Source organism: Malus sylvestris, chromosome 12, assembly GCF_916048215.2.
Source record: "Malus sylvestris chromosome 12, drMalSylv7.2, whole genome shotgun sequence".
In the NCBI taxonomy this organism is placed as follows: Eukaryota; Viridiplantae; Streptophyta; class Magnoliopsida; order Rosales; family Rosaceae; genus Malus; species Malus sylvestris.
The window spans coordinates 372425-511842 of NC_062271.1; the positions used below are offsets into that span (position 1 = coordinate 372425).

Below are 139418 nucleotides of genomic sequence, written 5' to 3' on the forward strand. Positions count from 1 at the left end.
TACTTGATATGAAATCATGTCTGCGACAACCATAGTGAAAGTATTAATAATTTGTTGCAGACACCAAATTTCTTGGATGCTAAACCCTTTCTATGGAAAGTAGAAGTATTAATAATTTGTTTGGCATATTAGAAAGAATTTTTTTTTTTTTTTTTTTTTTGCATTACAATTTGTTGCCGTACTAGTTTGTCCTCCCATATTAAGCAAGCATTAGTTACCATGCTATCACTGACCTTTCATGAATAAGTTGATAGTCCATGAAAATTGAGGGGCCTTTGTTTTACTAGGAAGATTATACAAAAAAGATCAAATAAGATGCACATATAGGAGATGCCATAGTATTGTAAAAAAGCTCCAGTTGGAAATTTGAAACTCAACGAAAAATCAAATAAGATGCAGTGAAGCAATTGATATAAAAATTCAGAGAGAAATTTCAAAAAGCTCAATCACTAGCTAAAAGCTTAAAAGGAGACAAAGGGCTAAAAGCTCTGTTTCAAGGAGCTCAAGGTGGGAGGGGAGACAAAGGACCTAAAAGATTTTTTATTTCGAGTTTCTTTGAATACACAACCTTTGAAGCATCTTCTTTTGCTCAAGAAAATCTATTATTCCTACATGCAAATAAAATCACGGGTACATGACTATCAAGAAAACAAGAAATTGAAAAGTGTTAGGTACATGGAAAATTCATAAACAAGTAGAAATTTCACCAAATTTTTTAATTTTAGATTGTATTTTCTAAATGGGTGTAAAGATAAATTTACATTTTTAATTGGGTTTAGGAGGGTAATTTAGGTAATAATTTTGGGTTTAAAGAGATATTAATTCTATAATTAAAAATAATAAGGGATTAAAGAGTAAGTTGGGTGTAGAACAAGGTTACATGGGTTCAAATAAAATTTTCCTTATCTATAGGAATTGGATAAGTGTCGGTACATATGTATAGGTACATACGTGCACATAGGTACATAATTATCGGTTTGGAAGTGCTGGTACATACGTACACATATAGGTACGAAAGTATTGATACGTTAGCATCGGTACAGAAGTGTCGGTGCATACGTACATACAGGTACAAAAGTATTGATACATTAACATCAAAATAAAAAATCGGTAGATTCAATGTATAAGAAGGTAAAAATAAATCAACACTAGAAAAAAATGGTAAAAATTAATCATGCACTATTAGATGTATAAGAAGAAGAAATATTGGATGTGGACGGTAGCCCTAGCCCTCTCTTCTTACATGGTTGAAGATAATTTTTTGGGTTGGACAAAAAGTTTAATTTTTAAGTAGAATCATTTTTTGGGTTGGACAAAAAGTTTAATTTTTAAGTAGAATCATTTATGTTAGCAATGAAATGAAAAGTTATAAATAAATTAAATATGAGACATTATAATTCACTCAAGGATAATATAGGAAGAATGAAATTACATAAAAGGAATTACGTTTGGCATTAAATATAAGGCAAAATCGGATAAATGATCTCTGTGGTCATAAGGTATTCGGAAGATAGCCCCTGTGCTAAAAAAAACTCGGATTTAAACCCATATGGTGTACTCCGTTAGCAAATTTAATCTAAAAGTGATTTTTTCCGTTATCTATATGTTAAAAGTGATTTTTTAGGCGCTCTCTCTCCTAAAAAAAGTAAGGAGAGAGAAATGAACAGACTCAGAGATGGATATGGGCATGAGCTCAACCCTATCTCTCTCCCTTGTTCTTTTTGTGTAATGACCAAAGTCTCTTCTTCTCCGAAGAAGATGGCTCTGCAAGAAGAACCCTAAGAGCTCCAAAACCCTCCAATGGCGTTCGATCCTTTATTATTATGCGAAGAAGGATTTGAGGAATATTTGGGAGACAATGGTAGTGAGGAGGAGAGTGAGAACTGTGATGGGTTTTCAAAAAAGCAGTCATCTTTCCCTTTGATTTTCCTAGAAAGTGATATGTTCTGGGAAAATGATGAACTTTCCTCTCTAATCTCCAAAGAGGAACAAACCCATGTGCATTTCAGTGGAGAAATCTCAGATAGGTCTTTGATGGCAGCTTGGAAGGAGGTGGTTAAGTAGATTCTAAGTGTAAAGGCACACTATGGCTTCTCCTCTTTGACAACCATTTTGGTTGTGAACTACTTTGATAGGTTCCTTGCTAGCCGGCCATTTCAAAGAGGCAAGCCGTGGATGAGTCAGCTCGCCGCCGTCGCCTGCGTCTCGTTGGCCGCCAAAGTGGAGGAGACCCATATGCCTCTTCTCTTAGATTTGCAAGTACGTGTAAATTTCCATTTGTAATTTGAGTGTTTGTGAAATTGTTGGACTGATGTGTTTATTGGATTTCTCGTGATTGTGATTAGGTGGAGGAAACAAAGTGTGTTTTCGGAATGGAGCTTTTGGTGCTATCGACTCTGGGGTGGCGGATGAATTCAATGACCCCAAATTCATACTTTGATAATGGAAAAAAAAAACTTTTGGACTAAATTTGCTAACTGAGTACATCACAGGGGTTTAAATCCGAGTTTTTTTAGCACATTGGCTATTTTTCGAATACTTTATGACCACATGGATCATTTATCCGATTTGACCTAAATATAATGCTAACTTGGACATAAGTCAAAGGACTATAATTAGTTTTTTTTTTTTTAATCTTGGTTAAGGTTTTAGTCTAAAGATAATCTTTTTCAAGGATTAATATCTAGGTTTATATGTATCATATTGCCATGCCAATCCCCTCATATCATTCGACAACTATTCTAAAAATTCCCGCCTAGCGCCACCTAGGCCCTAAACGGTTGGCCACTGCTCCAATTAATGCCTAGGCGTTTGAAAATTAAGAAATGACGCATAGGCCTACTGAGACGCCCTTCTAGCCAACCCAAACCCGCATAGACACATGCCTAGGTTGCGACTCACTTAAACAAAAAATAAATAACTTTCATTTTGCATTTTATTTTTTCAATAAATTGTAAGAGACTTGTAGAATACTTAAAGGAACACACATTATATACTTGTTTCCTATGTTTTCATTATGTTCCAATAACTCATAATTTATATGTCATTCCATTTTGTAGTTTATGATGAAATCATATATATTTTAAATATAAACAAACACTTATTTACACGAAATATAACAGATTTAATTAAATCCGCCTAATCCGCCTAGGCGCCTGCTTAGACCCGCCTAGACGCTAGGTCCCAACCCACCGCCCAACTAGTACTTAGCGTCTTTTAAAACCTTAATCGTACCCCACAAACCAATTTCGCTTGCTTTATAAAAGGCCATCTTCACCACACCCTTTGGTTTGTGGCAAATACACAGATATATATCCAGGAGAGAAGAAAAGAAAAAGAAAAGAGAGATTAGGTTTTGATTCTTGAAGACAGAAAAATCTATATATATCTATACACACACAGAGATGATGTACCATCATCAGCTGCAGCACCACCACCAAAACGAACACCAACACCAACACCAGCACCAGCACCAAGGAAAGAACATCATCCACTCTTCTGCTTCTTCAAGTAGAATATCGATGCCTAACATCCCTTCTGAAAGGCATTTGTTTCTACAGCAAGGTGACCAAAATAACCCTGCAGGAGATTCAGGCCTTGTCCTCTCAACCGATGCCAAACCTCGACTCAAATGGACCCTCGATCTCCATGAGCGATTTATCGAAGCAGTTAACCAGCTTGGAGGAGCAGACAGTGAGTACTACGCTATAACTATATATATAACTCTCCCTAAATATTATATTATCTAATACTACATATATAACTCTCCCTAGCTAGCTCCCAGCTGAGAGAGCTGAGCTGATCATTAAATTAATTCGAATTAATTAATTAATGTTATGATGATTTCCCCATGTTATGCAGAGGCTACTCCGAAAACAGTTATGAAACTTATGGGGATTCCAGGGCTTACATTATACCACTTAAAGAGTCATCTTCAGGTACTGTACTCGAATGTTTTTCTAACACCATTAAGTTTAATTGATTTCAAAATCCCCATTTAGTTCTAATCAATTAGAATGCAATTTAAGTGGCCATTTTAAAAATAAAAATGTAACAATCAAGTATTAGTTTCATTTTCTTCATCTCCAAGCAACAAAGTGAAACGAATTTTAATCCAGCCATTATAATTGAAATCAATTTTAAGCCAGTCATTTTTTGGTTTATGTCAAACAGAAGTACAGGCTTAGCAAGAATCTGCATGGAGGACATGTTACTAGTGGCCCCACCAAAATTGGTAAGCAGAGACGACTAATCATTTGTTCAATTCCTCCTCTTAAGATATATGTATATACTTTGACTGGTTTACACTTAATTTACAGCCAATTTTATTTGATACTTTTAATAATTTGGACAATGATATTGTATAGGTACAGGTACAGTTCCAGTTTCAGAGGCAGGAGAAAGATTAATATCCGAAGCAAATGGAAGTCAGATGAGCACTATGAGCATTGGCATTGCACCCCAATCAAACAAGTAAGCTAGCTAGCTGCTACTCATTTCCTCACTTGATCATCTGTTAATTTTTCATTTATTTATCATCTTATAGATTACCTTAATATATGTATGAGATTTAGGCTCACAATGACAATTCTTAATTAATTCCAGAGGCTTACATTTAAATGAAACACTAGAGATGCAAATTGAAGTCCAGAGAAGGCTACATGAGCAACTTGAGGTGAGGGCGTGCGCTTGGTATCACTCAGTCGAGCAAAAGCACTTTCCCATTATAACAGCATTCTGACAATTTGTCCCGATCGAAAACCATGCAGGTTCAGCGGCACTTGCAACTTCGTATAGAGGCTCAAGGAAAATACCTACAGTCTGTGCTGGAGAAAGCCCAGGAGACACTAGGAAGACAAAACTTAGGTACAGTGGGACTTGAAGCTGCCAAAGTTCAACTCTCTGAGCTGGTGTCCAAAGTATCCTTGAACTCTGCTTTCACAGAGCTCAAAGAACTACAGGGATTGTGCCCTCAGAAAACGCAAACAAACCAGCAGCCCACCGATTGCTCAATCGACAGTTGCCTAACTTCCTGCGAAGGATTGAGAAGGGACCAGGACCAGATACACAGCAGTGGAATGCCTCTAAGACCTAATTACAGTGGCAGGGCAGCAGCACTCTTGGAACATAAAGAGGCTGCACAAGATCAGCCGCCAATGCTCCAAAACACCCAACTTAATTTGTGTGATGATCTGAAAGAGAACATGTTTCTTTCCTCCATAAGTAAGGATGCAGAAAAAAGAATGTTCCCTGCCGCAACAAGGTCTAGTGACTTATCCATGAGCATTGGACTACAAGGAGAAAACTGGAATATCGATAGCAAAGGAAGAGACACAGATGGAAGCTTTCTAGGCCGTACGAACAGCAGGGCTGATTCAGCTAAAGTCGAGGGTGCGAAAGTTTCTCAAGGATATAGATCAGTGCCTTACTTTGCAGCAAAACTAGACCTAAATGCTCATGATGATAATGATACTTCTTCAAGTTGCAGACAGTTTGACTTGAATGGCTTCAGCTGGAGCTAAGTAGGCTTACATTGGGTGAATCAAAGGGATAAAAACACAGCAATTTTCAGCTTCATACCAAAGGATAGACAGAGCATGATAGCATGCTGCGAACAATTTTTTAGATCGAGCTGAAAGGAATAAGTTGCAGGACAAAGATATTCACCTATTAATTTAGATCAATTACATAACAAATAGCTCGGGCAAGCAGGATGTAACATCTTTATATATATGATTGAGAGTTCCAGGACTAGAAAGCAGAATATGTCTTCGATCTCACGTTGGTTCAGTAAGCTCTTATATATGTTCATCCACCCACTCTCCCTGCAGGCTGCAGCATCAAGATGCATCGCCAATACAAATTTGAACTTATTAAAACATACATTCTGCATCAACAGATTCAACACATAACTAGTAAATAATCAAATTCACTGTTTAACATAGATAATTGAAATTGACCAAATTAAGCTAGCTAGGACTATATATAAATACACACACACGCAACATGATATATACTTGTTATCACTTACTTGCAAACTACTGTTATCTTTAGAACTAGCTAGGGTTTAAGTTTTAATTTGTTGTTTATATTGACTGATTAGTGATCAATTGGTGTTCAATTCACTACTTTGGGCTCAAATTAACGTTAGGATTCAACTGAGAACCATACTACATCTCTCGATAGGAGACCAATTTTGTTGTTTCCGTTCTTCCAAAAGGCCGGTAATGAAAACGCAGTTGGATGGTACACAAGTACAAGACTCCATACGAATATCAATCATATACTACACACAGTACAATACTGCATACGAATATCAAGCATATGCCACATACATCAGTAAACAAAAGCAACAAATTATTCAGAGTGCACATCGTTCGAGCCGGGGGGGCAGGGTGGGGATATTCCTATTCCTATTCCTATTCCAATTCAAATTGCTTGCTAATTAGGATAGAGCAAAGTAAGCACTAATAATGTTTTATGCTACTAGTTATGATTATTAATAGACAAAAGTGACGGAAAAAGACCAACACTATATTTGGATGATGGAAATAAACTTGGAATTTTGGTAAAAGTCTGAATTTATAAATTAACATGCACCAATTCCCTTATTTGGATTCATAAACAGAGAAATTTAGAATTTCCACATGGAAAAAAAACTTGGAATTTGGGACCTCCAATTTCCAAGTTCAAATTCCATGTAAATAGGTGTCATTTCCCAATTTTTATGATTTAGAGTTTAAAAATAACAAATTCAGTATTCAATTCCATTATTCTTTTAGATTAACCAAACAAGAAAATTTACAAATTCTTGAAAATAAAATCTTGTCATTTCAATTTCCGTCATTTTAAAATTCCTTAATAATCTTAAATTTCTTCATCCCAACATAGTGTAAATGTAACGCATGGCAAAGTTTGAGAAGATCAAATTCAAGGATCAAAATTAGCAAGATATTCGGTATTTTTTTTTTAATGTTTTTTGGATTGGTTTGGATTGGATTGGGCCTCTGATCGCATTGGTCTTTTAACATTCTTCATTTGGACCTTTTTCTCCCATTTTATTTTGGAAGAACATTAATTTAATTCTTTGTTTAGAAATTAGAACGCATCTGAAGTATCGTGAGAAGGACGCCACTACCAAACAACCTGCCGTTGAAAATTGAAAGCAGACCGGCTGTCTCCGTCTCCGAACAACCCCCACTTGCTCAATCCTCTCAAAATCTGAAACAAGCGAACAAGAAGAAGAAGAAGAAGTTTTTGTTTCTGTTTGTGGTGAAACGTAAACGACAACTGATTTGATTTTCAATTTTGGAAGATCGGTCTCTCTGTTTGTGTTTTTGTTTGTGGTGTCGGTGGAGATGGAGGTGCCGAGCTCATGGGACGCTCTTCGCAAACAGGTACTCCTTTTTCCTCTTCTGCGATGATCAATAATTTCTGTATGATTTCTTCCTTCTCAATTCTCGACTTTCAACTTTCTCGGGTAGCCGACGATTTCCTGATTTCTGTTTTGTTTGCCTTAGATATTAGATATTTCGATTACAGCTTTGAATTCTGCAACTAGACTCGTGCTTATTGCTTTGGTCTTTTCTTTTTGTTCGAGTTGTCGGTAGGTTGTCTTGTATGAGATCAGCTTGTGTTTTTTCCTTGTAACCTTTATCGTCACTACTGGATTTGTTTGTGATTGGTGAGTTAAATTGATAAATTTCCTTTGTTCTAGCAACAAATTGTTATGTTTTAGCTTCGATCGGAACTGTAATTGCTAGGTGGAGAAATCTGATTGAAGAAAAGAATATGTAAAGTTACAAGACTTGTAATTGAGTGATGCTCAATTGCCTGCGGCAAATAGTTCAATTTGGTTAAAAGAAATCCTTTTAGAAATTTCAAATACCTTAGCAAGGCCTACAATCAAAATTTAACTTCAACTAGCAATTTTGAATAAGGCCCCATTGTTGTATGGGACTCAAAGTTCCTATAGCATTCCTCTTCTGCCACCTGTGTCATTACTTCAATCAGAACAACGATTAGAACTGTGCCGTAATAGATGACCCTCTTCTTGACACTTTCTCTCTGCATACAAGTATTCAAAATAATGATATTCCTCTATGGACATCATATGAGAACATCATCTTCAAAGCATAGCCCCAAAATGAAGAGCTACTTTAGTACGGGCCTTTGAATTCCAAACAGACCTAGGAAGCCAACATGAAATCACTACTATGATTTCACCACCACCTCAATTTTCAATCTTGCACACTTTAACAAAAATAGTAGATCATTGAATGTGAGCATCATACTGGTGAGTAATGATGTAATCCTCAGCTAAAGAATATTAAATATGTGCAATTTGAAAAAGTCCCAGGATATGAAAAAACAACAAAGTTGAACTGTGGTAACTAAATCTATTCATCCAGGGATTGCTTATTAATTATTATTAAGCTTGTCTCTTCTAACTTCTAAGTCACGATACTATATTCAAAAATGCTAAGGACTTTGTGAGAAAATTTCAAGATTCAGTTTGTGCAGCTCTTCTTTTCCTATATGCTTCTTGAACTTCTGAATTTGACTCCCTTATTGTGTTGTGAGGTTGAACATTTTGCTATCAGAAAGATACTAGTATTAGGTGAAGCATGAATTTTCACTTGGCTTTCTGATTCCCAGTGTCACTTTTTGAGCATGAATTCTGAAAATTTGGTTTAAGCTACTGGTTTTCTGAATCTTTTAAGCGAAGGTACTTCAGCAAGACATATAGTTTGTTTACATATCATATAATATAATCACATTGGCTTAATCTAAATGAGAATATTAATTTCTGCTTGTCCGTAAAGTGCATGATCATGGATGTGCAATGCTAATTGTTTTCATTTGTTTCCTCTTACATGCAGTTCCCTTGATACTAAATCTGGATAGCTGGGAATTTTGCTTTCTTAAAATGATAATTTTAATCTATTGTAATTTCAGGCAAGGAAACTTGAAGCTCAGTTGGATGAGCAGATGAATTCTTATCGTAAGTTTGTGTCTGCAAAGGGTTCTACAAAAGTTGGTACTGCCGAGAATGATCTTGAATCTGGGATAGATCGACTATTAAAGCAACTCCAACAAGTAAATTCACAAATGCAAGCATGGGTATCATCAGGAGGATCAGAAATGGTTTCTCATACCTTGACTAGACATCAAGAAATTTTCCAAGATATCACTCAGGTATTCTGGCAATCTGGCCTCTTAAATATGCTAAGGGGAACATGGGATGACAGTTTTTATTTCTTTGACCCATATATAGTTAAGGTGTCTTGAATCTGCTTTGGGTTGCTCCATAGTTCAACTGGCATGGATGACGTGTGTTCTATGAGCTCTGATGCCATCTTATAATTCTCTCGAAGGGAAGACCCCTATGTTTTTAAGATGGAATTTGTATTACAGATCATTATCCAATTCCTTGTTTTTCATTTTTCGTTACTGTTCCAAATTCTCTCTGAAGTTGAAATCGAGAGTTTGAACAGTCAAAATATGGATGAACATGCTCTACTTTAAGTTACAGGTATATTGTTACTATTCCTTTTTTCAGTAAGATGCCTTCAGATTTCGCCTCATGCTATATTCTGGTGAAGAGACTAAAATCTTCAATTCTGTTGAAATTTTTGTACTTTCTTTGAATCATTTCTGCAGTCTTTGCTATAAAACATATAATTCCTAAGATTAAACCCAGCAGATTTCAACTTTTTGTTAGACATGATTGAAGTGCAGGAGTTCTATCGTCTCCGAAACAGTCTTAGAGCTAAGCAAGAGCATGCTTCACTCCTTGAGGATTTTAGGGAGTTTGATCGAACAAGAGTAGACTTGGAAGATGGTGTTGGCTCTGCGGAAAACGCCCTCCTGAAAGAGCATGTTGCTGTTAGCCGAAGTACAGGACAGGTACGCAAATTAAAGTGATACATTTTTTTGTGCATAGAGATTGTGTTGGGTGATGATGTGTTTTATTAGGACCCAGTCCTCTCCTACATGGCATCTTTTGAGTAAAACCGAATTAATGATTATTTTAGTAAAGAATTAAAGATATATATCATATGGCCTTGACGGAAGGGAAATGGAAACTACCTGCAGCTTTTTTTTGCCTTTATGGTTAGGAAGTAAAACAGAATTTTATTGTACAGGGTAGAACGTCTCTTAGCTGATGATGGTTTAGAGTCCTTGGCCAGGCATTTTGATTTGTTTACATCCCTTTTCTGAGTGTGGCAAATGGAAGAATACAAATTGTGATTTATATTGAATAATATATTCTGTTTCTGCAGGTGGATACTGTGATCTCTCAAGCTCAAGCAACCCTTGGTGCACTTGTCATTCAACGCTCCACTTTTGGTGGTATTAATTCAAAGCTCAGCAATATTGGCAGCCGCCTTCCAACGGTATAAAACTAGTAATTGTGGTCCTTGATGTTTTAGTTATTTCTTTGGCGTTTTGGTGTTACATAGGTCCCTCTTGAATGGAATTGACTGTTTCTCTTTTGTTCTATGAATAAGAGTTAATGCATGCAATAGGTTAATTGCAGAAAAGTATATCACCAGTACAAAGTTCACTGAATTTTTTATGCCAAAACTAGAATGAGTTCTAATATTGCAGTCGTATTGCGTCGTGTAGACTAAGAAAGTAACCGGTCCGAAATTCTACTGTAAAAAAGATGACTTATATGAAGGGCAATGCAAGAGTGAATAAAAGAAACTAAGGATTTTAATCCGTCGAAATGTGTAAATCGGTCATCTTATTATGTCTGTACTCTGTAGTTCCCTTGATTGACATTCAAAGATTTGATGGTGCAGGTAAATCAAATGCTTTCTGCTATAAAGCGTAAAAAGTCTATGGATACCATCATTCTTTCTCTCGTTGCATCTGTATGCACATTTCTCATATTTATCTACTGGTTGTCAAAGTGAGAATCTATGAGGATCAGGCATTTGTGTGGGGAGTACCATCTGTAAGTGAGAAAGAGAAACAGATGCCATTTTTTCTTTAATTTTTCTCGAACGAACCTGTATTACTGCAAGTGATTTGTTTCATAGGAGTACAAAATACAATGGATGCAGGCATTCCAAGCTATTTCATGTTCTTTCATTGAGCTTGAGTGTCAATTTTAATTTCAAATTTTCAGCAGGGTTACAGCACGCCACCAGCGTAATGATGTAAGTGATTTTGATGTATTAATACATGGTTTGTTTGTTTAATGCATAACCGATCAAAAGAGATGGAAACAACATACTTGTCTCAACTTCTCTTAAATATGTTTTTCTTCACTTTACTAAGACATTTCACGATTAATGATGACCACCAAAAGACTAGAAGTGAATTACAGGCACGGGAAGTTTGATACCATTGTTCGTAATATGTTCTTTTGTTCACAAATCACGTATCTATGTCGATTATCTGTTTTCTTTTTCTCCACATGACACTCCCCTCTTTGGGTGCTGCAACCATGGCAGCGACCGCACCCCCCCCCCCCCCCCCCGGGGCATCTCTAGTTAAGGTCACACAATCACTTTTGACATAAATGAATTAAGTGAAATTTCGGAAGCGTAGAATGCTATGACGAAGCCATCGGCTGGTCTCCTTCTATAAAAATAAAAATAAAAAAACTAAAAAAAAGTAAAATTTTGGTCTTAGAAATATTTTGTAGATTTTGTTTCCAAGTTATAGAGAGAACTCCCCCAATCATGCCACATTTTATTTCCGCCTTGTGTTTATCTTGTTTGTTGGCTCCAAACTAAGAACGGCACCATCATCAGTGGGAGTCTGGGAGTGACGACTGAGTGAAAAATTAGGTCCATAATTAACAAAGCCAAGACAATCAATCTACATGCTGTAATTCCTGAATTAAGCACACCAATGATAGATGGAATATATTAGTGCCTCATCAGTTCAGTTGTTGCAATATTTGGACTAATATTAGACATAAATTTTTTTTTTTTTAAAAACACGTGTCTGGATACAAATTTGAATCATTCATGTACAATTGTGAATCAATAAAGAACCTCCAGGCTCCAATATGCTTTTACTGAAATTATCACATCAAACAGCAACTTCATTCTACACTCCTGCTTGTATACCAAAACCCGGGGCTGGCTGAATTCTGGGAACAATGGCACCGCTTGCGTGGTACTCTGCACTCCGTTTTAAGAAACACACGCCGTATGTGTGGCCTAAAGCTGAGTTAACCAACTTTACCTTCACATGACCTGGTTTTGTTGGTTGTGGCCGCGCTAGAAAGGGATGAGACAAGAGCTCTTCAGCAGTTAATCGTTTCCCAGGTTTCGTGGCCAGGCAACTCTTGAGGAAATCCATGGCCATAAATGAGATTCCAGCCGGAATTTTGGAAGTACGCAGATGATCCAACATCTTCGCGTCGTAGGAATCGACAAGATCATCAAAACCTGGCTTCAATTCCCAGGGCGACTTGCCCGCTAGCATCTCAAACACTATACAACCAAGAGACCATATATCAGAGGACTGATCTTGCTTCTCATCTTTAAAAGCTTCTGGGGATAGATACCAAGGAGTGCCTCTCCATCCACTGAATTTCTCCTTTCTTTTCTTTGCCAATCCAAAATCTGCAATCTTGGCTACAAAACCAGAACTAGAACAAGTTGCAGCAACAGGCACAAGCAAGATGTTCTCGGGCTTTAGATCGCAGTGAACATATCCACATTTGTGAACATGTTTAACCCCTTCAAGAATCGACCTTGCATACCTTTTAACCTCAGCTTCAGGCAATCCATGACCATTGGATCGTTGGATGAGACCATCAAGGGTTCCTCCTGCAGCAAATTCTAGCAACAAGTTGTAGACCTTGTGACCCTTGTCGGTTGTTGTGGTCTCCTCGCCAAAGCGCTCAATAATGAAAGGGCAGCCCTTAATCTCAAAGAGAACCGCAGCCTCGTGCTGAATGGACTCCGAGGCGGAGAGCTCTGCGGATTTCACGGCCATAACTGCAGGCAAATTACCAGTTAACAGACCCCTTGTTCGTTTATTTGGAGTAGCAAGAAAAACAGAAGCAAAGCTACCTTGTCCAATCAACGCTCCTCTCAACCAGCGCTCTCCGTGATTCCACATGCTCTGACTCTGACTTTCTCCTTGTATTTCTTCTTCGGCCTTTCTTTTCGTCATTCCAACTGTCTAACCAGTTGCTTGCTTTATTCACAAGATAATAAGCTAGTAATTAATATATTCTAAAGAAATTAGCGTCTGGAATTTGCCAAATAGGAAGCCCTAATTAACAATCATAGTCCTACTAGGAATTGGATATTTCAAATTACCACAGCAGAATTCTGAATCAAATAGGAAAAATCAAACCAAACCCTAAAACGGAAAGAAACCCTAAATATTTCATAAAGAAAATTCAAACGTATCTGAGTCGACCGTTGCGGAGGACTCCTATTTCTCTGCACGGAGGGCAGCAACAGTGGAAGCGAGAACCGGCGGCCGGAACTGAAGACGACGTCGTCGCTTTGGAGGAGAGGGAATCCACCAAGTGGAAGAACGGAATAGCAGAGACTAGAGAATTGATGTTGATTGTTGAGGAAGGAAGAAGAAAGAGAACAGCAATGTGGGGGGAAACACAAATGCGATTTGGTGGAGTAAAGCTCACGCAAAGCTCTATGTATATTCCCAAAAACGAATGGGAAGCGAACCAAAGCAAATGGCCGATAAATACATTTGCTGCAGGTACGAAGCAAAAAATTATTCGACCAAAAAACAGAAAATTAAGACTTGTATTTTTCATCAATAAGAAATAAATACGTTAATGAATACTTAATAATTTAATTATTAAGAAATACATCATTGTTGTGGTCTATTTTTATCTAACAAAATAGAGAGAGCCGGCGGTAGTGGGAGAGAGAAGAGAGATATGTGTTTGTAGAATTGTAAGGGAATGTGTATGTTTTGTTATCCCTCCTACATTGTGCTCCTACATTGTGCCTTTATTTATAGTAGTAAAGGGAGAGAAGATATTCCTTCTCTTCCAAGTAATACAAGTTGTAATAGGAAAGGATAACTAGAATCAAATCTAATCTAGGATTTACACAATCATACTTATTCTAGGAATGTTTACAACACTCCCCCTTGAGTGTGCAAATACTTAAGGTAGATTTAGCATTATGCAGAAGTTGAGGAAGTCGACTCGTTGGCACTGATTCCAAGGAACAACGCTTATTCTCAATAAGGTAGGAACTTGCATAAGTAGTAAGTCTCACTAAAAAAAACCCTAAGGCTATGGCAAAAACCCAAGTAGGGACAAAATCCATAGTCTAAGGAAAAATGCGTGAGAAATGCAAAGTCAAAAGAAACGTCTACAGGACGTCATCAAGGATATGACCAGCCCAAGGTGGGTGCCTCGTTAAAACATAGTTAGGTAGCAAAAACCTAGTGGGAAAAATGCTCCTAATCGTAGGGAAAAAGAGTACATTAAGATCAAGCAAGTATCCAGAAGATACTCCCCCTGAGTTTGACATAATTCCAAAGAGAAATAACAAAGTTACAACTCAGAAAGTTTACGCATACCAATTCTATGAACAAGCTTCTGAAACGTCGCCTTCGGTAGTGATTTGGTGAAGAGGTCGGCCAGATTGTCTTGTGATCGGATTTGCGTGACTTCAATCTTCTGATGCTCTTGTTGTTGATGTGTAAAGAAGAACTTCGGCGCAATATGCTTTGTGTTGTCTCCTTTGATGTAACCCTTCTTGAGCTGTTCGATGCAAGCTGCGTTGTCTTAAAAAATCGTCATCGGGGCATTAACGGCGGGATGAAGATCACAGGAGCTTCGAATATGGCCCATTACTACTCTCAACCAAAAGCATTCCCGAGTTGCTTCATGTAAGGTGAGAATTTCAGCATGGTTAGACGAAGTGGCAACTAAGGTCTGTTTAGTTGACCTCCAAGATATTGCGGTGCCTCCAACGGTAAAGACATAACCCGTTTGAGAACGCGTCTTGTGCGGATCAGATAAGTATCCAGCGTCGGCATAACCAACAAGGCGAGAATCAACCCGATGAGCATAGGGTGCGGCATCACTCGAGGATTCGTAGGGATAGAATAAGCCTAAATCCGTAGTACCCTTAAGGTAACGGAAAATGTCTTTCACGCCAGTCCAATGTCTGCGTGTTGGTGCATTGCTGTATCTTGCCAAAAGATTAACAGCGAAGGAGATGTCGGGTCTAGTGCATTGAGCTAAGTACAATAAAGCGCCTATCGCACTTAGATAAGGAACTTCAGGCTCCAAAATCTCTTCATCATCCTCCTTCGGACGGAAGGGATCTTGTTTTGCATCTAGCGTACGAACGACCATAGGAGTACTCGAAGACTTCGCTTTATCCTCATTAAAACGGCGCAACACCTTCTGGGTGTAGTTCGATTGATGTACTAAGATTCCATCCGAACAATGCTCTATCTCGAGACCGAGACAGTATCGAGTATTTCCTAGATCTTTCATCTCAAATTCCGACTTGAGGTGCGAAGCAGTTCTCGCGAGCTCTTTAGGAGTTCCGATGAGATTCATGTCATCAACATATACTGCAACAATCGCAAATCCGGAATGTGACTTCTTAATGAACACACAAGGGCATAGTTCGTTGTTCACATATCCCTGACTAGTCAAATACTCACTCAGACAGTTATACCACATTCTTCCAGATTGTTTCAAACCGTATAGTGAACGCCTCAGCCGAATTGAGAGCGTGTTCCGGGGTTTGGAAATATTTGAACCAGTCAATGTAAGTCCTTCAGGAACTTTCATATAAATTTTCGCATCAAGATCCCCATAGAGATACGCGGTTACTACGTCCATCAGCTGCATATCCAGTTTTTCGGAAATTACCAAACTGATAAGGTATCGAAAAGTAATCACATCCATAACGGGTGAGTAAGTTTCGTCATAGTCAATCCCAGGGCGTTGTGAGAAACCTTGTGCTACAAGATGAGCTTTGTAACGCACAATTTCGTTCTTCTCATTACGTTTCTAAACGAAAACCCACTTGTAGCCAATGGGCTTCACATGTGGAGGAGTAGGAACTACAGATCCAAACACCTTACATTTCGCAAGTGAATCAAGTTCGACTTGGATTGCTTGTTTCCAGTTTGACCAATCAGCTCTACGTCGACATTCATCAACGGAACGCGGTTCAATGTCATCGCTCAACATGATCTCAGTAGCTACTGCAAATGCTAATGCATCGTCGACAATCATCTCATTTCTACGCCACACATCATCTAAGCTAGCATAATAAACCGAAATCTCACGATTCTCGGGAGGAGGATTCGTCTTTTCAAGGACGCTTCCATAATCTAGAATTTTCTCATGAGTTGGGTAAAATGAGTAAGCGATAGTCGGATTCACGGTAGGCTCTTCAGGACCTTGTGCCGTGGTTTTCCTCTTCCGGGGGTGTGAATCCTTTGAACCAAGGGGTCTGCCACGCTTTTGTGTAGGGGTAGATGATTGGCTAGCCGCTAATGTACGTGGATCACCAGAATTGGCGTCCCGGGCTTCCAGGAGGGTAGTTCGTCGTACATTTGGTACATCTATCTTTGCAGGCGTATTCGCAGCTGGAATATGTGATCTTGTCACGCGCGCTAGATCGGTGAAAGCATCTGGCATGCTCTGAGCTATGACCTGGAGATCTAATATGCGTTGCACTTCAGCTTCAGACTGAGCGGTGCGGGGATCTAAATGAGACAAAGTGGGAGTCATCCACGATAATTCACGTCGTTCATTCGGAACGTTGACGTTCTTATCTCCCCCTAACAGCGGGAAGACTGTCTCATAGAAGTGACAATCCGCGAAACGAGCGGTAAACAGATCGCCTGTCAAAGGTTCTAAGTAACGAATAATTGAAGGAGAATCATATCCGACATAGATTCCCATCCTTCGCTGAGGCCCCATTTTTGTACGTAAGGGCGGCGAAATCGGCACATAGACTGCACAACCAAAAATGCGCAGATGCGATATGTCGGGTTCGCATCCAGTGACCAACTAAAGGGCACTAAATGGTTGTGTCGCAACAGGCCTCAGGCGGACCAACTTTGCTGCGTGCAATATTGCATGGCCTTAAGCAGCGATCGGGAGCTTGGTACGTATGACCAATGATCGAGCAATCATTTGTAAACGCTTAATGAAAACCTCTGCCAGGCCGTTCTGGGTGTGAACATGGGGTATAAGATATTCAACTTCAACCCCAACCGACATGCAATAGTCATCAAAAGTTTTAGATGTGAATTCTCCAGCATTATCCAATCGAATAGATTTGATCGGATAATCAGGATGGTGAGCCCTGAGCTTGATAACCTGAGCCAACAGTTTGGAGAATGCAGCGTTCCTTGTGGACAACAAGCACACGTGTGACCAACGTGTAGAAGCGTCAACCAAAACCATAAAATATCTAAATGGTCCGCATGGAGGTTGAATCGGTCCACAAATGTCCCCCTGAATCCGTTGTAGAAAAATGGGAGGATTCGAACGAATCTTGTCATAAGAAGGCTTAGTAATAAGTTTTTCCATAGAACATGTTTGACATGCGATTTCATGGATCGAACCTAAGCTTCGGGTTAGTGGATGCTCGTGTGAAGTTTTGAGGATACGGCGCATCACTATTCGTCCAGGATGTCCCAAACGATCATGCCAAAGTGTAATTTCGTGCGCGGTCCCTGTGGTAGGGCCGGCCACATAGTGGCATTCGATGGGGCGTATGGTCGTAGTATACAGACCACTCGGGTTACGCTCCATCTTCTCTAGAATACGCTTCTGGCCATATTCGTAGGAAGTTACGCACAGAAATTCAATTCCGTTTTCTACGTGGGTTTCAGCGTGGTAATTGTTATCTCTAATGTCCTTGAAACTTAGTAACATTCTTCCGGAACGTGGAGAATAGAGTGCCTCAGCAATGGTCAAGATTGTACCATTGGACAACATTATACGTGTCTTACCGTATCCTTCTATCAGGTTGGATGGGCCTAAGAGGGTTGTCAGAGGTGCATTCTTAGGTACGAAGTTAGCGAAATAGATGCGTTCACGCAAAATAGTATGCGTGGTTGCACTATCTGCCAGACAACTAACTTTCCCACTAGTCATACCTAGAATGAAAAATTAATTTGAATTGGTCACATGCATAAAAGTTTATAAAAACAAGTATCAATTCAAAATAATTTCATTTATTCAAGGATTAAAACTGAATATCCAAAATAAATCGCCAATTAATAATCCAAAACATGAAGGAAAATTGTTCAAAATCAACCAAAAAAACAAGGTGGGGTGCGGCCATTATGTGGAATTCGGCCCCAATTGTCTTATTTCAACTAAAAAAAAGTCTATGTCTAAGATTCTAATCTTCCATAGGAGTGGTATCCTCCTGAAAGTCAGAAACCTCCATCTTTGTAGTCTCCGGTTCGTCTACTTGCATGAAGTTTGATTCAAACTTCTTACGACGAGAATGATATTCATCTACAACCTTCTTGGGAGCACGGAAAATACGGGACCAATGGTCCTTTGAACCACAACGATAGCACATATCATCATTCATTGTGGCAAGTGCTTTGCCCTTATTCTTGAAGTTCGGGGCCTTAGGAGCGAGGTTTGGGCGCTTCTGGGCTTTGTTTCCTCCCTTGGATGAGCCTTGACTCTGTTGACCTTGGTGGGATGGCTTCTGGCCGCCCTTACCACGCCTCTTTTGGCGTTTTGGGTGCTGATTAGTGCTATATTGTGCTTCAGGCACAGTAGTAGCCCCAGTAGGTCGAGCTTGATGATTCTTCATCAACAGCTGGTTTTGCTTTTCAGCAAGAAGTAAAACAGAGATCAAATCCGAGAACTTAGTGAACTTCTGAGCTCTATATTGTTGTTGTAGGACAATATTAAAAGCAGAGAAGGTCGAGTAGGTCTTCTCCAGGAGATCCTCTTCAGTCAAAGTTTCATTGCAAAACTTGAGAAGTGATCGGATTTGACAAACTTCAGAATTATATTCATTCACAGACTTAAAGTCTTGGAAGCGCAAGTGCTGCCAGTTGTGTCTTGCTTCAGGCAAGAATATGTCATTTTGGTGATCGAAACGATCAGCCAAAACGACCCATAATGCACGTGGATCCTCCTCAGCAAGGTACTCAGTTTGCAGAGCGTCATGAATATGTCTTCGAATGAAGATCATAACAGTGGCTTTTTCAGCTTCGCCAACAAGTTCAGTTGTTGCTTCTTCAATAGCAGGACGCAAGTTCTTGGCAGTGAGGTGGAGCTTCACATCTTGAACCCACTTGAGGTAGTTCATTCCAGAGACCTCCAAAGCGGTGAAGTCAAGTTTGTTCAAATTCGACATGTTCCTATCACAAATAGATGGACAAGATATGGTTAATGTAATGGAGAAAAATCAATCCATTCACATAGAAGTAGAACATACAGGTTCTAATAGACATGTATTGGTTTAATTTTGCATGAAAAACTTCAGGTTTTCATGGGTGATATGTTTAAGAGAAAACTTCAGGTTTTCAAACAAGGCATGTTTATAAGAAACTTCGGGTTTCAAAGTAATTATGAACTTCAGGTTCATATATTCCTGCAGGCAAACACAAATATATATGCAAACAAATATGCAACAAATATATGCAAAAATATTGTATAATGATAATTGAATTAATTTATTTGGTCTTCGGGGCCAAATTAAAGTGTGGGTGAAAATATAAAAACCCATATTATTTAAAAATATTAAATAATAAAATCTCGGGGCCTAAAAATATAGGCAAAGGCCACAGGTGGCACATGGAGCTCATGGGGAGACATGGGCAAGGGGAATGGGCTGTTGTGTGCAGCCCCAAATTTTTTTTTTTTTTCTCACGGGTCGTTTCAGGCGAGCCAAAATTTTTTATTTTTTTTTTCTTTTCCCGCACGGGCTGGGCCATGACATCTTAGAGCAGCAGCAAGCCCAAAGGGCACTGATGCAGGCCGAGGGACAGGAGCCCACTAGGGCTCGGGTTTTTGGGATCAAACACCCCAGCGAGTGCTGGGTGTGTGTCGCCGGAGAAGAACACCAGACCTGGCGCTTCTGGCATCGATCAGGGTGTTGTTTAAGACTCGATTTGAGTCATGGTGACCATGGGGGTGAACGGAGATTTGAAAAAATCTCGATATTCATTGTAAAACCCTAGAAATTCGATTGTAATTTCAAAAAAAATCGAATTTTCAGACAAAAATTCGTCGGGGACGATTGCAGGTCGTCAGGGGTAACTGGGCATGATTGCAGGCCATGTTGGTTGACGATTTCATGGGTGGCGACGCCTTCTGGGCGTCGGGTCTGGGTGTTGGGCCTGGAGCCGTGGCTCCAGGATTGGTTCTCGGCTCGGGAAAGCATGGGGGATGAGTTGGGCCATCGCAGGCTGCGGGCCTGGTGGCTTGTGGCTTGCATGGTGCAAGTGCACGGGTTCGAACAGAACCCTAATTCCCCAATCGCAAATTTTTTTTTTATTTTTAATTCAATTATATTATATGCATGTATAATTCTAATGAATCACATATTTACGTTGATGCATATGCAAATAATAGTTTCAATGCATGTACATATGTAAGATTCAATTCATGGCAAATATCAAATTCACATAATTGTAGCAATTTTGGTTATGAAGCATACACAATTTATGTAGAATCTAAAATACGTTAAACGTAAAGTTGGGTCATGCATCATGGTGAATGTTCATGCTATCAGGGCTTGCAAAATATCGAGTTAAAAGCCGTTGTTTGGAAAGAACCTGATTGTGTGATGATATAGATGAACTGGTTTGATGCAGAAAAAATCTCCAATGTCAGATTCCTAAGCGCAGCAGTAGGAGTGTGCTGATAACGTGTTGTGGTCTATTTTTATCTAACAAAATAGAGAGGGCCGGCGGTAGTGGGAGAGAGAAGAGAGATGTGTGTTTGTAGAATTGTAGGGGAATGTGTGTGTTTTGTTATCCCTCCTACATTGTGCCTTTATTTATAGTAGTAAAGGGAGAGAAGATATTCCTTCTCCTCCAAGTAATACAAGTTGTAATAGGAAAGGATAACTAGAATCAAATCTAATCTAGGATTTACACAATCATACTTATTCTAGGAATGTTTACAACAATCATTTAGTTTACAAAGTTGATTTAAAATTTTGATCTCCTTTCATTATCCTCGCACTAAATAATACTAAAACACATATTTCACTATAATATAATACTTTTGAATCCAAGTATCAATTCATCAATTTCCTCACGATCATGAATGTTTTTTAGTGTTTGAATATTGGTTAATTGTTTTTAGTGTTCATTAATGATTTTCAATTTGTCCGGTGTTTTAATATCATAAACCTTTTTATGGATAAGAATTACGTTGGTATATTGCTCGATCTGCAATTCGAGACAATATTTGTCTTAGTCGGACCAGACTGATGAACGGTCCAGTATAGCACTCACATGCCTCCTTTTAATTGCATTGGGCCTTGGGCTCCTTGTTCTTCTTTGGGCTTTGACCTTTCTTGAGCTTATTGAGGATTTTTTTCAGGCCTAAACTATCTTGAGGGTCAAAATAGACCCTAAGTTAACAAGGGTAAAGAGCCAATATCATATCAACTGTTATGATGCGGTGTTGATTGAATCTGGCAAGAACAACAATTGAGATTACTACTCGAGAGTAATGCATGCAATCATGTAAGATTTTTAAGCAATCATTTTCGGACCAAAAATTTATTTTCAAGTTTTGATTGATTGCTTTCCTTCTTGTCTTGCGGGCAAGATAGATTGTGAAGAAAAGAAAAGGAAAACAATCTTCACTCTAGGCCCTGATAATGAGATATTTTTATTTATAATAAGGCCCATAACCATACCAAAAAGGAATATCGTTTATCCTAAATATTGTGATTCTTCACCCAGATAATACCAAAAAGGAAAATTTCAATCCAACTTTTGTTCTGTCAAGTGTCAACACACACGCCACACACCACACACCACACACCATACGCCTTTATCATTTTCTTTTGACTGGAATTGCGAGAGAAGCAGAAAAGTCGCAACACTTATTATCGTGTCGACTTGAGATAGAAATTTCACAAGCTACTAAATCATGTTTTTATTTCAATCCTCTCTCAAGTTGTCCATGAAAATTAAGAAAGTAAAAAGTGTGCAATCATTAAATGGCAAAAAAGTGCTCCATAATTGTTTTAATATAGAGTATTCTTAGTATTTCTCGTGAATGAGTTTTATAAGTACGAAATATTATCTTAATATTGAAACATGTTATGTTACATTGTTATCTTTTACAATGTTGTGTTCAAGGTCGTGAAGACAAATTTTTAAAATGGAACCTCAAAAATTATCTTACTGGATTGTGATGTTTATTTTTTATATACTGGCCCAAATTGAAATTGAAGTTTTCTTAACGTTTGCTAAAAATTATGTTATAGAGTTATTCTATGAACATTTTACTGTGACCATAGAAAAATAAAAGCAAACAGTAGTTTCTATCAGGGTTTATCCCAATCTCAAAAAGATTGGATGGCATCTTATTATCGCAAATGACCGACCAAGACCATGTAAAGTTAAAATGGCCAATTACTTCCTTCAACTTCACGTTCACATTTTTAAATGACGGTACTGGTTAACGTTGGGACTTACCCTTTGAATTAGCAGCTTAGCCAAGAGTCGTGATCTTGAGAAGTTTTTAGTGTAGCAGAACTTCAATACAGTAAATATCATAATACAATTAATTATTTTTAAAAAAAAATTTAAACTAATTTTATTATTACACGTAATTTACCTAACTATGTTTCCGTGCCTCTGTGAGCATAACAGAAAATTGGTAGTGGTAGTGCGAAACAACGTGGATGTCGGCCGGAGTCAAAATAAGTGGACCACGTCATCACTGACCTGTAACTTAACTTTTAGATTTCACGAAATTTAATTTGTATGACATAAAAAAATGAAATTTAAATTTAATTGACGTTTTTTTCCCTTTGTATTTTGTTTATCTTAATTGATAATAGTATTTACCTATACATTTTGTGTGTATAAACCTATTTTTTTAGAAAATGAGAAGAAGAGAGGGAGAGAGAGAGAACGTGGGCGAGTGAGAGGGTTTTGTTTTTGTTTTTTAAATATTGGAGGTATTTTTAACATCATTTGTAGGTGATGCTTCAATAAAAAACAGTAAAATTTGAATCTGTGAAATTACATTATTGTCAATCATTTTTTTTGTGACGGAATATTAAGTTATCTTTTCACTCTCTTCTAGTTGACAAAGAGGATTTTATTATTTAGTAGAGATCAGTTGTCATTTTACTTCCGACCTTTTTTTTTTCTTTTTTTAGAAGATTAGGATATTTTATCTTGATAAGGAACATTACAAATACATAAATATTATTAAGAAACTCAATCTCAAAAAGATTCTATAGCAAACTAGACCAAAAACATTACAGTAAAGAGTCATTAATCGCAAAATAATAAATAGCGCAGGTCCGGGCTTATCGAGAACAAAAAAAAAAGGTGATTAAAGAAAAAGGGATAACTTGTTCGGATTCTGACAGGAGTTTGAAAGTTGCAATTCCTGGAATCGAAAAGCCAACAAAAGAAAGAGAAGAAGACAAGAGCTTATTGTTCTGAATTCTGATACATCAAAGGGTCGCTTTGCTAATGAGAAACGAAAGAAGAAAGAAAGAAACTCAACCCAAGAGACGGACACGTTGCAACTCACTATTATTAAAGAAACTCAACCCAAGAGACGGACACGTTGCAACGCACTATTATTTCCTTCCAAATCTCTTCAGGACTTTATTGACTTTTTTTAAGATATTGATTACTAGTAATAATTTATTCTCGTGCTCTGAAAGTCTGGGGAGGAGTTTGTAGGGGAGGTTTTCACTTTTCACAAATCAAAATCAATTTCTAGCCGTTCGAATTGCGAATTTGAAATTGAGAAGTGTGACAGAGGCTGACTGACACACTCTCCCGGGGCTCATAACCAGAAATTGGGTTTTTGTCCTTGTCGTTTCATCATGCATTGATTGCGATACAAGGCCGGCCCAGGCCCAGTGTAAGCAGGGCAATCGTCCGTGGCCCATAAATATTGGGGGCACCAAAATTATTAGGGTGATATATTTATATATATTTTCATAAGAGTATAAATTTATAAAACTTGGTTCAATGACATAGAAATTTAAGTAGAAGAGGTGGTTTGGTCATTTGAAAATAATGAGTGGTCTTGAGTTCAAAACACCACATGTGCTTATTTACTTTCTAATTTTTACAAATTTGTTTTCATAAGAGTATAAATTTATAAAATTTGGTTAAAGGATCAAGAAGTTTAATTAGAAGCAATGGTTTTTGTTGTTTAAAATTAACAAGAGGTCCTAAGTTTGAAACGCTATGTGCATGTTTATTTTTTTCAATTTTTACAAATTTTTGTTTCGTTGTTAATTTATTTTTTGTTTGGTTGTTAATTTATTTTTAGTTACTAGCTAATAGCTATGTGGGTTGTTATTTTTAAATATTCGTTTCAATTCAAGTCTAATCTTCAACAATGAGTAATACGTAGACCAAATTTTTAGCGCAAATTTGTAAATTATATGACGTGTTATCAAAATATTTAATTTAATGCCCATGCATTACTAATACATATCAATTAAAGACTCGAAAACATCATTATTTTTTTAGTTCCATATTGACAAGGTTAGTAAATAAGGAAAAACACATCATGATTTATACAAAAACACTTTCAAAGTTCAAATGGAAAACAAAATTCATCATCTATCTACTTATAAGCCCAGAGTTGTTTGGTTTTCTTCTCTTAATACAAAATAAATTAGTCTTTTTGTGTTTCTAAATTATTGAGTTTGAAGTGCTTTTCTAAGTATAATTTTATCAATGTCTTACGTGTCAAAATAAATAATTTTCTTATATGAAGTTAGGGTACTTTTTTTGGCGTCGTCCCGGCCTCAAAAATCTCTGGACCGGCCCTGTTGCTATACATAATACATCAGCTGCATAGGGGGAGAGAGAAGAGAGAGAATATAACGTCGGCCTCTAAAAGTGAGGTTGGTCGACTAGGCAGACAAGCCAAAGCCAGAGTAGGTGGTGGTGGCTGGTGGGTGTTATCTGGATTGGCAGTCACTTTACTGAAACGTGTGGAGTGGTGACTTACCTTTATATACCCTCCCTCCCTCCCTCCTCACTAATTTTATTATTGTTATTATTATTCTCAATTCCTATTCCTCTTCAGCTTTCCTTTGTTTTATTCCTTGCTAATATTTGTATTTGATCGGATTGGATTACCCCTCTTTCTCCACTATCCCCATCTCATTTTCGTGGGAAAAATAAAAGCACTGGAATATCGCTGATTCTCCGACCCACCTGCAACTCTGTCCCTCTTTTTGCTCTTCAGTTAGCATAAAGGAAACTCATTTTTTCCCTCTTAATCTTTCTTCTCTTATTTATCTTCCTATTTACACTATAAAGCCTTTTGCTTTTGTTCCCCTCCCTCCTCCCCGCCTTTTCCCGGCAAAAGAAACATGGAAAGGATGATGTGGGTTTTGGTTGGGGTGGCTGTGTTGTGTGTTTACGGCGGTGGTGGTGGTGTGGAAGGTCTTGGTGTGAATTGGGGAACGATGGCAACCCACGAGTTGCCGCCGGATACGGTGATTCAGATTCTAAAGGACAATGGGATTCCGAAGGTGAAGCTTTTTGATGCAGACGAGTCGACCATGAGTGCCTTAACTGGCAGTGGTCTTGAGGTCATGGTTGCTATTCCTAATGATCAGCTTGCTGTCATGACCAGCTACAAACGTGCCAAAGAATGGGTCCGCCGCAACGTCACTCGCTACAATTTCAACGGAGGAGTCAACATCAAGTATGACTTCAATTTGCTTTCGATCCTTTTGTAGTCCTGATTGATTTCATTGCTCTTGCTATCAAATTTGCTTTTGTGACCAACACTTACATGATACGACTGTCCTACTCTGTTTTTAGATATATTATTTTCACAGCACACGAAAAGAAAATAATTTGCATCTAAAGTTTGTCACTTGTATGCACTTAGAAATACTTTGGAATTGCTTGTTGGTTGACTTGAAATTTCTGAATAGGATTTGTTCATGGGCCCTTTTGAATTGATGATTCCACAATTTATGTTCGTCGAATGTGTTTTGATTTTCTTCTTATAAGTTTCTATGGAAATCCTATCCTATCCGATATCCGGTTAGTTTAGTTGATTCATCTTTCTGTTTCGGTCCAGTTTGTAGCTTTTCTTTTTTCTTGTCTGCTGTTATCTTTGAATGATGGGTGAAATTTGTTAGACATGTATCCCTTCTTGGAGGCAAGTTGACCGGAACTACTAAAACAGCACAATAACTTAGCGGTAACTTTTTGCAAGGATCTAAGAAGTTAAACAAGGAAATTGTTGTTTTAAGTTTTCTCTTCTTTTCTGCATTACTATGTCATTGGAGTGAGGAATTATCATACGGATGTGCTGTATCAATGTCCTTACTACTGTGTGACCGGGCTTCATTTCAAGGTTGCGGCTTTGTTGAAAACAAAGTCCTGCTGCAAGCTCTTCTGTTATCTTATTGTTTTTGTTATGTTTTCACAGATATGTAGCAGTTGGGAATGAGCCTTTCCTCTCATCGTACAATGGTTCATTCCTGAATGTTACGTTCCCAGCACTTCAGAACATTCAAAATGCCCTTAATGAAGCCGGAGTTGGAGATTCGGTAAAGGCTACTGTGCCCTTAAATGCTGATGTCTACGACTCACCAGTAGACAACCCTGTGCCATCTGCAGGAAGGTTCCGGACTGATATTCTTCAACTGATGACCGAGATTGTCCAGTTCCTAGACAAAAATAAGGCGCCTTTCACCATAAACATCTACCCTTTCCTGAGTTTATATGGCAATGACGGCTTCCCATTCAACTATGCCTTCTTTGATGGGGATACCACTCCCATTGTTGACACAGGCACTGGGATTCAGTACACCAATGTTTTCGATGCTAATTTTGATACCTTGGTCTCTTCCTTGAAAGCAGTGGGATTTGGGAATATGCCCATTGTGGTTGGGGAGGTGGGATGGCCGACAGACGGGGACAAGAATGCCAATGTAGGGAATGCTTTTAGATTTTATAACGGGCTTCTAACAAGACTTGGAACCAACAAAGGCACCCCACTGCGAACTGGATACATTGAAGTTTACTTGTTTGGACTTATTGATGAGGATGCAAAGAGCATTGCTCCCGGAAGTTTTGAGCGTCATTGGGGAATTTTCAGTTACGATGGACAGCCCAAGTTCCCGGTCGATCTTTCTGGTCAGGGTCAAAACAAGTTACTAGTGCCTGCAAAGAATGTGCTGTATCTTTCGAAAAAATGGTGCATGTTTAACCCGAACGCCAAAGATGTGAGCAATCTGGCAGATAAAATAAATTATGCTTGCACCTATGCGGATTGCACGGCATTGGAATATGGTTCTTCTTGCAACAATTTGGATGCGAACGGGAATGCGTCGTATGCGTTTAATATGTACTACCAGGTTCAGGATCAGGATGATCAGTCGTGTAGCTTCCAAGGTTTGGCTACGTTGACGACACAAAACATCTCACAAGGGAATTGCAATTTCATAATTCAGATGGCAACAACTTCATCTGCATTTTCTCTAAGACCCTCTGCCGCCGCCGCCTCACTGGTAACCTTGCTGGTTTTGTTACTGTCCGCTTTGCTGTTGCTATAGGATTTTGTAGATAGCTCGGATGTACTACTTTGTTTTTCTTTTGGCTTGGTGCATTCTTATGTGGCCTAGTGGGATTATTTTAGTTTACAGATCAATTTAATAAAATTGATATCTTAAAAGCTTCAAATTCTGCCTTGTACTTCCAGACCCATAATAATGCATATGTTATTGGATTTTCTGTTATCTTCCTTCCTTTATTTCCACAAATACTCTTGTTTAGGCCCTTTTAGGCGAGATATCCGATAACATGAACCAACAAAACAAATACAAAGTTAAGCAACCAGCACCACCGTCCATAGCCGTTGCAATTTCGTCATTCACAACCATGGATTTCATGGATTTTGGGAGCAATTCAAGAGAAAAGGATTGAGATGTTGGCTGCTATAAATCTAATTTACATTATTGGGTGTGTAATTATCAAGAAGTAAAGTGGGCAATTTTTTACGCATTCAGTTTTGCCAATGTGCCTCTTAATTTTATGATCACTTTCAACTTGTGTCCTAAATTAATTTGTTGACCATTTTGGTACATGAACCATGCAAATTGTGTTAGATACATCAAATTTAAAAGTCTCACACTACATATTGGTGTTGGATTTTATTTTATGGCTAACATTGGTACGAAAAAGGTTAATTTCATATGTGTCTAATGACACACCCCGATCCAGAGAATCAAGGCGTGCTGGCCGTCACGTGGGCGTGACGTAGCCAAAAGTGCGACACGGAAGCAAGATATAACAGAAATATGAAGGAATTTAAACCAATCACTAGCAGTAACAACCTACTAGTATAAAAGGATGAGTTATAAGGTAAAACACACGGATTCAGAGTGTAGGTATAAGTGCAGTCAAGTAGGACTATAATTAAAAGTACAACACCCGCAGGTGAGTCCTACATGCAGAACGTCTGTCAGAATGCCGAAAAAGACCTCGTGAGCCACCAACAGCTAACTAGAACCTGGAGGGACGCAAAACAAAGGTACTTGGGTCAGTAAAACCAAAGATTTTCCAAAACATTTCATTTAAAACATTTCTAACCCCTCACCGTAAAACCTGTATACTTTCCTAGAAAAATAGTATATAAACATATATATACATATATCAACAGAACTCAGCTCACCATCTATCAACATAACATCTCAGAAAGAATATGCCATGCCATGCCAAAATATAATATGAATGCATCAATATAAATCAGGTGAAATAATAAATCAACCGGAGACCCTGCAGTGGTCCTGTACGGCTGATTCTATACTCAATATCCCATCAAGCCGGAGTCACCAACTGTGACCTGTACGGCATTGCACTGCACATAAGTCAGAACTACCTATAGTAGTCTGTACGACTAAGATGGTGAAATAATACGCTCTAGTGCTTCTCTCATCAATCATCTGTGCACATAATCTAAGGTCACCCACCAGTCGAAACCCCTCTAATGGTCTGTACGACTGGCATGTCGGAACCACCTCTAGTGGTCTGTACGACATCCACCTACTTGGATCCAAGGCGAGCGTGCGGTGTGGTGAATAATATAAGCACTAACACTAGAGGTGCATGTTATGAGCTCTCAACATAATTCACATAAAATAAATCGTATAAATAATGTAAAAACTCACATGTGCGTCAACATCGTCAATTCACATATATATGCATCAATTATCTATTCAAATATCTCATCGATTGCATGCATGGCATTTTAAAACATATTTTCATATAAATGCATTTTCTGGGAAAAACAGTAGTATATAGGTAATACGAAAACAAAACTGCCCACTCACTAATAAGTCGATGGGTCGTAACCCCCGTGACGTCCCTGGATGCGCTCGTCCTCGGGATAGGTGTCACCTATAAGCGAAACAACTATAAAAACGTTAATTTAAACACATAACCAACAATTCGAAATAACTTCTCATACGATGCTCAATTTGGGTATATGAATATACCACATTGAACTACTCGACGTCACGGACGTCGAGGAATTTTTAGAAAATTTTTTAGGCTTGCCAGGGGCCCCCACGCGCCGTGGGTGGCACGGGCCTACGCGCCCCCATGCGCATCATCTTCCTCAGCCAGTCGCCAGACTGGTTTTTCCGGTGGCCGGATTCCGGTGAATTTTGTAATTGCTTGTTCTCCTTCGTTTCTCAACCGTTTTCTTCGAATTTTATATCAAAATGAAGCCCTAAACATGTAGTTTCATGCTATACTACTTTAAGGCTCTAAAAACAACTAAATCTCACCGGGAAAATCCAAGAAAAACCGGCCAAACTCGAACCTAGTGATCCCGACGTCCAAAACCTTCAAACGAAGCACTCCGAGCTTCCTTGAGACCTCACTAAGCTCACTATAAGCTTAGAATTCCCTGAAATGCAACATTTCACGTGTGCATGAACAATGCACATTTTCGGGGTTAGGGTTTCACGACGATTCCGAGGGTTTCACTTCCTAAAATTAGTACCAATCAACTCAGAACATCACAAAGATGAAGAATCTTACCTTGTTTGCTTCGATCCACGGAGTTTTGGAGGGTTTTGGTGATGTCTGTACACTTATGGGTGAGAGAGAGTGAGAGAATCGTGAGGGAAGAGAGAGAGAGTGATACGGGGAAGAGGGAGAGAGCAGGGAGTGTAGGTGGTCCAACACTAAATCCTCACCATCCATTTAATCCCTAACCACACAATATTTTACAAACCAATAATTTTAATCCAAAACTTATATAAAGTTAATCCAAATAACGTCACACACACATACCTTAATACCCGTTAAGGGTAAATCCGTCATTTCACGTCCCCAAATATAAAATCCCGGGACGGGCTGTGACATCTAACACTTGACATTGTTATATAAAAAATTAGATGAAATTCGTACAAATTTAACAAGAAAAATAAATTTGGTTAATTAAAATAGTTCCAAGTCCCAAATCTTTCAAAATTTTTGAAATTCACCAATCCAAACTTTTTTGGTCGGTTTATTTTGATTTTTAAAAACCAAATCGACCATATATTTTTCAGTTATTAATTTTATTTATTTAACACATGTCAACATATTTTAGGTTATTTGGTGATTATTATACACATATTTTTTAGTTGTAGTTACCATTAACAATTATGATATTTGTTTGTACATTTTGCCTAGATTGTAACTAATAAGTCGCTTACCAACATGAAATTTTATTTAATTGAAACTTTTAAAAATTTGTTAAATAAAAACTTTTGAAAGTTTGGACGCTTTTATTGATGTTGGAATAGACATAAATTGACCAAACCAAACTATAATTTTAAGGGAGTTTTAACGAAAAGCTCACGGTACTGTTTACTTTAACGAAAAATCACATTTTTACACTAAAAAGTCAAATATGGTACTATTCACTTTACCTTTTATTTTGTCCTTATCATTAAAACTCAAAGTTTTCAAACCCTTTTCATTAGTTTTCTTTAATTTTAATCATGTTATTGCTAAAACCAAATCAAACTGAACTATTAAATTATAATTGGTTTGATTATGAGCTCGTTTGGATATGCTTTTAAAATGACTGAAAACGCTTTTGATGAATTTTTTTTTTGGAAAAAATCCTTAGTAAAAATGCTAATAAATCCTAGAAAAACATTTAAAGTGCTTCATGAAAGAAGCATATAACTGATACTTCTTGTAAAAAGCACTTAAAGTATTTTTGGAACCCAAGAACATTTTCTCAAAACGCTTTAAAGATTCACCAATGGAATTGGGGTGAAAATTGAAACCATACAATATTAGAACATAAAGTTTAGAGGGCAAATTAGAAGATTCGCCAATGGAATTGGGGTGAAAATTGAAATGTGAAAAAATGGTATCTCACTCCATTGCTCACTTCCTGCTTTTTGGTCCCAAAGAAAAGAACTTCCTCTCAGCTCACCTCAATCACTCCACCACCACCTGCGTCGCGTACGGCCACCGTACCTCCTCAACTGACCCCACAAGACACCCTGATGGTGAAGAGTCTTGGTCCCAGTCCAAATACCAGAGTTTCAATGTTGTTTACTTACTGTGCTGCTTGAGTTTTCTCAATCTTGTTCGTCTTCCCTGATCATTTTACTGCCGCTTCCACGATGGCGAAGAAGTATGTGACAACAGAGAATGCGCCCCTCTCTCAGTTCGGTGTACTGGTAGCGCAATTGGAGTCCATAGTCGCCTCAGCATCCCATAAGCCTCCGGAGCCACTTCTATGCTTTGATCTCCTCTCCGATCTCATCTCCGCCATTAACGAAGAGCCCAAGGTCCCTCTCACTCCATTCTCTTTCCACTTTTACTCATTTTTTAGTACATTCTATTCTGCACCCCAATTACGATTTGATTTGGTATATATGTAGAGCTTCCTTCGGAATTAGACTTGATATTTTCCTTCCTTGTTTGCCCATAGTGTTCGTCGCAGGAATCTCCTGGCGGACGAGCACACAGCTCCCCTGGGAGAATGGCGTCGGTTGAGGGTATCTGTCGTACTTCTGCTTTCTTCTCGGGCTCGCTCGGGCAAGCCTTTGTCGGGCAGATCTTGGTCGGGCAAGACACACTTCGGGCAAGGCTCGTCGGGCAGTTCTGAAAGAGAAGGACAGAGTTAATTTGAAAGGGTGCCTTTGTGGGGCCTTAGGTGTAGGCCTTAAGTCTCACAATCAAGATTAACTTTGTCGTGCTCAGGCGTGCCACTGCCATCTTCAGTATGGCAGATGTTGAATGGGTGTTAAGCTTTGATTGAATATGTATACGCCCGAGAAACCAAGTTAGATATAACAGGTGCCTTTGTGGGGCCTTAGGTATAGGCCTTGAGGCTTCCTGTCAAACTAAACCAGCGCTTGGATGTATCATATTTGGTCTTTTATGGTTGCCAGAGTTTTATCACTATTATACCTTTGATTATCTGAATCCAAGAGGTAGGACGAACCCAAATGAGTGCCTTTGTAGGGCCTTAGGTATAGGCCTTGAGGCTTCCCATCAGAGTTAATCCTTATACTCGGACCAACTAGACCGCAACATGAAATGAAGCTAAATAGATGCCTTCGTGGGGCCTTAGGTGTAGGCCTTGAGGCTTTCTATCAGAATTCACTCCATGCTTAAGCATTTTCTACGAATCAAGATATAATAGCAACAAAACGGAGAAATAGATTGATTACTTGCGCCCCAAGTAACTTCGGACTTCTCGCTTATCAATGATTGTCGTGGATGGGTTGAGTCCACATAGAGTTCTTTTTTATGCCTTGAGGCCAAGGACTTTTAAACTGATCTTTAAATTACATGCCCGCCGGGCTTAAGACTTAGATCTGATTTGAACTCTGACGCGATTCAGATCGGATTCAAGTGCTGAAGACTCATTTTCATTATGACTTTGCTAGAAATAACTTGTATATAACTGGGAATATATAACATGTTATTGTGCTTTTAAAAGAAAGAAAAGACAAAGACAGAGCAAAGATAGTCGGGTAAGTTTGAACCTTATCGGCCAAGGCTGAACTTCTTACAAAATCTATCTTTGTGGCTCTGTCAGAGGTCTGAAAGCTTTTAGAGGGGTTGACGGGGGAGAAGAGGATACAAAATGAATCGATACCACCATGAACAAGGTAGCAGAGCTATTACAGGGGTTTGGGAAGGTTTATCCCGAATGGGATGAAGGCTTGTGCTGACTACAGCTTCGTTGAAGGCAAATCTGGCTTGAGCAGAGTTTTGGCTTTGGTTTGTTTGTTTGAGTGTGTTTAATTCTGTCTTCTCTTCCTCCTTTTATAGACGACTTCAGCTTGGGTTCCTGTAGCAATAGCGGTGCCCGAATGCGGTTTGGTGATGACTCACTAGCTTTTTTACATGAATGCCACCAATAAAGTACTTTATTGGGCTGTGTAGTGACTGAATAGCCTACCCCCTGTGGTCTTTGAGCAGGTAAGCAGGTGGCCTTTGTAACTTGTGCCCAGCCGAAAGCCTCTTTCCTGCCTCCTAAGTTTTCCTCTGGGCCTTGGGTTTGGGCCGACTTTCTCTCTGGCCCAAAGTTCAGATTTTATCCCAAACAGTGCCCCCTTCAATTGATGTTAAGGTTGGGATCCCAGGCGCCAATATTAATTGAAAGAGACCCCTGTTTTAAACCCTTAGAACTCTTAGAACCCTTGTGAGTGAACTTCTCCGTTCTCTGTGTTTCGTAAAAAGAAAACCTTCTCTGATACAACAAAACTTCCCCAATTCTTCCATCATTTCTTTCTCGTTGTCCGACGAGGTTGCATCTTTACCGTTCTCCTTGTTTTTCTTCCCCACGGCCTTCATTAAATGGCCTCAGGATCCGGCCAAACCCTACCATCCTACGAGTCTGGTGAAGGAATTGCCACTCTACGCCGTCTGCTCAACGGGCTGCATCGTCCGCGAGCAGGTCTGCATTCTGAACTCTTCTTTGAGATGCATGGGGTTCAATCTTTGGGTCCTGCCTGGATTTCTCGGGTTCCCTCAGTAGTAGAAAGTAATATGCCTAGGGGAAACTGGTTTACCCCAAATCCTTATTTGGCTGACTCGGGCATTTCTTCTTCTAAGTGGTCTTTTCATCGTCGAGGCTTTCCCTTGGTGAATGATCTTGCCTGGGCCCAGTGGATTGACGAATTGGAACCTTCCTTCAAGCAGAAATGGATGAGTAACGGCATCTACGAACTGATTATGCTTTCGAAGATTTCAATTACCCCTAAGCCCGAATTGCTTGCTTCTGCCCTCCTCTTTTGGAATACGGGCACAAACACCTTCGATTTCCGTATGGGTCCCATGTCTCCCACCATTCTTGATATGGCCCAAGTCTTCGGGTTGAGGCCATCGGGCAGGGTGATAGATGTTACTCAAGATTGGATTCCATCCTCTACCACCGGGGGCTCAAGTTCTTCCACCTACTTCCTTCCTCTCAGCTATAACTCAGTTACTTTCAAAAGTTATGGGACCTCCTTTAAAGGATTCATCCCTTTTGTCAAGAAGAACTTCGGGGCAGGCTCTCCTCAAGCCGACAAAGATCAAGAGCATATGTACTTTCTTCTTTACTGGCTTAACAAGCACGTCTTCCCCAACAAATCCAAGGGGGTACGGGTAGAATGGATCCCCTTGGTAGAGGTTCTTCACAATTTTGATGACGTTGCCACAGGTCCATTCCTTCTCTCCCATTTCTATCACCTTCTTTTTGACATGACCCGGGATGAGCCCTTTGAGACCAATTTGAACGGCCCTATCTGGATGATACAGATTTGGCTACAATGGTATTTTCCAGAATTTCGGGCTATCAATCTAGAGTTTCCAGAGGGTGTGGCTCCTGCCCGAATCCTGGCTGAAGCTCCTCCTGTAGATCATTCCACCTTTGCATGCTTCTACTTTTTCCGAGTCTGCAGGACTCGGTCAGACTTGGAATGGGGTGCATCGGTCTTGAGGAGATATCCTTGGTTTTCTGACCAAGCCTTCCAAGATGCCCCTGGTGAGGATGCTGCTCCCTTCTGCAGGGAAAAGTTTATCAGCTGTATTCAGCCAAGAGACTTGGCCTGGGGGGTCCGGGGAAATCGGTATGATCGAGGCTTGGAGGTGTATCATCCTAACTTCTGCAGCAGGCAGTTAGGATTTAGGCAATCCATACCTGTCCCATTCTTCGACTCCATCCATTGTGGCACTTCATTTCGGTTACAGACTCCTTCTGAAGCAATATTTCGAGCTGCCCGCCGTAGTTTGGACGTGATGAGCCAAGCAGCCCGACATTCCGTTGTTCTTAATTTCGAATGTACCTCGCTGTTTTCCTCTTGGTGGGAGGAAAGGTGGACTAGAAAATACGGAGGAGATTTGAAAGTGAACCACGATCGTATTTTCAGCCAGCTTTCTCTTAAATCATATCCTAGCTCGAGCGAGCTTGCAAATTGGAAAGATATGATCCAAGAGAAAAACCGATTACTCCTAATAGGTGACTTTCTTCCCATCCGATTTTGCTTTCCTTGTTGTTTACTTTCCTCACTCTTACCTGTTTCTGCAACTTCAGTTGATACTGAATCCGAAGCCATCGAATCAGAGAATGATTCTGCTGATGCCGCAGTTCTTCATGGTGCTGCAGCAGAAGCTGAAAGGCGGGAAGCCGGGGAAGGGACAGATGTCTCAGAATCTCTTGGGGATTCAGGAGCCGAAGAAACAATTAAAGAAATAGCCAAAGATACGACCAAAGCATCTAAACGAAAGAGGGTGGCCATAACTAAAACCACAATCTCTGATCCGGCACTTCCTTCAGCAACCACACGACCAATTCTTACCCGAAAGAGTAAGCGGGCAAGAGTCACCATGCCTCCTAAACCAGCAGCCCCATCTGCTCCTGTTTCTGAAGCGGGTAAAGAGACAGAACAATCTTCCAGTGAGTCTCTCCTCTTCTGGATCAAATGGCTACCTTTCTCCCTTATCTGATTATTCCTTTATCACTCAACAGGACCTCAAGCTTCTAAAAGGTCAACCCTTGCTTCTAAGAAGGAATCACGAAGGGCTGCTACGCTTAAAGAGGTATGACTTCTATCTTTATACTTTCTTATTTTCAAACCTTTCTGAATTTTGAATAATTTGGCTTAGGCTACAAGGAAAGAAAGTCTTTCTCCGCAACCTGCCCTAGATGCAACCCCTTCTTCTCAATTTGATCCTTCCACAGGAATCATGTTGCATTTTGTGGATGAGGATGATACTTTGGTGAGTTACTCTTTCTTTTCATTTCAACTTTGCACATTGCTACCCAAGTAACTCCTATCCATGTTCTTTGCAGCCATCTTCGGGATATGAACCCCTTTCCCCGTCAGTGGCCTTGGATAAAGAACCCATAGTTCCTGAGATCCCTGTAGCTTTAGACACAACTATTTCGCAAGCGCTTACTCGCCAGACGGTCGATGAACCTCCTTCTTCTCCTCAAGATCAACCTCAGGTGCTGGAATATTTTCTTCTTGTTTCTTCCTCTGGTGACCTTTTGCTGATCATCACTACTTTCTTTGGATACAACCAGGATGTAGGCACAGGTTCAGGCACAACTTTCCCATCTGTCGCTAGTGGTGAAAAATCTTCACCTCGACAAGGAGTTAGAGCATTCTCTGGTGAAACCCCGGGGTTAAGTCAGGTAACTTTCTTCTCTCCAAAGCCTCTTTTGTTTTGACTTGTGTATAGTTCATCTTGTCCTGATCCTGAAGTTTTGTAGCGAGCTTCCCCAAAAGAAACTTCCCCTCCTCCAATGGCCCGTAACCCAAGGTGCTTTCAACCTCCTTCTTCCTCTGGAGATGTTGACACCTCCCTGTCTAGAGATGAACCGATTGAACAAACAGAAATTGCCCCTTCCATAGGCATTATCTCACCAGAAGAAACTGTTATGCCGGACCCTTCTCCTTCCTCCTTTGATCCTGCCAAGTTGCCCAAACTCTTCGAAGCACTCGGGCGACTTGAGACGCGGTTGAAGTCTTCAAAGCAGGCTTCAACAAAATCTATGTCTTCGGAGCAGCAACAAATCTTTCAAACATGGGCAAAGAAAGAATTCACTGCATCATTTAGCCTCAAGGCTCTCTGTGACCTCGAGAGAGTCATTACTGAGTTCTTTAAAAACGATCGCTTATCCAAGCCTCAGTATGATTCTTTCCTTTCTTTCTTTGAAAACTTGAGGGCCCTCAGGGAGCAACATCAGAGAGCAGACCGGCTGGCTAACCGGGCAAAATGCTTCATAGAGAGAGAATCGAGCTCCTCTACCCAAGTTAGTCGGCTGATGGAAGAGAGTATGCAGACCAAAGAACGGATTGAAGTTGTTTCTTCTGAAATTCAGAAGTTGGAGAGACAACTGATGATCCTTAAGGCGGAGCAAACAACTCTTCTGGATAACCTTGAGCAACAGATCGAAGGGGTGGAAAAAGCGACTTCAGAGTTAGAGCAAACCAAGTCTGAACTTGTAAACAGCCATACTGTCTTGGCTGAACCAAATAGGATTTTTACCATCATGCGAACATACCATTCTAGAATAATCACCTTATGTGAAGATGTAAAGTTTTTGGAATAGAATTACTATGTAATCTCTTTTTGTTTTAGAATGGATATGTAACATTCCTCCTGTTCTGCTCCATTTGGATAGGCCTCAGGCAACTCTATGCCCCCTTGCCTACCTGCTTTTCTCCTCCATCTTTATTGTTGGCAATCTTAGCCCCTGCCCCCGGGTCCTTTCAATGGCATTTTACTCTGTTGATAACCCCGACTCCTTGAAAACGAGGTCGATCATGCTAATAGGAGCTTCGGGGAAAGGGTTAGTATCCACCATCATACTAGCCTGAGGTGAATCGAGTAGTAACTTCCCCTTCACTATAAGATCCTGTACCCAGTCCCTAAACTGGACACAATTGACTATAGAGTGGTTGAAGGTATAATGCAACTTACAATACTTCTTCCCCCTGAGTTCCTCGGGCTTGGGCATCTTTTTGGTGCTGTCGGGCAAAATGACTCTTGCCCGCACAAGTTCTTCATAGATTTTTGGCGCCTTGGTTAGATCGAAAGAATAACTTTGATACTTTGGGGGTTTCATGGGTACGAACCCACCATCATTCATCACGATCTTCTGGTCCTTGACTGGTTGGACTAACCCTTTGATCGTCAATGGCTTGAAGGGTGTGGTCATCTCAGCGGCACACACATCTATACTCTTCTCCTCCTGATCATCTTTGCATTCGGGTCCGGCTTCCCCTACCTCTACATGGTGAATAGTAGCTTTATTTTTGTAGAACGGAGGAGTTTTGGAAGTATGTTTTACCTGCTGTTCCTCCTGTAACAGCCTCTCATACTTAGTAGCAGCAATCACCAACTCTTGTAGCTCATTAAACTGTGCATCATAGAACCTTTTTCTCAAAGGTAATTTTAAAGCCCTTTGAGCAATGGATATGAGCTGTGCCTGGTTGACAGGGAACTGACATCTCATCCTTGTCCTCCTGAACCTCATCATAAAATCTTCGGTGGACTCATGATCATATTGTTTCACTTCTACCAGATCATTAATAGTGAGCTTTGGCTCTATCCTGTAGAACTGTTCATGAAAAGCCATCTCCATTTGCCCCCAGTTAGCAATGGAATTGGGGGGTAATAGAGAATACCATTGAGATGCCAATCCTGCTAGTGAATTTCCAAACAACCTCAATTTGTAGTTTGGATTGTCCTCATACGCCACACAGTGATTAGAAAATTTGAAAATATGATCTCTGGAGGACACACTGCTATCTTCCCCTGTGAAAGTCGGGAATGCGGGCATCTTGAAATTAAGAGGGAATGGATTTAACTCATCGATATATTCAGGATATGGCTTCTAGTAGGTAACCCTGAATACTGGACGAACTCGAGGCTGGGCGTTTTGAATCACCGTTCTTCTTAACTCAGCCAATTCTTCTCTTAGTTGCTGAGTAGCTAAATTATCATTCTGGCCATGGATAGCTGACTCAATCTTCGGACTCCGGTCATTGCCCGCGTTTGCTTCCCTCCTGGTTTCAGATTTTCTCCAGTTAGATCCTCCACCTTTGTTGACCATCGGGGGTGGCCTATAAGGTAGAGGTTTATCTGACGTAGTAGTGGTTGTTTCTTTCCCGCTAGTTTCTCCAGCCGTGGCTGGCAGTCCAAACTTCATTCTTTCTTGTTCGCTCTGCCTCCTATTATTAAATGATAATAATGGGAAGCTGGGAAACTCCTTTTCTGAAGCTGACTCCATCACTGCTTGACTTCCTTCAGGTATCACCTTCTTCTTTCCCCTATCCTTTTCTTCTTCTAGTAGTGGAAACAAAGGAATGATTGGCTCACTTCTTATAACAACTGGACTCATTCCACTTCCTTGAGCACCCTTTGGAGTAGAGAACTCCAAGTCCAGCCTCCTTTGTAGATTTCCTGTAAGCATGCAGAGTCTGCTTACTTCTCCCTTAGTCTCCAAGGAAATTCTTTCCATGCTTTTCAACACTTGGATCATTGTAGCTTGCAGTTCTTCATTAATCCCTTTCCCCTGTGATTTCTCAGATGCAGTCGAACTACCTGAGACCACCTGTCCGGATGGGGATAAAGGATTTTCTGATTGTTCTGTCATCTGGAAAAGATCCTTCTTGGCTTCTTTTTTGGCAAGTTTATAGCTTCTCTTTTTGGACATGTAAGATCTTAGAAGTGTAGCTGTTTCTTATCCCACCGGGCGTGCCAAAACTATGTTCGTCGCAGGAATCTCCTGGCGGACGAGCACACAGCTCCCCTGGGAGAATGGCGTCGGTTGAGGGTATCTGTCGTACTTCTGCTTTCTTCTCGGGCTCGCTCGGGCAAGCCTTTGTCGGGCAGATCTTGGTCGGGCAAGACACACTTCGGGCAAGGCTCGTCGGGCAGTTCTGAAAGAGAAGGACAAAGTTAATTTGAAAGGGTGCCTTTGTGGGGCCTTAGGTGTAGGCCTTAAGGCTCACAATCAAGATTAACTTTGTCGTGCTCAGGCGTGCCACTGCCATCTTCAGTATGGCAGATGTTGAATGGGTGTTAAGCTTTGATTGAATATGTATACGCCCGAGAAACCAAGTTAGATATAACAGGTGCCTTTGTGGGGCCTTAGGTATAGGCCTTGAGGCTTCCTGTCAAACTAAACCAGCGCTTGGATGTATCATATTTGGTCTTTTATGGTTGCCAGAGTTTTATCACTATTATACCTTTGATTATCTGAATCCAAGAGGTAGGACGAACCCAAATGAGTGCCTTTGTAGGGCCTTAGGTATAGGCCTTGAGGCTTCCCATCAGAGTTAATCCTTATACTCGGACCAACTAGACCGCAACATGAAATGAAGCTAAATAGATGCCTTCGTGGGGCCTTAGGTGTAGGCCTTGAGGCTTTCTATCAGAATTCACTCCATGCTTAAGCCTTTTCTACGAATCAAGATATAATAGCAACAAAACGGAGAAATAGATTGATTACTTGCGCCCCAAGTAACTTCGGACTTCTCGCTTATCAAGGATTGTCGTGGATGGGTTGAGTCCACATAGAGTTCTTTTTTATGCCTTGAGGCCAAGGACTTTTAAACTGATCTTTAAATTACATGCCCGCCGGGCTTAAGACTTAGATCTGATTTGAACTCTGACGCGATTCAGATCGGATTCAAGTGCTGAAGACTCATTTTCATTATGACTTTGCTAGAAATAACTTGTATATAATTGGGAATATATAACATGTTATTGTGCTTTTAAAAGAAAGAAAAGACAAAGACAGAGCAAAGATAGTCGGGTAAGTTTGAACCTTATCGGCCAAGGCTGAACTTCTTACAAAATCTATCTTTGTGGCTCTGTCAGAGGTCTGAAAGCTTTTAGAGGGGTTGACGGGGGAGAAGAGGATACAAAATGAATCGATACCACCATGAACAAGGTAGCAGAGCTATTACAGGGGTTTGGGAAGGTTTATCCCGAATGGGATGAAGGCTTGTGCTGACTACAGCTTCGTTGAAGGCAAATCTGGCTTGAGCAGAGTTTTGGCTTTTGTTTGTTTGTTTGAGTGTGTTTAATTCTGTCTTCTCTTCCTCCTTTTATAGACGACTTCAGCTTGGGTTCCTGTAGCAATAGCGGTGCCCGAATGCGGTTTGTTGATGACTCACTAGCTTTTTTACATGAATGCCACCAATAAAGTACTTTATTGGGCTGTGTAGTGACTGAATAGCCTACCCCCTGTGGTCTTTGAGCAGGTAAGCAGGTGGCCTTTGTAACTTGTGCCCAGCCGAAAGCCTCTTTCCTGCCTCCTAAGTTTTCCTCTGGGCCTTGGGTTTGGGCCGACTTTCTCTCTGGCCCAAAGTTCAGATTTTATCCCAAACACATAGTACTGGCGACTGATGAGTCCGCATCTTAATTAGATTGTTTAGATCCTGAATTCTTGTAAATAGTTCAAATTGTAGTGGCTGAGTTATACATATCAGCACTTGGATTGATTAGATCCTTAGTGCATTATAGTATTTGTAATGAGTAATGGATAAATTTCTGTACGTGTAAACTGTTAACGGTCGGCGTGGAAATGATGACTTGCAGGAATCCATTTTGTTGTGGCAAAGGAGATGCGAGGACGCATTATATTCCTTGCTTATTCTTGGTGCTCGGCGACCTGTCCGCCATCTGGCTTCAGTTGCTATGGCGAGGGTTATATCTAAGGGAGATGGCATTTCTATATATTCTAGAGCGAGCAGTCTCCAAGGCTTTCTCTCTGATGGGAGGAGGAGTGAACCGCAAAAACTTGCTGGTTAGTCGAAATGACCGGCAGTTTCCACTTTTATGTGTATTTTGTGTAAACTGGTAATGTACCTCTTTGGTACGTAGGTTATCTGGTCTAACTCATAACCCGCTTCTATTTGTTTATATTTATGGTTTAACTCAGGCATTTTCCTGATTTAGTGCACTTAACGTTTTCCTTTTTCTGTTTTGTGTGTGTTTTGTTTTAACATTAATAATTATCATTTTGAAAACTATGATGTAGGTGCTGCACAATGCTTAGGAGAATTATATAGACATTTTGGGAGGCGAATCACATCGGGTTTACTTGAAACGACTATCATTGCCATGAAACTTTTCAAGTTTAATGAGGTAGTTTCATTGTATCTGCAATTTTGCTCTAATATTTTTAGCTTTTTTCCTTGTATTCTGTAAACTTTCATTATGAAAGAAGTGGAAAGGATGAAGTGTCTTTGTCATTTTCTGCACCAACAGAACAATGCTGCTTTCGGGAACTCTATGTTCACACTATCATTTTTTCTGCTTCAACTAGTATATAGGACCCTATGGTCATTCCAAAATAGTTGGAAGTACTGGTCAAGACTCAAAATACTTTGAATAAGTATTCTCCCCCAAGTATCTCGTAGGCTTACGATATGATTGAATATTGAATATACCTTATGTTTTCTTTTTGGGTTCTTGTTTTTTCTTGTTTGTTGCGCCTCTAAGTTGAACTGCATGTAACTCAGGAATTTGTGAGACAAGAAGCTTTATATATGCTTCAAAATGCTTTGGAAGGCTCTGGTGGAAATGCAACGGCTTCAGCATATACAGAGGCATTTCGTCTCATCATGCGGTTTGCTGTTGGTGATAAATCATTTCTTGTTAGAATTGCTGCTGCCAGATGTCTGAAGGCATTTGCCATTATCGGAGGACCGGGTCTAGGGGTGGGAGAACTAGACAGTTCAGCTTCTTACTGTGTCAAGGTAGATGCTTTTCATTGCCAAGTTTTCCTTGTTGGTCTTGTACTTCTGAGTGTTTCAAATTTCAGTCTTAAAGATGCCAATGTTATAGTTCTTTGCTTACCCATTTGGCCGGTATAGTAGGCCCTTGAAGATCCTGTTTCATCTGTCCGTGATGCATTTGCTGAAGCATTGGGTTCGTTGCTTGCTCTTGGAATGAATCCTCATGCACTGGTTTGCATATGTTTCTGTGATATTTTTCCTTATCTCTTTGAAGTTTCATCTACCTAGGTCAACAATCTAACCGTGATGTGTTATATTGCTCCTAGGTTCAACCAAGGGGGAAAGGACCTTTTCCTCCAAGAAAGAAACTGGAAGGTGGTTTGCATAGGCATTTAGCTTTGCCTTTCACAAAAGGTATTTTTGTAGATTTCCTGCCAGTGTGGGTGCCCACTGCCCCTACATTAAGACTTTTCCTGCTACTGAACTTGAAAGATGTTCATAATTCATGGGATTAGTGAAACTACAATTTTTCCAATGTGTAGTTGGAGCTCGGTCAAAGGACGTGCGAGTTGGCATAACCTTGTCTTGGGTATTCTTTTTACAGGTAGATGCTGATATTGACTTCCTCTCCTTTTTCTTTCCCCTCTCCTTTTGTTGTTCTGGTGAATCTTGAGTTGAATTCCATGGAACAAACCATCTTGAATGAGGATAATTTATTTGACAAGAAGGTGTTATAATTTAACAATATTTCTGCTGTTATCTTGGTTTCACTGCATTTAACGTCTGTTTTGTCTGGTGTTCCCCCCCTAAACCAGTCTGCCCTCTGACAGCCCTAGGTTGGAGTGGAGTATGCAGTTATTGTACATTTTGCCTGGGTAGTAGTGCGTGCTTATCTATTATTGGATTGTATATTGCAGGCTATTCGTCTAAAATACATGCATCCAGATAGTGAGCTACAAAACTATGCAATTCAGGTTATGGAAATGCTTTGTTCCGATAATTCTGTTGATGCCTATGCACTGGTATTCTTCTACAAATTCATGGCCTTCCAACTCTTTAACATTATGTAGATTCTCTTTTAAGCTGTCTTTGTAAAAAAAATGATAAAATTGTTTCTCAAAAAAAAAAAAAAAAAAACCAAAAACCAAAGCTTAGAGGCTACATTCTTTGCATGAGTTCAATAACTTCAATTACAGGCTGCTTTATGCCGCCAGCATGAACAATGTGATATATTTTCTTTAGCATTTTTGAGAAATAATTACCAGTGCATGTCTAGATGTTCTGGAACTTGAAGGATGAAAGTATACTCAGGTTCCAAGGCTGTGATACTATTGTTTCTCTTTAGCTGCTGAATAAGGATAGAGGTCGCACTTGGTGCGATGGCAAGTGCCTTCGCTCATGAGCGGTAGGTCTCGGGTTCGAGACTTGGGAGCAGCCTCTCCATAAATGGGGGTAAGGCTAGCCGACATTCACCTCTCCCAGACCCTGCGTAAAGCGGGAGCCTTGTGCACTGGGTACGACCTTTTTAGCTGCTGAATAAGGATGAACTTATCAGTATATGAAGCATTACAAGTTTGATGCATCATGCATTGAAAAATAAGACAGTTACTCCGTTATGTACATGACCAAGCTTGTTATTACCTAAATCTGATGGATCCATAATATGAGTTACTGTAACAACTTCATTGATTGCTAATGTTGTCATGAATCTTCTTATTCTCTAATTTAAAGAACTGACCATTATCCCTCATTTGCTTTACTCAAGGCTTGTGTTCTTTATATCCTTCGTGTTGGTGTTACTGATCAAATGACAGAGCCTACGCAAAGGAGTTTTTTGGGTTTTCTTGGGAATCAGGTTATCTAAAATTATTTCCATTTTTGTTGTCATGGAAGTTTTCCTTCAATTAAATCATCTGATGGCTGCCCGTTGTTCTATGCTATCTGTTGGTAATTGAATGTTTTTATGAAACTTGCAGCTTATGTCTCTAGATGCCAGTCCTTCCATGAAAATTGCTGCCCTACGTACTGCATCATATACCCTGAAAACGCTGGGAGAGGTAAGTGTCTCTTCAATGATATATATAATCAATGATGACTTTTAATTTTTGTGTGGTCATACCGTTATTAACATATTGATCATCTGAGGAATTATTCCATTAAAATATTAATGTGGTATGCTCACATTATCAGTTATATCTTGAACATTTTTCTTGCTGGTTAACATCATAGAATGGAAGAACACCATAATGTTAGTTGTTTCTCTTGTAGTTAACTAGGTACGTTGTGCTTGCTCCATCTATTTGCAGGTTCCTGTTGAATTCAAGGAAGTTCTTGACAACACTGTTGTTGCAGCAGTATCTCATTCTTCACAACTTGTAAGCTCATGATTTCTTTCTTACTTGAAGTCAAATGTCTTTGGTAGATTAAAAATTATTATGCTCCTTTCATTTCTCTTAGTTGAATTTTGATTGATAATCTTTTGTCAGGTTCGAATTGAGGCTGCTTTGACATTACGTGCACTGGCTGAAGTTGATCCCACCTGTGTTGGTGGGTTAATTTCTTATGGAGTGACCATGCTGAATGCTTTGAGAGAAAATTTGGCATTTGAGAAGGTGCGATGTGATGTTGACTGTTATGCCTTCTCGACTTCATTTTATTGATTTCTGGTCAATTTATTTGTCTTATGATAATATATGTAGCTTATGCATTCATTTGCAAGTTTTGAAAGCTTTTGTTGGTGGTAGTAGTAGCTGTTGTTGCTTGTTTGTTCTTTTACCGGCATGCCTATGTCAGTCATAGTGCCTTATCAAACTGTTCCTGTTTATCTTGATGGTAATTGCCCGGATTTTCTCGCTTTCTGTTTTCTGCTTTCCGGTAGTGGCTTCATATTCTAGCTGCTATATGTTCTTTTTGCCTATGCCACAGTTTCTCATGCTGTCATCAAGTGCAATTGGCTTTATTGGCATTGTCCAATGGCGATGGGCTAATAGAGTCCAGAATTGCAGGTAGCCAGAAACTGATACCAGCAAATATTTAGGAAATAGAGCCAGCAAGGAAAAGGAAGAGGCAACTATGGTCTCAAATCCTCAATTATTTGGAAGTGCCGATCGTATTGCTTAATTTTTGACCTTTGACATATTTTTTGATTACCATTTGAAGACAAGGGTCTGGTAACCTGAGCTGATGGTATCTCTTCCGGTTGATGCTTCTACATATAGTCTCCCACGTAAATTACTTCTTTTTGCCATGTTTTATTGGTCCTTCTCATGAAGCATCCAACTTTTTGCAATTTCTTTTTTGAATTATCAATGTTTTTTAGAGCACAGTTTGAGGTTAGCAAACCACTTTTAGGAATCTTGGGCCAGTGGAATGATGACAAACTTTTCATTGTCATTTTCTGTTTGTTGGTTGTAAGCATTCTTTGGAATGTTTCCTATTAACTATGGCATCTGTTAAGTAAATTGCTCTTATTTATGTTTCTCAGGGGAACACTTTGCAATTAGAGCTTGATTCTTTGCATGGACAAGCTACTGTCTTGGCAGCTCTGGTGTCCATTTCCCCAAAATTACCTCTCGGTTTTCCTGCCAGGTAATGGTGTCATCTTATTTTGTGTGTCCACAAGGAACAAATAAGATTTAGATATCTATAGGAGATACCAGTCATTGGTGGTGTATTTTAGCTGTAATAGAAGAAAAAGTAGTAGATACGTTGGTTATTTATCACTTTTTTTTTCTTAGCATCACTTGTTAGACCAAATTCATTATTTTTGTTTCCTTATCTTTAATTTGTTTTCTTTATGTCATATGTGCAACTGGGGGCCGTTGGATTCCACTGTTTCGTATTTGGCGTAAATTTATGTTGTTTTGGCCATTGTTACATTCAACCTGTTTTTTTTTTCCGGTCACTGTGAACTGTTGGTTTCCTAAAGCTAGTTTTTACATGTTACTATCCCAGATTGCCCAGGTCAATCCTTGAAGTTTCAAAGAAGATGCTGACTGAATCTAGTCGGAACCCTCAGGCAGCTACAATTGAAAAAGAAGCTGGGTGGTTACTTTTGTCATCCCTGTTAGCTTCTATGCCAAAGGAGGTAGAACATAATCCCTGTTTCTTTTAATCTACTTTTATCTTTCAAGTCACAGGCCAAAGAGCTTGTATTATTGAATTAAAAGAGAGATTATTTCTATGTTAAGGGATTTTCTTCATGCAAGCAGGAACTTGAAGACCAGGTTTTTGATATTCTTTCCTTGTGGGCTTCCCTCTTTACTGGAAATCCAGAAGATGAAACTAACCATACTGGAGATTTGATAAGTAGGATTCGGTTAGTATGTACTGTATGATTTCTGTAAACAGGCTTATGTTCTTATTTTCCTCAAACTCTCAGTTTACTGCACTTTCCTGCTTCTGTCTTTAAACTTTTGAGATTCTTAATGCATCAGTCATTGCAGTACGATTGAACTATCTGATAAAAGTTAGGGCTAGAGCATACATGACTAATGTCTTTTTCGGTGGTTAACACTTTCATCTTGCTGCCTTGTAGCATGTGGTCTGCGGCAGTTGATGCACTTACTGCATTTTTAAGATGCTTTCTTTCTCCTAATGATGGGAATAATGGGATTTTGCTTCAACCTGTACTTGTATACCTGAGTAGGTAAGTTTGTTCTATCTTGATTTTGTTCTCTAATTTGTTCAATTCATGGTTGGTTCTAGTCGCTGCGTGTCTTGCTGTTACAAGGACAAGTTTCATATGCTCAGTTTAAGTCAGAAGCTGTGTTACTTTAGATCATGCTCAAAACTATTTTCTGAGATGAGATGGAATGCAGGGCTTTATCGTATATATCACTGATAGCGGCCAAGCAACTGCCAAATGTGAAGCCTGCTTTGGATATATTTATCGTCAGGACATTAATAGCTTACCAGTCTCTTCCTGATCCAACAGCATATAAGAATGACCACCGCATGGTTCTTCAAATTTGCACAAGTCCATTCATGTAAAGTTAGCTACCTATTTTACTGTCCCATCACCTTGCATTCGACTTTTATTTTCTCTGTGTCATAAAGAAAAGGGCATTAAATCAACTGTCAAGTCTTATTTAAATGTTATTTTGTGTGTTTTTTTCCTTGTTGCTGACATGAAAGAGAGGCTTCTGGATGTGAAGAAAGTACATGCTTGAGGTTTCTGTTAGACAAAAGAGATGCATGGTTGGGTCCCTGGATTCCTGGAAGGTGTCTACCTTTCCACCGGCTTTGTCTTAAACTATTACTGAACATTGTACTTTAATTTGGTCAGAGCTTCAGAGCTTTCAGTCGTTTTCTCTGCTTCTTTTTCAATTCTGGTGATATTTGTTTAATGGTAATTGTGTTTATTCAGAGATTGGTTTGAAGATGAACTTCGTGCTTTTCAAGGTGGAAAAGATGGCCTTATTCCTTGTGTCTGGGAGAATGAAATTTGTAGCTTTCCTCAGGTACAGTTTTTTAACTGTTGTAAGTCAGATATGTTTATTTTAGCTTCTGCTAATGTGTTGAAGCTATTTAAGTCAGCTCCTGTACTTCATGTTAATAGAGACATGCTTCTGTCAATATTGATGTTTACTTTTTAACTTGCCAATGAAGCCGGAACCAGTAAACAAGACATTGGTGAACCAGATGCTCCTCTGCTTTGGCATCTTGTTTGCCTCGCAGGTAGGGAAATTTGTCATATTTGGACTTCTCTTACAAGTGACTGGTAGTTAACATCAGTTGGGGCTAACATCCCAGGATAGTGGTGGGATGCTGTCACTTCTTGGAACGATTGAGCAGTGCCTGAAAGCTGGAAAAAAGCAACCATGGCATGCAGGGAGCATAACTAATATATGTGTGGGGTTACTGTCAGGATTTAAGGTGCTGGGTTTTCTTTTCTTATCGACTATATCTTGTTTTGCAATGTCTGACATCAACTCATATTTAAATGCTCTCCTCAGGCGTTGCTTTCCTTGCGTCCCCAACCATTATCACTTGAGATACTAAACTCAGCACAGGCTATATTTCAGGTGTCTAATTTTATAAAGATGTGTTATTTTTCAGGAAGTGTGGTTCTCACACACCATCTGTACTGACATTTGTTGTCCTAATTTAACAGAGCATTCTGGCAGAGGGAGATATCTGTCCATCACAGCGTAGGGCTTCATCAGAATGTCTGGGTCTTTTAGCTCGTTTTGGAAATGATATCTTTACAGCAAGAATGGTAGTTCAAACATATCAATGTCAAACATCACCTTTGTTCTTTGAATTTCAGTCGTGCTGCTGACTCTGCAGCTTTCCTTTTCTCATTCTCTCTCTGCCCACGTCTTTCCTTCCCACTCTGATTCATTGTTTGGGTGACACACAGACTAGATCTCTGCTTGGTGACTTAACTGGGGCAACAGATTCAAACTATGCTGGATCAATTGCTTTTGCTCTTGGCTGCATTCATCGCAGGTGACATATTGAACTTCCTTTCAAGTTTGTTATGAATATTTACAGGAATATTCTTAGTGGTACTCTTGAATCTTAAGTAGCATATAGAAAGTCTATTCTATTGCTTTCTTTTGCTACCTCTTTCTATAAAGCAGATACATGCCTGAAGGCGGGTGTCGTAGTATCACACTTGCATTGCACCTCCCTTGGTATTGAATTTAAAATTTTCCTCAGGATCAGGTTGCAAGTCACAACTCATGAGTCATTTGCAGTTGATATCTAGTTCATATCCACGGGAGACAATTCTGATAATCACTTGAATTAAGTCTTTATATAGTTAAACTATTGTCTGTTTATCACATCATATGCAGATTTTAGGATGAGTTGTTCACTTGTGGAGTCCTGCTATCATCTGATATCTTTGCTAATCTTTTTTTTTCCTTTGATTTTTTAAATTTTCTATTAGTGATCCTTTTGATGGGGATCTTAAGTAGATGTTATACTTTATCTCAATGTCCTTGCATATTATGCCTGCAGTGCTGGAGGCATGGCATTGTCAACTTTAGTGCCTTCAACTGTGAGCTCAATCTCGCTGCTTTCTAAAAGTTCAATAGCTGGTTTACAGATCTGGTCTTTGCATGGGCTTCTGTTAACCATTGAAGCTGCTGGCTTGTCCTATGTATCTCAAGTCCAGGTAACTCATGTTTTTAATGGTTGTAGTGTGTTAAGTAATGCTGTTTACATTGGCATAATCGGAATACAAATCTTGGCAGTAGATGAAAAGAAATTTGCAACTGTTGTGGTATCTTTTTATGTTAGATTCACTTCGGCGCTCTTGTGAGATGGTAATTTATTTGTTACTAATTGCTTTGTTAACTTGGATAAGTATGTTGTCATTGATTTAGACCTCGAAGTGATTTTAAAGAAACTGTTGGCATGCTTTGACCTTTGTATCTCTGAGGTAACGTGATACTATCAGGCCCTATGACTGATTAATTTGTAGACTATCAAGGGTATTGGTTATGGATAAATGACACTTGTTTGAATTAAGCTGTTGCCTTGTTTAACTGATACATTTGTGAGCAGTATTGATCTTTCTTGTATTGTGTACTGAAAAGTGATTGCCCTTGTATGAAGTATATAACTGATAGTGTTTTCACTGATAACCTCGAAGTTTTAACTGTGTGTATATTTTGGTAGGTTTTGTTGTTAGAGCAGACTATCATCTTAGATTTGTACCTGTTAGCAGATGAATTATTAGTTTGTACTTGACTGAACAATGTTCTCTTGTCACATTTCTTCTCTGTAGGCAACACTAGGTCTTTCTCTGGACATTCTTTTGTCCGAGGAGAATGGATGGGTTGCACTTCAGCAAGGTGTTGGCCGTCTTATAAATGCAATTGTTGCTGTTCTTGGTCCTGAACTTGCCCCTGGCAGTATTTTCTTTTCACGTTGCAAGGTATTGTTATCGAAGTTTTCCACTGCCTCTGAGCTTCTGCTGTAATACTAATATGTTTTATCATGTTAAGAATTGGCATATTTCAGTACATACTTATTAAGCTTTTAATTATTTTTTGGTGAAATTTCAACAGACTTACTTTCATCTCTTTCCATTTATATTATAGTTAATTGAATTCACAGACTGGTGTCCATTTGTTGATTTTTTTTCTAATTTTGATTTTTGTAGTCTGTTGTTTCCGAGATAAGCTCTGGGCAAGAAACAGCAACGATGCTTGAGTATGTATTCCAATTTATTCAACCCTTGTTTAGTTTTCATGTAATATGTTCTCTTCTACAATTGTTTGTTTTGTTTTTGTGTTAGAGAATAGAAATTGGCTCCATTCAAAAGCTATTATTGTTGCAGGAGTGTACGCTTTACCCAGCAACTTGTTCTTTTTGCACCACAAGCTGTTTCTGTGCACACCCATGTGCAAACTCTTCTACCTACTTTGTCCTCAAGACAGGTTTTGTTTCTGTGGCTGGAGAAGTTCATATACTTATATATTTCTGCTCCTTTCCATAATATGAAGTTACCCTTTTTTTTCTCTGTTTTCAAGCAGCCAGTGTTAAGGCATCTAGCTGTTTCCACTCTACGACATCTGATTGAAAAAGATCCGGTATGCCCTTATGTTACTTTCCATCTTCAAATATAAGTCTCATTACAATAAATCAGATCATTCACTGATTTTCTATCATACAGGTTTCCATTGTTGTCGAGCAAATAGAAGAGAAGTTATTTCACATGCTGGATGAAGAAACAGATTCCGAGTATTTACTTCACTTTTAGCCTGGTTTCTTGTTGACATTTATCTTTAGAGAGAGAGAGAGAGAGAGATGCAAGATAACTTATCTCCCCTTATTTTTATCCTTGTAGGATAGGGGATCTGGTGCGCACCACAATCATGCGATTGCTCTATGCATCATGCCCTTCCTGTCCATCCCATTGGATATCAATTTGTCGTAATGTGGTAAGCTTGTTTAGTCTGTTCTCTTTTCATCCAGAATGTTATACAGATAGTATGTTTTGGATGTAAATTTTGAAAGAAAAAAAAAGACAAACTATTTGGAATACTTGAATACTTCTATCCATTGAGCTTGGTTTCTTCTTGTTAATACAATTATAGTACTTTGTAAATCAGTTTAATCCCCAATTTTCTTGATAGATAAGCATGTTTTTGTTCTTGATGAAAGAAGGCTTTGTATATGCTTATTATATGCATTAACTGTCCTGTCTTGGAAAGGACAATTACTAATTCAGTGAATTGTCAAAATCTTTCTCAGATTCTTGCCACATCAATGCGAAGAAATGCTGATAGTAGTAGCAGCTTAGAAAATTATCCCTCAAAGGGTACAGAGGGTGACCCAAGTGTAAATTTTGGAGAAGACGATGAGAACATGGTTTCTAGCACCTTAGGCCCCCATAGTATTCTGAATAGAGATAAACACCTCAGATACCGAACCAGAGTTTTTGCTGCTGAGTATGTGATGATATTTTCCATGCACTACCTGAAATGATGCATTAAATCTACTGCACACAGGCACACCCACAAAAGTGCCCAGAGTTCACACGTGTTGAAGACTGCAGCCGGTGTTTGTGTCGGGCAAGATTCCACAAGGCAGAACATAAACTTTGTATAAAAATGAAACAATCAAGTGCAAGATTATTATGCCTTGGACCTCAAGAAAATAATAGTCAATGAAGCTTGGGATTGATTTTTAAGTAGCAATTCAAATATCAGATGAAAGAAATTTCATTGAGCATAAAATTAGCTTTAGTATGCATACATTAGTGTACGAGCTAGAAGAAAGGTGTAAATGTGCATAGCCCGTGCCTTTAGAAACCCTTTTGTGTTTGACACTTACCAAGGCACAAGCGCCCTCTTCCCTTTCAAAGAACTAGTCATGAACTTTTGTCTTAATTTGTGGTATTCTTCGTTTAATTGATTTAGTAATTTGTTGCTTTGTAGGTGTTTGAGTTACCTACCTAGAGCTGTTGGAAAGAATCCAGCTCATTTTGATCTTTGTACTACTAGGAGCCAACCTACTAATGGACAGGCCTCTAGTGATTGGCTCGTTCTCCATATACAAGAACTTATAGCCCTTGCATACCAGGTGCGGATGTCAAGTTTGTTTGTTTATGTCAAGTTTGTTTGTTTGTTTGTTCTTTTAAATTTTTACTATGTCCTATCAAATGCCTGAGGAATACATGTTAGAGCTGACATTTCTTGTTAATTTTCATAGATAAGCACGATCCAGTTGGAAAACTTGCAGCCAATTGGTGTGGGACTTCTGAGTACCATTACAGATAAGGTGAGTTTGTATAAGACACGCTAAGAATAGAGAAATTTGTAAAATAGTGTCATGTGTCATGCTTGACCTCCTAAAATCCAAGCCTTACTCGTATTCTTATATCTAATTGAATGTGATATGTTTCCTATATAGATCTTAATAGCTCTTCTTCACATCATATTTTCTTATACATACTTGACTTTTATTTTCATCTTACCTAAATCTTTGAAATGGGAAGTATAGTTTCTACTAATTACTACTCCCCTTTCATGTCTTGCTGCCTTTTAATTTACACCCCCTTTTTTTCTACTTCAACATACTCATTGGGCTGATACAGGTGAGCACCCTATTGTCCATTCTAAACCGGTAGCTTATATGTCACTGCTATCTAGCTGGGAAAAGTCTTATAATTTAGATATTTCTTGATTCCTATATCATGTATTTCGCTTTGCTCATATATATTTCTGTCATGTGATGCTGGGAACAGTTTGAAAGGATACCTGACCCGGAGCTTCCAGGGCACCTCCTACTGGAACAGTATCAGGTATGTCAAAAGTGCAGCAAGTGCTTGCGATTTTCTTTCACTTGCTTCTATTAGATTCCTTGACAGAGATTTGAAATTGCAAAAAGATGTCCATTATCTCTGTTAAAGCTCCTTGGAGGGATTTGACAGATAGTTTCAGTTTCAGTTTCGCTTTTACTGGTGGGAAATGGGGGTGTTTTTAATAATTGAGGCTGTATGAAATTCAGGCCCAGTTAGTATCTGCTGTCCGCACTGCCTTAGACTCGTCCTCTGGCCCTATTCTATTGGAAGCAGGCTTCCTGCTTGCTACAAAGGTTCTTTAATAAAGACAAATCTAACTTTATCTTTTCCTTGGTTTCTTCCTATTTATTTAGTTTCTTTTGCATGTAAGTGACAACGTGAAATGAATTGTCATTACAGATACTGACTAGTGGAATTATTAAGGGCGATCAAATTGCTGTTAAACGCATATATTCATTGATTTCACGACCATTGACTGAATTTAAGGACCTGTATTATCCTTCATTTGCAGAATGGGTCTCATGCAAGGTATATAATAGTCATTGTTCAACTCTTGTTTTAATGTTTTCTTGATTAAAGGAATCCATTTTACTTTTTAAATGGAAACCTAATTTATTAATTGTGATGTAGATCAAGATAAGACTTCTTGCTGCTCATGCCTCTCTCAAATGTTATACATATGCGTTCTTGAGGAGACACCATAGTGGGGTTCCAGATGAATATCTAGCATTGTTACCATTATTTTCAAAGAGTTCAAGTATGCTTGGGAAGTACTGGATTAATGTTTTGAAGGATTACAGTTATGTATTCTTGTGCTTGCATCTCAAGACAAAGGTCAGCTAAATAATAGGAAAACTGCTAGCTTTCGTCCCTTGCATTTGTGCTTTGTTTTCACTAATAATTTCTTTCTTCTTACAGTGGAATCCATTTCTTGATGGAATTCAGTCACCTCTGGTATCATCAAAGTTGCAACCTTGCTTAGAATCATCCTGGCCAGTAATATTGCAGGCAATTGCATTGGATGCAGTTCCTGTGAATATTGAAGAGGAGGAGTATTCAAACTCCACTACTAAAAAAAAATCAAGAAATAGCTTATTGTCCGGACATCGCATGGTTGAACTGGAATCCGAAGAATATCAGTTTCTTTGGGGATTTGCTCTACTAGTCTTATTTCAGGGCCAATATTCTACCCTTGGTGAACTGAAAAGTCCAATTTATTTCATTAAGGCTAGTAACGGTGGAGATTCAGCTAGTGAAGAATTATCTTTCCCAGGAATTAGGTTATATGAAATTGCATTACCGGTTTTCCAGTTTCTGGCGACCAAAAGGTTTGCCAGTGCGGGATTTCTCACTGTGGACATATGCAGAGAACTGCTACAGGTGGCTATCCGTTTCCTTTTCTCTTTCTCTTATTAACTCCTTAATGCTCTAATGTGTGCATAGGCATCCAGTGAAAAAAGTCACATGTTGTCATATGCAGTTTTACGTAGGAAGTGATCATCTTCAATGCAGAAGCGTCTGAATGACTCATTTTACCACATTTCACTAATCAACAACAACAACAACAACAACAACAAAGCCTTTTCTCACTAAGTGGGGTCGGTTATATGAATCCTAGAACGCCATTGCGCTCAGTTCTGTGTCGTATCTTCCGTTAGATCCAAGTACTCTAAGTCTTTTCTTAGAGTCTCTACCAAAGTCCTTCTAGGTCTTCCTCTACCCCTTCGGCCCTAAACCTCTGTCCCGTACTCGCATCTTCTAACCGGAGCGTCAGTGAACCTTCGTTTCACATGTCCAAACCACCGTAACCGATTTTCTCACATCTTTCCTTCAATTTCGGCTACTCCTACTTTACCTCGGATATCCTCATTCCTAATCTTATCCTTTCTCGTGTGCCCACACATCCAACGAAGCATTCTCATCTCCGCTACACCCATTTTATGTACGTGTTGATGCTTCACTGCCCAACATTCCGTGCCATAAAGCATTGCCGGCCTTATTGCCATCCTATAAATAAAAAAAGAAGACTGTCAGATAAAATTATTAATTGTTTCTTCAAATCCTTGGAACCTATATTTCTGCTCATTATTGTTTTCTTTCCTTTTAAAGTCTTCATCTAATTTTAATCTGTTTATCAGTTACAAGTAACGTAAGGGAGTTAAATGAGTTTGCAAGTCAAATAGAATAAGTTGTATTCTCTGCAATAGAAAATCTAGTGCATCACACATACATTGGACAGCTGACATCTTTAATAAAAAATTCCACTCTCTTTATATATTTATAATTTGTAACATTTTCTAAAGATGCAGCATTACAAAGTTTATCAGCGTGGTGCGATGTGGTCGATTGCTTTAAGAGTTAATTGATTTGTATTCATTATTTGTGCTGTTGAGTATTCACGATGCCATATGCTTCTTAACAATGAAACAAGTTTTTGTTAAGAGAAATTAAACACCAATTCTATGTCACCGTCTCTGAAATGCAAATTGTATAATTAAGAAAAGGAAAAGTTTTGGGATATGACATTGCAATCTGACATGTATCTTATGTGTTCCCTTTCCTTATTACTTGTTCAGTCACCAGTTTTGGTCTTTCTAGTACTACCCTAACCATGCACAGGGCACCTGTTGACTTTGATATTCGTGTAGTAATTCTTTATTTCATATTTGACTGGTGCAGGTTTTCTCATATTCTATGTGCATGGATAATTCTTGGGATAGTCTTTCAGTGTCTGTTATATCAGAGGTAATTATAAAACAATGGATAATTTTAGGCCTTTTTTTAGGTATTATGATGAGTATCTATGCTGTTTTTTCACGTTGATCTTTCATATTCTAAGACAATACACGTGAAGAAGTTCTTACCAATTAATTGAGGCTGAATTATGTTTGGATTTTGAGTTGTTACCTCAGAATGTTATGATTCGTTCATTCAGTTACTAACTATTCCAGTTTCTTTGGTAGCGTTCACCTGCAGGCTGCAACAGCCAACATGCCTTTTACACTCCTACTGATATTATGAGCCATTTGCACTTTGCTAAACTTAAGCTCTTTTATAAAAGCTTGTATGTGGATTTGCAGAACAATAATTTGATCTGCAAAACAGTAAATTGCTTTTTATTTACTTATATTTTCTTTCATTTTAGTGCGTTAGTTTGGTAGGAATCATATCCTTTAATAAAGTTGGCTGCATATTTATGTGTTTAGAAAACTGTGGACCGGAGATTCCGAGTTGTAATGTCAAAAAGATTTCTGTATGTAAAGACCTTATAAGAGACTAGTTGTCTGTGTGTAATGTCAGTCATAGATTGTGAATTTTGGTTCTATCTTGCAAAAGAACGGAGAATTAGATGGAGATCTCAACCATAGAATACAAGCTGGATGGATGAAGTGGAAGAGTGCATCCGGCGTGTTGTGTGACCGCCGTATGCCACTGAAGCTCAAGGGAAAATTTTATAGGACGGCAATAAGGCCGGCGATGCTGTATGGCACAGAATGTTGGGCGGTGAAGCATCAACACGTACACAAAATGGGTGTAGCGGAGATGAGGATGCTTCGTTGGATGTGTGGGCACACGAGAAAGGATAAGATTAGGAATGAGGATATCCGGGGTAAAGTAGGAGTAGCCGAAATTGAAGGAAAGATGAGAGAAAATCGGTTACGGTGGTTTGGACATGTGCAAAGAAGGCCTACTGACGCTCCGATTAGAAGATGCGACTATGGGACAGAGGTTCAGGGCCGAAGGGGTAGAGGAAGACCTAAGAAAACTTTGGAAGAGACTCTAAGAAAAGACTTAGAGTACTTGGATCTAACGAAGGACATGACACAGGACCGAGCACAATGGCGTTCTAAGATTCATGTAGCCGATCCCACTCAGTGACTTGGATTTTCCAAGTCTCCAACCGAGAAGTTTTCCTCACTCAGGAAATTAAGGGAACACTACCTCAACCTACATGCTCCACTCACAAAGCTCCAACAAAAGAAAATTCAAAGAACTTAGAGAAGAAGGCTTTGGTGTATTTAACACAATACGTTGAAATGAATGAAAGCTTATTTATTGATATCCCCGATAAGCTACAAATATGTACATATACATGAGTCAAAATAAACAAACAAGAGAGAGCCTTCACAAAGGTTGCTTAGGAGAAGTCGCAGCAGTCGGTAGAGCCCCAGAAAGAGAAGGCACCGGAGGGGGATCATTCGGAGCCTCAGTACTGGACAGAACCCTAGAAGGAGGAGGCATCAGAGGTTGATCATTAGGAGCTTCATTACGCGGTACAGCCCCAGAAGACGAAGGCAATAAATGCCTTTGGAACAAACCCACAAATCTCTGATGATCAAGTAAAACCTGACCATCAGATTCCTTCATCTGGTCCAGCTTCCTCTTCATGTTTGTAGCATAGTCATGTGCGAGACGGTGCAACTGTTTATTCTCATGCTTGAGCCCTCTAATCTCCTGTTTGAGACTCATCACTTCAGCCGCCAATGATTCAACTTGGCGGGTTCGAGCAAATAGGCGTTGGGCCATATTAGACACAGAACCTGCACACTGAACACTGAGAGCCAGAGAATCCTTAACAGCTAACTCATCAGATCGTTTGGAAAGTAGTCTGTTATCTTTGGGAGTGAGAAGGTTCCTGGCCACCACCGCAGCGGTCATATCATTCTTCATAACGGAATCCCCAACGGTAAGAGGACCAGTAGGGGAGACGAAGGATGGGCGCCATATGTTGTCTGGAGAAGGCGGGGCTGCCTCTTCAACAAGGTTCAAGTCAAAACGACGGTCGGAGGGGCCAGACATTTTCAAAGGTGTTGAAGAGAGAAGAGGTCGAACAAATCAAGATCTTAGAAGTGTAAGAATGGAGCTTCTACTGGTGGAGATTCAAGTGTGCTTTGGAACTTAATGCCAGCCCCTATAAAAATCTGCACTCAACGGAGCTTCAGAAATCGAAGAGGCACCTGCTTAGAAATCGAAGAGGCGTTTGCTTTCTCAAAAGCTGGGCTGCTCAGAGACCACGAGGGTCGATCTCAGAAATCGAAGAGGCGTCTGCTTTCTCAAAAGTTGGGCTGCTCAAAGACCACGAAGGCCGATCTCAGAAATCGAAGAGGCGCTTGCTTTCTCAAAAGTTGGGCTGCTCAGAGACCACGAGGGCCGATCTCAGAAATCGAAGAGGCACCTACTTTTCCAGCCTTGGCAGCACCTGTCACACGCACACTCAGCTTTGCGGAAATTATGGGCATTCTGTCGAAGACTTCTGGTGAAGTAGAAAGCACATGAGTCTTACTGTTCAATCACCCACTTCCCACACGCAATAGTAGCTCATGTGTATCACAGATAACTTTGCCAAAGTTCTCTGCCAAAGTTGAGCACGTGAAGCTTGCAGCTTCCACTACATCGCTCTGACCAAGACGGGTAAAAGAATAGCAAAGAAACAGCACTAACAAAGTTTAGACACATAAATTTTGAAGGTCTAGCTACCCCATATTATTACCCACAAGGGTAAAGGAACAGTATCACTGCTGGATAATTGGAAAGTCCCTGTGTGTCAACCTCTGTGCTTCGTGGCAAGGTAGACTAGCAAACATGCCCAACCTTTACTCACATTCGAGAAAACACTCCCAACAAGATTGCTTGCTCCAAAATCGAAGAGGCACCGTCCTCCGAATCTCGAGAGCCAGACTCCCAACATGACTACTTTCTCAAAAATCGAAGAGAGGGTAAAGGAACAGTACCATTGCTGGATAATTGGAAAGTCCCTGTGTGTCAACCTCTGTGCTTCGTGGCAAGGTAGACTAGCAAACATGCCCAACCTTTACTCACATTCGAGAAAACACTCCCAACAAGATTGCTTGCTCCAAAATCGAAGAGGCACCGCCCTCCGAATCTCGAGAGCCAGACTCCCAACATGATTACCTTCTCAAAAATCGAAGAGACACCGCTCTCCGAATCTCGAGAGCCAGACCCCCAGCAGGATTGCTTTCTCAAAAATCGAAGAGACATCGTTATCCGAATCTCGAGAGCCAGATCCCTGATAGGATTGCTTGTTCGAAAACCGAAGAGGCAACACTTTCCCAACTACAAGAGCCGGATCTCCTTGGATAAAGCTGTCTGTAATCTTCACACGCAACATCAGCTTTCCACATACCACAGACCACTTTTTCAAAGTGCTCTGACAGGGTAAAGGAATAGCATTACTACTTGTTGTTAAGGAGACTCCTATATATGTCAACCTCCATCCCCAACGGACAGACAGACCTGCAAAAATGCTCAACCCTTCCTCATATATGAGAGGGCACTCTCAACGAAGCCTTTCGAAATATTCAGCTTTCTTTCCCCCCGATAATACCTCTGCAAACAAGTTATACTAGAGCAAGAATATCTCATATCATCAGGGTTAAAAGCAAGAGTATCCCATATCATGCTTTTTCCTTGTCTTTTCCTTTGGCCTTGTTCTTACCTGCAAGACAAGGAGAAAGAGAGCAATCAGTCAGCACTTGGAATCAAGCTTCCAGCCAGGAACTGACTGCCTGGAACTTACTTACCTGGCATTGCTCTCGAGTACTCATCTTCAACATCTTATGCTTCCAGGGAAGATACCGCATCTGCCTGAGGAACAGATAGGGCAAGTGAGAAGGATACAAGGAAGCATGTGGAGACAAGCGTAACAGCACACGTGCCGATACATCCATTACTCTGTCAAAGCAAAAGTACCCCATATCAGTAGGGTCGAACGTACTCTAGATTTGATGGACTTGTTTTGACCCTCAAATTCTTCAGTCGGCCTTATACTCTGGAGGAAACCAGAAAACCCTCCAGCTCAGTTCAAGAATAAGCCTGTGGAAAGTTACTTCTTCAAAAGCAAAAGTATCCCATATCATCTCTTCTCATTTTTCTTCTCTTTATCCTTCATGCTGCCTGCAAGATAGGGAGAATGTGAACAATCAGCCGGAGCTCTGATTGCTTACCTTGTCTGTCACCTCTTTCAGCAAATCCCCTAGCTCGGCAACTTGAGGGACTCCTACTACATGGTTTGTATCGCGCTTGACCAAGCCTGAAACTACAAGTAAGCTTCAAGTGAAATTGATACATTACCTTGTGCATCTCCACCAGTTAAAGATACCACCCCTGGATGGAGGAAGAGTACTTCCAGAGAAGATGCCACATCTACCTGTGAGACAGATAAGGCAAGTCAAGACGATACCACATTCCGATACTTAGAAGTTTCGTGATTACGAGATCATTCTCCCACAATATTTCCTAATGTCATTTGTACTAAATCATTCACCTGTACTCACTAAAGGAAAGCTTGAACCTATGTACTTGTGTAAACCCTTCACAATTAATGAGAACTCCTCTATTCCGTGGACGTAGCCAATCTGGGTGAACCACGTACATCTTGTGTTTGCTTTCCTATCTATATCCATTTATATACTTATCCACACTAATGATCGGAGCAATCTAGCGAAGATCACAAAAAGCGACCGTTTTCGCTACCTAGGATATATCGTGCAAGAGAACGGAGAATTAGAGAGATCTCAACCATAGAATAGAAGTTGGATAGATGAAGTGTAAGAGTGCATCCGGCGGGTTGTGTAACCGTCGTAGGCCACTGAAGCTCAAGGGAAAATTTTATAGGACGGCAATAAGGCCAGCGATGTTGTATGGCACAGAATGTTGGGCGGTGAAGCATCAACACGTACACAAAATGGGTGTGGCGGAGACGAGGATGCTTCGTGGGATGTGTGGGCACACAAGAAATGATAAGATTGGAAATGAGGATATTCGAGGTAAAGTAGGAGTGGCCGAAATTGAAGGAAAGATGAGAGAAAATCGGTTCCGGTGATTTGGACATGTGCAAAGAAGGCCTACTGACGCTCCGGTTCGAAGATGTGACTACGGGACAGAGGTTCAGGGCCAAAGGGGTAGAGGAAGACCTAGGAAAACTTTGGAAGAGACTCTAAGAAAAGACTTAGAGTACTTGGTTCTAACGGAGGACATGACACAAAACCGAGCGCAATGGCGTTCTAGGATTCATATAGCCGACCCCACTTAGTGGGAAAAGGCTTTGTTGTTGTTGTTGTTGTTGTTGTTGTTGTATTCCAATTGTGAAGAACTTCCCTGAATCTTTTCATGAAGTGGACAACTTTACTTCTTTGGCCAGGGAACCTTCCATTCAAAGGACTTTATAAGAGATTAGTTTTGTGTGCATATTGTCTTTGTCACAGATCCTGAATTGGTGTTTTATTTGAATTCTTTCAATAGATTGTGAAGAACTGCCCTGAATCTTTTTATGAAGTGGACAATTTTGCGTATTTGGCAATGGAACTTTGTTTGGCTTATCTTTACAAAGTATTTCAAAGGTAATGGAATCTATCAATCTACGAATTTATTTTACATTTTTTTATAATTATTTTAAACCTCTGATGTCACTCTCAATCAGCTGAAGGTTCATATTTTTGTGTTCTGTAGTAAGGCAATATCTTTGGACAAACCCTCGGAGGATTTGATATCCACATTATTTATCACTGCTAAAACACTTGTAAACTGTTTTCAACCAAAGGTCAGTAACTAGTTTATTTATATTGAATGGGAATTATTTCTAATTTATATAATTGCCGTGCAGTTTTTCATAACTACGCTTTTTACAAAATTCTGAACAACTATATTAACCACTAATTTTTATCTTTTCGCTGAACTGCATGTTTTGGCACGCAGACACAGCTAATCTCTGCTGCATTGGCGTTTCTTTTAATTGGTTACAAGGGAATCAGAGAAGCCTCAACTGAGTTTTGTTTCTCCAAGGTGGACGATTTTTTCAAGTGCACAGGTCTATTATTGAAAAGATTTATTGATGGTGAGCACTGTGACAATAAAACTGATCTGACCAGTCTATTTATCTAATTTGAATAAAAACCAAAATTCTTCCATAGCCTCCATTTTCTTAGTTGTCAACTTACCGTCCAACATAATTTCTACACATATACATCCATTTGAGCCCTATTTTGCTTCTTTCCTTCTATATTCATGTTAAAGATTATGCCAAATTTTATTAAAACAGTGGCTTCTTGATTAATAAATTTGGGCTAATCAAAATTCACTTTGCAGATAAATCCGGTGTTGGTGAAGATGGTCTTCTTCATATGCAAAAATTATTGGGAACTTGTCTGAATGTGATAACTGATTTGACCGAGGATTGCATTAAGTCCATTCATCTGCAGGAAAATAAGAGATCTGACTTGCACATACTACTGCAAACAAAGCTTGCTTTCTCTCTTGAACAAACTATATCATTTGCCAAGTTGGGTTACGAAATAAATTATCTTGAAGAGAATAGAGATGGTGATTCCGTATATTCTACTATGTTTAAATACTGCACAAAATGTGTCCAAACTGTACTTACCGATTCAAATATACAGGTACATTCATGTGCATTCTCTGTACTATTATGGTCATTTTTTCCAAGAATGTGACAACTGATATAATATTTTTTTATATTGTGCACAGGTTCAATCAATTGGCTTACAAGTGCTAAAAAGTTTGGTACAGAAAACCCCAAATGTGGAAGGCAACAATTTTTTAATGCTCTTTGTTGGGGAGCTTACTGCAGATTTTTTTGTGATAATCCAGAATGCTTTAAAGGTGTTTCAGACCATCCTTTTAGATAATTATAACCCCGATTCCCTTTTTGTCTCTGGTATTTGTCGTTCTGAAGGTCTTTCGTTTACAGAAACCTGTAACTGAAAAATCAGCAACTGTTGCTGGCGAATGCTTAAGACTCTTAGTAGTGCTGCAGACACTTTCAAAACCTAGTGAATGTCAGAGAGGTTTTATGAATTTACTCTTGGAAGCCGTAATCGTGGTTTTCAAGGCTTCAGAAGAAGGTTCTTCACTGGTAATAAAATAAGCAGCCTCTAAAATTCAAAGTTTCAAACTGCCTTTTATCACTTGTTTGACTGATGGTTTTATCATTGACAGGAAGTCGATACATTAAGAAGCACGGCTGTAAGGCTTGTTTCTCATCTTGCTCAGCTTCCTTCGTCAGCAGTTCACTTCAAGGATATATTGCTGTCTATGCCTGTAACACACCGACAGCAACTTCAGGTCTCTTTTTCTTCTCTTTGTTGGGTGCTCTTGCTATTGCAGATTCACGAATGGTATTCTATGCCGTTTATTGGATATGTCTTTCAAAAGTATTTTGCTATTGTTTTGGAACGAACTGGAATACTTGGGAGTCTCAGGCTCTACTTTTTATGGATGCTTTCAAACAGAACTTTAAATCCCTTTGTCTTTTCAGGGGTTCATCCGTGCGTCTGTGACACAAGAGCATAATGCAACCCAGCTGAAGCCCACAACTCCGTCATTAGAGATAAAATTACCAGTTCCAACAGAGGCAAGCAAAGAGAAACCTCCACCACCAGCCACCACAGCGCATTCTCTTTCTGATGACCAAGAAATCGAAGAGGAAGAAGAGGATGAAGATGATTGGGATGCTTTCCAATCTTTTCCTGCCGCTTTAGAAGCAGCTGAAAGTGAATCAAAAGGAGAAAGCACAGCGGAAGAACCTGACTTGGAAGTGAATACACAGAGTGATTACACTCATGGAGATTCTATTTCGCAACCTCTCAACAACGTAGATGCAGTCGACGATACAGACCATCAAGAGGCTGGTGAAAGGGAGGTGATATCAGATGCCCCTGATGGTCTAAAATCCCCACAGGGTAACGCACCAACCAACAGTACTGAGGCAGAAGAACACCATGATCTCCAAACTAAGAGCGGTGTTAGTGGACCATACGATGATCAGCAATTGGAGAGCGACGAGGAAGTGGTTTCCAGACAGGTGGGAATGACATCAGGGTCGAACCAAGTTACTGTGTGCATGCCATCCGAACTTCATCCTACTGATACAGAGGCTGAAGAAACCCGTGATCTCCAAACTAATAGCGGCTTTGTCCCAGCATGTGATGATCAGCATTTGAAGAGAAACAAGGAAGTCGTTTCCAGACAAGAGGGAATGGCAGCAGGGTTGAACCAAGTGAATGCTGAGCGTATGCCATCTGAACATCCTACTGGAGATGCTGAACATATGCCAGTTGAAGTGAATTTAGACCATCATTTGCAGGGGAAAAAAGAGAACCCTGGCAATAAACCAGGCCAGGTATCATCGGATCCTCTACCACTTGATGAGGAAGTATCTGATAAAAGAGAAGACAAGGAAGAGGCAGCTATCGAAAAGTCTTGCCTCGAGCTGCCTGGAGAGAGCAGTAAGGTTAAAGATTCATCGGAAACCTAGACTGATGGCGCCAAGATAAATTGAGAATTGTAATACTCTTTAAGTTAATGACAGTATCGTACTACTTGTAAGGTTCCTTTTTTTTAGGGTACTCCCAGGAACAGATCCAGTGGAGACGGGGTGGGGCCTGTAGCTCAGAGGATTAGAGCACGTGGCTACGAACAACGGTGTCGGATAGTCACAATAGGTTTTTCAAAGCAGAAGATATCTTTCTTTTTTTAATATTTCTAACTTTGAATTTTCTTGTTCTTGATTCCCATCCAGATAATAAGTTTCATAAACGGGTCTTTTTTTATACCGTGTTTCTTTAAAGTGGAATTGATCCTTTGTTTTTTCCTTTCCATTCACTCGGATCTCTTTCGTTTCATCGATTTTGTCTGTATCCTCCTTTTCTTCCGAAAAAAGGGAAGGGGAAGGATCTTCTTCGGTGGATCCCTCTTGTTCCTGTGTGAGGAATGCAGAATGAGATTTTTGAAATGCTAATAATAGTTTTCATAATTTTAATCATATTTCAAATATCATAAACATTCAAACTCATAGCGAAATTGGTACCATTTAGTTTGAACGTTAAGCTGTTATTGTTCAACTATAATATAATACCTTAATAGTGTAATCTAACGTATACATCGTAAAGGGTAACAATGGTATAACGTTAAGGTAATTATGTATAATATTAAGATAATTAAGTAATTTTGGAGTGTAAATTTGAATGATCACGTTATAGTAATACTAGCGTCATTTGGTGTAATTAAATATAAAGTTAAGATAACTATTTAACCTTAGTGTCTAAATTTGAATGATTACAATGTAACCTTACTTAGACATTGTATGTTGACGTCTTGTTGTAACCAAATTAAGATGTCATGTAAAGTCATAATGTTTCATAGTAGTAACATACGTATATGTTGTTTTAGTATGTCAATGATGTAATAATAAACGTTAATATTGTAATTCAATTACGTTGAAGTACAAAAACTTACCTTGACAATGTAATAGAACGTTCACAATGTAACTGTCAACCTTGTTATAGTCATAATCACGTCATTCTTTATTATTAACATGAATCTTATCATAATTATGTAACATTGGAGTGTAATTCTAAATAATTGTAGTGTCTGCTAAATGATACTGATGCCTTATTTTTTTTAATAAGGTAATCTCTCTAAATTCAAACTTATAGTTATGGGAGATAATATAAGTGGATTGTATTGAACAATATATCATAAAATGGGACATGTTAATTATGTTTATTTATAATGACACATGGTATAACACATTATGTTCCAGTTACAAATTTCTTGTTGGGTAATGTTTTGTTCATGCAAATCTTGTTGCAATTATTTTTTATGGAAATTTTTAAACAAAAAAAAAAATGGTAGAAAAAAAAATTATAAAAGGTGGGTGATTTTTATTCTTGATCTCCTACTCGAATTTAGCCATGGCATCTCCTTCGTCAGAATCGGCTTCTCCTGTTCATCCTGTTCCGACTGCTTCTCCAAACCCTAATTCTCTGAATTTCGTCTCCGTCACGATCCAAAACATCGGATCTATGGTGCCAATCAAGCTCACCACCACAAATTACTTGACCTGGAGTGCTCTATTTGCTCTGATTTTTCGTCGTTACAACCTCACCGGTCACATTGACGAATCTATGGTGGCGCCGCCTCAATTTCTTGATTCTTCGGGAAATCGCACTCTCAATCCTGAGTTTGTTTCGTGGTATGAGAATGATCAAAATATTCTCATCTGGATCAATTCTACCCTCTCTGAATCCCTCATTCCCTATACGGTTGGTCTGAATTCTGCTCGCGAACTTTGGACGAAGTTGGAATCTCGCCTCGCCACAGCTTCTCAGTCTCACATTCATGAGCTTCGATCTCGTCTTCGTAATCTTACCAAGGGTGATTCTACTGCTACTCAGTATCTTCAGTAAATTCAGGCAATTGTTGATACCCTTGCAAATGTCGGCTCTCCGGTGGACGATTCTGATTTGCTTTCTGTCACTCTACATGGTTTGCCCCTTGAGTATGATTCGTTCGTTGATGCCATTCAATTCCGTCTTGGATCCACGACTATTGATGAGCTGCATGGTCTGTTGCTTAGCAAAGAGATACAATTAGTCAATCAAAGAAAAACCACCTTAGACTCCTCTATATTTCAGGCTCTCAACAGTTTTGCCGGTATTCTTTCTCTTCCACCTCTCAACCCTAACTCTCAGTCTTCTTCTGCCTTCACTACTCAAGGTCGTGGCATGGATCACAATTATAATCGTGGTTACTCCAATCGAGGCAATTTCATATCCTCTTATCGTGGTAATACTAATCGTTCCATCAATACCAATCATCGTGGCAATTTTCGTTACAATTGTGGAGGCTGCCAACATTTCTCATCTTACACCAAGAAGACTCCGTGTCAAATTTGTCATCAATTTGATCTTGAGGCCTCTGATTGCCCTCATCGCATGAATCCAGCTTATGGTGGCAAACCCTCTCCCTCAGCTATGGTAGCCAATCCCTCATCATCCATTCCATCTTGGATTGTCAACTATGGCGCTACATCTCATATAACCAACTCTTATGCAGCCTTGCAAAATCCTGAAGTCTATACTGGTCCAGAACAAGTGTATATTGGTAATGGCAAAGGTTTGCCTATCACTCAATCTGGCTCTACTACTTTGACCACATCTGATAGTACTTTTAAGCTTAATAAAGTACTATATGTTCCTGCATTACAACATAATCTTCTCTCTGCAAATCAATTTCTTATTGATAACAAATGTTCGATGAATCTTTATCCTACTCACTTTACTGTGAATGATCTTTCTTCGGGGAGGATGAGTTTTAAAGGACCTGTTCAGCATGGTTTCTATCCCTTTCATTTCTCTTTTTCTGCACCTGCTCAGCAGCATGCTCTCATTGCATCTGTCAAGGCTTCCAAGGATGTGTGGCACCAGAGATTAGGTCATCCTTCTGTCAAGATCATTGATAAACTTGCAGCACAATCTTGTATTTCAGTTTTATCTCATTCAACTAAGTCTTTTTGCTCAGACTGTGCACTAGGAAAATGTTCTCGGCTTCCTTTTACTTCTACAATTTGTACAACTAGCAATCCACTTGAACTTGTACACACGGATGTTTGGGGACCATCACCTGTAGCTTCTTGTCAAGGTTTCAGATATTATGTCATCTTTGTTGATGACTTTACCCGTTATTGTTGGTTCTATCCTTTGAAGTACAAGTCTGATGTAATGTCCGCTTTTATGCAATACAAATCTCTTGTTGAAACCTCTCTGTGTACAAAGATCATTGCTTTACAATCCGATTCTGGTGGTGAATATGTGAACACTCAGTTTTCACAGTTTTTAGCTACACATGGTATTCAGCATCAACTCACTTGCCCTTACACTCCTGAACATAATGGATGTGCCGAAAGCAAGCATCGCCACTTAGTTGAAACAACTCGGACAATGCTAGCAGCTTCTAAGCTACCTCATACTTATTGGGTTGAAGCTTGTCACTCAACCATTTATCTTATCAACCGAATGCCAACTGCATCATGACCATCTCCTTAGGAATCTTTATATCATTGGGTACCTAACTACAATTTCCTGAAGGTCTTCGGTTGTGCCTGTTTCCCTTGGTTAAAGCCTTACACTTCTTCTAAGTTGGATCCTCGAAGTAAAGCTTGTGTATTTCTTGGTTACAGTCTGAATCATAAGGGCTATAGGTGCCTTGATCCTGCCACCAACAGGTTATACATCTCTCGGCATGTTATCTTTAATGAATCTCATTTCCCATTTCACTATATTTCATCTTCTTAATCTTCAATCTCACATTCCTCTTCTGGATATCCTATTCCCTCCACTCTTACTTTTAAACTTCCTACACCTGCACCTCTATCTTCATCTACACCTACACCTCCATCTACCATGTCTCCCTCTTCTCAGATTCCTATCTCACCTACCCATATTTTGTCTTCTTCCATACTCCCATCTTCTCATTTGTCTATGGAAGTTGCAGCACCTTCTCTCATTCCCTCTCTCAATACTCATTCCATGCAAACACGGTCAAAATCTGGCATTTTCAAGCCACGGGCACTTACTGCTACTAAACACCCTCTCCCCTCTCATCTATCTCCTGATTATATACCTACTACATATCTCTAAGCTTCAAAGTCTTCTCATTGGCGTCAAGCTATGCAAGAGGAAGTCAATGCCCTCATCAACACTGGCACATGGTCTCTTGTTCCCAAGTTTACATTTCATAATATTGTAGGCTGCAAGTGGGTGTTCCAAATTAAAAGAAAACCTGATGGTACTATTGATTGGTATAAGGCTCGCCTTGTGGCTAAGGGATTCAATCAACAAGAAGGTTTAGATTACACAGAGACTTTCAGTCCGGTAGCAAAACCTGTTACTATTCGAATTCTGCTCACCTTTGCGGCTCAGTTTGATTGGTATTTAAATCAACTCGATGTCAGCAATGCTTTTCTACATGGGACACTTACTGAATCTGTTTTCATGCATCAGCCTCCTGGTTTTGAAGATTCTACACAGCCATCTTATGTCTGTCACCTGCACAAATCCTTATATGGTTTGAAACAAGCTCCGAGAGCTTGGTATGAGAAGCTTCATGTTGCTCTTCAGTCACTTGGTTTTCACAGCTCTTCCAGTGATCATTCCTTGTTCATTAAAAAGGTTTCCAACTCTGCTGTGGTGTTCATTTTAGTGTATGTTGATGACATTTTAGTCACTGGACCCAATTCTGCTGAATGTCGAAAGGTTATTCACCAACTTAGCTCCCTGTTTCCTATTAAAGATCTCGGACCTCTTCATTATTTTCTTGGTCTTGAAGTCAAACGCTCATCTTCTGGTATTTTCATATGTCAGACCAAATATATTGTGGATCTGCTTTCCAAGGCCAACATGACTAGTGCTAAACCATGTACCCCACCTCTTAGCACTTCTAAGCTTAATCATGACTCCCCTTTGTGCGATAATATCTCTGAGTATCGATCCTTGGTTGGTGCACTTCAATACCTTACATGGACACGACCGGATCTCAGTTTTGCAGTGAATCTTGTCTGTCAATTTATGCATCAACCCAGAATTTCCCATTTTCAAGCAATCAAGCGCATTCTTCGATATCTTAAGGGCTCCATTGATCTTGGTTTATGGTTTTCCAAAAGTTCTACACGTCCCACACTAACTGCATTCTCAGATGCTGATTGGGCTGGATGTACCCTTGATCGTCGATCTACTGGAGGGTATTGTGTTTTTCTGGGCAATTCCTTGATCAGCTGGAGTGCAAAGAAACAACCCATTGTTGCTCGATCTTCAACAGAGGCCGAATATCACTCTCTTGCAAATACTGCTTCTGAAATCACTTGGGTTTGTCGGTTGTTACTCGACATTGGTTATTGTTTGCCTCACACTCCTCAAATCTGGTGTGACAATATTTCTGCAATATCTCTTACTAAGAATCCTTTATTTCATGCTCGAACCAAGCATGTGGAAATAGACTATCATTACATTCGTGAGAAAGTCTTAGCTCGTAAGATCTCTGTGCATTTTGTTTGTACCCAAGATCAGGTTGCTGATATTTGCACAAAGTCTCTGTCAAAATCCAGATTTCATTTCCTTCGTGGCAAACTTAAACTTCGGATTCCCCGGTTTTGTTTGAGGGGGGATATAAAGGGTAATATTGTAACTACACTATCTAGGGATATTACTTAGTGATTAAGTATCTGTTAGTTAGTTATAGTTTACTCACCTTAGTGGTTACAATATACTTGTTTATATATACTCAAAGTGTAAACTTTATTGATTGGATAAATGAAATCATTTTTATCAAATAGATTTCATCTGGTGTTATATATTTTTCCTTCTGAGAATATCAGAAAGCACATATTGAAATCAACGAGTCAAAACATTTATTAACTACTGTCGAGCAGTTAGTATGGCTTAAACGAGTTCAACTCATTTCAGCTTTGAAATTGTTCAAATTTCTAACCATTGTCTTCATATCCGTGCTCTATTTACACTTCAAGTGGCCAAATATACTCTAGTTCCAAAATTCATTAAATGGTTTACAATCCCTTCAAAATATATTGCACACTAGACTTTTACAGACTGCTGTACCATGCTTCAAATCTTCCGCAAAGTAATTCAGATCCGCATTTGCAGACGTTTGATTGCAGAAATGGTTTTATATAAAATGGTTGTATAAATTTCATTGTTTAACTTTTGTTTTAATGTTTTCTTGATTGAAGGAATCCATTTTACTTCTTAAATGGAAAATTAATTTATTAATTGTAATGTAGATCAAGAGAAGACTTCTTGCTGCTCATGCCTCTCTCAAATGTTAATTATGTTATACATATGCGTTCTCGAGGAGACGCCACAGTGGGGTTCCAGATGAATATCTAGCATTGTTACCATTATTTCAAAGAGTTCAAGCATGCTTGGGAAGTACTGGATTAGTTTGTTTAAGGATTACGGTGGAATCCATTTCTTGACGGAATTCAGTCACCTCTGGTACCATCAAAGTTGCAGGCAATTGCATTGGATTAGTTCAAGCATGCTTAGAAGAATCCTGGCCAGTAATATTGCAGGCAATTGCATTGGATGCAGTTCCTGTGAATATTGAAGAGAACGAGTATTCAAACTCCACTCCTCAAAATAAATCAAGAAGTAGCTTATTGTCCGGACATTGCATGGTTGAACTGGAATTCGAAGAATATCAGTTTCTTTGGGGATTTGCTCTACTTGTCTTATTTCAGGGCCAAATTCTACCCTTGGTGAACTGAAAAGTTTAATTTTTTTCATTAAAGCTAGTAACGGTGAAGATTCAGCTAGTGAAGAATTATCTTCTCCTAATTACTTTCTTAGTAATTTGAAAGAGAATCTGAGAAGAGGGAGAGAGATTTTAAAACGTGACTGACGTCTGGGCCTTCATGGTTAGCCCTCTATACTAGATTTGTCCGGATTGATCCTGGGCTGGGGTTTTTGATTTTTCACAAACATTATGCATTATTGTCATGGTGATTTGGGGCCAGATCTGTTGACAACAAAACAAAGCTTCTGGAGTTTGGTGAGTGTCACGACTTCACCTACTTAAAAGGTCTAGTAATATATTTTTTTTACCTATAAGTGAGAGGTCTTAGGTTCAAGTCTCGTAATTGCATTTATCATCAACAAAGATGCTGCAAATATAGGTTGTTGACCTTTCATGTTTATGCAAATGAAGGCCTAAACCAAGGTAGAGATTATATACATGAAATGTGTTACAATGCATGATATGCATAGAAATAAGCACAAGTAGTTAGTGCCTAGTGCCTAGTGATGGTGTCATGGCTCTGAAGAAGGCGGGGGCTTGGAATTTGATAGATATTGGAGCCACTCTTCTGGAGTTCCCTTTCTCATTTTCAGCATTTTAATTGCTGCACTTGTTAGTGGTATTGCAAGTATGTCATAGTCTTTCGGAGCCTGCGAAATCAATTCAATTCAATTCAATTGTATGCATCTTAATTTGTAGCCAGGCTCACTCACTCATGCCATTAACATGTAAAAGAAAGAAAAAAACAAACAAACAAATCGAAATAAATTACCTTGGGGACTTTCATCAGCTTCATATTTGCTTCTTCCAACGTCTTCTGACCTTTCTTTGAGTTGCACCTTGCACATGCGGTGACCTGCATGTTAAGCGTTCACAGGAGAATTCAACCACAACAGTACCTAAACACATGTACCTGCCATATATCCCAGTTTCATAATTGATGTTACAACTTGTATGGTAGCAGCATGAAGAATGTATTTAGCACTTTCTGTGCAATACTTGTATTCAATTTATGCCATCAAGGTCTTATTTTCTCCTTCGAAGTAAAGGGTTTCCAGAGGAATCAGATGGACAATGAACAAAAACAGCTATAGAATGCTTCCCCATTTCAGTGATCATTCGTTCATGGAGCATCCATTATACAAGTCGATGGAAATGAGCATCCTTTCTCCTAATCTTAGTGAGGTTTTGGATAATCCCAACTGTTGTACATCTCTTTACTGAAAGTTGGAGCTATTTTATTCGATAGCTAATGCCCACATCGCATAATGATAATACTGCATCTTGTTATCATACTCAGGAAAGAGAATTAAGCACCGCTACGGAGTCTGATTTATGCATCAAGAAATCAAATCTTCAAATGGAACTGGTTATCTTACCAGATTATCCCACTTCCACTGTCCACCACGTGCAATTGGGAAAACATGATCAATAGTCAAGTTTTCACGTGAAGAGCAGTATCTGTTAAGAGAATAGATATAGAAATAAGTCAGTATTCAATTCCAAATGAATAAACCTTGCCCTCGTGGAACTGGAACTGGAAATAAAAAAAATTATCTAGAATTTCATGGTCATTAAAGTTCCGTTGTTGGTTACTTCCTAGAGAACAGTTCACTTAATTCTAAGCTACATACGTCAGTCAGGATGCAGACAGGTTTTCCAGACGTCCAAAGGCAAAACCAGTAGCGAAGATTCTGAAGCCTAATAATGTGTGCTATGAATTTCATCTGTTTGATATCAGATATTGTGAAAAATCGTCTCTAATACACAATAAAAAGAAAATACAACGAATACTTTTCTTTAAAGTGTAAGAACTTATAAAGATTTTAATTCCTCGGCTTTTACGCATTGTCCAAAACTGATTAATGCCACATTAATCAGTTTACCTGTCTAGATCTGTAACTCTTAAACCAGTACCTGCAGCTGGTGATCAAGTGATAATAAATTGTGTTGGTTGAGGGATGCAACTCCGAAACTCTTGGGTAACCCTGCATTGAACCTGATGCATCAGGTCTCCTGCAACTTTCTATTCCTCATCTTTACGCTGCCTGATTGAATGGGGCCTTCTTCACTGAAATATGTTTGAAGATTCCCTCATTCTTACTACTTGATGAATTTTTCTCCTTTCATTATCACAGCCAACACAATTCTTTCACTCAACCTTCTCTTTCCAGTGTTAACAATGTAAATACCTCATGTTTACAGGCACAAGTAAAACCATGCCGTTTTGGAGTAATTAATAGTATCAAGAAACTGATGAAATAAGTAAAACCGCCACCAGAAGAAACAAGAGATATGTCTCCACAAATTCATATAGACTTAATCCGAAACACCTTGCAAGATGTCATATCCTGCAACAAATCTCTTTGCCATACCATCATTGATATCTGAGATCAATGTAGACACATAGCACTGTATTCCTTTTTCTCCTCAAGGTACACCACTAGAGGTCTATTGGTCCTATAGGCTACATAGAGATAACCTATCTCATCTCATAACATCTCCCATCCCTAGTTAAGGTGAGATTCAGTCCCAGGTCTTTGGTATGACTACAAGAGACTGTATGAGCTAGTCTAGCTTGCAACGTTCATTAATTAGCCTCCTGAGACGCATGTGCTTAATCCAACTCTCATCTAATAAGAAGCAATTATGTAATCAAACTAAGCACAAAAGAGATTATCTGTACTTAATTCAGCAAGTTTAACTTGACTAAAAGGGTAATCTACTTACTGACAAGTGAAACTGTCCCGACATAGTATATTTTTACGACTGAGACTGTTCTTAATTCTTCTTCTCTTTACAATCTGCAGTAAATGGGGAACCTGGAACCAGAAGCAAACAAATGTACTCAGTCCAAATGGACAAGAAAACAAGGGGAAAATGCAAATGAGGATGTCAATCCCATGCAAAAACACAATGCAATGAGTTAACAAAGTACCCTTAGGACAGCCGGGATGTAGTAGGATCCGCTTGGGGAATTTACAGTCTGGTCATAGTATTCAAGTACATCAGCCTGGTACAAGAGAAAATTTGAACCCATTAAATCCATGTATTGTAATTTGTAAGCAGGCAGAATATTCAATAGGAGCCTGTCCTGAGCATGGCAGGTACATTTGGTTTTGAAGAATATTTCTCTGTTTTATCATCTTTGATGACAAATGCCATCACAAATTAATAACTGTAGAACAACTCATCCTTTTATTACTGTTGGAAAATTGCTAAGATGAACAACTGAGCAGCGGCAGTCCCACCTTCTCCATGAATTCCAAGCAAATAGCACGCTTCCAGCATACAACATTAACCGGCCTGCCACAGTAGAACAACAATCTCAATCAGAAGTATTGTAAAGTGGTAGAGAAGAAACAGGGAAAGAAACTCAAGAATCAACAGTTTTCGGCTTATGAATTTCTTACAGCATAAATACAAAGAAATCAAACACAAACTGAGAAACTGTTATCAAGGAATCTAATGAGAAGATAGTACTCCATGACAAGAGCAATGTCAGCAATGAAATTCAGGCCCTCAGGCCTCGATAATAAGACCACGAGATGGCTATTATATTGTACAATAAGCGTATCCTGTAGATGAGCTTGATGCTAAGCATCCACTAATCTTTCCCTTTGAAAGTATAAAGAAAACAAGCACGGGGACGCAGTAAATGTACAAGTATAATCCAATTCAAAAATAGTTTGAGTTTAAAGCAATATCGTACATGTAATCACTGTACTGTAGCAGTAGCACTAATGAAATGAAATTCTTCCAGTTTAGACACAAGAAAGAAGAAACCAAAATTTAATTATTTATTAGTTTTAAAATTAAAAACAAAAACTTGGTATTACATAATTAACCACGATATTAGTTAAATGCAAATGATGAACGTCAGTACCAAATAGTCCAGAGTGCAGTGCAGCTGTGCAGGTAAAGTGAAGTGAGAGGTGAGCAGACCTGTAGGAGATATCCAAGACGAGACCTCTGAAGCAAGACAAGTCATCGTCCCTTTCATAGTACTCAACATGACCACCATCGTCGTCACCGCCATAAACACCGTCTCCCTCATTATGATCACCACCACCGACAAACAAATGGGCCTCGGAGTTGAAGCGTTTCGCCTTGTTCCTAGAAGAAGAAGAAGAAGAAGAAGAAGACGAAGAGTAAAGCCTGGTAGAATCCAATGATCTGAGGCAGCGCCTGCGCCTGAGAAGCTTGTGGGGTTGGATTGATGTGAAGAGCTGCATGTTTTGATCCAACCCCAACCCCAGCCCCCAACCCCAACTACAGGCCAACTTCACTCGTCGTCCTCCTCCTCCTTGTGCTGTCGACGACAACTGTGCAGCCATTTCCAAATTAAGTAATTGATCAGTGGTTAATTCTGGTATTGCAAATGTTGTGTATTGGTTGGTTTATTTCTTCTCCTCCTCCTCCAAATGACGAGTCTAAATGAAAGTCTTTATTTCGCATTTTTCATGTTTTTGACACTTACGCAAAAATGCGTCGCCACATATTTTTGCACACGCTTCCTGTCTTCCACTCGGAATATCTTCTTCTAGGGTCGTACGAATTGACCAATCTGCCCTTACATTATTTGCTAGCCTTTGCTTCGTGCAACGTGATTGGATACGTAATACACTATATCAACCAAAAGCGGGTGAAAAGACATTTTTGCCTTTTATAAAGACAACAACGTAATTTCACAAAACAAAATTTTATTGTTTTTATTTAAACCTTACTTACAAATGATTTTATCATCTCTAAATTAAAAATTAAAAAATATAAATATAAATCTCTCTCCCAGTCTCCCCACTTGCACGGTCTCTCCCACTCTCTTCCTCACTCCTTCAATTTTAAGAACAAAAGTAAAGAATTTCTTACACATTTTGTGTGTGGGCATATACTAATATTAATAAACGAAAGGCATCTTATCACAAGTCACAATATCCGTCCCCAAAAGTCGACGTAGAACTAGAAGAGAATAGTACAAGAGTTTTGATTCGACACTCGAAACCAAACCTCCATCATGCATTCAAGCATTCAAGCATTCAAGCATTCAAGCCTTGATTTGTTTATCCGGAGAAGAAACTGTAAGAGTTTCATCCGAAAGCAATTGAGCTTCAAATTAGCAGAAAAGAAATTGCACATAGAATTGAGCATCAAGATACAACCACAAACCAAACATACATACAAGCAGTAAAATTACCAACAAACAATCAGCATTGAACAGTCTTTTGCTGTTTCATGCACTACTTAAGTTGCAGGTCTACCACAATAACACAATTCCTAATTCCCAAAAGCAGGTCCAAACTCTCTCTCTGATGTCTCAGAAATCGGAGAATCAGGACTTGTAGATCGAAGCTGTGACCCATGAGATTTCTCTCTCTTTTTCCATAAAGAATAGGAAAAGCTCCTCCTCATCCTCAGGCTTATCAAATCCAATTGGTTTGATGGTCTCCAAGTGTTAAAGAATCCCTTGTCACAAAAGAAAAAATATGAAAAAGAAAACTAATATTGTAGCTTTCAATACAAGAATGAAAAGTTAAAGAACCTTGAGAATCCGACTTACCTATCCACTATCCAGGCTTCGATATTAAGAAAGGCAAAGGCAATCCTCCCCTGGAGTAACCAATCGTTACCAAGTCCTTAAACATTCAAATTCCAGAAAGAAGCAGTAGCTACCAGAAATTGGACACGGCAGAGCTAGTGCACACTGCTGAAGTTTGGTTTTGGCCGCCTGAGAAAGTAAATGAAGAGCTAATGTGAGATTTCAGATGACAGATTTCTGCATATTACAAGGCTAGCTAACAGAGTCACATAAGATTAACAAGCCATGGTCCCTAAAATTCTGTACAAACAACAGTATAAGGAAATTGCTGGTTACAGTTCGTACCGGTAATTCTATAAAAGGAAACTTCAGTAGGGGGCTCAATCATATGAAGTGATTGAAATCCTCCGTGCAAATAATGATTTCCTCCTCATAACCTTTTGACCATCTTACCAGTAATCTCTACAAGAACAAACACCATCTTTGAAATGATGAAAACGATAAGCATCTCGTACTATGATAGTTCGATTACAAATCTTTGACGTGTACTTGATCCAATTATGGCAATCATTGCAAACACGAAGATTCTTCATTACACGTATAGGAACGGCATTAGATAAGTTGAGTAGGCCAAAAGAAATTGCCAATTTCTCACTGTGAATATATACCGTTGGATCCTTCTGCTTCTGTTCTATATCATTCCAAAGGTTGGAACGATCCTCAACATAACCAATTTCAGCTGCTCGCTCATTCAAATCCCCTAAGAATTCATAAATCGTATCTGCATGTGGGTGCAGTCGGTCACCGACAAAGAAGGCATGAACTGAATTCTTGACCTCAATCCAGCTACGACCGGGCTCTTTCTTCACACCCCTTTCCTTCATCAATTGCCTCGTCTGATCCCTACGATCCCACATTCCTGACACTGCATACATATTGGATAGCAGCACGTACGTTGCTGAGTCTTCAGGTTCCACTTCTAGAAGATGGTTGGCAGCAAACTCTCCAATTTCAGTGTTCTTGCGAGTTATGCAAGCACTTAAAAGAGTCCTCCAAATCATTGCATCTGGTTTCACTGGCATCTCCTCTATAAACTTTCTGGCACGGCTCAGAGAACCAGCTCTACCTAGAAGATCAACAACGCAAGCATAGTGTTCAGGCTTAGGCACTAACCCATGCTCTTTTCTCATGGATTCAAAGTAGCCAAGCCCTTCATTTACCAAGCCTATATGGCTACAGGCTGTAAGTACCCCCACAAATGTGACATGGCTTGGTGCTATACCAAGTTGTTTCATCCGCTCAAATAGGTGTATTGATTCAATACCACGCCCATGTTGAGAATAGCCAGTGATCATGGCATTCCAAGAAATCTCATTTTTTTCAGGCATTTCAGAAAACTCTCTCTTGGCATCATCAATGCTACCACACTTTGAATACAATGTGATTAACGCATTGGAAACCTCTGTTTCGGAATTGCTGCCAGTTTTTATAATTGTGGCATGAATCTGCTGCCCTTGTTTTATATTTGTTAAGTTAGCAGCAGCGCTAACTGCAGAGCCAAATGTGAACATGTTAGCTTCTATTCCAGCTTTATTCATCCGAGTAAATACCTGCAGTGCTTCCTCATAGTACCCACTCTGTGCAAACCCAGATATCAATCCATTCCATGACATATTATCTTTAGAATCAGTTGCCTCAAATGCTCGGTACGCTTCCTGTATTCTACCACATCTAGCGTAAAGGGTAACAAGTGCATTTCCAACTGAAAGATCATCTGAATAACCAAAGACACACGACTGAGCATGAATTTGTCTTCCTTGACGAAGTGCTTGAATACCAGCACATGCACTTATTGCACTTGAAAAACCTATGCTGTCAGACTGAATCCCTCGCCTTTGCATTTCTTCAAAAAGTATCAGAGATTCAGAAAATAGATCATGCTGTGCATACCCGGCTATCATAGCTGTCCATGAGACGACGTCATCTGCAGTGAGTCGTCTGAGAATTCTCAGGGCAGTATCCAGCTCCCCATGCTTAGCATACATATCAATGAGCACACTACAGACATAAACATTAAAATGAAAACCAGTTTTTATGACTTGAGTATGTATCTGCTCTCCCAAATTGAGAGCTCCAACAGAGGTACAGGTTCTTAGAATACTAGGGTAGGTGTACTGATTAGGAATCATGCCCTCAACATGCATTTGCTTAAATATCCGAAATGATTGATCCAGATCATCCAACTGACCATAAGCAACTAGCATCACATTCCACAGGACCACATTTTCTGTCTCTGTTGTAAGGAAAAATTCATAGGCAGTTTGCACATCTGAGCATTTCACATAAAGATCAAGCAGAGAACCTTCAAGGATAATATCTGATGACATTCCCGCTTTTATTGCAAGTGAGTGGAGTTGTTTTCCCTTCTGCAGAGCACCAATTTCCGCGCATGCGCTCAAAAGACTAGCAATTGTAACACAGTCTGGTCTCAAACAATCAATCTGCATTCTTTTGAACAATTCCAATGCTCTATCACTAAATCCGCACTGAGCTAACCCAGAGATCAGTGAGTTATAAGATACTGCATCCCTGTGCCACATTGTTTTGAAAATTTGTTCAGCAGATATAAAGTTCCCTGAGCGGGAATATAAAGTCACAAGTGCATTGCATACATATGTTTCACAAGAAAACCCCCCCTTGAAAATAAGGCCATGCAGTTGCTCTCCCATCTTAAATAACTCTATTTTGGCGCAGGCACTTAGCACGCTGGAGAACACATAAGGAGTGGGTAAAATATCTGACGTTTGCATCTCAATGAATAAGAGAATTGCTTCTTTTTCGCGTCCATTCTGAGATAAACCAGAAATCATGGCAACCCAGGAAACGCTATCCCTTATATACAATTTATCAAAGACCTTTTTAGCAGCATCTACAGACCCGTTTTTGGCATACAAATCAATCAAGGGATTACACACAAGCAAACTAGTACCAAAACCATGACAGATAACCCTAGCATGAATCTGTTTGACAAATTGAAGATGAACATTACTGCCACCGCATGCCCTTAAAACCCTGGAAAACGTGGTCTCATCAGGATGCACATTATCTGCTAACATTCGGGAAAAGAAATTCAATACTTGACTGGTCAACTTGTTTGCAAGAAACACTTGAATTATGTTATTCCATGAAAACAAACTTCTGTAGGGCACATCATCAAAAACCCTAACTGCGCCAACTAAATCACCAGCGGCAAGGTAAGCATCAATAAGGCCATCGCATATTACATGTTCAGCATCAAAACCCAGCTTCAGAATCCTAGAGTGAAGCTTTTTAGAATCTAACAAGGAACCGGAATTGGAGCAGCCTTTTAAAAGCCAAATATATGTCTGACAATTAGCACGAACACTACGTGTTTCCATGGAATGCAGGAATTCAATCCCCTTTGGATTATTACCTTCATTTTGATGAAGCAAAGAGTCGTCGAGGACATGGGCATTGGCTGCTGCTGCATTACTAGTATATTCTTCTGGCGAGCTCAACCGGATGACACTCCCACGAAAGCGCTGCAGAAAATTTAAAGCATTAAAGAGCCAGAACAAATCAAGGTGGCGATGCACAAGAGAGAGAATTAAGAAAGAGTGATTACTACAACCTTGTGAAGATTGAAACTTGAGGTGGGTTTGGGTTTGGTTGTGAAATGAAGCGGCGGGAAGCGATGGAAGAAGAGAGGGTCGGGGAATTGGTGGAGAGTCAGAGCGAGCATCAAAGATTTGAGACAGCCCGAGCCACTCATCTGTCGACAGTCTTTCACTGAACGGAACTCAACTGCTGATATCTGTTGAATTCCACTTGTGACTTGTCGGAGAAAAACACTCGGCCGGCGGGATTAGTTTACTTTTTGGCGGCGGCTCTGCAAGTCAAGTCACAGCGAGCGGCTATGTATGTATCGATGTATGTATGTATGTATGTATGTATGCTTGCTTGAGCGAGGAGTATTTATCAAATATAATCATATAACTATTTTTTTATATTTAAAAACTAAAAAAGATATTAGTAAGAAAAAATGCGTTGAAGGCATGATTGAAATTTTGCTACTCACACTTGAGGTAATCGCAGCGGCGCTCAATGTCGGCGATGAGGGGTTGAAGGGGATAGGGTTGTTGCGGTGGAGTGTAGAAGCGAAGGTGAAATTGGACCGAAGCTTGAGGCAACAGTAGCTAAAAAGCCCTTAATTTATTTATGGGGTATGCTATCCACACACCCCATTTTACTTCTCACACACTCCTTGATAATTTCTGTCCATTAATTTTCTTCAATTCATCCGATTTGAAGGCCGAAAATTAAAAAGGTGTGTGAGAAGTAAAATGGGATGTGTGGATATCACATCCCTTTATTTAATTGTTAAATTTGAAGGTATTTGTGTCTATTTAAATGAAATTTTGAATATATTTGAAAGTTTTTATAAAAAGTGATATTTTTGAAATTAAGAGTTAATTTTTTGCTATATTTGATAAATACTCTTGAGCGAGAGTGTGTGTTTTGGGGTCCTCACCTCAATAGTCAAAAGATAATAGGGAACTTGTTTGTTTTGGGCGGCGCGAAGAAGGCCCGGCCGTCGCAGCGAACTTGTTTGTTAGTTTCAGTTCAGCCTTCAGCCTTCAGCCTTCAGCCTTCAGCCTTCAGCCTTCAGCGGCAGCGGCCTAATTAATTGTAATTTAATTTGCATGTGGAATTGAGGAATTCTTCTAGGTCATTCTTATTTCTTACGATTACTTGCCAATTACCATCGACAGACATTATTTTGAATCATGCTTGCTTTATTAAACAAACTCAAATCATACTATAATATTCTAACCTTCTTTTTTTTTTTTTTTGAAAAAAAATGGAGACCATTAGTCCAACCTTCCAAGGGACAGAAAGACTCACAGACACACTTTAATCTCACAACATGCCGTTTAAAATGCAGACTTAAATTTGCCCCAACCACTGGAGCTCCCGTGATAGTTATGCTATAATATTATAATTGATTACAACTTAAACGGTTGCAGCACTAGCCAGTCAGTCAGTCATTCATTCATTCATTCTAAATTTGTAATTGAGTTGATTTGACAAGCAGAGCACGCTTGAATCACTGAATGGTGTTTCTCATTAACCAACCATTCATTCAAAATGACTTGTTCGACTCAAAAGTCGTTAGATTAGACACTGACTGAATCAGAAGGGTAAGAAACACAATACCATTGAGATTCAATCAAAATGTTTCTACTATCAAAACTGCATTTTATTTATAAATTCCTCCGACATCACAAACAATCCCATCAACTCTGCCCTGGCGCATCATCTTGCCGCGCCAAGTTACCAACAACAACAACAACAACAACAAAGCTCCTTTTCCTGTTACATATTCACACCTAAGTGCTAACCCCTTCGCTACCCAACCAGAAATAACCAAAAATATGTCGCACCAGCACCACAAGGCATTGCCTACGACAGCACCGCAAGCTACCTTCAGAGATGCGTGTCTGCCTCCCAGCAAACACCAACGTCGTCTAGTATAAGTAAGTAGGATCTAAAACAAGATATTACAGAAATCAATTAGCAATATGCTGCTGTTAAGAGAAACAAACATCCTAAATTAATAAATCAGCAAGCAACAGATTATGCTTTCTTTGTGGTATTTGTCTGGGGAGTTAAGGAGGGAAGGGAGGGCGCACCATTGCTGGACCTTCCTGAACTCTGTAAGGACAGGGTATATGTTTTCAAAGGCCTTGTATGTGTCATCCCTCACCTAACTCATCAAATTAAACAAAATGTTAGCAAATCGTCCAAACGCAAAAGCACGAGTAATTAAATAGCAACCGAACAACATAGACAAACAACAAATCACCTTTGCACCCGTAATAACAATTTTCCCCGACACAAATATAAGAAGAACAATCTTCGGCTGCTTCATTCGATATATCAGCCCTGGGAAAAGCTCTGGCTCATACTGCACCAGCATAACACAAGATAACACTATTTCTTTGCAAAAACCACTACGAAGCATACAAGTGGGCAGCCAGTACAATGTGCTCACAAGTCTTAGAAACAAAGGAAAGAGGACAAAATCTGTACAAGGCCTTACTTTGTACACCAAACTAAAAATTCAAAACTGCAGAATTTTGTTAATGCGCTCATACCGAAACTAAAATTTTAATCTCAATGAGCTCGATATTTTAGCCTAATAGGTTTATCCATTGTCCTACTCCTATCACAATGTTCATACAAAGTAAGTGTTCTGTCTACAATTATTGCGTATATACGGCCCTTGTATTGGTCAAATGTATGTTCATAGCATTGATTAATTGAATGTGGGTCCATTGTATGTCTGGAGTCTTGAAGAAAGAAATACACCCAGTTTCAGCAAACTTTCTATGAAGTTCGCTTTGAGTTTAAAGTATTTTCAAGAAAGTATTTTAAGCAATGGACTCCTAGTTTCATAAAACCTTCGGAGGCATGCAAAATACGTGGATCTCGTTGACCATAAGCCCGTAAAATGAAAAACGCCCACATAAGAAGATATCTTGATCATATAAACATTGACATTAAATCATAAAACAAATCTAAAATCAATAAACAAATATTATGAAACAGAAAAGAAAAAAAAAACTATAATCATATTGAATCATATTAGGGCTATGAAATGCTAAAGCCTGGGATAAATGGTTCTCACTTACACTTGAAAAGGCACCGTGGGAGTATGCAAGACCCTCAAGTCTTATCGGAAATTTAACATCACAGGAGCCAACAATATTTTGAATCTTGAAATCCTGATGCTCAGAAAAGTATGTATTAAAAGAAGTAATTAAAATAATATAATATACTCTTAAAGGGTTGAACACCTAATAGAGAGAGAGAGAGAGAGAGAGAGAGACCTTAAATTTAGCATTAAACCCAAGCTTTTGAATGATTCGAGCATACTGGGAACCAAAAAAATCAAATCAGATGAAAGAACTCTGAAACTATTCCTTGCAACCTAATTAAGATTCACTTTTCTAACTAAATGAAAAGATAATTATGGAAAGAATAATCATCAATAGTAAAACCACTCCCACTCCTGATAGTGACCAATAACAATTGAAAAAATATTTAAGTTGCAATACTTAAGGCTGATGCTCCAAAGCATGGGTAAAAGTCCACTTACACTCTACTCCAGAATTAAAATGCCTAAGATCGGGTCAAAACTTGTGAAACTCACATATAAAACTGTTTGAATTAAAAGGTCGTACTCAGTGCACAAGGCTCCCGCTTTACGCAGGGCCTGGGAGAGGTGACTGTCGGCTAGCCTTACCCCCATTTATGGAGAGGCTGCTCCCAAGTCTCGAACCCGAGACCTACCGCTCATGGGCGAAGGCACTTGCCATCGCACCAAGTGCGACCTCTATAAAACTGTTTGAATTAAAATGCCTCAAATTGGGTCAAAACTTACGAAACTCACATATACCACTATGTTTTGCTATGTTAATAACAATCTGTAAGCATTCAACAGATACCTTCCTCGCTGCCAGTTTTGATTGATGTTCACTTTTTGCACCTGTGCATACCTGAAGTACCATAGACATTCAAAATTTAAATCTCTTAACCAGATGCCTCCAAGGTATGATGGGTGCATAACTCAAGATTTAAAATCATAAATAAGGGAGAGCGGGGAAAGTAGAGGGTTATATCAAGTTGAAAAAGAATCGTCAAAATGCAATGCAATGCTTACCAGGGTTGTGGCATGAGGTAAACTTAAAGCCAAATTTATTACCATAGAAGTTCAGTATATAAACATGCAATTCAGCCATCTATGAAAATGAAACTCATAAAAGGATCAGTCCGTCACCAAATATATATCTTGAGCATCAAAAATTGTGAATTTAAGCATCAACATACTGTACATTTTCGACAAGACATGCAATTCAGAAGGACCATAACCAATCAAACATACACTTTAATTCAGATACAAATCATTCAATAGTCAAAACTAGCAAGAAAAAAACATGCTCCCCTTCTAAGGATATTCTCTGAATTAAGCAATATCATTACTTGACTGCACCCAACAATTGACACACTCATGTATGTAGGATTCCAAACACATTTCAACAAATACATAATCATTTTTGAATATGATGCCAACAGCCGCATCACCAGATAACAGAGCCATCAATTGGAGTACAATTCAAGAAAGATAAACTGTTTTATCAAATCTCACTAACAGGCATAGATTTAAAGAACAAAGTCATTTTCCACAAAAGAAGGGACCAAACAGGAGCAAAAAGATTCAAAAGCAAATTGCTTTCAATAATGATATTACAACAATACAAACAGCTGAAATGAAATCATATCATTGTCAGCAAATAGAATCCCAAAAATTTTTGGGAGGGCTCACCATCTTCCCAGAGGCAAAAATCAAAGCTGTAGTTTTTGGCTCCCTTATTCTCATAATTACAGCAGCAAAACGCTGAAAGACCATTGAATTAAAAAGAAGTTAGTATTCAGTACACCAAAATGTCTAAAGAGACAGAAAATATGCTAATAAAGCCACACTTTATTGTCAGTATAGTTTCAGGTATAAACAATGGCCCAAGCAAGACCATTTTGGTAAAGTGAGCTAGCACCACTAAGAACCCTCTATAAAGTATTTTAGAAAAGTGAGCAAGCACCACTAAGATTACCAACATACTACTGAAATAAATTATAGTAAAGCTTACAAAAAGCCTTGCATACCTTGGGGTTGTATTCTGCATTTCGAGCTTGCAACGCAATTTGCTTAAGATCCAATTTACAATCCAAGTTAACTGTAGATACGATATTCCTACAAACACAACCAAAACAAGAATAAATCATGAAACTTCACTATTTTTCTTCAAAAAACAGAACGTTATTGCTCACAGAAGGGAGGCCTATAGGGTTGATTAAAATGTCTTAATATTATGCATGGGAATAGTCCAAGTTTTATTTTCTTAGGAAAAGAGAACTACTTTAGCTAACAAACAATAGAACTGCAAAAAGAAGACCAGTGATCAAGAAGACCACCATAGAACAAACAAAAAAGAGACTTAACTAAAGACTCTCCAAAATGCAAAGACTACCAAACAGCAGCTTCTGATGACAAGCTCTAACCATAGCTTCATTTCCAATAAGAGACTAATATTTAATGAAATGTTTCTTAGCAAATAAAACTCTAGTCCTACAAGCCTTAGACAAAGAATACAAACACACACAACAGAAAATTCATATAGGTTTGGCTTAAAAAAAGTCAACTTCCACCTCAAAATTTGAAGAATTTCAATTTTTCAAAAACACAAAAACATCTCACGGATAGAAATGAAACGGTTGAACCCATAAATTTTCATCTCCATTTCCCTACTGAAAACCACCATAACCCCATAAAGTGATGATCCGAACATAAGCTTGCGAAACCAATCAGATCGAAACAAACCCACTACGCAAAACTCAATTCGGAAGCCTTGGACATGGATATTGAAACGAGAAAACGAAATTAGAAACTTCAAACGAAAGGGGGGAGAGAGAGAGAGAGAGAGAGACTTACTGGAGAGTGGGAACGATGCCAGAGGGGTGAATGGAAAGATCTACAGGTTGGCTCTCTTCTAATCCACTTTGATCCCCCATTTCCAGTATCCCACTATAAAGGGCTCCGTCGATTTCACAAAAATACTACTCTACAATAAGCAAATAAATCAAATCAAAGTTTAATTCTTTAATTATTCTTGCGGGTTCCAGGCAATTGGTCTATTGATCGTCCTGAATCAGATCTGCACAACCTCCTTTGCTCACAATTTCTGAGCTTTAAACAATCTAGGGTTTCGAAAATAATCGGGAAAGAAAACGAGAAGTTGGGAAATTGAAATCGGAGAGAAGCCGCGGGAAAGTTGGGAAATGGGGGTGGGAAATTTTCAAAACAGATGTTCTTTTATAGGTTTTGATAGAAGAAATTGGGGAGAGATGGGTTTGGTTTTGTATCTCTGAGGAGGAAATGCGAATGCGGGATCATGTGAGAGTTGTGAGAGGAAGGCCTTTCCCTTTTGTTGTCTGGCTCGGCTTCGCCACTTTTTGTCGTTTTCCTATATATAAGGTCCACAGGCTGATTCTTACATTGCCAGTCAATCCCTTGCCATTACCGGAAATTGCCGGTTTGGTCTTGTCCTTGTCTAAGCAAGATAACTGGATAAGGGGTGGCAGTTTGAATTATCGAAAATGTTATTCACACATCGATTTTTACATCTTAGGCTCTCACATTTTTTTTTTTTTTTTTTGATATTAATCTTCTTCAATCTATTCAATCTTGATGGCCAAAAATTAAGAAGAATACGTGAGAAATACAAATAGGTGTGCAGATAGTACAAATAGGGTTGGCCATTTGAATTATCGAAACTGTTATTCACACATTTATTTTTAATCTCAGATTTTCACATTTTTTTTTAATTTTTGATACTGATCTTCTTTAATCTATTCAATCCAATGACTGAAAGTTAAGAAGAATATGCGAGAAATGATCTTCTTCAATCTATTCAATTCGATGGCTGAAAGTTAAGAAGAATATGCGAGAAATCATATTGTTCACAAGTTAGCAAGGTTTGGTCTTTAGCTGCACTCAGTTAATGCCATTTGGTTCAAAGAGCCATAGGATGTCATAACAGATGTCTAAATGACGGATAGGTCTAGTGGTTAACGCTATATATTGTGTTTCTTTGTAGCAAGGCACTCTTTTTTTTTACCTTAAACTCGGGTTGAATGTCCGACAAGATTTATTTCGCATAATCACTCTATTTTGTAGTATTTACCTTCTTTTTCGCATAGTACTCCCATAACCTTTCCTTTTTATCCCTCATTTTTATGTGTACTTAGTTTGCTCATATCTAAAACTTAAAAAGTAAAAATGAAAATGAAAAAACGAAATGGTAATGAACCGAGCACTTACAAATTACAATCAATTTCAATTACGTTAACACTTAAGAATGAATCCAATACATTAGCACTTAGAAGTTACCCCCTTAATAAAGTCTCTTACAAAATGTGACCAATTGTATACAGCAGAACTTGCCTCGTCTCTTTTATTTAGTCATTGACTCAAACACCACATGCCTTACAGTTGTTAACTTGTTATTATAAACATAAAAAAAAACATAACACCAAGTCTTTGTTTAACTATGTCAATAGCTCAACATATTATATAGGATGCGCGTATCTTCTGCTTCCTTCTTATAATCTCCTCCTCTTTTTTTTCCATCCTCACACATCCATCTTCTGCTCTTCATTCAATCTGCTCTTCTTATATTTTCAGGTTTCTAATTGCTTCCATATATATGAGCATGGATAATACTTTTATACGCAATTCATTGGGGGGGGGGCCGCTGCTAAGATTGCTTCCCAGATGCCATTGGCTGCCGGGTTTCTTACTTTTGTGTGCATTGAGTGCTTTGTGGATCAACTGGTTGCTCCGATCAAACCCTTAATCGGCCAGTACTTGGCCAAGTATTTACTTGCCTGCAGTGGCCCCGTGGTCTCCAGATACTTGGACATTTACGTTGCTTACATCCTAAGCTACAAATCCAACGTCGACAACCTACTGAAACAGCTCAAGAAGCTTAAGGCCACACGAGATATGGTGATCCAAGCCGTCGAAGATGCAAAAAGGAAGGGAGAAGTGGCGGTCACAGCTGAAGTCGAGAAGTGGTTGAGCAGTGTCGATAGGCTGACCGAAGAAGCCGCCCGGTTTTTCGTATACAAAGGGGACGCAAACAGCGGGTGGTTCCGTTGGTTGTACGGTCTGTTGATGTCGAGATTCCAATTGAGCAAGAAAGCAAAGAAGATGATAGAGCTTCTCGTTCAGCTTCAAGCAGATGGAATTTTTGCTACTGTTTCTAATTAATTGCTTGAATTATTATTTTTGTTTGTAGTAGTGATTGCCCAAAACAATTTGAATTTAAGCGTTTGTGGATGTGATTCAACAAATAATATTCAGTCTCGAGAAATTATAATGGCGTGTTTGCTAATCCGTAATCAAAAAATCAAAATCTGATTCCGAAATTCACAAAAGTTATTGAAATCACAAGACAAGCAGCCAATAAACACAAAATGCTTGAGTTGATATGACAAATCCACAGTTGATCCGCACAGCATCCTTATCACCTTTTTCTCCTGCTAAACACATAGATTATTCATCTTCTAATTACCCTACTTCTTGTTGTAGTTTGCTGCAGCACTAGTACAAAACTATTAGTGTTCGGGTGAAGATTTCTCAGACGGCTCCTTGGCTCTCAGCACAGCTCCACAAGGGTTCGGTACTTTGGATGTGTAGTCGGGCTCTTGTTTGTTAATGTGCTACAAGAAGATGACAAAGTTAGTTCCAAAATGTGCATTTGTCGAGCCTTAGGTGTAAGCATTGAGGCTCACAATCAAAACTAACTAAGAGCTAGGCGTACCATTGCTATCTTAGTATAGCAGATGTAGAACAAGAGTGTGTTTAGTCAATTACTTGCGCCCCAAGTTACTCGGACTTCTTGTTATCAAAGGATTGTCGTGGATGGGTTAAGTTCACATTAAGTTCTTTTTCTTGCCTTGTGACCAATGACTTTTAGTTCATAGTCTTGTATGTTTGAATGAAGGGAGTCCAGATCCGCTTTAAACCATTTAGCCGTTTGCTTGGTTCTTGATTGATTTTAAGGATAACATATCTATTAAACTAACCAGATCCAGACATAAATGACACTCTTAAAGTAGGAAAATAGGTGGATATGACTTGAATACATACTGGAGAATGCATTACGTAATAGATCTATAAATTCATACAACAAACAAAGAGTTTCGGGCAAGATTTCACCTTGTCTGTCAAGGTTGAACTTCTTGTAGTCACTTCTCTTTGTGATTACAAAGGTTTATATGCTAAAAAGGGATGGATGGTAAACAAGTTTACACAAGGGAATCGATACTACACTATTGAGGGAGGTAGCAGAGTTTTTAAATTAGAGAAAGATAGGCTTTCTAAGGAGATCTAAACAAGAGATAGCGTGTTGCTAAAAAATCTAAGATTTGGGCTGATTATAGCTTTTGGATGCAAATCTGGCTTGAGAGCAAAGTTTGTAAGTTTGTTGTTTGATTGGTTGAGTGTCCTTGTCTATGTGCCTTTTCCTCCTTTGATAGGCGAATTAGCCCGACTGCTGTGACCTTGCTCTTGTCCGAAAACATTTGGAGGGTAGTGATTCATCATATTTTTACTTGTATTGCCACTAAAAAATGTTTTTTGGTTGATTGTGAGTTAGTCTTCATTACTTGACATTTAAATCATAGACACATGGTCTATGCATTAATGGGGAGGCGCCAATTTATCTCTGGACTTGGTGCTAAGCTTCGGGCAAGTCTTCCTTTAATTGGCATCTCTGGGCTTCCTCACACTTGCAGCTCAAAGTTCAAATATTAACCCAAACAATTAGTAATAGTAATAATAATAACAGCAAGAACAAGGAGAGAATTCCTAGTTGCAGTAGTGGCTTCAAGTTCAATCCCACTCCCCTACCAATTACTATCATCGGATGCAACTTATGCTATTGGTTTGGAAAGATCAGATTTCTTTACCAGGTTGCCAAATTTTGTCAAGTTTAGGGATCATTCCTCCCGACTTTAGCGTGAAAAACGAATCTCAAATCAGTAAATTATGGCAGCAAGTGGCTGGCTGGGGACCGAAAAATCAAAACATTGGCAACCAAGCAGATACAACTCAGAGAAAATATTGAAGAAGAAATGGAGGGTGAAGAAGATGACAACTATAGGCATTTAAGAGACCAAATGAGTCGAATATACATCAGTGCACCTACCGACTTCACAATCATTGACAGGGTACTACTTTACTAGCTAAATTCCTCCTATATTTCACTTATTCAGTTTTTGGTAGCAAGTTCATATATTTATGAATTGTGATGAAACAGAGTAGAAGAAACTCAGTTGTAGTAGGAACAGATGGGTTTGATTAACTCTACATGTTCAGTCCTGCCTCAAGCCATGAAGACTATGGCAAGTAGGCCTACATGTGTCGACCAATCTGCAGTGCTCAAACCAGTAATCGAGCGTCCTAATGAATCATGGAGGGGCGGACAGCGCTTACACAACCCCAGTCTGCATATTTTCTTGGTATGACTCTGCTCTCATATTCTAAGCTTTGGTGTAACAAACGAATATGCTAGGACTCTTGAGATTGTGTATTAAACATATAAAAAGTAGCTCTTGCTTATGTTGGTTTGAATTTCGAAACTCCAATTTGTCTCAGAATGCGAAAGATTACAACTTTCAAATACCCTCATGAAAGACATTGCTAGCCACAAAAATATAGGCTTAATTGGAAGAAAAGAACACAATTTTCAAAAGCAATCAAGTATACAAGCAAAAGCAATGAATAAACATTTCCTCAATAACAAAAATTCTTCAGTTCTCTTCTGTACATTAATCATCCACATCTGGCTGGAATGGTTAAATTCTAGGGTTACAGAACATACAGAGAGATTCTCCTGTCTACAACCATTTTTCACTTCATCAAAAGAAATCGATCCGTCAGATTGTTTAGACTAAGTTCGAACAAGAGAATGAGTACATTAAACTGGAACTAGATGGTAACCATGTCATTCGCCTTGATCATTAATCCAAAGGAGTGGCATAGCTACTGCAAGTAGAGCAAAAGAAACACCACAAAACAATTTAACAGCAGCCTTTTGACAGGGACTTTTTATGTTTTATTTTCTGGAACCGCCTCATGAGATATTTTGTTTTCTGGAACCACCTCTCATGAGACACCTGCAAATCAGCATCTGCTGGAATGCCATCTGTTGATGACACTGATTCAGGACCACCTTCAAACTTCTCACCGCTGCCATAGAAGCTACCATGCTTTCCGTCATCATAATTCGCACCATATGAATAACCATTTTGACCGTATCTGGCATTTGGACTCCAATCAAACTCGTTCATGGATAAACTTCTAGATCTTCTCGCTGGTTTCTTGGAGAACTTTGAGTCGGCATTATTTGGTTCCTGAAGAGAGTGAACAAGCCTTCTCGGAGTATTGAAGATGATGCTGTCCACATTGAGTGGAGTGCGAGACTTCTGAGAGTCTGAAGCACAGGAGAGGCAATAGTGGTCAAAATCAAGACCATAACATGCAATACCATCCCAAGATTAATAATAAACAAGAAAATCATAAAATTGGCAGATTTGAATAAAAGTAAAGTTTCAGTCGAGTAAGCACCATTCCTTTGCTTAAGGTTTTGGGATATAAATTCCCCCAACAAACTTTGTCGACTATGACATACCATGCCATCCCAAAGATTGGCACTCTTTTCTGAAATGCAAAGCGTTTTAGCAGAGATAAGTTTCCAAAGAGTTAAACACGATAAGCATTTTGGGCTATCAATACTACTTTTACAATCCAGCAAGCAATTTAGTCACTCTGTTGCTGCATTACTTTTAGTTAAACTTTTTACCCATACTCCAAATTTAGTTGGTAACTACTTCTACCCCATAACAATCAAATCAGAAATTGCAACTTCAAATCAGAAGAAAAATAATACCAAATGTACATGTGAAACTTACCCAAGGACTAGTTGTGGTGCTTCTTGATACTCCATTTTTAGGATTTGTTTGCTGGAACCCGTAAATTCCTCATTGCTATCTCCTTCACATTTCACGAATTCATTAATCCCAGGGTTACCTGGATATCCATTTGAGTAGGCACTACCCTGAGCAATCTCCGAGAAGAAACCATCCTTGAGAGACACATCAACTCCTCCATTCTCATGACTCCAAAGCTTCCGGTTTACACTCCTACAATCATAAATTGAGTTTCGGCTACACTGACAACTCATTGTTATAGGTGTCTCAACAAATGAGTCGTATTCAGCAAAGGAATCTAGAGTCTGTGATTCGGATGACATTGATGCAGGAGAATGGTCGCTGGCACTTGATAAGTTTCGCTTCCTGCTATGGTCTCTCCAACTAAAATTTGACCCACTGGCCGAACCAGGAGCCTTTTCAAGTTTTGAACCTTTACCTGCAGCTATTCGCCTTGCCGTTTGCAGAGCTTCAAAGGCAGCCCTTGAGACATAAGCCATCCGAACAGACTGACACTTCCCCATTTCTTCAATTATCAACTCATAAAAAATCAGAGATAATGCTCCAAGGATCCAGGCACTTCATCAAGAAATTCACCATTTGGATAGCTGACAGCCGTTTCTGAGAATTCCCCTCCTCTACACCAGTATCCAATATCCGGATTCCAGCTTGAATCCTCAACATAGCATATGGTTCAACAATTAATGCATTATGCTTCGCAAGGGACATGACCAGACGGTCCAGACCCAGGTGTGCATTTGTCTGAGTGGACTTCTCCTCCAAAGCTCCAGAAACATTCTGACAGACCCTATTTACCATCTCATCCAAAGAAAAACGCCAATTATCTGAATCAACAAGGGCCCTCTTAAGCAAAGGGCAGCTCCAGAAGTGAAGCTCTCTTGAGAATCCAAGAGGGAATCCGAAAGAGGAGTGCAAAGTGAATGAATAATGTGCCTCTTCCTGTCTTCAGGGTTGGTTGGGTCAATCCCATATCGAGCAATAGCTGGGACAACCTTTGAGCATGCCTGTTGAAGAGGGAAAGACCCTGCACTCGAAGCCAAGGTCTTCATTATGGTGGTCATGATGCTATTTATTAGAGGGACTATTTTAACACCGTGAACACGAGCAAGAACTTCTTACAGCGAAATAGTGCATTCTCCAGACAAAGAACCAGTAAATCTAGCCTCCACAAGAAATAGATCAACACCTGCAAATATTTTACGACCGTAAATAGCTATACGCGATGTATAAATGACCATGGTGAAAATAAATCACCAATATGGATAAAGCAATTATAAGGTTACCTAACCAATTTCTACTTAAGTCTCATGCAAGACTTCTTCAAAACAGTTTAATAAAAAAAAGTTGAGCTTTGAAGGGATCCACTCACAGAGATCATGAGTGCATGTCTCTATTAATTAAATAGGAGCATTGCCTTTGTCCAAGTTGTTCAGTAGGTGGTGGTGGTTGGTCACGGTGGAGTTAGAGAGCGTGAGAGATCTCTAGAGTTAGAGAGAAGGAGAGCATGCAGAAATGAGGAAGGAGGACGAAAGTGCAACCGTGAGTGGGATGTTAACCTACTTAAAAATTCACCCATGGAAATTACCATTTTCCATTCGCTTCTCAAAATTTATAACTTTGACTCTCGTTACTCCAAATTCGATTTTGCTTTCGCCTATGCATTCGTGAGTATGAAAACTAATTTAGTAAAATAGAAAAGCATGAGAAATTGAAATTAAACTCAGAGGTCACCATGATAGGGGCATTTTGGTCATTTCCCACTCTTGAACAAATACAACATGTATAAATAGGACCTCACTCTTCCATCCACAAAACCCCCGACCTAAATACAAAGGAAGATCATCGTAGCCAAAATGTCATGGCAGGCCTTCACTTACCTGACCTTGTTACGCACAAAATCATCCAAATTCTCCCCACCAAAGCAGCGGTTCGAATGAGTTTTATTTCCAAGCAATGGGCAGGTGTGTGGTGTTCAAGCTCCGTATTAGATTTCAACGAGGGTGGTTATGAGGAAAGCCTTGATTGTCAAGACACCCTAGGTGATCAACATAGAAAGTTCATCAACAACATCTTGAAAAGATATTTGAAATTTTGCGGGCATGATTAGCAAAAGAAACTGAGGTTAGATAAATTGAGGCTTCATATGACGGGGTACTTGGTAACAGAAGACACTACCATTGTAGATGAGTTATTGAGTTGTTCGTTTGAGAGAAATGTCAAAAGAGTTAGATATCAACCTTCGGCTTTGTAGATTAGTTCAGAGGAATTGGCATGAGAAGAAAAACTACTATTGCTATCTCAAACGACCTTTCTTGATGCAAAATCTATAACCACCCTTTGTTTGGAGGCCACGATCAATACTCCGAATCTGAATTCTGTACATTTCATTGGTTACTTAATGTCCAAGATTTCTTTGAAAGCTCCAAATTTATGCAAGGATACCATCTTACTGTGTGACTTTTGGGACGTACAATTTCCGACCGCCTTTAATGGGGCAAGGAAACATTTACCTGTACTGGCAGGGTTTTTTAAAGAATTTGGTCGCTCCAAGAATCTAGACCTCATTGTTGCTGCTTTTAAGAATGTTATATTTCCAACAGAATTCAGAAGCGCCAGCTCTTGTGCAATATTGCCTGGTCTCAACAACAATCTTGCGCTCAAGGTATCAAATTATCTTGAAACGGATTAGATATTTCTGAATTGGAGGACTCTTTGACTTGGATTGCACCTTCTGCATGGGATATTTCTGTCAACAAAATCATTGGAACGATACTTTTTGAATAGTGAATAGATAGAAAACATGAGTTGCCTCAGAGTTCTCGTGAGTGCAGCTTCACCAAGGACAATTAAGATGTTTAGACCTGATTTCATATATATACTAGGTATAATGCCCGCGCGTTGCCGCGGGTTTAAAAACAGTGTAACAGAATATTAATACCATTGATAACAAAAATATTAGAAACACTATAGAGATAAACAGTTAAATATGCACAACTTCATTGGTAAATATTACATCCATTTGTCATAGTTTAGTAGTTATAGCTATCATTCTACTGAAACCAGCACTTGGATACAAAAAATTACAAAATGCTGGTCTATGTACATGCAAAAAATATTACATTCATCTAACAGTCTGGTAGTTGTAGTTGTTTTTTAACCAGAACCAGTAATGATATACAAAATATTAATTAGTGCTGGTGTATGAACATGCAAAAATATTGATAAGTTTTGAGTAAAAAGAGTTATTTGCATGCCATAAAACATCCGGAAGAGTTTTTTACATATGCTGATGAACCATACTGTATATTTTTGAGGGCACCAGATGAAGTTTTGGTTCTCCACTGTCAAAACAACCTAGTTGCAGAAAATAAAACAAACTATATTTAAATAACTTGTTTGGTAACTGTTGTTGGTCAACTAATCTTTGATTCAGTACTAAATCTTTACATGGCACACCAAAAAGCTTTTCACCAGATTTTCCAATTATGAGAGCATTGATTTCATTGGTGTGATCCTCAAGAACCAAATTGACTTTATACCTAGATTAAAAAAAACAAAACTGCTTGAGGGAAAATAATCTTGAATTCAACTTATACAAATAAATATAAAACAGAAGAAAGCATTGATAAAACCACAAAAATCAATGTTTGTTTTTAAACTTAAATCTACAACGAAATTCATGGTTATTAAGTTAATTAATAGTTTGGATTTATGATAGCCATATTGGTTATGGTCTTCACATATACTCAAGTGTAAACAAAAAGAAGCAGATTGTAGTCACTAAGTAATGAAGATAACATGGTCAAAAGTGCAAAAGCTATACCAATTTTGTACAAAAAGGGTAAATATGTGCTGCAATGAGTATGTTTTGAACAATGATTTAATTGTTGACCACATAGTATTTGAAAGTTGTTTAAATAACGTGAAAGCAGGAAAGGTTGGAATTTTTTGTTTAACATCACAAAATTTAAGCTAAGTATCACTCTAACAAAGTTTTGGATAACAGCTGCAGAAAAACAGCGAGAAAAATAATCAAGGAGGGTGAGGATATCTGACCTGATTTCATTCTTGATAAATGTATTCAAACCATGTGCATACAAATATGAGAAAAAATGTGAAAAATGTGAAAAATGTGAAAAAACAGATTTGGTAAATGTTAGATTATATAAAGAAAGAATAAAAGATAAGGATAACAAATATTTAAGACAAAGTTTGAGGAATGCATGTTAAACATTACCAAGGAGTTGGAATTTGGTTTGGATGCTTTTGGCAGATCAGCTGTCCAGTTGTCAAGTCTTTATGCATTTGTTTTACACAGTTGGCATACGCACTATACCACCATTGATAACGTGTGTCAAAACACTTGACACACGCTTTACAGAAAAACGTATCATTCTGCAAAACAGTTTGTAATAGTTTTGTATAAGGAATACTAATTATGTAGACAATGTTTATTAAAAATGTAAAAGTGCAATCATATGTTTTTAAGATGAGTTAAAAACATGTAATTAGATTTTATACCTTGTGTAAATCAAGATCTAGAAAAGCGACTTCATCAATTGTGAACATCTTGGTTGTACGTAAAATTTCAGCCTCATTTACTTGTCTGGAGAAGGGGGCCAATATTTTCACAGGCTCGTTACAATTTGCAAACCTGTATGATTGAAAATGTAAAACTGTTTGAATAATTTTATGAAACTAATATTTCTTTTGCTTTTACAACAGTGAAAAGAGTTTAATTGTGTTAAAAGCTATAGAAATACTTACACCGACTTGTATGCATTAACTTCTGGGATGTTTGGATCAAAAAGGAGAAGTGAGCAATCAGTACTGTTCATCACAATTTTATCTGTGCATTGAAAATAATGATAAGAAAGTTGAAAGAAAATATTGATAAATGGTTTTACTGACACAGGCCAAGTATCAGAATGATATGATACAATCACTTACTGCACCATGACTTTAATTTAAATGGACAAAATTTTAAAAAGCTGAAAATAAAAGAGAAAGTTAATTAATAACAGTGATTGACAATCAATTTATTAAGATATTTAAAGATTAATTAATCAAGTATAAAACAAAGATATATGATACGTCACACGAAGTGAATATGATAAAATTATGTCATCAGAAAAGATTTGAACAATTTACACAAAGCTGTGTTAAAAAATAATAATAAATAAAGATACGAAAGATTGCTTCTAATTAAGTTAAGTACCTAGATAAAGCTTCACTTTTAAGCTTGTAAAAATGACAACAATTGGGAGAGGCAGTGCTTGGACAGATGAAGAACAAAATTCTTCAGCGACGTCTCCCCATAGTGTAACAGTGAGTTGTTCCCTTCTGTAGATATATTAAATCAGAAACAAATATATACATGTTTTTCAATATAAAGCAAATTATGAAGATAATCTATAATGAGAGTGATAAGAAAAAAGGAATAACCTGACATTTTGAATGTGTATATCACACTTGTATGCTACCCTTTGATTAATCTGTTTTGGCTCTAAATGTTGTATTGCAGTGAGATGACCAATGACATCTTCCAATTTAAAAGGTAAATATAAGCATGTTGTGAAAAATAATTTGGCAAAAATAAACTTTAGTGTTTTTAATCTCTATATATAGATACATATATAATATTATTACCTGTAAGAATGTCAACTTTGTTCAAGTGGGGATAAAGAGTGTTGTAATCCTGTAGGAAAAACCGGTGTCGAGGAATAGGTGGAAACACATTTTGAGAGCTTTTTGAAATTTGTTTTACCACTGAATATAAGCTGAGTCTCATGCGGCACCACATTGTACTGGCCCTTCATTCTAGTGGTCCGAAAATTTGTGATTTCATAGCTACCACCAGGTTCAATTTTTAAGCTGTAGTCTCGTAGTCAATGTCCGATGTGGAGCCTTGAACCGCATGTTTCTTTACTATTGGTTATGCATATAAAGTGAATCCAAAAAAAAAAGGGGGAAAAAAACGAACAAAGTTAAAAAGGAGATTAATAAACGGAAAAAAATAGATATTATTCATCAGTTGCATATATTAAATTGTTAACATGGAGAGATTATTCATCGCTAAGTCTTAAAAGAAATGATTAAATAAGTAAAAATATTAATTTCTCAGACATCAGTTATATAACAATACTATCTTGTGCAAGTAATGTAGATAAATAAGGAAAGATAAGCTAACTTAAATCAAAATTTGATAACTATGCAGGAGTAAAGACTTAAACAAAATATTGATTAAGAAAAATTCAATGACTTATGAAAGTTCAAAAAGACAGAAAAAAAAAATTGAATAGCCGTCATTGGTTCAAAGAATATAACTGAGCTCATACTATTATCCAACTACAGTTATCCATATCATAAACTGGGGGAGAAACAACATTTAGAAATCATTCAAATCAAGAAATACCTAATAACCCAAATTAAATTTTAATCAAACAAATGAAAACATACCAGCCAAATCAACAAAACCATAAAACACTTCACTCAAAAATCAATTAAGACTTAAACTTGAGATTTTCATCAGAGAGTAAGTGTACCTAAAGCTGTGTTCTTTATAGTTGCTAGAGCGCAGGACGACAATCATCGCTTTCTGAAAATAAAAAAGAACTAAATCAAATGACACAACCCAACAAAAAAAAATTAAAAGTTAAAAACGCACGCTAAAAAAGAAGGGAAAAATAACCAATAAGAACTTGTAAGACCTGAGAGGTTTTAAACAAAAGGAATCTGGAGCAGTGCAACACTTCTCAGCCACCTAAAATTTAATCAAATTGCTATATCAGAACCATCATAAACATAAGAGGCAACCAAATTGATATAAACATGAGAGGCAACCACATTGGTATATCAAAATAAAACGCAGCTTATAATTTGGAGAACCTAAAATTTAATCGAACTGCTATATCAGAATCAGAACCATCATAAACATAAGAACCAACCAAATTGATATATGAGAATAAAACATAACTTATAATTTGGACAACATAAAATTTAATCCAATTTAAACATGACAAATGAACAGATAAAGATGCTCCCAAATTTTTCGATCACAAATGGACCAAACAACTGATGACAACTTTAAGATTAACTACGTAACAAAGTAAACCTCACCCTCGACTGAAAACAGACAGTGCACCAGCCAAGTTACCGTCTTCTCTGTACAAACAAAACCTGCAAAACCAATCATGAACCAAAAAAAAAAAACAAATTATATACCATAAGCTTGAAAAACGCTGAGAAAGGAAATTCCAGAAAGAGAAAACAGATGGAAGGCAAAGACTCTTCAATTTTAAACCAAAAAAAAAACAACATATTGTGTAGACAAATTGCTGGGTTCAACAGCCCGTAATTAACAAAACCAAACAAAACCCCAAATTGATTTAAAAAAAAAAAGAAAAAAATTAATAGAAAACATTCCACGCCGTTTATATCTTGCATCCCTTCTATAATTGTTTCCATCTGAGACCACATAAAAACCTCCATATTCAATTTAACCACCCATGAAAATCCATAAGAGAAACTGGGTTTAAAAATTCACCCAAATAAAGATTTAACTTTTGTATTCTTTCGAATCTATCAAAATCAAACTTTCCAGTTTCAAACAAAAGAAAAATCAAAAGTTGAAAACCCTTACACTGATACGGTGTTGAGTGAAGAAACGAAGAGCTGAAAAGGACACAGACCGAGATTTGAAAGGGACGACCGAAGGCGAGAATGGAAAGAGGAAGAGGAAAACGCACAGCTTGCAAAACGATAGAAATGCATAATTTGGTATGGGAAACTGAACAAAAAGCAAAGTGGGTATAAACTAAAAACCAAACCTCACGATGACCGACATGTGGGCTAGGTAAAAAAATCACTGACACGGCATGGAGAAGGAACCACAGATGATGGACAGGTGGATAAAAACGGCAGACCCGATGAATCACTGTACAAAATGGAAAGAAGCACACTGCAAAGACTAACATCACCACGTGGGCTAGGTAAAAATATCACTGAAACGGCATGGAGAAGGAACCACAGATGATGGACAGGTGGATAAAAACGGCAGACCCGATGAATCACTACAAAATGGAAAGAATCACACTGCAAAGACTAACATGAGGGGCATTTCAGTCAGTTAACTGTACCAAGCAGATAAGACAACGGAAAACAAAGAAGAAACAAAGGGGCATTTAAGACATTACACTGCTCGTGAACAGTATTTTCCACCGGATTTTAGTATATAGAAGATAATATATATATATATATGTATGTATGTATATATATGTATGTATGTATGTTTATTTAATAATTTTATGACACTAGCTAGTCAGTGTTTCCGTTTGATATTACAGTATTTTGCCCCCTTTCGTTGTTTATATGTATTACTACAAAATGTGCCCGCGCTTTGCTACGGGTGTTGAATATATTATCCATGACAGGCATGAGTAATTTCCGCACATGTCCTCATTAAGATACGATGAGGCCTAAATTTGGAAATTCATATTCAAAGTCATAAAAAATGAAACAATCTTCTATTCTTCTTGGACTATTTGAATAGAATAAGGAGTAACAAAAAAGATACCTCAACAGTTGCAAATTTCTTTCATTCTATTGCCAAGATTGGTATTCAGATTATGCCAATGTAAACAGAGGTACTCAAAGAGTCCGAACAAACATTTATTAACCGTCCTTGACTATGTCCTAAACTCTTTAAAACCATCTCCAACCCCTGGCCTAAAGCCTAAAATTTTTAGCTTAGAAAATTTAGGTTTTAATTCAAAAATAGTTTTTCTAGTCCAACTCTTCTAGCCTAAAATTTTAGACCCCTATTATTAAAGAATGAATTTAAGCTTTTTTTTTTAAATTAACTTTTTTTTTTTAAATTATGTAGACTATCCTAAATTAATTTTATGAACATTTTAACTTAAAAATATTTAAATTTCGATAAATATTGAAAAATCATTAAATCAATACATGAAACTCATGAAACGATATGGAAGAATATGAATATCATGATAGAGATGTATAAACACAAAATACATGAAACACACAAGACACATAGAACACATATGAAGCACATACAAAACACATGATAGAGATGTATAACACACCAAACATGTGAAACACGTGACACACACGAAACACATACCAAATACATACAAAACACATGAAACGCATGAAACACAAACCTACACACATGAAACGCAAATCGTTTTTGTTTCCTCAAAATCATCAATATCTCATCGATAGGTAATAAAAGAAGGCGTTATTTGGCAATGCAGATGGCACAATTCCAAGCAAGCCTTGCAACTGCGGATGCAGAAATGAACAACGAAGAAACCAAATTTGCAAACTCATTTATGCAATATGAGGACCATGCCAAATCTAGTTATCGTGGTTCTGTCCCGGGGCGTTCATTTGTGCAGCGTGATAGAGAAGAGTGTCATGATCGGATGATGAAAGATTATTTCATCGAACGTCCGACATATCCTCCTCATGATTTTCGGAGGTGGTATTGGATGAGGAGAGAGTTTTTTTTTTTTAAAGCAACACAGTTGTCCATCATGACCACTACTTTGCAAGGAAGATAGATGTCGTAAGCTGACAAAGTCTATCATCTCATCAGCAGCTCACAGTTGCATTTCGAATGCTAGCTAATGGGTGCTATTTTATTGCATCCAAATCCATCCCTTTTTTATGGTTAAACCTGTTTTAATGAAAAGTTGTTCCTTTTTTATTTTCAGCTTAATTGGAGTACGAGGTGTTGTTACATATGTTTTTATGCAAGGCAAGGGCACTGTAACCAGTATTGACAGATATATTGAGGCGTTTGTGATGTTCAGAGAAGATGGAATGGTTGATTTCATAATGGGGGACAAACTGGTAGTAGAGTTACTCATCTTCAAAACCGAGATCCATGCGAAGAGGTCCAGACATGCTTAGAGTTTAGGACATAGTCGAGACTTCCTGTCATGCCAGGGAAGCCTCTTTTGTCTGCCTTGTGTAGAAGCCTCTTCAAGTTTTCACGATTTGCCTTGCGGACGTGTGTGGCTCCATATATGTCTTCAATTGCCTCCAGCTTAATTGGATCAAAATTTATACATGGAATCTCTACAAATCAGTTAAACTCCATAAAAATCCATAGATTTATAAATTCATTAAAATCTCTCAAACTTCCAATTGAATACACCCCTTGAGGGCCTCAACGTCCAGACTCCGTCGGCGATAAGACGTTCGTACACGCCTGTTGTCAAAAGCTTGGGCTCCCCTCTACACCAAGGTATGGTTCATTTCTGGGAAATTCCAGCACTCCACCTCTATCATATGCATCTGCTGTCAAATGCTCGGGCTCCCCTTCTACACCGACGAGCATTCCCTCTCATTTTTCTCTGCCTGGCACTCCCCTTGCAACGTCCAACCACACTTGTCCCGTCACAACGTCCAGCTACAGTCCCCCCGGTTGTGAGTTCGGTTACTTTTATTTTTTTTATCTTCGTTAATCTTTGATTATTAAGGCTAATTTGGGATTTTGGGAGTTTGCATGGGGATTTGGAAAATTTGGGGTTTTAACATTTTACTGTCTTTTTCAAGGGCAAAGAAAAGCAAAAGATTGGAAAAGCATGCATTTTGTACTGTAGTTTCTCATACTGGGGTCCGGGGATTGGTTCCGCTGAAATTCAAGAATACTTTAATAAGTATTTGACTGAATCCAAATTCATCCCTTTTTTTATGGTTAAACATGTTTTAATTAGAAGTTGTTCCCTAATTTTCAGCTTAATTGGAGTACGAGGTGTTGTTACAGATGTTTTTATGCAAGGCATGGGCACTGGAACCAGTATTGACGGATATATTGAGGCGTTTGTGACGTTTAGAGAAGATGAAATGGTCAATTTCATAATGGGGGACAAGCTGGTAGTAGAGTTACTCATCTTCAAAACTGAGGTCCATGCGAAGAGGTCCAGACATGCTTAGAGTTTAAGATATAGTCAAGGATGAAAGCACATAGTCGAGACTTCCTATCATGCCAGGGTAGACAAAAACCTCTTCGCATGGACCTCAGTTTTGAAGATGAGTAACTCTACTACCAGCTTGTCCCCCATTATGAAATTGACCATTTCATCTTCTCTAAACGTCACAAACGCCTCAATATATCCGTCAATACTGGTTCCAGTGCCCATGCCTTGCATAAAAACATCTGTAACAACACCTCGTACTCCAATTAAGCTAAAAATTAGGGAACAACTTTTAATTAAAACATGTTTAACCATAAAAAAAAGGGATGAATTTGGATTCAATCAAATACCTATTAAAGTATTCTTGAATTTCAGCGGAACCAATCCGCGGACCCCAGTATGAGAAACTACAGTACAAAATGCATGCTTTTCCAATCTTTTGCTTTTCTTTGCCCTGAAAAAGATAGTAAAATGTTAAAACCCCAAAACTACCAAATCCCCATGCAAACTCCCAAAATACCAAATTAACCCTAATAATCAAAGATTAACGAAGATAAAAAAAATAAAAGTAACCGGACTCACAACCGGGGGACTGTAGCTGGACGTTGCGACGGGACGAGTGTGGTTGGACGTTGCAAGGGGAGTGCTAGGCAGAGAAAAACGAGAGGGAGTGCTCGTCGGTGTAGAGGGGGAGCCCGAGCATTTGACAGCAGATACATATGATAGAGGTGGCGTGCTGGAATTTCCCAGAATTGAACCTTACCTCGGTGTAGAGGGGAGCCCAAGCTTTTGACAACAGGCGTGTACGAATGTCTTATCGCCGGCGGAGTCTGGATGTTAAGGCCCTCAAGGGGTGTATTCAATTGGAAATTTAAGAGATTTTAATGAATGTATAAATCCATGGATTTTTATGGAGTTTAACTGATTGTAGAGATTCCATGTATAAATTTTGATTCAATTCCCTTGAAATCTCATGGGGAAATGTGAGATTTATGGATGCTTAAAATACACTACAAAATCTCTCAAATTCCCTATAATTCCTCAACTTTTCCAAATTCTTTAAATTAAAATTTTAATTGAATATACCTTGAATGTTATAAACTCCTTTAAAATTCTAATTTAATACACCCGATTTATAGGGATTTTAATAAACTATCTTAAAATCCTGATTGAAGAATTAAAATCCCTCAAAATCCCAATTGAATACACCCATTTGGTCTTGGGCAGTCTAAATATAAGCCACAAATTAAAGAATAAAAAAAACAATAAATAATAAAGCATGAAAACAATTAATTTTAAAGAAATACCTCCGCAGCCGCTCCAACCGACCCCGTTGCCGGACGAGTCTGGAGGTTGAGGCCCTCGAGGATACTCGGCAAGTCTTGTGACAGGGAAGCTTGGGCTTAGGCTTGGGCCAGCACGTCCGTCGAGTCTTGGGACTCTTGAGCTTGGATGATCTAATATCACAAAATAATAAAAAAAGAATCGTTATTGGCACTTTAAAATTCACATTTTACACTTCTAACATTCTATATTTAGTAAGAAAAATACACTTGTGAGGAGTGTAGAATGAGATTTTTAATGTTCCAATAACACTTCCGTAAAAAAATTATTAAAAAAAACATTAAAAGACAAAAAAATAATCAAGTTGAGCATGTAAGTTTTTTGGAGTTACCTCTGGGGCCGGTGCCGGAGAAGAACGAAGGCAGGTGGAGCGGCTGTTTTGCATGTCATACCAGTATCTCGATGCCTTCTGGCGGTTGAGGTGGGAGTTTGTTGGGGACTGGGAGTCCATTTCTTATTTTGGAAACGGAGGAGGGTGGAGTGTCACCGGTTGGCAGTGGGGGTAGTTGATGCCTGGTGATCACTTTCCTATTTGGACTAAAAAGGATATTGGAGTGAGGGCTTTATAGGGGTTTACATAAACTATCGGACCAACCAATTCAGTTACATTGGGGTCAGAAGGGGGCGTTGGGGGTGTGCAAAAGGTGCAGTGGCACATGATCCCGAATTTTTAAGGGTCCCAAAATTTATTACTCTCCTATATATTACATGTAAGTATAAATTTTCTAATTAAAAGGTTTTTAGAAAATTATCATTATATGATTTTATATGTATTACAATTGATTAACTAGAGCTTAAACTTAATATATTAATTTTCTACTTTTTTCTAGCAAAAAAATAACATTGTGTATTACTTTCTTTCACTTTTCTTTAGCAATAAAAAACCGATTTGTGTATTATTTTCTTTCACAAACACAAGCATATTTTCATATCTCTCTTTCAGTTGTGTTCCATTTTTTATGGGCGAACCCGAAATCATAAGTTCATGGCAATTGAACATTTTTCAATTAGTAAGAGTGAAATGTTGATTTTTATTAAATTCGCACAGAGCCCCTAAAATGTTAGAGATGGCCTTGATTGGCGCCAATTTCTGTTACTTGAAGGCCTGTTTGGTTCTGTTAGTTGAAGGTCTGTTTGGTTAGTGGATTAGTGGGGAGCCCGTGTTTGATTACTGCTCTACCTGCAATGTTTACTATTGATCATATGCTCCTAACCCCAAGTGAAAATGCTCTTAGTGACCTGCTCAACGACAGGACTTCATTCGCCAACTTATGCCAGTTTGCCAATTTTGTTGAGTTTCGAAATCATTCCTCCTGACTTTGACACGAAAAACGAAATTTAAATCAGCAAACTGTGGCAGCAAATGGTTGCCTGGGACCAAAAATAAAAACATTGGGAACCAAGTAGATACAAATGAGAGAGGGTACTTTTAACATAGAAAATGAGTCGAAAATACACCAGGGCACCTACCGACTTCACAATCATTGATAGGGTACTTTCATTATGGGTTTGATGATACATGAGATTGTGTAAAACAATCGGAAACTTAGAGGTAGCACTTGCTTGTGTTGGTTTGAATTTCGAAACTCCAATCTATCTCAGCATGAGAAAGATTACAACTTTCAAATACCCTCACGAAAGACATTGCTAGCCACAAAAATATAGGATTAATTGGAAGAAAAGAACACAATTCAAAAGCAATCAAGGATATAAGCAAAAGCAATGAATAAGCATTTCCACAAGAACACAAATGCTTCAATTCTCTTCAGTAAATTAATAATCCACATCTGGCTAGGATGGTTAAATTCTAGTGTTACAAAACGTACGGAGAGATTCTCCTGTCTACTACGATTGTTCATTGTGGATGCAAATTTCCGCCTTTTTCTTCTTAGACAAAATTGCACCTATAAAACAATTAACACCTTAGGTCAAGGCCAAAAGCCTCACGCGCCCACAATGAATGGGGGGGCTTTAGCCGAAGAACCTCCGATGCCAAAGTTAGAATTTAGAGAGAAAGAGTGTTTAGAGAATTTTGGGATTTTTGCCAAAGTGTTGGAATTGGCTTTTTGGTGAGAATGAGAGTATATTTATAGGGATAGGAGGTGGCTAGGGTTTTTTGGGTTTAATTTAGATTTAATTAGGAGTTACAAAATAATTAGCCAATAACTCCCTAATTAACTTGGCTAATTATTTGTCATACAAAGGAAAAAAGGTAGAAGGAAAGGCTGATTTCTTTTGGGGATGAAAGTTAACCGGCCTTTTGTGGGAGTTAGGGTAAAGTGAATGGTCTAAATGCTAATTAAGGGAATAATTAGCTAATTAACCCATTAATTAGCTATTTATCATTATTTTAGAAGGAATGTTTTAGGAATTATGGAATAAGTATAGTATTTAGCTAATTGATTAGCTAAATAATGAAATAGGAAATATATGAATAAATTAGGTTTTAAGTTGATACCTATTTTGGGCACTTTTGACTTGGTTGAGGGATAATTGCCCGCTGCTTGCGCGTAGGAATCCTGGTATGCCCCAAGGGTAGTTTTGTCTTCTTTTGTCAAAAATCCACGTGTCGCCTTGTGAATATTTTTGGCTCCACAAATGCCCCCACACATGTTGGGCTGCTCGCAAAAAAGGGCAGCAGGTGTAGAGATCTTCTTGCTTTAGGAAACTTAGGACTGCTTCCTATTTTGATGTAGATTCTCTCTTTAATAGGAAATTAGATCCTTCTAGGAAAGGGAAATAAATTTCTCTCAAAGCCTATTTAGGTCCACCTTAAGTGGGTTATTAAATTAACTTTGGAGAGCGATTTATTCTACCCTACAAGAGAGAGATAGCTTAGAGGATATTTGTTCCCCCTCCTCTAGCAATTTTCTACATCTTGCCCGTGCAAATGACCGTCTTTCGTTGCTTTTTTTGTCTTTTTCGTGCCGCACTGAGGTAAGAAAAAATTAATTTTCCTTGTCTTCTTCTTGGATGGTGCTACCTCGGGGCAGCCGTCGGGGTGGTGCGGCATGTCGGCTGGCATGGGTCAGGAGTCGACTCGGCATAGGCCGAGGAGGTATTGTGGCAAGGACCACTGCTTTAAGCTGCTCGACTTGGCTAGAACTAAGGGCAGCTTGTTTGGCTGGGGCCACAGATTGTGACGTTGTGGCACAGTGCTAGGCGAGTCACATGGCTCATGTCCTTTTGGGCTTTTGGACATGACGCGAGCTAGGCAAGTGATTGAAAGAAATGAAGAGGTTGCGAGCCTCATGAGCTGTTGGAATGTTGGGTTGACCTTACCTACTAGGTACCACGAATGGCTTTGGCTACTTTAACTCTCTTCGTCAGGAGAAACGTGGGCTGTTTCCAAAATAAGAGGTGAATAGGATCAAGGCGGATGCATTGGCTAGTCCAATCACCGTTGTGGATCCTGCTGCAAGTGAAGGTGGGAAAAGGGATCTTCCCTGCCTGCTCAAGAGATGTCGACTGAGAAAAAACCAAAGACTTCTTTCGCTGCTTATGCAAAGGATGAAAAGTTAATTGCTGCTTATAAGCAGGTGATCCACTTCAAGAGAATCGTCGATAGGCTTGAACCCCAAGTGTTGGAACTTCAAGGTGTACTGAAGATCAACGAAAGTTTGAAGAAAGAAGTGGATGAGATGCAGCGCGTCCATGTTGGTATTGGTGAAGTAATTGGAGAAGTTGGTGCCCAGGCTGGAGCAGTCGGGGGTGATGCCGCTGCTAAGAGTTTTGCGGCTGTTGAAGGTGTGGCGACCGAATAGTCGTAGGATGTCCAGGCTGCTAAAGTGTAGTCATCTAGGTAACCTTTAAGATTTTCTTTGTTTTTCCTTGTAGCTCTTGTTTTGCTTGAACTCATTCGGCCTTTGCTAGTTGTTTATAAACAAGTTTTCCTTAGCTTTTCTTCATTTTTGCTTCTTTTGTTCATGCCCTAACCTTTAGACTTGATAGACCAGTGGCAAGTATGCTACTTTTTTATAAGCAAACAAGCTCGCGTAGCCTATGCAGCCGTAGGTGTTAGTGTAGAACTTTGCAAAGTTGTTAGTCATTGGGTTGGCAGCCGGATGCCTTACTTACAGAAGCAGACAAGTCCGCGTAACCACTAGGTTGTTAACCTTGACTTTCTCCAATTCCGTAGGTTGCGTAGCAAGTATCATAACACTTTAGGACTTGGTGTAGGTTGTTCCGCGCTTGGCAGATGTGAAGCTTATCGACTACGTAGCATGTCGGCAGTGGATAAAACTTCGTATATGCATGCTAGCTTGTTTAACCTTTCACAAGAATGTGCGGTTGTATAAGTCTAGTGTGGCTTTACTGCTCGAAGGGCAAGCCGTAGGCAGTTTTCCGGAATCCGTAGGCTACCTTAGTGCACTCGGTAGCAGCTTTAGGATTCCAGGGCAGCCGTCCATCGGATGTACTGCGTAATGTGCCCTCTCCGTTTCTAGGGCTCTGTTCCCCACGGATTAGGCCAAGAGACCCAAAATCCTTTAGTTAGCTAAGCCTTGAAAAAAACCATTGCGGCTACTTCTAGGAATCCCGGCGCAAGCCATCGTGCATCTAGTTATACTAAGGCAATCCAGCTCATCCACGTCTGGATATTCGGAGTGTAGAGTTTATCCTCCCGTTCTTGGAGAGCTGACCCATGTGGGTGTCGGGGAATTGGTTTACCCTCTCGCGTTGGAGAGTAATTAGTTTACCCTCTCGCACTGGAGAGCATGGTTGGTCCCTCGGAGGGCGCAATTCCTGCAGTAAGTCCCTAAGAATGGCGCAGTCTTCTTTTGAAGTGCAGGAGTGATCAGTTGTTATAAGCATGCAGCCAAGCCAAATCGTGATTACTTCTGAATTCCTCATTGAAAAATTAGTTAAACGAACGAGAACTTAGATGTAAGGTAAGAACTACATAACAACTAGATAATCCTCGGCTTGTGAGGTAGTGTCTGTCAAGCTGCTTGAGTCTTCAGGCTTTGATGTAGCGAGAGGTCACACATGGTACTTCCTCAGATTGTAGGCGTTCCACTATTTTTCGATCTTTTTGTCGTTTTATGGTGGCGAGGGTGTAATTGTTCTTGCCACCTACTATACTGATCTTGTACGGACTTTCCCATATGGGATCCATATTTTTTGAGCCTTTTCTACTGGCAGTGATGAAGGTTTTTCTTATGACCAGATCTCCGAGCTGGAACTGCCGGATCTTGGTCCTTTTGTTGTAGCTGGAGAGGAGCTGATGCTAATAGGCTGCGATGCGAGTGATAGTCTGTTCGCGCCTCTCTTCTGCTAGATCTAAGCTTGTGGCCATCTCTTTTCGGTTGCTCATCTTTTGGTTGTGCAATATGCCCATAGACATCATTGGAGTTCGTCTGGCCATTTTCCTTTCTTATTGGTGGGGGATTTCTTGTGGCAGTCGACGATCATCTTAGTGGATGCTTTGGCCCGCCTATTGCCTTGAGGATATCTTGGCGTAGACATGTGCTGCTTGATGCCATATTTTTGGAAGAACTTCGCCAAATCTTTGCGCACAAATTGCGGGCCGTTGTCGGTGATGATGGATTAAGGAATGCCAAATCGGCAAATGATACTCCTTCATATGAAGCACTCTATGTCCATCTGAACCATGATCATCATGGGCTCTGCTTCTACTTATTTGGTGAAGTAGTCGGTTGTCACGATCATCATACCCTTGCCCCTAGTAGTCTGGCTGGTGATTAGCTAGGACTCGGAATGAATTGAAAGCTTTTTCACCACCAAGTCTTTTGTCATTCGAAGGCCTGCTAGTGGGGTTTCGTACTCTGCTTCGTTGTTAGATGCTTTGAAGCTTAGAGTGATCGCCTGCTTGAGCATTGAAACGTTTGAGGTGGCAAGAACCACGGCTACTCACGAGCCTTTGTAGTTGGATGCGCCGTCGACATGCAAACGCCAGAAATCTCCATTGAGGGAGCAGGTGTGGCTAAAGTGTGCTCGGCTGCCTTAGGGGCGTCGTTGGGCCGAGTTGTTGCGTTCGTCAAAAAACTTTGCATCTGCCAGGGTCTACGCTTTTATCGTCACCGGTTTGGATTCAGCGGAATAGTGCGTCATGATGATGACTACGTGCATTTGAAGGTAAAACTTAAGCTTTTGGGTTACAACAATTATCGCCAAAGTTAGCTTTTGAATTTTTAATAGCATCGATGAGAGCTTTTGAACTGTAGAATACAGGTAGTCGAGCCCCCAGCTCTTCTCACATGATGGTAGAGCTCATTGCTACTTTAGATACTGTCAAACATACGAATAAGTCATCCGCTGCTTCTAGAAAGGTGATGTCGGGTACTTCTTCAAGTCCTTGAATGTGCATTGGCGAGCCTCATCCCAAAATGTATGCTTCTCTGCCAAAGTAAAAGAGTCTGCCAGAGTTAGATCTTCTTTCATGATCAATTTTCCGAATAGCGGGTGGCCTGCTGGAAGTCCTTTTTGGAAGGCTGCTCTAGCTATCGAGTTGTTGCATTCGACTATTTTTGCCTTCTCTATTTTGAACCTCCACACATAGTCGCCAAGCGACTCCTTTGGGTTCTTCTTGACGTCGAACAAATGGTCAGACTTTTTTTTAATCGAGCGATATGATGAATATTCTTTGGTGAAAACCAAAGAAAGTTCGTAGAAATTCCGGATGGATTGTGGCGGCAGGGTGTAGAACCAATCTTGCGCCTCGTCTTGTAGAGTGGTGGCGAATATCTTACACATGAGATCATCGTTGTTTCGATAAAGGATCATTGCGCTTCGGTAGCGCTTTAAGTGTCTATCCGGGTCTTCATCCCCTTTGAAAGATATGAAATGTGGCATGCTAAACTCGCATAGAGGCTCTGCCTGCTCGATCTCGTCTGTGAATGATGACCTGCTTATGTTGGTCATGTTCCGTCGTAGTGCCTCGTCGGTGACCTCATTGCGTTGGAAATCATGCAATCGTTTGGTCAAGAGTCTCTCTACTTCTTCCTGAATTTGCCTTTGTTGGGGTAGCGGACCTCTCGGCTGCCCCCAACCATGACTTGCTGGTCTAGGCTGCTCTTCCATGTGTTTGGCTCGTCTATGCCGCGGATACAGTGCATGTGGTGCGTTCCTAGCAGGCGAGCGAGTTCTTCGCAGGCTGCTGGTTGAACTTGAACTGGATTGAGTGACTGCTTCTCTCCGTCCGTCATGCTGCCTACTTTGATATGAGGTGGATGATGCTCCTTGTAGGCTTAGCTGCGAATGGACACTTTGCCTGGAAGGTTGCTCATGTTGACTATCGGAGTATGACCCCAACCGTGAATGTATGCTCATCTGTGGGCCTAGTCGAGAGTGCATGCTCCTCCGCGCGCTAAGACCGGAATGTACACTGCCCAAACGTTCGACTTGTAGCTGGTCGAGTGGCTTCTTACCGGGACGCTGCTGGAAAGGTCAGTATGCCCTTGTCCTACTTCGGGATACCTCGTCTGGGGCACGTTGGATCCCGATGCGTTGCAAAAGTTGATTCACCAAGGTTGTCTGTTGTGCAAGGCGCTTGTCAACTCTATGACTTGTTGAGACAAGTGTTATTCGCCATTTGGATTATAAGAGCTTGGAAGGAATGCGCCTCATTTGGCAGTGGAATGGTGGTAGACTCCAGGCGCGAAATTTGAGTTGGGAAATGTTAAATGCGCGAAAAATGTGGTGAGAATGCCCCCGGCTCGATGGTAGGTCCAGATGGTTAAGATAGTCTTGGGCGGACTTGGGCTGCTTGGAAAGCCACGGGAGCAGGCTGGGCCACGAGAGTAGGCTGGGCCGTGAGAGTGGGCTACTCGACTGAAGCTGGCTGGGCCACGGGAGTGGGCTGCTTTTAAGGAACAGGCTGGGTCACGAGAGCAGGCTGCTCGGCAGGAGCAGGTTGGGCCGTGAGAGTGGGCTGCTCGACAGGAGTAGGTTGGGCCACGAGAGTGGGCTGCTCGACGAAAACAGGCTGGACCACGGGAATGGGCTGCTCGTCGGGAGCAGGCTGGGTCATGAGAGTAGGCTGCTTGGCAGGAGCAGGCTGGGCCGCGAGAGCAGGTTGCTTGGCGAGAGCAAGCTGGGCCACGGGAGTGGGCTGCTCGACGGAAGCAGGCTGCTTAGTATGTGATGCATGCGAATGCGAGGCTTGGGCTCGGGCCCGTGCAAACTTGGATGGTATGACTTGGGCCATGGCCTTGGTGCCGTGAGCCTTGGATGACACAGCTCGAGCCGTGGTGAAAGCACCATGGACCTCGCCATGGGTGGCTACCGAGGTAGCCACCGTGGTGGTTCCCATGGTGGAAACTCGTTGTGGTGGTACTGCTCCATTTATTGTCGCATTTAGCCTCACGGATCTCCGCAATCTCATTTCTTGAACATTAGAATTTTCACTTGTGGAATTTTCTAAATTTCTAGCCATTATATTTTGCTTATACGTTTTATCAAAAAACCTTTGCAAATAAAAAATTCTAATAATAAGAATGTATGAAAAATATTCAAATGGACTAGAAAATAAAGAAAAAACCTTTTTGTGCGAGAGTCTTCTACGAGTATGGATTTCAACTCTCAATGAAAGCACCAATTTATGGATGCAAATCTCCGCCTTCTTCTTCTTGGACAAAATTGCACCTACAAAACAATTAACACCTTAGGTCAAGGCCAAAAGCCTCACGCGCCCACAATGAATGGGGGGGTTTTAGCCGAAGAACCTCCGATGCCAAAGTTAGAATTTAGAGAGAAAGAGTGTTTAGAGAATTTAGAGATTTTTGCCAAAGTGTTGGAATTGGCTTTTTGGTGAGAATGAGAGTATATTTATAGGGATAGGAGGTGGCTAGGGTTTTTTGGGTTTAATTTAGATTTAATTAGGAGTTACAAAATAATTAGCCAATAACTCCCTAATTAACTTGGCTAATTATTTGTCATACAAAGGAAAAAAGGTAGAAGGAAAAGCTGATTTCTTTTGGGGATGAAAGTTAACAGGCCTTTTTGTGGGAGTTAAGGTAAAGTGAATGGTCTAAATGCTAATTAAGGGAATAATTAGCTATTTATCATTATTTTAGAAGGAATGTTTTAGGAATTATGGAATAAGTATAGTATTTAGCTAATTGATTAGCTAAATAATGAAATAGGAAATATATGAATTAATTAGGTTTTAATTTGATACCTATTTTGGGCACTTTTGACTTGGTTGAGGGATAATTGACACACCCCGTCCCGAAGGAGGGCATGATGGCCATCACGTGAGAGTGACGTAACCATTTGCACAGTACGAAAGCTTTAATTATACAATTTCAAAGTTAATACACCCGAAGGTGCGTCCTAATTTTGTCCATTCTGTCAGAACACCGCTGAATTCCTCGTAGCCACCACACCTTTGTGATTCCTGAACCTGAAGGGGCGCAAAACCAAAATTGAGTGGGTCAGTAAAACAATTCTTTTCCAAATCCAAACATTTCTCAAAACATTGTAACCCCTCTCCGTAAAACTTGTATACTTTCCCAGAAATGTAAAATATAAATATACATATATATTCTCAAAACTTCATTTTTACTATCTCAACATTTTTCTTTATCAATCATGCCATGCCATGTCTAATTCAACAGTTAAGTATGGATGCATCAACAATAATCATATCAGGTGCAAGAAAGTAATCAACCGGAGGCCCTCTAATAGCCCTGTACGGTTGAACCTAGAGCTCAAAATCTATCACTCTCACTCTGCCGGAGTCACCTCTGTGACCTGTACGGCCTTCTGCACATAAGTCGGAACCACCTAATGTAGTCTGTACGACTTAATGGTTAATATTACGCTCTAGTGCTTTCTCATCAATCATCTGTGCACATAATTTAAGGTCACCCACCAGTCGAGATCTCACTAACACTCTACGACTGGCCCGTCGCACCCACTCCGCGTGGACTGTGCGACCAGCATCTACTTGGATCCAAGGCGAGCGTGCGATGCGGTGAATACTATAAGCACTAAACTATGGTGCAGGATTTGAGCTCAATATACATCAACATCATCATAACAGTAATTAAATACTCACCTGATACTCACCTGTGCGTCCGCCGCACCATTCATTCATATGCATCATATCTCAATTCATGCTTTTCATATCATTTCATGCATGGCAATTCGATTCACATTTCTATATACTTTTCATATACTTTTATGCATAGCATCTCAATTCACATTTTTCGTATAATTCTATATACTTTTCGCATACTTCTATGCATGGCATTTCAACTAATATATCTCATATACTTTTATACATTTTCATTTAAAGCATAATTTCATGCATTTTCAATTTCTGGGAAAACGGCAAGTATATATGTATACGGAAAACAAAACTGCCCACTCACCTGGAGTTCGTCCAACAACTCCCTAGCACCACACATTAAGGCGTCATGACGATCGCCGCCTAGAACAGTAATCAAATCCAGCCTCAGAATTCATATCGATAGAATATATAACTTATATAAAATACGTCACTACATAGATCGATCCGGAAGAGCTGCCACTCAGATTTTAAATCCATAACTTCCAGAGGTCCACAATATATCTCTAGGACAACATCCTAAAATTTCATCACCATCCAACGGTCGGATCTCCGTCAATTAACAAAACTAAGTGACGGTTAACATTTTATTTTATGAACTTACAACTCCAATTCCGGAAGATCCGTAACTCGGATTCCCAATCCGTAAGTTCCAATAATCCTCAAACATTACGTATTGCAACGTATCAAAGTTTGGTGATGATCCAACGGTCGGATCGTCAATTCATATTTTCACCTAAATGCAAAAACTATAAAACGTTATTTGAACACCTAACCAACAATCCTTAATAACTTTCTCATACGGTGCTCAATTTGGGTATATGAATATACCACAGTGATCTACTCGACGTCACGGACGTCGACATATTTTACTGTAGCACGCGCCCCCACGCGCCAAGGAAGGCACGGGTCCACGCGCGCCCACGCGCACCTTCTTCCTCGCGAGTTCGCCGGACTGGTTTTTCTCCGGTGGCCGGAAAACTGGGCATTTTTCAAATGCCTTGTTCTCCTTCGTTTCTCAACCATTTTCTTCGTATAATATATCAAATTGAAGCCCCAAACATGTAGAATCACAATATACTACTTTAAATCTCTAAAAACCAGGAAATCTCACCGGAAAAATTCCAAGAAAACAGGCCAAAGATGAACCACGTGATCCCGGCGTCCAAATCCTTCAAACGAAGTACTCCGAGCTTCCTTGGGACCTCACTAAGCTCACTGTGAGCTTGAAATTCCCTGAAACATCAAGATTTACGTGTGCATGAACAGTGCACTTTCACGGGGAGTTTAGAATCTAGGTTTTCCGAAGTAAAACTTACCTGAAATTGGTGTCTACGTGATCGTGGAGGTTCCAGGAGTTCGATGGTGGTCTTAACTCCGTCGTTGGTAGAAGTTTAGGGTGGTTTTGGAGTTTGTCCGTGTGAGTTCGAAGGAGAGAGACAGAGAATGAGAGATTGTGAGAGAGGAGAGAGAGAGACAGGGTACGGGAAAGAGGGAGAGAATTGAGGGGTGTGGGATCCTACCCAATCCCCAACTACAAATTCTAACATAAAATTTAAGTCTAAGTCTCCACTCTACTTACCAAATTTTAGGAGCTTAGATATAACGAACGTAAAAATTATACCTTAGTCACGTATTGGGGGCATTTTCGTAATTTCATGTCCTCGGAATTAAAAATTCCGGGACGGGCTGTGACAATCTTCCCTCCTTATAGAATTTCGTCCCCGAAATTCCAGCAACCAACTAAATCAACCATACTCCAACAATAGCTTTTACCACTTACTCTGTCTTAATTCTCAGGACCTTCTTTTTTCCAATCCAAAGTCGTCCTTGGTTCCTTATCAAGTTGAATCCAATTTAATTCTCAATAGTTGCACCAGAATCTCATGTGACGAATCTGCCACCTAGTGACAACGTATCGAACCCAAAATACATTATGTGCCTTAGCCAATTCTGAAGGCATCACAAACTTGTATGCAACTTCGTCGATTCCTTTAATGATCAAAACGGTCTGATGTGTTTAAGACTTATCTTGTCTTTCTTTCCAAATCTCACTATTTCTTTTCTAAGATGAAATCTTAAATGATATAAATCATCTACGTTATACACTTGATTAGTGGCATATCCATCTGTTAATCTATTTTGCCATGCTTGGCTACTTTCAGGTTAAACTTAATCACCTGAATACTTTGAGGAGACTCATCCATAGTCTCAGGGTCTACTAAAACTCTTTCGTGATTGAATCTTTCTTTACCCAGAAGCATTCCATCCACAAATCCGTAAAAATCGACACACATGACACATTTCATGGACCTTATGGCGTTATTTCGGAAACTACGCAACCAACATACTTAAGAAACTCAGCAGTTCCGTAAACCAATTCTCCTATCCATAAAACAATTAAGTGTCGTTGTCCTGTCTGGGAAAAAGTTATTACTCAATACTGGAGTAAATATACTAACTTGTTACGTTGCCCAACCATCACTTCACATTCGATCGTAACCATCTTGTATACAAGGAAACTTGTACACATAATCCAAAGTAATATCTTTCCATTTCCATTGCGAAACAGAAAATAGTTATCTCAATCCAAAGGTTTACTTCTTTCTGCCTCAATCTGCTGACCAAATAAAACTGTCGAATGGTATGATAAATCTTATTACTTTTGGAATATTGCAGAAGTTGAACAGTGTACTTCGTCCAAAATTGCTTGCTTTAAACCCACAACATTAGGCACATACTTTTCGTTTGCTTGTATTCACATACCATCCGATTCACGAATCCTGTAATCTTTCTTTTTCCCCTTCTTTCCTTGCCTTGGTTAATTCTTAAATTTCTTCGTCAAGCATTTGAGTCTCGAGTACGACCTTACCAAAAATACCTAACTTGAAAATTAGCAAGTACAACTTCTTCTCGATCTCCCATTCTCAACTTTACTTCAGTTGATTTCCAATCCATAAGAAAATAATCTTGGCAAGCGTACCAAGCATTAATTCTTACTGCAGTCTTCTCACCAAGTGCATCAGCTATATCAATTCCACGATCACCCTGGTCGTACAATCATGTTCATTAAGCAATACAATTCACATTCGCTGCCTCCTATCAAAATCCTTCCAAGTAATAGATATTGAAGACTTTTTGGATTCGTAAAAATCTTGCATTCTTACCAAATATAATGCCTTCATAACTTCGCAGCAAGAATGGTAATCATGACTTCCAAGTCATCAGTAGGGTAATTCATCTTATGAGGTTCCATTTGTCATGAAACATATGCCATCACCCTAACATTTGTATCAATACACATCCAAGAACATTTAATGTAATATCACCATAAATCGATAATTACCGCTATCTTCTAGGAATACTAAAATACGTGCATGAGTGAGGAAATACTTCAGTTGTTGAATCCTTTGCTCACAATTGCATTCCCACTCATACATAACCTCTTTTCTCAACAGTCTCGTCAATGACAAAGCAATGACTGAAAAATCTTTCACAACCATCCAAGATAGCCTGGTAAGCTAAGAAATTCTGAATCTCAATTACAGCTCGTGGTTGTTCCAATTCCTCAATTTCTGCTATCTTTTAAGGATTCACTTGAATACCTTAAGAATATATAACAAATCTCAGAATGCCACCTGATTCATCTAACTTTAGCATTTGCTACTTAGCATACAACCGACGTTCCCTCAAACTTTGTAACATCAACTTAAAATATCTAACATGCTCTGCTCTAGGCTTAGAGTATACCAGAATATCGTCAATGAAAAATGATATCAATCTATCAAGGCATTCCTGGAATACTTCATCCATCAACTCATAAAACCGCATGAGTATCCACATAGCATCACCAAACTTCATAAGGACCATAACAAGTCCAGAAAACCATCTCATGATCAACGTCAATTATTATATTCAATTGGTAGTAACCAGATCTCAATTCAATCTTTGAATCTTCGCAATTACTTCTAAGCTGGTTAAATAAACATCAGTACATCACCATGGATAACGGTTCTCAATCTTTACCCGACTCCATTGTCTATAATCAATGAACAGTCTCAAGACCCATTTTCTTCCTCACCAACGAACTGGGTTCCCCCAAAGCGTTGTACTAGGTTGAATAAAACTTTTATCCAACCAATTCTTTCAACTGAATTTCCAATTCCCTTAACTCATCATGAACCAATCTTTAACATAAATTTATACCTGGCAACAAATCAATAGTGAACCTCATATCTCTGCCTGAAGGCAATCCAGGTATACTTTCAAGGAAGACGTCCAGAAAAGTCTAACCCCTTTTTCATTTTTCTCACTTCTCCGAGCAACATCCTTTAGTACCACAGAAACTAAGTATTTTTGGCAGCCTTTCGAAAACAATCTATTTGCTTTCACAGCATAAATAGTGGCTGAACTCACTTCACTTTGCATACTTACAAAAGTAATCTCTGGTCATCCAGATCGATGGAAAGTACTGGTTTCCCGTAACATTCCGTCTTGTCACAATTATAACCAACCAATCTAATGGAACAGAATTAACTGATACAATATATATTCTATTATTATTAAGCATTCTAAATAAGTACAATACTAACATAAAATAATCTACCAGTTTACTTACTTAACGAATCCACGAATGAGTTATTAATATTACGGTCTGCAGCCCGCAATACTGATAAATCATCGTTGTCTCGATAAGTAGGCAACCACTCTCAAAGATATAATAATACTATTTTGTCACTCAATGCAAAATACATACACTCGTCTCAACTACATTTATTTACTACTCTCTAGGTAATAACATACATAATAAGAAATATATCAGCCGAAGTCAACTAGAATGACCAATACGGCTGATTCAACTCTTTTCTCAATAATACGTCGGCCGGATCCACTCCGCGTGGTCGGTACGGCCGAGCCTATAACTCACCAATTTCTCATGCGTCAGCCAGATCCACCTCTCGTGGCCTGTACGGCTGAACATATAACTCATCAAATCTCTCTGTACCCACGGTCAATCCGACCAAACTACTAAGTCCATAACTCTGCTGAATCGACACTATGATATCATGGAAAATTGTTGAGTACAACTGATTCTAGGGACGATTCACAATTCTGTGTCCCCTCTGTTCACATAAACACATTCATTAATTTCACACTTCCCAAAGTGTTAATTTTTGTACCTGCTGCACAAGGTACATTTCCTTTACTCGAGACACCTTGTCTCAAATATCTGGGATTACCAGTATATCCATCACTTTTACTCTGACCAGCGACATTAAAACCTCAGCTGGAAGAATTAACTCTAGCTTCACTTCTTTCGAAGCTCTGAATCTTTCTATATCCTTGATATGACGAATCATTAACTTTATCGTCTTCTTTTAATTCCCATTCATTTCTTATTCTTCTTTATTCTCGTTGCTCATGTTCTCAGAGTCCTCAAGACTCAACAGCATCTCGTATATTCCTGGTAAGAAGTATAATGGATAATGGTCACCCAAAATACCACTTCCCTTTTTGCCACCCAGCTTAAAACAACATAACACCTCCACCAAATTAACAACAATATCTGGATGGAACGAGGCAAGTTTGAAAACTTTCTATAATATCCCTCGATCATCACCTTCCTTGTCTCATATTTGTAAACTCTTGTTTACTACCATCGATAAATGCCGGAGGGATAAACTTTTCCTTAAACAAGTCCTTAAACAATTTTAAATCGGCTGTTCCTCCGGTGACAACACATCATACTCTTGTTTCCACCAGGATACAAATTCATACCCAAAACCAGGTAGTCGTCTCGACCCCCTGTCAGAAGGAAGATTCCTTTGACTTGCATAATCCGAAACTTCTTTTCCAAACGGTTAAACCGTCACTTCGTTCCCTCAGGTTCATCATTTCATAAGGTGATTCAAATTCAACTCATAACCCGTTTTAAAATGTCCATTTTGCTAATATACTGAATCACCATAATAATAGTTTCCCCTAAACCGCTAAATCAGGGAGACTAAGTTCCTCTAACTACGTGGTTTGCTACGAGGCGATGTAGTTCTGACAGAATTCACTAGAAACTTCTCAAGATGTCCAAGATTGCAACCATGCTCTGATACCAACTGACACACCCCGTCCCGAAGGAGGGCATGCTGGCCATCACGTGAGAGTGACGTAACCATTTGCACAGTACGAAAGCTTTAATTATACAATTTCAAAGTTAATACACCCGAAGGTGCGTCCTAATTTTGTCCATTCTGTCAGAACACCGCTGAATTCCTCGTAGCCACCACACCTTTGTGATTCCTGAACCTGAAGGGGCGCAAAACCAAAATTGAGTGGGTCAGTAAAACAATTCTTTTCCAAATCCAAACATTTCTCAAAACATTGTAACCCCTCTCCGTAAAACTTGTATACTTTCCCAGAAATGTAAAATATAAATATACATATATATTCTCAAAACTTCATTTTTACTATCTCAACATTTTTCTTTATCAATCATGCCATGCCATGTCTAATTCAACAGTTAAGTATGGATGCATCAACAATAATCATATCAGGTGCAAGAAAGTAATCAACCGGAGGCCCTCTAATAGCCCTGTACGGTTGAACCTAGAGCTCAAAATCTATCACTCTCACTCTGCCGGAGTCACCTCTGTGACCTGTACGGCCTTCTGCACATAAGTCGGAACCACCTAATGTAGTCTGTACGACTTAATGGTTAATATTACGCTCTAGTGCTTTCTCATCAATCATCTGTGCACATAATTTAAGGTCACCCACCAGTCGAAATCTCACTAACACTCTACGACTGGCCCGTCGCACCCACTCCGCGTGGACTGTGCGACCAGCATCTACTTGGATCCAAGGCGAGCGTGCGATGCGGTGAATACTATAAGCACTAAACTATGGTGCAGGATTTGAGCTCAATATACATCAACATCATCATAACAGTAATTAAATACTCACCTGATACTCACCTGTGCGTCCGCCGCACCATTCATTCATATGCATCATATCTCAATTCATGCTTTTCATATCATTTCATGCATGGCAATTCGATTCACATTTCTATATACTTTTCATATACTTTTATGCATAGCATCTCAATTCACATTTTTCGTATAATTCTATATACTTTTCGCATACTTCTATGCATGGCATTTCAACTAATATATCTCATATACTTTTATACATTTTCATTTAAAGCATAATTTCATGCATTTTCAATTTCTGGGAAAACGGCAAGTATATATGTATACGGAAAACAAAACTGCCCACTCACCTGGAGTTCGTCCAACAACTCCCTAGCACCACACATTAAGGCGTCATGACGATCGCCGCCTAGAACAGTAATCAAATCCAGCCTCAGAATTCATATCGATAGAATATATAACTTATATAAAATACGTCACTACATAGATCGATCCGGAAGAGCTGCCACTCAGATTTTAAATCCATAACTTCCAGAGGTCCACAATATATCTCTAGGACAACATCCTAAAATTTCATCACCATCCAACGGTCGGATCTCCGTCAATTAACAAAACTAAGTGACGGTTAACATTTTATTTTATGAACTTACAACTCCAATTCCGGAAGATCCGTAACTCGGATTCCCAATCCGTAAGTTCCAATAATCCTCAAACATTACGTATTGCAACGTATCAAAGTTTGGTGATGATCCAACGGTCGGATCGTCAATTCATATTTTCACCTAAATGCAAAAACTATAAAACGTTATTTGAACACCTAACCAACAATCCTTAATAACTTTCTCATACGGTGCTCAATTTGGGTATATGAATATACCACAGTGATCTACTCGACGTCACGGACGTCGACATATTTTACTGTAGCACGCGCCCCCACGCGCCAAGGAAGGCACGGGTCCACGCGCGCCCACGCGCACCTTCTTCCTCGCGAGTTCGCCGGACTGGTTTTTCTCCGGTGGCCGGAAAACTGGGCATTTTTCAAATGCCTTGTTCTCCTTCGTTTCTCAACCATTTTCTTCGTATAATATATCAAATTGAAGCCCCAAACATGTAGAATCACAATATACTACTTTAAATCTCTAAAAACCAGGAAATCTCACCGGAAAAATTCCAAGAAAACAGGCCAAAGATGAACCACGTGATCCCGGCGTCCAAATCCTTCAAACGAAGTACTCCGAGCTTCCTTGGGACCTCACTAAGCTCACTGTGAGCTTGAAATTCCCTGAAACATCAAGATTTACGTGTGCATGAACAGTGCACTTTCACGGGGAGTTTAGAATCTAGGTTTTCCGAAGTAAAACTTACCTGAAATTGGTGTCTACGTGATCGTGGAGGTTCCAGGAGTTCGATGGTGGTCTTAACTCCGTCGTTGGTAGAAGTTTAGGGTGGTTTTGGAGTTTGTCCGTGTGAGTTCGAAGGAGAGAGACAGAGAATGAGAGATTGTGAGAGAGGAGAGAGAGAGACAGGGTACGGGAAAGAGGGAGAGAATTGAGGGGTGTGGGATCCTACCCAATCCCCAACTACAAATTCTAACATAAAATTTAAGTCTAAGTCTCCACTCTACTTACCAAATTTTAGGAGCTTAGATATAACGAACGTAAAAATTATACCTTAGTCACGTATTGGGGGCATTTTCGTAATTTCATGTCCTCGGAATTAAAAATTCCGGGACGGGCTGTGACAATAATTGCCCGTTGCTTGCGCGTAGGAATCTCGGTATGCCCCAAGGGTAGTTTTGTCTTCTTTTGTCAAAAATCCACGTGTCGCCTTGTGAATATTTTTAGCTCCACATTCATTTCATCAAAAGAAATTGATCTATCAGGATGATTAGACTAACCCTATTGACCATCTGAGTAGACTTCTCCTCCAAAGCTCCAGAAACGTTCTGACATACCCTATTGACCATCTCATCTGAAGAAAATCGCCAATTATCTGAATCAACAAGGGCCATCTTAAGAAAAGGGCAGCTCCATAAGTGAAGCTCTCTTGAGAGTCCAAGAGAGAATCCGAGAGAGGAGTGCAAAGTGAATGAATAATGTGCCTCTTCTTGTCTTCAGGGGTGGTTGGGTCAATCCCATATAGAACAATAGTTAGGACAACCTTTGAGCATGCCTGTTGAAGAGGGAAAGACCTTGCACTCGAAGCCAATGACCAAGGTCTTCATTATGGTGGTCATGATGTTATTTATCAGATGGACTATTTTAACACTGTGAACACGTGCAAGAACTTCGTACAGCGAAATAGTGCATTCTTCAGACAAAGAACCAGTTTCTTTAGTCTGAGAAACTTGAGCAAGAAACATGAGAATTGCAGTGGAATCCAAATCCTTTACATTAGATTTCAGCACTTTCATTGCTGATCTACGACTGTCAACATCTTTATCCAGATTTTCCAACTCACGCCGCAGTATCGGGCTTAAACTTGTACCCATTGTTGGCATGCATCCAATTCACCAAAGGTTTATAGAAATTATTAGTGCCTAATAAATATGGTTTCATAAGATGGATTTTTCAAGTTTTGCAAGAGAAACATAGAATGAAACACACAATCCATGAAAATCCTAGACTTTGGAAATGTTTGGAACTTTCCCAAGTCACAAGAATTGAAAAAAAAAATGAGTTTTTGAGCATTTTGGACGGCTATAATTGATAGAAAAGTTATATTTTCATATCTTTATCAATAAGATTACAACCTTTGGTATTTATACATTTTCATCACCACACAGATGATTGACAGCTTACTTATAACCAATCCTAACTGTTCAAACAATATTAACAAAGACTCTAACTGACTATAGCAACATTTACAAACTAATACTTCTATGTCCTATCTTTTACACTATAGTCCTTAATATCCCCATTCAAACTGATCTGAGGGAACCGAAGAGAGAGTTTGTCTCGGAGAAGCAGAAATCTGGGCTTGGGCAAGGACTTTGTACATATATCTGCAACTTGGTCTTGAGAACAGATGAAATGAACAGAAATAGCACGGCAAAGCACTTTCTCCCGAATATAGTGATAATCGATTTCAACATGCTTAGTCCTAGCATGGAATATAGGATTTTTAGCTAAAGACAAAGCAGAAATATTATCACACCACAGTTGGGGAGAACAGGGAAGAACCAAGTGAACATCAACCAAAAGTTTACACAACCAGGTAAGCTCAGCTGCCGTATTGGCTAAAGATCGGTACTCAGCTTTAGTGGATGACCGAGCCACTGTGGGTTGTTTCTTTGCACTCCAGCTAAGGAGAGAAGTGCCCAGAAAGATGCAATATCCACCGGTTGATCGTCGGTCTAAAGCACAGCCAACCCAATCGGCATCAGAGAATGCATTATGACTGAGAGGTGTGGCACATTTGGAGAACCATAGCCCCAAATCAATAGAGCCATTAAGATATCTCAGAATTCGTTTGACAGCTTGAAGATGAGATTCTCTAGGACTGTGCATATATTGACAGACAAGATTAACCGCAAAGGACAGATCAAAACGTGTCCAGGTTAAGTATTGCAAACCACCCACAAGAGACCTATATTCTTCGGGATTAGATAACAGATGAGAAGTGTGATCCAATGTGGAAGTGCTCAAAGGTGTGGGACAAGGCTTGGCACCTTCCAGTTTAGCCTTCTTGAGTAATTCCAGTATATACTTGGTCTGAGAAAACAGAATGCCAGAGGATGACCTTTTGACTTCGATACCAAGAAAGAAGTGTAATAGGCCAAGATCTTTGATCGAGAATAAGGCACTGAGTTGAGCAATAGTATCCTTACAGGCCTGTGAAGATGATCATGTAACCAGGATGTCATCTACATAAACCAAAACAAATACCAAGGTATGAGCTTTCCTAACAAACAAAGAATGGTCATTTTGAGAACCAACGAAACCCATAGAAAAGAGGGCAGCTTGCAGCTTGCAGCTTTTCATACCAAGCTCGAGGAGCCTATTTTACACCATAAAGTGACTTATGAAGATGACAAACATGTGTAGGCCGAGTAGGATCCTGAAAACCAGTTGGTTGTTGTATGAAAACATTTTTAAACAGAAATCCATGAAGAAAAGCATTGCTGACATCTAATTGGTTAAGAAACCAATCAAACTGGACAGCTAAAGTAAGAAGAAGCTGAATGGTAACAGGCTTGGCAACAGGACTGAAAGTATCAGTATAATCTAAGCCTGCTTGCTGATGAAACCCCTTAGCAACCAGCCGAGCTTTATACCGATCTATAGTGCCATAAGCTTTTCTTTTAATCCGAAAGACCAATTTGCAACCCACAAGATTCTGTGAAGGATGGGAAGGAACAAGAGACCAAGTGCCAGTAGTGAGAAGAGCATTATATTCCTCTTGCATAGCCTGTCTCCAATGAGAGTGTTTTGAAGCCTGTAAGCAGGTAGTAGGTAGGAAATCCGCAGTGAGATGAGAAGGAATGGGATGTTTAGTGGCTGCATAGGCGTTGGGTTTGAATATACCTGACTTAGATCTAGTTTTCATAGCATGAGTGTTTGTGGGAGGAACAGAGAGTGCAGGACTAGATGAACTGACAGGGTGTAATAGAGGTTCAGAAGACAGTACATCGGCATAATTAGAAGAAGTAGCAGGGTGTAATATAGGTGCAGGAAGAGATGAAGAAAATGGAGATGGTGGGGAAGAACCTAGAATAGGAAATACTAAGGTAGATGGGATTGAAGAGGGTGAGGAGGTTGGGGAAGTAGATGGAGAAGATATGGCAATAATGTGCTGAAAAGGGAAATTTGATTCATCAAAGATAACATGGCGAGATATGTAAACTCGCCTGGTTACAAGATCAAGAGATCTATATCCTTTATGGTTGAAACTATAACCAAGAAAGACACAAGGTTTACTTCGAGGTTCTAATTTGGATGTGGTATAGGGTTTAGGCCAGGGAAAGCATCGGCAACCAAACACTTTGAGAGTGACATATGATGGCGGTTTGTGAAATAACTGTTCCTAAGGAGAGGACCTGAGCATAGTAGGCAGTCGGTTAATAAGATACACTGCTGTGGAAAAAGCTTCAACCCAATAAATGTGAGGGATATGAGATGCAGTCAGAAGAGTCCGAGCAATCTGAACCAAATGACGATGTTTGCGTTCAACACAACCATTTTGCTCTAGTGTGTGAGGGCAACTGAGTTGGTGATGAATGTCATGAGTTTTGAGAAACTGAGTAAAGTCAGAACTTAAAAACTTTCCACCAGAATCTGATCTCAAAACAGCAATAGAAGTATGCAACATATTCTCAACCAATGCTTTGAATTCAATAAAGGTCTGAAAGACCTCAGATTTACACTTGAGAGGAAAAAAACCAGCAATACTTTGTGTAATCAGCAACAACAATGAGATAATATCTATAACCTGATACAGACATAACAGATGAAGGCCCCCATACATCTGTATGTAAAAGTTGCAGAGGTCGAGTGATGGTAGGAGAACTAGATACAAAAGGAAGTTTGGTACTTTTGCCCATTGCACAATTTGAACAAAAAGACTTAGTCATGCTAGTAGAAACAGGAAGACTAGACTTAGAGACTATTTTATTTAAAAGCTGAAAGGATGGATGGCCCAGCCGTTGGTGCCATATTTGAGAAGAAGCTTTGATTGTTGCAGCAAAGAAGTGATGATGACCAGTGGTTGGACTAGAGGCAGTGAAGGGGTAAAAGCCATTCCTCACAGGGCCTTTAAAAAGCATCCTCCCCGAAGAAAGATCCTTCACAGTAAAGTGAAAAGGATAGAGAGTAATTGAGCACCAGTTATCAATGGTAAATTGATTTGCAGATAATAGATCTTGTTTTAAATCAGGAACATGTTAAACATTGCGAAGAGCAAAGTCATGTTGAGTAGTAGAAAGTATGGAAGAACCAGAATGAAAAATAGGTAAACCTTTGCCATCACCGACGTAGACTTGCTCAGGGCTAGTGTAAGGTTCTAAACTTTGCAAGTTTGCAACTGAATTAGTCATATGAGAGCTTGCACCAGAATCGAAAAGCCAAGTAGGAGGAGCAGAGGAAGATGCAGCATTGGCACACATTGCAGATGGTGAAGTCTTTGAACCAAATTGAGGATTCATGCGATGAGGACACTCAGCAGCCTCATGATCATTTTGACGACAGATTTGGCAAGTAAGTCTGCGGCTAGAAAAGGTTGAACCAAATCGTCCACCACGATTGTTCCTCGAATAATTGTTCCTCTGATTATTCCTTTGATAATTGTTGGAGTAATTCGAACGTTGGTTGTTGGACCTAGGAATTGAGAAATTTCGATTGAAAGTATGATCTTGACCACGACCTTGAGACTGATTGAAATTGGGAAAATTCTAAGCAAGAAACGCCTGAGAATTAGGGTTCTGAGATGGTAGAGGAAGAATTCCAGCAGAAGATCCAAGAGACGAATGAAACGCTTGAAAAGATCCTGAGGCGGTTGGTTTCTTGCGATTGGCAAGTTGAATTTCTTTGGTCAGTAGTAAACCATGCAGTTCATCAATGGTTGTAGATCCAAGACAAAACTAGATCGCATCAACAAAGGATTCATAATCAGAAGGAAGTCCATGAAGAATAACAGAAAAAAGCTCATGTTCGTCAATTGGAGCACCAGCACTGGCGAGAGCGTCAGAGATCTCCTCAATTTGTTGAAGATATGTAGCTACAGTAGAATCACCCTTGGTGATTGTACGGAGTCGTGAACGAAGTTCATGAACATGAGACTGTGAAGCTGCAGTAAGTCGCGATTCAAGCTTAGACCAGAGCTCTCGAGAAGAATTAACACCAACCGTATACGGAATCAAAGAATCAAAGAGAGTCGAATTGATCCAAATGAGAATATTTTGATCATTCTTATACCAAGCAACATAATTAGGATTCAAGATTGCATTTCCAAAAAAGTCGCGAAAAAGTTTGGGCGGAGCAGCCACAGAGCCGTCAATAATTCCAGTGAGATTGTAACGACGGAAGATCGGAGCAAATAACGCACTCCATGTGAGGTAATTGGTGGTTGTGAGCTTGATTGGCACCATTGAACCAATATTTTGGATCGTAATCGATGCAATTGGAGAAGTGCCAGAAGAATTAGGGCACGAATTTGGAGAGGGAAGAACAGAGCCAGAGGTAGGAGATGCATCATTCACCATGGTTTAGGGTTTGAAGAAAGGAAGAAAGAGGGGAAGCGAGAGAAGATGATCGGAAGAGGATAGGTCGTTAGACAGAGGCGAGAGATACCATGATAGAAAAGTTATATTTTCATATCTTTATCAATAAGATTACAACCGTTGGTATTTATACATTTTCATCACCACACAGATGATTGACAACTCACTTATAACCAATCCTAACTGTTCAAACAATATTAACAAAGACTCTAACTGACTATAGCAACATTTACAAACTAATACTTCTATGTCCTATCTTTTACACTATAGTCCTTAATAATAATAACCGTAAATGTCAAAACTTTTCTGCATCTCTTAGTCCTCAATGTTGAAATTCAAAATTGAGCACAAAAGTTGGTTTCTTTTCTCACATTTGCATAGAAATCAAACAGACAAATATTCATTTGCTGCAGGAAACGATAAAATTCCTAGGGCAAAGCAGCACAAGAACTGAACATAGAAATGGATTTTTCAGATTTAACACCAACAAACATTAAAAATCAAAACAAGAAGTGAAATTAAGAATAATGTAGTGTCCTTAATATCGAGAACTGAGAAATACCTTCAAAGCTGCTCTCTCCTGATGCTTGGGTTTTGACGCTGAGCTGAAACGGAGACTTTTGAGAGAGAGAGAGAGAGAGAGAGAGAGAGAGAGAGAGAGAGGAGGAGGAGGAGGAGAGGGAGTTTGGTTACTTTGGTATTTGAGAATTTGTAATTTAGGGGGTTGAATAAGAATTCGTGTAATAAACGTATTATTGGGGAGGGCTGTATGTATTGATGAGCTTCCTTTTTGGGAGCAGACAGTTTACACACAGAGAGTGGGTGAGCAGCCAGATTTTCAAATCTTCCTTGTAAATTCCACCGCTCTCCCAACTCCACTGGATCACGCAATGAAACTTTCCTCGAGGACGAAAATGTCCTTTTATTTTTAACAAACAATATTATTTGCATTGACATTTTATTAATCAATTAAAGTTTCAAGTTCTAACTTCAATACTTTAAAACATTATTTTTTGCGCATGATTTAAATCATGTTGAAGTTGAAGCTGTGAATCTTTGATTCTCTTAAATTGGGCTCTTTTTGCATCGCATGCATAAGCAACAAAATTGGTTTTGCTACTTGTGGAGCGCTTACAAATTTGGATTTGGACATCGATTTTGTAGACAGATGGTTTGAAGGCTTGAGCCGGAGTCATAGTCCGTATTTAAAACGCATAGTTATCAACTTTGAGATGCGCAATTGATGCTCCGAATACTTGTTAATTTTGGTTCCAGAGTAATTTGACTTTAATTCTAAAACGATTTTGTGATGGGGCGAGTGCAAAATGTGTATAAACGCTCCACATTCATAAGAGGCTACAACCCAGCTTCAAAACTTGTACTATCAGTGCGTGCCATCCCGGTACTACAGTTTCATCTTCCAAGAGCTACATAGCCAAAGCTCTTGACAAGGATGTGATCGGTGTCTCTTAAGTTGATTTTTACAGAGCGAGAAATATTATTAGACCATAATGATAATTGCTGAAGACGAAGAATAAAAACCGTTGTAATTACATAAATCAAGTATCTTCAATATGAAAGTGGTGGGGTTTCCCTTTGGAGAAGAATTGCAACACTCTAATTATTCTTTGATTTGAGCTCCATTTTTTAACAAATAAAAACTCGGCTTTTTAGTCAAAATGGTTCTATAGTCATTGACATTGACGTAACTCCTAAATTTGGTCCCTAAGATTTGAAATCGATAGAAGTAGTCCTTGAGTTTATCCATCATCAATCATTTTGGTCTTTCCGTAAAAAATTTTCATTAAATAAGAACAAAATGACAAAAATACATCATTTTGACTCATTATTTATTAAATTGAATGTATTTTTGTCATTTGGATCCTAATTGAACAAAAATTTTCGCAAAAGAACCAAAATGATTGATATTGGACAAACTCGGAACTACTTTTATCGATTTCAAATCTCAGTGACCAAAATGAGAAGTTGAACCATTTTAGCTAAGAAGGCTAAAAACTCTTGCACATCAACCTTTTTGGCGAAAGAAATCCTCACACACCTTAATATACACAAGTATACATTTTTCGTCATTATTCTTTATAAGACAAAATAAAATAAGGGTTATTACCAACGTGTTTTGATCAAATAGACAAATACCATAAGCTTCTCATACAATTAGATAACACATTGGTTTTCTCGTAGAAATTAGAAATGGTTCTCACATTCAATTTCTTCTAAAAAGAAGGTATGAATATGATATTACCAAACTTCTTAGACCTTCATACCGAAGGTGAGACTTTTACTTCCCTCAAAACTTTTGCAGCATCTTCGGGGAATACCGGGTTTATGTAACACCCAGTTCCAATTTCAAACCCTGCCGCAACACTTAATTGAGGTACGATCTGCAAAAACCAATGGGAGTGAGATAACTGTGAAGCACTATCCCGAAGAGGAGAAGTCTGAACCATGAAATTGAACGGCGGATTGTTCAACTGCAAAGCCATCTTCCTAAGCATGAGTTTTAGGAGCCCTCCAAGGTCAACTGCCTGCAAAGTTGCGTATAGCTACTAAGCAAACAATAAATGTGTTTAAAGGAAAATATTTACATCATCAGATGCGCTGAATGTGCCATCTCTGAGTGTATGACAATACAAGTTTTCACATTACGGTAGCGCACACATATTAAACATACAAGCAAATGTTTTACCAATTATTTAGTACTGCAATATCAATATGCAGATTTCTAAGTGATACAAATTTAAACAATTCCAGCTAAAATAATACCCTTGAGCGCATCTCTAAAGTTCTAATTTCCTTTGGCCTCCTTCAGATCAATTCTTTTCAGGTTTGTTTTCTAGTCAAAGACAAAGTCCTAAACCCTTAAAATTTGAACGTCACGCTATCCCTATTATAGTCTCTACTACAATACCGGAAGCAACTCCCGGCCATTGATGTTTGATTCACAGAATATGTTCTTTTCTCAAAACTTGGCTGTTCTAACATAATACCCCTCCGTGTATACAGATGGCCATGGGGCCCATATTGTGTAAATAACTGTTGCAAACAAGAAACCCAGCTAACAGTTTATCCACATTGCAGGATGAAAGTAGCAGAATTTAAGTGATGATCACCCAAATTTACACTTAGATTTTCACTTTTACCAAAATTATACCTATGCTCTCTAATTAATATTTCAAAATAAAAAGGATGCTAACTCGGTTTAAGTACCTTGTCAGCGTCTAGTTCATGGAAATGAGGAGAGTGATCGAGAGGAATAACCCATATCTCAAATGGAAATGTAGCAGCAAACGGTACAATTGAAACAAAATGGGCTGAAACATCAACCAACAGATCCTTTGAAGATTTGAATTCACAAACGCTGCAGTTCCCAGTCTGATCAAAATACTCCTTCATGCTGTCAAGCCGGGCAGCAACTGCAGTTGGAACAATTGGAAGTGCCATTATCTGACTGTGAGAGTGGCTCATTGATGCCCCAGCTGAAGCACCATGGTTCTTAAACACCTTCAAACATAAACAACAAATCAGCTTAAATGGAAAACGGACTGAGATACACTTTCTCTTTTAAGTACACTAAATTCTTCTAAACTACGGGGAGAGAGATTCGATTGCTCTAACCAACTCGGCTAAACCCCTGCCTGCAAAAGCACATTTACTTAACTTAAAGGCTTATGCTTTTAGAAAGACCCAAATCTCCAAATGCAAACCAGGCAGTAAAGTCCATATAGAACTAGAATTCTACTGATTAATAAGAAATAAATTAAACCGGAAACCAACCTGGACGTATCTGATGACATCGTGGATCATAAGCTGCCGGATCCTCGTCGTGTACGTAACAAGAATCTCGCCGATCTGTCTCGCCGACAAATCGGAAAGCTGAACGGAGTGAACAGGGGTCTCAATCACCACGTCGTGGAACCCAAACCCACTTATCACGACCCGACCCGGACCCGAATCGGAGTTCTGGTGTAACGGGTCTTGAGCAGAGACGACGTCCATGTCTCTGCTGAGGGCGGGGTAGAGGTTCTGGATGACCCGGATTGTCCAGTCCGGATTGTCGGCCGGGAGCCGGAAGATCTCGGGAGCGCACTCGTGCTCGTGGCCGATGCAGAAGGGGCACTGTTGTTGTTGGTCGGAGTTGGGGTTGATGGGGGACTTGGATTTGAAGTCGGAAGGTCGCTTGGCTCTGGCGGGTGAGAATATCACCCACCGCTTCGTCACTGAGTCTTTCCTCAGTTGCGGGGTTCGAGCTGCTGAATCTGATGCCATTGCCTTCCCTTTGTGTCAGTTAGATGCCTCTTCCTTAATCAAGCTTTTCCCCTTGATGAAGATGATATTTCACTATGATGAACAAACAACGCGTTGATTCGGTCTCGTTGTTTTTCTAAACCGCAACCCACATTTCCTAAACCATCTCCCATTCGCTTTTTAAATTATAATTTATCTTAATACATCTCATTTACATTTTCCAATACACATTGGGTCAATTATGGCTGTTTGGTTTCGTTTTCTAAAGATTTTGGGATTTCTCCAATTGGGGATCATTTTTCTCTCTTGCTGTGTAGTTGCATAATACCTTGAATTTTTCAAATCCTTTTTTTTTGATGAATCCAGGTATTCCCATACGTAGGCGAGGACTAATCCCTCGAGCCGGATCAGACCCCATTTGAGAGGGCAAGCTCTTTCCATTCACAAGACTCGAACTCAAAACCTTGCTTAAGGAAACAAACTCCTTACCACTTTCAAATCCTTTTCAATCACATGGTAAGCAAAGTAATTGGAAATAAGATAATTGTATGAGTTCCTTCGTCTTTTGGTTGGTTTAAGAGCCCATTGGAACGATTGCAGTAATGTCATTTGGTGCTGAACATTAGGTTTTCTCATCCACCATGTTGGCTTCCTTAAGCTTCATCTACGAGTTACATAAAATAATTCAACAATTGTTACTATTTAAGATTGATGTTAGACTGCCTCGTGATAAATCATTTTTTTTAGAAAACTTTAACGAAAAACTTTTGGTACTATTCATTTTAACGAAAAATCACATTTTTAAACTAAAAAGTCAATCATAATACTATTCACTTTACACTTTATTTTGTTATTATTGTTAAAACTTAAAGTTTTCAAACAATTTTCATTAGTTTTTTTTTTTCTTAATGATTTTCTCTTTTAAAATTTCGTTAGACTTAAATAGTCATTTGGTATGTAAGTTATTTAATAAACCAAATTTAATTTTAACTTCATCAATGATGTAGGATCATCTTATAAAATGACCGGCCTTCTTGCAAACTCTCCCTCCACGTTGCATGACTGTTGGTCGTGGATCAAGGGTGCAACGGGCTCAGGATTGCAAGGTTCCAATACAAAGCTTAACTCGAATTTAAGTAAAAAACTGCGATCTCTGTTTCATATTGGGCACTATTCAATTTGACATCGTTATGGAGGACATAACTTAGCTTTATCATGCCACTATGTGTTGCAAGTTACAATCACTAGTTAAGGCTTAGTGAGTAACAACTAGTATTTTATTTAGCTTATTCAAGTTAGTTAAAAAGAGGTCGCACTTGGTGCGATGGCAAGTGTCTTCGCCCATGAGCGGTAGGTCTCGGGTTCGAGACTTGGGAGCAGCCTCTCCATAAATGGGGGTAAGGCTAGCCGACATTCACCTCTCCCAGACCCTGCGTAAAGCGGGAGCCTTGTGCACTGGGTACGACCTTTTATTCAAGTTAGTTAAAACAGCGTACTGTCTCTCTCTTTCAAAGTCGGCCCTGAGATTTTAGGGCCCTATGAAAAAGTGAATTAGAGGTCCTCAAATTGTGAATTTAACTTTCTTTTTTTTCCATTTTCAGTTTTGCTTTCTATAAATTCTAATAGCACAAACAAATATAACAAATCAACTGACAAAAAGATGATTTTTTTTTCTTAATTACTTAAAGGTCCAGCCACTTAGTACTAAAATCTAGTGGTATTTATCTTTCACTTATAAGTGAGAGGTCTTAGGTTCGATTCTCGCCAAAGACTAGTTTGAACTACATCATTGTTAGCTCATTGTGAGGTTAAGCTCACCCTGTTACACCTCACCCCTAATTTAATTTGTATTTACACTAAGGTTGAGGATATATTGCTTTTAAAATTGTTTTTGGGTCTTAATAGGTGTGCCCAGGGGGCCCACCTTGCTTTTGTGTCCCCGGTCTCTCTCTCCTCTTTGTTCTCCCCCGAGTCAACCTTCTCATTCTCTCCCTCTTCTTCTTCTCTCCCTTATCTTGCTCTCGGCTTTCTCTGCAACTTTCTTTTTCTCCCTGAGGACCAACCCACACACACATGTGCCCATACCCCATCAACGACGACAACATCACCATCACTACCGCGTTAGCTATCTCTCTTTCCCTCTCTCAGTTCGTCTTTGTGGAGCACAGAGGAACTTCGACGAGTCCGTCGTATTGCCGACGACTGGTAAGCCTCAGTAACACTCCAAAAACTCTTCCTTATGTCCTTGTAGTTCGTTCTTTGACCATGTTTATGTGTGGTGGACGTAGAGGCATTGCAGAAACTCCTTGAGAAGGCTTTCCTAGATTTTAGCGAGAAACTCGTCACTTTCGAGCCAATTTTCTGCCAAACCACGATGAGTTGGTCGATGTACAAGGTATCAATCTCTTCATCTCCCTGAGTACTACAACTTTCCTTTTTGAATCACCCAATTTCGTTAAGTATTGAAGAAGTTATATCCATTTGAATCTTACTCAATTTCTAGCGACCTCCGAGGCTTTCGAAGCATTTTTTGACCAAACCACGGCTAGTTAGATGTCGTGTGAGGTACCATTCTCTTCTTCTCATCAAGAGCTATGATTTCTATTTTTGAATCACTCGATTTCGTTAAGTATTGACAAAGTTATGAACGTTTAAAATTTGTCTAAGATTCTGGCCAAAATCCGGCATTTTCCTTCAATTGGGTCCGGCGACCCATGTTCTGAACTCAAGCCGAGCTTTCAAGCCCAGATCCTTTTGAACCAGGCCCTTTGGGCCGTGCCAAACCTAGGGCCTTAAGCCCGTTATCCTTTTAAACCCAACCAAAATCCTTTAATCTATTTATATTTATTTATTTAGTTTTATAAAAACCCATGTTTTGAACTCAAGCCGAGCCTTTAAGCCCAAGCCCCTTTTGTGCAGCCTAGGGCCTTCGGCCCATTGACCCAAAACCCATCAGATATGACATTTGGGCCTTGGAACCCTTTTATTTATTTATGTATTTTATTTGTTTGAAACTAAACTCAACCCACCTAAAGGTCTAAGCCTAAACCCTTTAACCTTTCAAACCCTAAACCCTAACCTGCCCAAACCCTTTATGAGAAATATTCCATTAGGGAATATTCTTTGTGTTGACTTTTACGAAATTTATTATGGACCCTCGTAGGGTAATTCGACGTCCTGAATCCGTTTCCGACATCCGTTTTCCTAATTTCAATTGTTATAATAGAGTTTTATTAATTTGATCATTTATGTGCTTAGGGGTAATTATTTGTGATGATTCCGTGTTCGTTAGTTTGCGTGGCTCTTTGGCGGCTAAATATTTGTAAGTGGACCCCTTCTAAAAATGCATGTTTTAATAGTAGAAATGCATACATGGAAAAACATGATTTAACAATTATGTTATATGAAACACTTTGAGATAACATGCTTACTGAGACTATTTTGAATTATTATTATTGTTCCTATAACTCATGTTCTTATAGAATATCTGATGGATGACGATATGATATTTAGAACATGTTTCGAACACCTCTTTATAGTATAGATGATGGATGACTTTATATTATGAAGTTGTATTTCAATATATATATGTTCAATGGTTTTGTACTTACCTAGTGGTCCCTATTCCACTACGGGACGAAGGGATAGATTCTGTTCCGTCCCGGGCGACGGTTAAGGTGTTGGCATAGGGCCTGAAATGTTTTTCCTCTGGCTATTAGCATAGGGACGGAGAGCCGGCATAAGGCATGAAGTGTATTTTCCTCTGACTGTCTGCTTAGAGACGGGGAGTCGGCATAGGGCTTGAGGGTTATTTGACATTCACTACTGATTATTATATATACAAGTTATGGTTTGAGACATTGCACGGCATGCTAGGTTTCGTAAAACCTATGTTTATCATGATATATATGTGTTTTCATAAAACCTGAGGGTTAGTACGTTGATAATTGTTTTAGTATATATATATCAACTTGGTATACTCAAGTTTGTTTTGCACCCTCTTCAGGACTTAAAATCGAGGCATACAATCTCGGTGTCCAGGCACTTCCGCCAGCATCTTTGAGTCCTCTCGGTGTTGGACCCACTCATTTGTTCATTCAATTTTTATATTAATTCTTTTAGTGTTCTAGATTAGATGTGTGCTCTAAACACGTTCCTTAAATTCATATTCCTTATTCTTTTACATTTATAAGTTTTATCTATCCCTTGTTTTCAGCATTTGCACTCAATAAATGGTTTTCGTCATCCTCGGATGTCGGCCAGCACGTGCCTATCCTGGTATTCGGGGAATATCGGGATTGGGGCGTGTCACACCCCCTTCCCCTTAGCTTAAATAATATTGTTGGTTCAAAAAAAAAAAACTTAAAGGTCCAGGGTTAGAATTTTTATTTTAGTTTTGAGGAATTTTTATATTATTTTTATGGAAATTTATGCATTTAATAATAATAAAGTAAAAAATGATGGAGGCAAAGCCTCGAATCCATTCTCAAACGGATACAGAGAAACATAAGTACCACTTGTGCTAACAGTTGATTTTATATATTTTTTTTACACATATTGGTATATATACGTATATTCATGTAAAATTGAAAAATTGGGGGCCCATCCGATTTGGAGGCCTTGTGCGGTGGCACCACTTGCACACCCACAGGGTCGGCCCTGCTCTCTTAAACATCTAAGTTCAAATCCTTCATATGTTATTTAGATAAATTTAGTGTATACTATCTTATCATGTATTGAAAAAAAAAACAATTGGATAAATTGTAATTTTTGGTACAACTATAGAAAGTGTTTGAGAAGAAACCATGTCAATATTGAGAACATTTGACCAAGAGATTTTTATGCTCTTGATGGTGATGGCTTGATAATCACCTTTAACATTTAGCTCTACTTTATACCAGTGTATTTGTGCTACCTCCAGTCAAACCAACTAATTTTACATTTGGGACTTTTTTATTGAAATTATTTACTAGGGAATTTGGGGAAGGCAGGGAAATTACTTCTCAATCCTACAACTCATATCATATGTGTGAGGTTGGCAAAAAAATAAAATAAAGGAATATCACCAATCAAATATGATTTATGAAATAAATAAATAAAAAGTAGGTCAAGCAATGCAAGGAATATTGTGTAAACTCACAAACACTCATGTAATTGTACAGTCTTGCTTTCCTCTCATTTTGATGACCAAATGTGTATTAGCCATAAAATTATATTAGTTTAGATTCAAAGATTTAAAAATTTGACAACTTAATAAAGCAAAACTAACTTAAAATCCATGATTAGAAAACTAGTTTCTTGTTTTGATTTATTAAATTGTCAAATATTTTATATTTTTGATCTAAACTAATTTATTTTTACGGTAAATATACATTCGGTCTTCACACATTTTCAAAATAAAAACTTTAGAAGAACACGACTTTGTAATTGTAATTTTGGAATTTGATCAGGTCAAACTGTGTCTAACTCACAAATACTCATATTTTCTTATAATAATAATAATAACATATAATTTGGAAAAAGGAAAAGAAAATAATTTTAAAAATGAGCTTTTGGTTATTACAAGGCCACATTTTCATGTTCCATGTCCTTGTCATTCCCATATAAAATATAAAACCGCACAAGAAGCTTATTCGGACACCATTTCACACCTTCACTCATTTTTAGACACATCAGTTTTGAAATTTAGTTTTGGAACGCCACCCTT

The 139418-nt window shown here is 39.1% G+C and overlaps 12 protein-coding genes and 1 pseudogene across 22 annotated transcripts; 6 read left to right on the forward strand and 7 right to left on the reverse strand.

Moving 5' to 3' along the window:
* The first annotated feature begins 1758 nt into the window (after positions 1-1758).
* On the forward strand, positions 1759-2468 carry LOC126593566 (cyclin-D3-2-like; annotated as a pseudogene).
* An 834-nt stretch (positions 2469-3302) lies between these two features.
* Positions 3303-5764, forward strand: LOC126592452 (myb-related protein 2-like). 2 transcript variants are annotated; one of them, XM_050258129.1, is made up of 6 exons: positions 3303-3693; positions 3862-3938; positions 4174-4234; positions 4368-4473; positions 4606-4675; positions 4770-5764. In XM_050258129.1, the coding sequence occupies exons 1-6, from the start codon at positions 3405-3407 to the stop codon at positions 5520-5522; spliced, it is 1356 nt and encodes a 451-aa protein (XP_050114086.1). In that variant the 5' UTR covers positions 3303-3404; the 3' UTR covers positions 5523-5764. The 2 variants fall into 2 exon arrangements, with proteins under 2 accessions (XP_050114086.1, XP_050114087.1); XM_050258130.1 differs by having other exon boundaries at positions 4374-4473.
* A 1313-nt stretch (positions 5765-7077) lies between these two features.
* Positions 7078-11207, forward strand: LOC126593755 (Golgi SNAP receptor complex member 1-1-like). The gene is made up of 5 exons (XM_050259869.1): positions 7078-7397; positions 8959-9198; positions 9742-9909; positions 10287-10400; positions 10812-11207. Exons 1-5 carry the CDS (start codon positions 7359-7361, stop codon positions 10923-10925), a joined length of 675 nt encoding a protein of 224 aa, XP_050115826.1. The 5' UTR covers positions 7078-7358; the 3' UTR covers positions 10926-11207.
* A 585-nt stretch (positions 11208-11792) lies between these two features.
* On the reverse strand, positions 11793-13669 carry LOC126593754 (mitogen-activated protein kinase kinase kinase 20-like). Its single transcript, XM_050259868.1, has 2 exons — positions 13047-13669; positions 11793-12971 (listed from the first exon to the last, which is right to left on the reverse strand). Exons 1-2 carry the CDS (start codon positions 13147-13149, stop codon positions 12073-12075), a joined length of 1002 nt encoding a protein of 333 aa, XP_050115825.1. The 5' UTR covers positions 13150-13669; the 3' UTR covers positions 11793-12072.
* Positions 13670-25020: 11351 nt separating this feature from the next.
* LOC126593382 (glucan endo-1,3-beta-glucosidase 8-like) lies at positions 25021-27917 on the forward strand. Its single transcript, XM_050259434.1, has 2 exons — positions 25021-25867; positions 26606-27917. The coding sequence occupies exons 1-2, from the start codon at positions 25530-25532 to the stop codon at positions 27732-27734; spliced, it is 1467 nt and encodes a 488-aa protein (XP_050115391.1). The 5' UTR covers positions 25021-25529; the 3' UTR covers positions 27735-27917.
* Positions 27918-31542: 3625 nt separating this feature from the next.
* Positions 31543-65488, forward strand: LOC126593091 (protein SWEETIE-like). Of its 6 annotated transcripts, none has more exons than XM_050258964.1 (49): positions 31543-31982; positions 41752-41959; positions 42194-42300; positions 42678-42914; positions 43035-43124; positions 43220-43307; positions 43436-43497; positions 43811-43915; positions 44659-44748; positions 44870-44950; positions 45200-45268; positions 45380-45505; positions 46378-46481; positions 46848-46980; positions 47084-47211; positions 47431-47541; positions 47714-47881; positions 48030-48116; positions 48262-48355; positions 48504-48572; positions 48648-48770; positions 48851-48919; positions 49009-49113; positions 49258-49346; positions 49863-50019; positions 50635-50784; positions 51013-51062; positions 51190-51289; positions 51386-51442; positions 51526-51593; positions 51700-51793; positions 52107-52303; positions 52793-52937; positions 53067-53135; positions 53602-53658; positions 53865-53951; positions 54058-54186; positions 54289-54492; positions 54577-55038; positions 56338-56403; positions 61921-62018; positions 62128-62218; positions 62374-62512; positions 62764-63074; positions 63163-63297; positions 63386-63550; positions 63634-63759; positions 63953-65023; positions 65405-65488. In XM_050258964.1, exons 1-48 carry the CDS (start codon positions 31815-31817, stop codon positions 64949-64951), a joined length of 6867 nt encoding a protein of 2288 aa, XP_050114921.1. In that variant the 5' UTR covers positions 31543-31814; the 3' UTR covers positions 64952-65023; positions 65405-65488. The 6 variants fall into 6 exon arrangements, with proteins under 6 accessions (XP_050114921.1, XP_050114922.1, XP_050114923.1 ...); XM_050258966.1 differs by having other exon boundaries at positions 31544-31982; positions 47105-47211; XM_050258965.1 differs by having other exon boundaries at positions 63953-65488.
* On the forward strand, positions 32371-37724 carry LOC126593094 (uncharacterized). 2 transcript variants are annotated; one of them, XM_050258975.1, is made up of 5 exons: positions 32371-36088; positions 36161-36231; positions 36298-36411; positions 36485-36640; positions 36719-37724. In XM_050258975.1, the coding sequence occupies exons 1-5, from the start codon at positions 34006-34008 to the stop codon at positions 36863-36865; spliced, it is 2571 nt and encodes an 856-aa protein (XP_050114932.1). In that variant the 5' UTR covers positions 32371-34005; the 3' UTR covers positions 36866-37724. The 2 variants fall into 2 exon arrangements, with proteins under 2 accessions (XP_050114932.1, XP_050114931.1); XM_050258974.1 differs by having other exon boundaries at positions 36485-37724.
* A 6623-nt stretch (positions 65489-72111) lies between the features above and the next one.
* On the reverse strand, positions 72112-76259 carry LOC126593101 (uncharacterized). The gene is made up of 7 exons (XM_050258984.1): positions 75733-76259; positions 75039-75093; positions 74726-74800; positions 74518-74609; positions 73167-73248; positions 72560-72643; positions 72112-72437 (listed from the first exon to the last, which is right to left on the reverse strand). The coding sequence occupies exons 1-7, from the start codon at positions 76122-76124 to the stop codon at positions 72300-72302; spliced, it is 918 nt and encodes a 305-aa protein (XP_050114941.1). The 5' UTR covers positions 76125-76259; the 3' UTR covers positions 72112-72299.
* A 583-nt stretch (positions 76260-76842) lies between these two features.
* Positions 76843-81344, reverse strand: LOC126593093 (pentatricopeptide repeat-containing protein At4g13650). 3 transcript variants are annotated; one of them, XM_050258971.1, is made up of 4 exons: positions 80973-81344; positions 77669-80886; positions 77345-77512; positions 76843-77250 (listed from the first exon to the last, which is right to left on the reverse strand). In XM_050258971.1, the coding sequence occupies exons 1-2, from the start codon at positions 81114-81116 to the stop codon at positions 77773-77775; spliced, it is 3258 nt and encodes a 1085-aa protein (XP_050114928.1). In that variant the 5' UTR covers positions 81117-81344; the 3' UTR covers positions 76843-77250; positions 77345-77512; positions 77669-77772. The 3 variants fall into 3 exon arrangements, with proteins under 3 accessions (XP_050114928.1, XP_050114927.1, XP_050114929.1); XM_050258970.1 differs by having other exon boundaries at positions 76843-77512; XM_050258972.1 differs by having other exon boundaries at positions 76843-77512; positions 80976-81342.
* Positions 81345-82569: 1225 nt separating this feature from the next.
* On the reverse strand, positions 82570-87405 carry LOC126593103 (TATA-box-binding protein 1-like). The gene is made up of 9 exons (XM_050258987.1): positions 86898-87405; positions 86072-86159; positions 85734-85805; positions 84856-84906; positions 84238-84282; positions 84040-84132; positions 83211-83312; positions 83038-83111; positions 82570-82892 (listed from the first exon to the last, which is right to left on the reverse strand). Coding segments are annotated over exons 1-9 (606 nt in total). The 5' UTR covers positions 86978-87405; the 3' UTR covers positions 82570-82891.
* A 4331-nt stretch (positions 87406-91736) lies between these two features.
* On the reverse strand, positions 91737-97223 carry LOC126593102 (protein SINE1-like). Its single transcript, XM_050258985.1, has 4 exons — positions 97040-97223; positions 94353-95714; positions 92945-94169; positions 91737-92466 (listed from the first exon to the last, which is right to left on the reverse strand). The coding sequence occupies exons 3-4, from the start codon at positions 93484-93486 to the stop codon at positions 92376-92378; spliced, it is 633 nt and encodes a 210-aa protein (XP_050114942.1). The 5' UTR covers positions 93487-94169; positions 94353-95714; positions 97040-97223; the 3' UTR covers positions 91737-92375.
* LOC126593098 (uncharacterized) lies at positions 95957-100775 on the reverse strand. 2 transcript variants are annotated; one of them, XM_050258982.1, is made up of 12 exons: positions 100626-100775; positions 100103-100162; positions 99694-99746; positions 99529-99581; positions 98633-98911; positions 98429-98525; positions 98202-98326; positions 97751-97832; positions 97505-97637; positions 97221-97378; positions 96431-96522; positions 95957-96337 (listed from the first exon to the last, which is right to left on the reverse strand). In XM_050258982.1, the coding sequence occupies exons 5-12, from the start codon at positions 98784-98786 to the stop codon at positions 96261-96263; spliced, it is 918 nt and encodes a 305-aa protein (XP_050114939.1). In that variant the 5' UTR covers positions 98787-98911; positions 99529-99581; positions 99694-99746; positions 100103-100162; positions 100626-100775; the 3' UTR covers positions 95957-96260. The 2 variants fall into 2 exon arrangements, with proteins under 2 accessions (XP_050114939.1, XP_050114938.1); XM_050258981.1 differs by having other exon boundaries at positions 95957-96522.
* A 30736-nt stretch (positions 100776-131511) lies between these two features.
* On the reverse strand, positions 131512-133994 carry LOC126593097 (ADP-glucose phosphorylase). Its single transcript, XM_050258980.1, has 3 exons — positions 133241-133994; positions 132674-132967; positions 131512-131991 (listed from the first exon to the last, which is right to left on the reverse strand). Exons 1-3 carry the CDS (start codon positions 133730-133732, stop codon positions 131725-131727), a joined length of 1053 nt encoding a protein of 350 aa, XP_050114937.1. The 5' UTR covers positions 133733-133994; the 3' UTR covers positions 131512-131724.
* Between the last annotated feature and the right edge of the window lie 5424 nt (positions 133995-139418).

What these genes read in the sequence shown, in the direction of transcription:
- LOC126592452 (XM_050258129.1), top strand. Translation starts at nt 3,405, where the DNA reads ATGATGTACCATCATCAGCTGCAGCACCACCACCAAAACGAACACCAA. An exon ending in CCAGCTTGGAGGAGCAGACA is followed by an intron (nt 3,694 to 3,861) that starts GTGAGTACTACG and finishes CATGTTATGCAG; the next exon opens with AGGCTACTCCGAAAACAGTT. An exon ending in ATTGCACCCCAATCAAACAA is followed by an intron (nt 4,474 to 4,605) that starts GTAAGCTAGCTA and finishes AATTAATTCCAG; the next exon opens with AGGCTTACATTTAAATGAAA.
- LOC126593755 (XM_050259869.1), top strand. Translation starts at nt 7,359, where the DNA reads ATGGAGGTGCCGAGCTCATGGGACGCTCTTCGCAAACAG. An exon ending in TTTTCCAAGATATCACTCAG is followed by an intron (nt 9,199 to 9,741) that starts GTATTCTGGCAA and finishes ATTGAAGTGCAG; the next exon opens with GAGTTCTATCGTCTCCGAAA. An exon ending in TTAGCCGAAGTACAGGACAG is followed by an intron (nt 9,910 to 10,286) that starts GTACGCAAATTA and finishes CTGTTTCTGCAG; the next exon opens with GTGGATACTGTGATCTCTCA.
- LOC126593754 (XM_050259868.1), bottom strand. Translation starts at nt 13,149, where the DNA reads ATGACGAAAAGAAAGGCCGAAGAAGAAATACAAGGAGAAAGTCAGAGT. An exon ending in AGGAGCGTTGATTGGACAAG is followed by an intron (nt 12,972 to 13,046) that starts GTAGCTTTGCTT and finishes ATTTGCCTGCAG; the next exon opens with TTATGGCCGTGAAATCCGCA.
- LOC126593382 (XM_050259434.1), top strand. Translation starts at nt 25,530, where the DNA reads ATGGAAAGGATGATGTGGGTTTTGGTTGGGGTGGCTGTGTTGTGTGTT. An exon ending in AACGGAGGAGTCAACATCAA is followed by an intron (nt 25,868 to 26,605) that starts GTATGACTTCAA and finishes ATGTTTTCACAG; the next exon opens with ATATGTAGCAGTTGGGAATG.
- LOC126593091 (XM_050258965.1), top strand. Translation starts at nt 31,815, where the DNA reads ATGGCGAAGAAGTATGTGACAACAGAGAATGCGCCCCTCTCTCAGTTC. An exon ending in CCATTAACGAAGAGCCCAAG is followed by an intron (nt 31,983 to 41,751) that starts GTCCCTCTCACT and finishes GATGACTTGCAG; the next exon opens with GAATCCATTTTGTTGTGGCA. An exon ending in GATTTGATAAGTAGGATTCG is followed by an intron (nt 47,212 to 47,430) that starts GTTAGTATGTAC and finishes GCTGCCTTGTAG; the next exon opens with CATGTGGTCTGCGGCAGTTG.
- LOC126593094 (XM_050258974.1), top strand. Translation starts at nt 34,006, where the DNA reads ATGGCCTCAGGATCCGGCCAAACCCTACCATCCTACGAGTCTGGTGAA. An exon ending in GGGCTGCTACGCTTAAAGAG is followed by an intron (nt 36,232 to 36,297) that starts GTATGACTTCTA and finishes AATTTGGCTTAG; the next exon opens with GCTACAAGGAAAGAAAGTCT. An exon ending in TGGATGAGGATGATACTTTG is followed by an intron (nt 36,412 to 36,484) that starts GTGAGTTACTCT and finishes TGTTCTTTGCAG; the next exon opens with CCATCTTCGGGATATGAACC.
- LOC126593101 (XM_050258984.1), bottom strand. Translation starts at nt 76,124, where the DNA reads ATGGCTGCACAGTTGTCGTCGACAGCACAAGGAGGAGGAGGACGACGA. An exon ending in CGGGACAGTTTCACTTGTCA is followed by an intron (nt 73,249 to 74,517) that starts GTAAGTAGATTA and finishes TTCTCTTAACAG; the next exon opens with ATACTGCTCTTCACGTGAAA. An exon ending in AGCTGATGAAAGTCCCCAAG is followed by an intron (nt 72,438 to 72,559) that starts GTAATTTATTTC and finishes TTGATTTCGCAG; the next exon opens with GCTCCGAAAGACTATGACAT.
- LOC126593093 (XM_050258971.1), bottom strand. Translation starts at nt 81,116, where the DNA reads ATGAGTGGCTCGGGCTGTCTCAAATCTTTGATGCTCGCTCTGACTCTC. An exon ending in GTTTCAATCTTCACAAGGTT is followed by an intron (nt 80,887 to 80,972) that starts GTAGTAATCACT and finishes AATTTTCTGCAG; the next exon opens with CGCTTTCGTGGGAGTGTCAT.
- LOC126593103 (XM_050258987.1), bottom strand. Translation starts at nt 86,977, where the DNA reads ATGGGGGATCAAAGTGGATTAGAAGAGAGCCAACCTGTAGATCTTTCC. An exon ending in GGCATCGTTCCCACTCTCCA is followed by an intron (nt 86,160 to 86,897) that starts GTAAGTCTCTCT and finishes TTGTGTTTGTAG; the next exon opens with GAATATCGTATCTACAGTTA. An exon ending in GGTTTAATGCTAAATTTAAG is followed by an intron (nt 84,133 to 84,237) that starts GTCTCTCTCTCT and finishes TCTGAGCATCAG; the next exon opens with GATTTCAAGATTCAAAATAT.
- LOC126593102 (XM_050258985.1), bottom strand. Translation starts at nt 93,486, where the DNA reads ATGGGGAAGTGTCAGTCTGTTCGGATGGCTTATGTCTCAAGGGCTGCC. An exon ending in GCACCACAACTAGTCCTTGG is followed by an intron (nt 92,467 to 92,944) that starts GTAAGTTTCACA and finishes CCTGTGCTTCAG; the next exon opens with ACTCTCAGAAGTCTCGCACT.
- LOC126593098 (XM_050258981.1), bottom strand. Translation starts at nt 98,786, where the DNA reads ATGTGGTGCCGCATGAGACTCAGCTTATATTCAGTGGTAAAACAAATT. An exon ending in CAAAGTTGACATTCTTACAG is followed by an intron (nt 98,526 to 98,632) that starts GTAATAATATTA and finishes TTAAATTGGAAG; the next exon opens with ATGTCATTGGTCATCTCACT. An exon ending in AAAAGTGAAGCTTTATCTAG is followed by an intron (nt 97,833 to 98,201) that starts GTACTTAACTTA and finishes TTCAATGCACAG; the next exon opens with ATAAAATTGTGATGAACAGT.
- LOC126593097 (XM_050258980.1), bottom strand. Translation starts at nt 133,732, where the DNA reads ATGGCATCAGATTCAGCAGCTCGAACCCCGCAACTGAGGAAAGACTCA. An exon ending in ATGTCATCAGATACGTCCAG is followed by an intron (nt 132,968 to 133,240) that starts GTTGGTTTCCGG and finishes TTATGTTTGAAG; the next exon opens with GTGTTTAAGAACCATGGTGC. An exon ending in ATGAACTAGACGCTGACAAG is followed by an intron (nt 131,992 to 132,673) that starts GTACTTAAACCG and finishes GCAACTTTGCAG; the next exon opens with GCAGTTGACCTTGGAGGGCT.